General features: G+C 31.7%; 9 protein-coding genes across 13 annotated transcripts; 4 read left to right on the top strand and 5 right to left on the bottom strand.

Moving 5' to 3' along the window:
* Positions 1 to 6654: 6654 nt before the first annotated feature.
* Positions 6655 to 11356, top strand: LOC134698882 (uncharacterized transmembrane protein DDB_G0289901-like). The gene is made up of 6 exons (XM_063560560.1): positions 6655 to 6773; positions 7105 to 7789; positions 8642 to 8800; positions 9386 to 9802; positions 10358 to 10624; positions 11266 to 11356. Exons 1-6 carry the CDS (start codon positions 6771 to 6773, stop codon positions 11268 to 11270), a joined length of 1536 nt encoding a protein of 511 aa, XP_063416630.1. The 5' UTR covers positions 6655 to 6770; the 3' UTR covers positions 11271 to 11356.
* Positions 11357 to 12605: 1249 nt separating this feature from the next.
* LOC134698985 (BTB/POZ domain-containing protein 6-like) lies at positions 12606 to 15485 on the top strand. The gene is made up of 3 exons (XM_063560673.1): positions 12606 to 12703; positions 13134 to 13657; positions 14269 to 15485. The coding sequence occupies exons 1-3, from the start codon at positions 12686 to 12688 to the stop codon at positions 15296 to 15298; spliced, it is 1572 nt and encodes a 523-aa protein (XP_063416743.1). The 5' UTR covers positions 12606 to 12685; the 3' UTR covers positions 15299 to 15485.
* A 1278-nt stretch (positions 15486 to 16763) lies between these two features.
* LOC134699071 (tripartite motif-containing protein 2-like) lies at positions 16764 to 21940 on the bottom strand. The gene is made up of 2 exons (XM_063560758.1): positions 21407 to 21940; positions 16764 to 18710 (listed from the first exon to the last, which is right to left on the bottom strand). Exons 1-2 carry the CDS (start codon positions 21938 to 21940, stop codon positions 17403 to 17405), a joined length of 1842 nt encoding a protein of 613 aa, XP_063416828.1. The 3' UTR covers positions 16764 to 17402.
* Positions 21941 to 29687: 7747 nt separating this feature from the next.
* LOC134698926 (uncharacterized) lies at positions 29688 to 34774 on the bottom strand. Its single transcript, XM_063560606.1, has 5 exons — positions 34658 to 34774; positions 34001 to 34129; positions 32922 to 33059; positions 31420 to 31542; positions 29688 to 30417 (listed from the first exon to the last, which is right to left on the bottom strand). The coding sequence occupies exons 1-5, from the start codon at positions 34743 to 34745 to the stop codon at positions 30329 to 30331; spliced, it is 567 nt and encodes a 188-aa protein (XP_063416676.1). The 5' UTR covers positions 34746 to 34774; the 3' UTR covers positions 29688 to 30328.
* A 3883-nt stretch (positions 34775 to 38657) lies between these two features.
* LOC134699070 (uncharacterized) lies at positions 38658 to 63960 on the bottom strand. The gene is made up of 17 exons (XM_063560757.1): positions 63739 to 63960; positions 59938 to 60948; positions 51767 to 51808; positions 50195 to 50326; positions 48657 to 48788; positions 48204 to 48332; positions 47648 to 47782; positions 47137 to 47265; positions 46396 to 46524; positions 45004 to 45132; positions 44383 to 44514; positions 43825 to 43953; positions 40969 to 41097; positions 40654 to 40785; positions 39945 to 40085; positions 39207 to 39329; positions 38658 to 38791 (listed from the first exon to the last, which is right to left on the bottom strand). Exons 1-17 carry the CDS (start codon positions 63803 to 63805, stop codon positions 38658 to 38660), a joined length of 2955 nt encoding a protein of 984 aa, XP_063416827.1. The 5' UTR covers positions 63806 to 63960.
* Positions 63961 to 68287: 4327 nt separating this feature from the next.
* On the bottom strand, positions 68288 to 72711 carry LOC134698869 (large ribosomal subunit protein mL41-like). The gene is made up of 3 exons (XM_063560543.1): positions 72479 to 72711; positions 70530 to 70630; positions 68288 to 68499 (listed from the first exon to the last, which is right to left on the bottom strand). Exons 1-3 carry the CDS (start codon positions 72699 to 72701, stop codon positions 68323 to 68325), a joined length of 501 nt encoding a protein of 166 aa, XP_063416613.1. The 5' UTR covers positions 72702 to 72711; the 3' UTR covers positions 68288 to 68322.
* Positions 72712 to 76633: 3922 nt separating this feature from the next.
* On the top strand, positions 76634 to 86692 carry LOC134699069 (toll-like receptor 13). Its single transcript, XM_063560756.1, has 2 exons — positions 76634 to 76679; positions 84179 to 86692. The coding sequence occupies exon 2, from the start codon at positions 84200 to 84202 to the stop codon at positions 86405 to 86407; it is 2208 nt and encodes a 735-aa protein (XP_063416826.1). The 5' UTR covers positions 76634 to 76679; positions 84179 to 84199; the 3' UTR covers positions 86408 to 86692.
* Positions 86693 to 100357: 13665 nt separating this feature from the next.
* Positions 100358 to 117701, bottom strand: LOC134699002 (ATP-dependent RNA helicase me31b-like). Of its 2 annotated transcripts, none has more exons than XM_063560690.1 (11): positions 117467 to 117701; positions 116215 to 116377; positions 114786 to 114846; positions 112901 to 113135; positions 112285 to 112428; positions 111500 to 111594; positions 110667 to 110789; positions 110242 to 110370; positions 109530 to 109710; positions 108865 to 109018; positions 100358 to 107131 (listed from the first exon to the last, which is right to left on the bottom strand). In XM_063560690.1, the coding sequence occupies exons 2-11, from the start codon at positions 116295 to 116297 to the stop codon at positions 107005 to 107007; spliced, it is 1332 nt and encodes a 443-aa protein (XP_063416760.1). In that variant the 5' UTR covers positions 116298 to 116377; positions 117467 to 117701; the 3' UTR covers positions 100358 to 107004. The 2 variants fall into 2 exon arrangements, with proteins under 2 accessions (XP_063416760.1, XP_063416761.1); XM_063560691.1 differs by lacking the exon at positions 117467 to 117701 and adding an exon at positions 117359 to 117379.
* A 613-nt stretch (positions 117702 to 118314) lies between these two features.
* LOC134698856 (uncharacterized) lies at positions 118315 to 139815 on the top strand. Of its 4 annotated transcripts, XM_063560528.1 has the most exons (8): positions 121252 to 121347; positions 123929 to 124013; positions 124660 to 124778; positions 125845 to 125983; positions 126507 to 126692; positions 130970 to 131058; positions 132315 to 132358; positions 137290 to 139815. In XM_063560528.1, the coding sequence occupies exons 2-8, from the start codon at positions 123945 to 123947 to the stop codon at positions 137301 to 137303; spliced, it is 660 nt and encodes a 219-aa protein (XP_063416598.1). In that variant the 5' UTR covers positions 121252 to 121347; positions 123929 to 123944; the 3' UTR covers positions 137304 to 139815. The 4 variants fall into 4 exon arrangements, with proteins under 4 accessions (XP_063416596.1, XP_063416598.1, XP_063416595.1 ...); XM_063560526.1 differs by lacking the exons at positions 121252 to 121347; positions 132315 to 132358 and adding an exon at positions 118315 to 118401; XM_063560525.1 differs by lacking the exon at positions 132315 to 132358.
* The last annotated feature ends 4364 nt before the right edge of the window (positions 139816 to 144179 follow it).

Genomic DNA, 144179 nt, shown 5'->3' with positions numbered 1-144179 from the left:
ACAAAATTGTGTTTAATTGGGTTAACAGCTATCAAATTCTAATTCGATAATCATGTTCGCCCAAATTATGATACAACTTATTTTTCTCGATTAAATGTATATAGCAAAGATAAGAGTTAACATGAGAAAAAAATTAACTTGATTTTAATGCCTAACGTTTGTTTGGGTTCTGTATAAATTCAAAAGGCTTAATCTGGATTTTGTTATTTGTGGTTCATCTCGACCCATCTCTGACACCATAAAAAACCTGTAAATTAGACAAATTGTATACACATTTCTAAATATATGTTATAAAATTAGATGTTGTAATATGATTGGTATTGATACAACTCTCCCCCAGACACCGACACCTTGACATAGATGCAAGCTCTATATGTCAGCGTTCGACCTTCACTTTTTTTTTTTTTTTTTTTTTTCTTAGAATGTCCACTCTACATAAACTTTAGAAATCAGCTCTTTAAAAACATTCAACACTTAGCTGATATATCTATAGAACATATTTTATTTGGAACAGACGAAATTACTGTTGAACAAAACACAATCCTTTTTCAGAAATGTACATAGTTATATACGCCATACAAAAAGATTCTTTGATTAATATTGCTGTATCTTAAAATGTACTCGTATCCAACTGTTATACTGTTTAAACATAATATAAAATTGTATATATTTTTCATATTGTACTGAAATATTTAATTGCTGTCATCTTGAAATTTTGTATATTGTACTTATATGGAGAGGATTATCTAAGTTGTTATAACTTGTATCCAATCCTATTGTATATTTAGACAATAAAATATGTTTAAACTAAAACCTTCACTAATGACTAAAACCCATAAATTATAGCAAAGCTATAAAACGCATCAAAGGACAGCCATAAAACTGTGCGAGGGCTGTGAAGCCAGTCAAGGTCGTTTTATCGTAAAAGTTTTAAAAAAAAATCAACCGAGAAAAACCAACGACCGTTTTATGTACGACAAACCCAAATAAAATAGACAACATCAAACGACATCCACTGCATTATGAAGCATGTGTCTTATAAGGAATAATAAAATAGATTTCTACATCAAAATATTATCTGTTATTACATTTAACGCAAAAACTGTTGCATGTAAACCAATTATTCTACAGACTGATGGCGACGGCAGAAAACCAATCTGGAAGGTACATGTACATTTAATTCTATTTTGTCGATAATTGAGTACATAAGTACTAACTTCCTCGACTTATGCTTCAGAGAGTTAACGTCCTACGAAAAAATAAACATACTGCTAAGTGAATATTTTTATCATGTTGATCCAAATGTTTGTAAACATGTTGACACTTTTAGTAAAACATTTTGAGTGAAAAGTACATTTACAAGACTTTAGAAGACCAAGGTTACTGTGATCTCTTAAGATTTAACTTAGTATCTATATATATATGCATAATGCTGTTATGTCTTTCACGAAAGATGACTTAAATTGTTTTAAAGGGTCTCATTTTTAACTATTGTATTGCCTTTTGTGTATTTTGATTTATTTCACTGAACATTATTCTTTTATATGCCCCTAAACACATCTGTAGGTGCTCTGCTTGCAAGTGCGTAAAGGGGTAGTATATATATGTATGACGTTTCGCGCGATGTTCGTACATGTGATCGTAACACAACGTCGTAAATATTTCGTAACGTTCAAACCGAAAATTCGACTGAAGCATTGTTTTTAAGCAAGTGCACTATTCTTGTAAGACTCCGCGAAATCGACGGTGCTTTTAAACTGCTCATTGAGAATTGATGGTTTTTAGTTTTTTTATACAGAGAGAGAGAGGCCCACTCGTTTATGCAGCGGTATCAACAAAGAAGACATGTACTTTATAGATGTACTTGTACCTTAACAGTAAGAATTAAATGCTTTCGATTATAACTTGTAGGGTTCAATAAAATTATTTTGATCGATAAACATATTTATGGGTCATTTATCAAAAGAGATAAAAATAATATTTGTATTTGGAATACTTATGTATCGAGATTGCAAATCAAACAGTGCTATTAGAAGAATACTTTACAATATTAAACTAATGCTTACATATTTAAAAAATATATTACGTATATATATAAGCTATATATTTTTAAAGATATTTTCCTACTGACCTTTCATATTTCGGTGAAAAGGTGTATTGTGCAATAATGCTTAAAACCTGATTATTCCCAAAAGATTTGTGCTTGTCTCCTAAACAACAGAAATATTAATCTCTTTAGTCAGTATCCCTGACCCAAACAAAAACCAAAACATGAAATAGCTTCAATATACTGATTAACCTGAATAACACATATTTTCATTGATAAATTAGTTTAACTAGGATTAACGTCCATCAAATATGTATAAATGATACTAAATATACTTTAATTGACGTCAGAGTGTTCATTCAAGGTTGTCTTTGACGTAGAACACGAGCACGAGAAAGTCCCAGAAAATGGTCTCTCTTTTCCCCAAAACACAATTTTTTTTTGGGAAAACCAATGATACTTTTATTTGAAAGTGTCAACTGTCAAATGCTGTTTATATATATCTTAGTTTAACCGCACAATGACATTATTTATACTAGCATGTTTGTGTACATTTATAAAGCGATTTTTTTTTTAAAGAAACGTTGAACTGGTCAGCTACCCCCATCGCCGATAATGACAAGAAAGGAACTTTCCCTCAGATCAATTAAATGCACCTTACTCAAATATCGTAACTGTCATCCTGTAGCTAAACTGTTTAATTAAATAATAGTTTTAAAGCCTTTCACTGGATTAAGGAGTCCTGCAATACAACAAGGTCAATGGATTTCGATTGCTGGAATCCGTTTAGAGGCCCTATATATTTGATTCGAATGCTACCGAAGACTTCCGATAGCTATTTAGCAACGATAAAGTCCGAGAATAAACTGGACCCCTGCTGTTGTTTCACTGTTATCGTTTGACGAAGTATCAATCAGCGGGTGACCAGTTTAGTCCGAGAACTCGTGTGTACAATGACGTTCCCGATTCAACTACGAAATCGTCATTTGACAACGACTGTGAATCTGAATTGGTCATTGAATTAACGGATGAGAAAATAATGATAAAAAGCAAAATCGCTCCACGTCGGACATCTTGACTTCCAAAGACGAGCGAGATTGACGGAGTGGCGTTTGATTTATAAAAAAAAATGTAGCAAAACGTCTATCTTCATCTTCTTTTTGTTTTACATTTACATCTAAATCAACACAAAAATAAACTGTCGTCTTTTGTGTCACCTATTATCCCTTGTCAGTAAATACCAAAATTATTTTGGTGTCGACTTCCGTTTAACCTCTACAATCCGAACACCTGTGAAAACCAAACAAAACGCAAAGTCCCGTGGGTGTTCGGTTTGGACAGGTTTCACTGTATATTGTGCAATAATGCTTAAGAACCTGATTATTCCCAAAAGATGTGTGCTTTTCTCCTGACTAACGGAAATATTAATCTCTTTAGTCAGTATCCCTGACCCAAACAAAAACCAAAACATGAAATAACTTCAATATACTGATTAACCTGAATAACACATATTTTTATTGATAAATTGGTTTAACTAGGATTAACGTTTATCAAATATGTATAAATGATACTAAATATAATTTAATTGACGTCAGAGTGTTCATTCAAGGTTGTCTTTGACGTAGAACACGAGCACGAGAAAGTCCCAGAAACTGGTCTCTCTTTTCCCCAAACACACAAATTTTTATATGGAAAACCAATATTTTTACAACTTTCAAATGCTGTTTTATATATATATCTTAGTTTAACCGCACAATGACATAATTTATACTCTGCATTTCGAGGAACCAGCACATTTTTATCAAATGATAGCTGTAAGATACATACGAACGCGTCAAATCAAAACCAATGAGACAGTTGTACTTCGGTAACTAACATTGTCTCTTGGTTAACTGTTATTTTGAATACAGGCCTTTTATTGTTGACTATATGGTATGGGCTTTGCTCATTATTGAAGGCCGTACGGTGACCTATAGTTGTTAATGTCTGTGTCATTTTGGTCTTTTGTGGATAGTTGTCTGATTGGCAATAATACCACATCTTCTTTTTTATATATCATTGCCGTATACCCTATGATACTTTATGCTTTGTTTTGTTGGTGTGAATTGTTTGTGAAATATAACATATAATTCAAATTAATTATCTTAGTGAAAGCACTTCTAATTATCTTAAAAGTACTTCTAACTAAAAAAAAAGAATGATAAAGCACTTATGTTAATAAAGATACAATTTACTTGTATTTACATCTGTCCAGTGACATAATCTTCAAAACCCCTGCTCCCCCATTAGTATGTATATGGCAAAATCCATTTATTACTATAAAAAAACAAACTAAAAATCATTTGAATTATTAAAAAAAAGAAGATTGGAGATGCACAAGTTATGCAACACAAGATTAATTGTAATTCTGACTAGGCTTAGGGGTTGTTGCGGATATGGGATTTTACTAGTAGGTGGTGCAACGTCTGAAAAATAAACAACATCATAATCATATGACTTAACATAAGAAATTACAACTTGTCACTATTTTGACAAGTTGTAATTTCTTATGTAAAGTCATATGATTATGATGTTCTAATTCCGCGACAACTATCATTAATTATAAGTGGAACTAATTTTCTACTGTGTAACTCATGTCTTTTTTGAAAACTTTATCAAACACTTCATTGATTCACAAATTCAATTTTGTGAAGAAACAATGTCTTATAAGGCGTTTACCTTGAATACAAAACAAAACCTTTAATATGTTTTAAAACACCAGCTCATCCATAAATGCATATGTTTTTTTCGTTCATTATTTTGCAGTAAGTTTTCTCGTTTGAATTGTTAAACATTTGTCATGTTGGGATCTATTATAATTGTTTATGCGGTATAGGTTTTAATCACTGTTGAAGGTCATAATTTCTGTGTCATTTGGTCTCACATTTGCAATAATACCACATCTTCTTATCCCTCTCTATATATAACTATATATATGTACGAAAGTCTGTGTCTCTCTTTATGTACCAAAATCACAACACTAAGCTTTATGCATTTACCAACGATTTAAAATTATTTTGAAAGGCTTGATCATTTTTTATCATTTTTTTAATTCTATGGACCTCAATAATTATGGTTCTTTCGATATATTCTATTGTTGACACCAACAAGAAATTCGAAAAAAAAACTGTTGTTATGGACCGTCTTAAAATAGCGATTGAGTGAGAACTTTTGCTTTGTCTTTGACTTTAAGATGAATAACAGCAATCAAGTTTATGATTGTTTATGCATGAACTTAAACATCATTTCCCTAAATATGCATGCAATTATAACCACTGGACGTTAAACACACCAACAATCCATCTTTTTCACATTTTCCAATATCAGATGAAAAGAATAGCAAACCAGAAGTTCATATCAAAATCATCATCAGCAGCAGCAACAACAAACACAACAATAACAACAACAAAAAATCACAAATAACATGTTTACAAATGTATAATTATGTTGGCTTGTTTCCACAAAGCACGTGTACAATGGTACCGATTGATTGATGTTTGCTTAGCACCGCCTTGGAGCAAAACACAATGCTATATCACATCGCGGCGATTAAACGGTATCGGAATAAAGATTTATCATATACTTATAGAAAATAATGTTATAATTGGACCCCACGATAAAATTATTTGTAAATATATTTGTTTAATGAGTTATAAAAAATGCCTAAGCCGTGTAATATTATTTCTGTTATCAACTGCTTCCGTTTTATATCAACTTCTTCCGGTTTATATCAACTGCTTCCGGAGCATAAATCCCAAAGGAACGTTTATAGTGAAAAACATAACTAAGTTTGATAAAAATAATAATAGAAATCAGCCAAATATATTATCCAAAAAAAAAGTAATAGAATGAATGCATTTTTCTTTTTTTTTTAAATAGTTCTTGTCTGTATATATCTCCTGCTGAAGTATATGATAAAAAGAACATACTACATAAAAAAAGAAGATGTGGTATGATTGCCAGTGAGGCAACTATCCACAAAAGACCAACATGACACAGACATTAACAACTATAGGTTACCGTACGGTCTTCAACAATGAGCAAAGCCAATACCGCATAGTCAGCTGTAAAAGGCCCCGATAAGACAATGTAAAACAATTCAAACGAGAAAACTAACGGCCTTATTTATGTAAAAAAATAACGAAAAACAATTATGTAACACATAAACAAACGACAACCACTGAATTTACAGGCTCCTGACTTGGGACAGGCATATACATAAATAATGTGACGGGGTTAAACATGTTAGCGGGATCCCAACCCTCCCCCTAATCTGGGACAGTGATATAACAGTACAGTATAAAAATGAACTACAAAAATCAGTTGAAAAGGGCTTAACTCATCAGATGGACAAAAATACAAGTGGACGTGGCCGGGTATGTCATTTTTCATATCAGACCCCTTATCGGCCCATGCATATGGTCAATATTATCCCTTGAGCCTTTCGGCTCTCTGGCTGATACTATGACCAGTCACCTATATGGCTGATAAGGGGTATATGAAAAATGCCATGTTATAATCTATATTTATCACATGGTTAGAAGTGAAATTCGCCTCCGTTTGTTACCGTTAAGATAGTCTGATAATGAAGCAGGTGCTTTCAAGTAAACGTGTTTCCTCTGTGGTCAATTGATAAAACAGTTTGACAGATCAAGCGGCAATACCTAATTATAATACGAATACAATGGTAAGTTATTAACATGTCTTACACAAATGAAAATTATTTTGTTGCCATATCTTTTGTATACTGTACTTGCAACATTTTATATTGTTAACCTTATTTATTTATAAAAAAAGATAATGTGTTATAGAAATTTAGTCCACCATATATTTTCAAAACATTCGGAAGAGATCGTACAATATCATTTTATAATATTACTTTACGAGAGATGCATATTGGTATTACTTCAGCACTTTATTAGACATTGATATCATTTATTTACACAATCCTGTAAGAAGTTCTTGGGATATTTAAAAAAAAATCCTATTAGATAAGCAACATGTCTTTTTTCACGCAGATTTCGTACAACATACAGCCTCCTTTGAAATTACTGTCATTTTTGTTGTGCTTTCATATTTCATCATCGTTTGTGCTCTATAAAAGACAATCAGACTTGTATTCAACAAATAACTTTGATGCAAGTTTTTTGGCAAATTCTGAATCAAATAATGGTGGAAATATGGCGTCGAACGGAGGTGGTAGCACATCGTATTCTTCAAGGAACAGCAATAGTATGACGTCTGGCGGTGGTGATAGTGATCGTGGTATGGGTTCGCCGAAAGGGGAAGGGAATGGAAATGGTATGGGGAGTGATAATAATCCTTTCAACAGTAACAGCAACACAGGAGGAATGGGCCCATTTTCCGGAGGATCAAAAGGTAACGGAGGCGGTATGGGGCCTTTTTCTAGTGGATCAAAAGGAAGCGGAGGCGGAAAGGGGCCATTCTCCAGTGGATCAAACGGTAACGGAGGTGGAAAGGGGCCATTTTCCAGTGGGTCAAAAGGAAGCGGGGGCGGAATGGGGCCATTTTCCAGTGGATCAAACGGTAACGGAGGCGGAAAAGGGCCATTTTCCAGTGGATCAAAAGGAAGCGGAGGCGGAATGGGGCCATTTTCCAGTGGATCAAAAGGAAACGGAGGAGGAATGGGACCGTTTACCGCTAATAGTAATGGAGGTGGAAGCAGCAATAGCATGGGCGAAGGTATGACTTATTTTTTTAATAGTAACAGTAATAGCCGGCAAAGTTCTACAGAACCTTTTACAGGAGGAACTAGTAGTTCGGCAGGAACTTTTTGGGGTGGTTTTCAAGGAATGTCGTCGGGACCATTTTAAAGTAATGAAATATACAATGATAATATACTCTTATATAATTTTAATTGTTGAAAGAAAATCCAGGCTTTCCAAAATGGCTATCTGGAAACGGCTATATATTCATAAATGTTTTTTTTAGCTGATAAGAACCCCTTCACCATGGTGCAAGGCATTGGCTATTCAAAAATTTTTGTCAAATCTGGTGATCTGAATTTATACTATTTTGCATTTTGTAGCCTACTTCACACACAACAAAATATACAGCAGAAACATGCATCATTAATTTACAAGTTCATTCTTTGTCTCTGGAGATCTGCGGCATTTTGACGTCTTTGAAAGTTATTGCCATATTTATTTAAACATAAGTTTACTTCGTGAATATATTATTACTTAGAGGCCAGCTGAAGCTCGCTCTAAATTGTGGGACTTTTGGCTGTTGTCTAGTCTTTCAAGTAGAATTTTTGTACTGTTGACACATTCCCCATTTCCATTCTCCGTTATATTCTCAGCAAGGTTAACGTAATGTTAGAATAAAACCCTCCATACAAGATCTCTTTTTCAGGAAATTTGTCCTTTCATAGCTTAAAAAACATAAAATGTGTGCTTTTTTCATCATATGAAAAGTGTAATCTGATGGTTTCAATTGTTGCTATTGCTTTGCTTTTCAAACACTATTTAACCATATAAACGTTTAATTTGTGGTTTCGAAATATTAATCAGACTTATTTTGGTAAATATAAAGGAATGAAATCACCATTTGACAGTAGCAACATGAAAGGAGGTCCTGGTGGTTTGGTTGGTGGTCAATTTAAATTAGACATTGGGACGAATAATGGCCCGGGTGGACTTACTGGTAGTCAATTTATGACAAATAATGATGGCGGACCTGGTGCTTTATCAGGTATGTATACAAAAAAAGAAGATGTGATATGAATGGTATTGAGACAAATTTTCACAAGAGACCAAAATAACTTCAAAAATTAACATTTATAGATCACCGTACGGCCTTCAGCGATGAGCAAAGCCCATAGCGCATACAGCTATAAAAGGGCCCGAAATCAAAAAATAATTTAATTCAAAAAATTTTTAACGAGAAAACCTACGGCCTAACTAATTTACAAAAAAATGTAAACCAGTCACAAACGACAACCACTGAATTACAGGCTCCTAACTTGGTACAAGAACAAACACACAGAATGCGGCGAGGTTAAAAAAAGGTTAGTGGGATCCATAACCTGAAACAGTTGTGTAACAGTACAACATAAGAACGAACTGTAAAAATCAGTTTATCTTTATTTGCCCAACATTGAATGTTGCAATCAGAAGCAGATGTATTTAAATAGCCACGAAAAAGAGGAAATGATTAAAGGAAGTAATAGAGATAAGTCTTTTTAAAAACTGGTGGTCTTTTTTTTTAAATTTTGTTATGTTGAAAGAAAGATAACTCAAACATTATTTTCTGCTACAAATATTTAACATTTTGAAGGTGGTTCATTCATGCAGAAAACTGATAGTTCGACTACAGATTCTAAATTTGACACATCTCAGTATGAACAGATGTTGAAGGAAATGTTTGCAACAGACTCGGGTACTAAATCTGAGGGCAATCCTTTTGATCCTGATTCTTACAGTGGTAATATTAATGCAGCTGGCACTAGTACAAAATTCAATTCTGCTGGCAGTGGACAGTCCCAGGGATATGGCAACACGAATAGTGGACAGTCCCGGGGATATGACAACACGAATAGCGGACAGTCCCAGGGATATGGCAACTCGAATAGCGGACAGTCCCAGGGGTATGGCAACTCAAATAGCGGACAGTCCCAAGATTATGGCAACTCGAATAGCGTAGAGTCCCAGAGATATGGCAACACGGATGGCGCACATGGTTCATACGAATCAGGTATTAATTTTCTATTTGATCTTTGATAGTTTTAATTTATATCTGAAATTTAAATAACTATTTCTAGTTGAATTTTTAAGTTTTATTAAAATACCGTATTAAAGAGGAAGTTTATCTGTTGTTTTTTTTAATGTCGAGTTTCTTGGACTCTTTATTATTAAAATGACTGCAGAGTATCAATCTCTTCAATCATAGAAGTTATATCTATGAAAAAGGTATACAGATGTATTCAGTTATCCATATTATAAATGCAGATCTAAACCAAATGTACTGAGATATTTATTCGTCATATTCTTATTTTATATAGTGTGAAATCGAGAGATACCAAATGATAAAGAGATCATGTTCTATGAAAAAATATTTTAACGCATATAACATGTATAATCCAAGTTATGAATATGTTGTTCAGGTTTTTATATACATTCTTGGTCTCCAAATATTTGGCTTAAAATTTAGCGTTTCGGACGCATGCTATTAATAAAGTGTTGTTTTCATATTTTAAGTGATTATCCTTTGTTACTGTCATACTAATTCACAATTGAAATATATGTATAGGTCAGAAAGAAAGCAGCTACCAATTTAACAATGGTAACACCGACACATATCAGACGCCATTTAACGAAAAGACTGATTACAATGAATTATTATCATCACCATTCCAGTCTAATAATAATAATGGTCGTACTGGGGAACAGAGACCAGACCAGGCTCTAGGTACTGGGTATTCACCTTTTAAGGCAGACAGAGGTATGCCAGGTATGGCTAGAATGAATAACCCAGGAGGTAACCCGTTTAGTCAAGGAGGATCACAAATTGGAAGGGGTAAGTGCATTTGTACATGTGAGAAAAAAATAATGTTATAATATGCATTGTTACATGATCTTACATAAATGAATATGTTAAAATATACAGATATTTTATATGACATTTATTTAAATATTTGATGTTATAAACACACTGTTTTAAATGAAATGCTTATTAGTTTAATAACAGGTTAAAGGAATATTCGCTCATATCCAATAATAATAAATACAATTACCCCCCCCCCCTTTTTTTTTTTTTTTTTTTTATTTCTAAACGTTTTTAACATGTATAGACCATATTTAACCTTCATTTCATTTAAATGATAACTGGAATTACCTTTATTATTGGATAGTAAAATATACTACATCAACTGACTTCTCCTAAAAAATATACGTACAAACAAAATCGAATGTCACATGGTCCTGACTTGATATAGGAACACGGTGATGTTATTTCAGTTTTCGTGTACACAAACCTCCTCATTTGTCTGTATATTTTAATGAAAGATACATTCATATAGGAACAAAATGACGTACCAAGTATTACACATACTTAAGTTAATATGCTCAAAAAGATCGCACTTGAAAGAACATGATTTTTCCTTTGTCTATATTGATAAAGTTGTATTATGATATTAATCGAATATTGTTTAATTGTAGGTTGAAAGAAGATGTTTCAAGAACAAAATAAACATTGGAACAAACAGTGTATTATGTTTACTGTATATTAAAATGTTTGTGATAAATTATGGATGAAAAAAAAATGTTACCAAAACTTTTGTGTGACACTTTTGCAGATCCGTCCCTTATCTGCTTCCTGTTTCCTTCATGCATATACGTTCTTTGCATTAAAAAACGCACAAGAAATTTTCGTTGCAACTTTCTTCATACCTTCAAATCAGAGCTTCTTGATATTTGGTAACCAAACGTGTGTTTTTCTTCATGGCTGGTTGGTAGGTTATGAAAATTAGACTTAATACAAAACAAATATGAAATACATGACCTTATCCTACTGATGCAGTTATTCTTTTGCAGGTGTTGCGACCTTTTCCCCTGCTACAGTATTTTGGATTGATTTTGGCTTCTATGTTTATACCTCCTATTTATTTCCAATATTTTGTTTCATACCCTTCTGTCAAGAAATACATTTTCTGAAGTGTACATAGCGTGCATCGAATATTACTATTTTGTATTAATTGTGTTCGTTATCGTCATATATATGTATGTTGAAGATTGGAACCAGCGTAAATGAAAAGAAAAACAAATGTTGTCATTTCGTACCTTTTAAAGCTGAGTTGGCTGTATTGATGAAGGTGATCTATGGCTGTTTACATCTACTTCATTTGGACTTTGGAGTTGTCTCATTGGCAATCATATAAAAAAGAAGATGTGGTATGATTGCCAATGAGACAACTATCCACAAAAGACCAAAATGACACAAACATTAACAACTATAGGTCACCGTACGGCCTTCAACAATGAGCAAAGCCCATACCGCATAGTCAGCTATAAAAGGCCCCGATAAGACAATGTAAAACAATTCAAACGAGAAAACTAACGGCCTTATTTATGTAAAAGAAATGAACGGAAAACAAATATGTAACACATAAACAAACGACAACCACTGAATTTACAGGCTCCTGACTTGGGACAGGCACATACATAAATAATGTGGCGGGGTTAAACATGTTAGCGGGATCCCAACCCTCCCCCTAATCTGGGACAGTGGTATAACAGTACAACATAAAACGAACTATTAAAATCAGTTGGAAAAGGCTTAAATCATCAGATAGACAAAAAATACAAGTGGACGTGCCCTGTCATATTATTTTGATTATATTGAAATACTGTAATAAATTGCAGTTACATCTGAATGAATTGTTCCTTCAATGGTTATATGGTTAGAGAAAATAAAAAAGATTGTTATTTTTGCAAATAAATAGTAGGATTGTTTAAATTGAGTTATCGCCCTTTACATATGCATTCATGTAATGTTTTGAACCAACGTATCTCGTTTCATTATTTGCAAAATACAAAAGCGACTTTCCCTCTATTGTCTTTATCACTATGCGGAACAAAAATGGCGGCGATAAAAGAGGTATGTATAATATTTATATACTAACTTTGAATATCTACCAATTACTTTGTTTTTACGTTTTCTAAATAAAAGTTACACATAAAATTACCATAAGAGTAATTAGTTAACTTAAAAGTCTTTTATAGTGAGTAAAATCTTATAAAGTTGGTCCTAATAAACCATATTTTAACTACATATAACAGTCTTTAGAAAAATTAAAAGAAATGCAGGGAAAAGATCAACAGCAGAAGAGACCGTCAAAAGTGTGCAGTACTACTAGTATGTTGTCAAATGATTACAGAAACAAATTAAAAACTCTCTAGGATTTGGAATAAGTATAAAGAATATTTATTGTTCAAATCATGGAACCCTGATGACCCGCATGCCATCTATGTTATGTTACTAAATAGTCAAGTTTTAAATGTGTCTTTTTGTTGCTTTTTATTCCCAGGATTCAGAGGTAACTGAGACTGACTGGCAGAGTAACAAAACTTTACAACAAAGTTTAGAGTTCATGTTACTTAACCAAATAGGTTGTGATGTTCAGTTTGAAGTAGGAGACCAGAAGGAGCAAATAAAGGCTCACAAAGTTGTACTGGCAAGCAGAAGTCCTGTATTCTTTGCTCTGTTTAAACAAGAGGAAGAAAACAATAAACAACCAAAAGTGGTTCAGAAAACAGATAGAACTGGCAGTGTAGTTTCAGTGAAAAACATTATTGAGTCTAAAGTGCCTCGATCTGATAGTCAAGCTTCTATTAAAAGTAACATGTCCAATAAAAGTACATCCATGAGTATTGGTAGAGGTGGAGGATGGATTGATATGAATGATTCGTCTATGTTCGCTAAGCAACCAGTTCCGTCACCTAGGGACACCATTAAAACCACTGAGCAACCTGTTATAGAGACGGTGACTAAACAAGAAAAGATTTATGAAATAGCTGACACAGATTTTAACACTTTTAAACTGTTTTTAAGGTAAAGAATTACGGAAAAAAATATTCAATCCTAGAGGTACATTGTATGCCCCTTTTACTGAAAACAAAGACATTGTATTCTTAATTCTAAAATTTTTAAACCAAGTAATAGAACAATTTAATATTTCAAGTTAACTCTTTATATCTTAACAATACGTATTATTAAAACACAAATCTACTTCGCTGATTGTTTTATGGTTAATTTTATAAAGCAGTTTTTTTTTATTGTGACATGATATCAGAATGATGAATATTTGTTACACTCTTGAATTTCGTGAGTCTATACGAGATTTCGAATTCCGAACTTATACAAATACAATAAGTACCGAGCAGCTTATGCATTTATAATGCCCGAAAGAACATATTAACTTAACATAAAAACTTCAAGTGGAAAAACTCAATCAAATTATAGATACTTATAAATAAAATCATGGTACAAACGTCTCTAATGCGAGTAATGGGCGGAGGACAGGATTCAAATTGGAATAAAATCAATTGAAAAAATCTATATTAAATTACAAACACTTATAATTTATGATATTTTTTTACCATATATATATTAACTAAACATATTTTGATATTTATAAAGAGCCATCTGTATTGTTCTTTTAGTTATCTGTATACAGACCATGTTGAGCTAGAGTACAGTACAGCTACAAAACTAGCCCCTCTTGCTGTGACATACAAGGTTAATTGCCTCCTCACCCAAACAATAAAGTGTCTTTTTGACCAGGTAAACGCAGATAATGCATGCAGTGCTTTCGAAATAGCTCACCTGACAAAGTCTGCGGATCTCAAAATGAAATGTATGTACATCATTACAAATACCGCACGTGAGGCAATACGATCACGGGATTTCATGAAGCTATGTCCAGATTGTGTCAGCAGAATAACAGAATCAACTGATCTAAATGCTAGTGAGGACGAAATTTTCGAAGCGTTAATAGAATGGGGCGAGCATGAGTGTATGCGAAACAAGAAAGAAATAAATCCAACGAATATTCGGAATGTCATGGGCAATATTTTCTACAATATAAGGTTTCCTGCAATGAATGATGCGTATTACAAGCGAGAAGTTGAACCGCAACCATTTCTCACTACCGAAGAAAAAGAATTAATTGCGAAATTTAAGTCCGGCTCTGCTAAGAGAGATATGTTACCGTTCAAGGTTCATCCGAGAGTAAATGTTGCGTTCCATGCTGTGATGCGCTGTCAGCTGGATCAAAAACTACAGGAACATACGGGGAAACCCGATGCTCTTTGTTTTGATGTATCGGAACAGGTATGGTTACACGGTATAGCTGTGTTTGGCGCGTACTTTGAACAGACCAACCACGTGCATCTGGAGGTCCGCGATGAAAGTCACAACGTAATCTCAATTTATCAAGGTCAAATTGACACAGTTCCCAATGATGAAGTATACGAAGTTGTGTTACATGCACCAATTCTTCTACAACCTGATCAAATATATACGTTATTATTGACACTTGTCGGACCGAACAAACATTTTTATAAAGGAATCGGCGGTAAAAACCTTGTTGAGTTTAAGGATATGAAAATTTGCTTTTATGATTCAAACTTTTCAAAGAACGGGACATCAATTGAAGGCGGTCAGATCCCTGCTCTTTTGTTGTCAACTTAACACTTAACATGCATATTATGTTCTCAAACTAAACAATACATTTAGATGTGACTTTGCAATTTTATACACCAAGGCTGTTATCGTTATCCTCGAGTGGACGATTCAATGTAAAAAAGTTTTTAAAAATATTGAGAATTTAAATTGATGCAATCAATCAGCCATTGATGTGTTATGTTGTCTTTTTGGGGGATTTGGTATTCATGATAGATCAAACAGGGTTGATTTTATTCACGGTTTTTCTTTACTAGAGTAGGTTTAGAGTCATGTTGCATTGACACCTTAGATGTCTTTTTTGTCTTTTGAGTTGTGTGAATGCATGAAGTATTATATTATCGATAGACAAGTGAAAACGCGTAAGTCAAAGTGATTTATCCATCTTGTTTTCTTATCATAAAGCTTTGCATGCTGAAATAATGGGTTGAACAAATTTCAAAAGCAAAAGAATGAAGTCAATTTGTTTTTTAGTGCACTTTTTGTGCATACTAGGTACACGACATTTAGGTTTGCTTTTTACTTATAATGTCTAAATATTCACTACACTATATAGATTTTGGCTAATTTCATCGTAGAAGGCATTACTTGCTAACATCTACGTTGTGTTGGTCTCTAGTTGGCTGTATTCTCATTTGCAATTATATCACATTTTTCAATTGTCATCTGCAAATTAAACTTTATTCCTTCTTGTAGAAGGAAGTTTTCCTTTTTAATTTTACATTATATTTAGTATGTTTTATAAGTGATATCTAATAACCTAATTTTAGTATGAACAAAGGAAGGGAGTCGTATTTTAACTTGAGGAATTATACTTCATTTCAACAGAATGTTTCTCTCTATTCGTTTTAATGATACCAAATCAAACATAGTGGGAAAGTATTTCAAATTGCATATTATATTCGATGAAATAAAAGTCCTTTAATAACTAAACATCTATTTGTTCTCAAGTTCAATTAAAAATTCGGATGTTTGTTTCGCAGAACGGGATGTAAAAGTAAGCAGCCACATCCATTCCGATCTGCTATCCTGGACGGTCTCTTTATTACAGAACCTACATATTTGTTTTGTATTTATCATTAATTTGTTTTTGACCTGAACATGCTTTAAATATTTGCCATTGGACGTTAAGCAACCAACCATAAATCAAGCATCGTTATGAAATGGGTGTCTCTTTTGTAGTGCAAATACGATCGCTAAATATAAATAGAAGACATGGTATTATTGGCTACAGCTCTATATAGACTATGTTAACATTCACTGTGTCCAATACATTATGAGAAATATGGAAGGTTAGATTTCTTCGTCGCCATGTTAATGCTGAGAAATTACACTTTCCCACTGCACTACGGCAGTTATTGCAAGCCATGTAGATTGATATGCATTTTTAGAAACGTATTTGATCCAGGATGCCCAACTTAAGTAGACTAACATATACTGGTTTAAGTGAAATTCTTTGATAGAAACTATACAATCAAGATAAATGAATTTTAATGTAAAAAAAAATGGCACTAATCAAAGAAACTAAAAGCCGTACTTGCATATAAAATAAATGAATATACACATCCAATTTCTGCTAATAATATTATAATATCAAACATATACTAATCTGAGTAATTAATTTCTTTCGATACACAAAGTTCATCTCAATATTTGTTTTGATTTCAAAACCCATAACATAAAATAATAATATATTTTCAGTGTATAGGGTTCAAAAATGTGATAAGATTCAAATTTAGTGTAAATACATTCCGTACACATTTTTTGGCATCCATTATCAAACCATTCTTCCTTATGTAACTTAGCTTAAGTAAATAAACTTGAACAATTTTATTTAATGCAATTAAATAGCTATAGCAAATAGTTTTTGCTGATTAAGCGTTCTGCAAAAATATTGGCAAAATAAGGAAGTAATGAATAATTTTCGTCAACTGTTTCTAAAGGTTTATATTTTCCGACAACATACATTAACATATATTGTATATCTATAGAATGTAGTCAGTCCAAATGCTAAATCAAAACATTTTAAGTCTTTTTAAAATAATGCTTATAGCACCAACAAAGTTTCATGTAATTCGTGTAAAAAAAGATTTTTGAGTTTGAATAACCTTGGTCATACCAGAATTTCTATATCTCCGTTTTCAAGTACAATAAGCACTTGAGAATTTAAATTACAAATATCTAACGGCTTTCGATCCTCAATGTCTTGTGCCAAAATAGTCTTCTTTTCTGGGGACTTACTATTTATGCTACATATTTTCTTTGCATCCTTGCAACAAATATAAATATGTCCATTTTCCAAAATTGTCAAATTGTTCATTGTATAATCACATGTTGCAACCCACTTCACCTCACCATTTTGTTCAAAACAAACGAGTCTGTTACCCTTGTCAATGACAGTTATTTCTGTATTTCTGTTACAACAAAGCATGTCGGGAATTTCAAAATTTTCGGTTATCGTGTTTAGTACAACTCCGTCCTCATCTATAATATCTACACAGCGCTGTGACCACGACGATACCGCCATAGAATGTGCGCCAACTTGACAGATTCCGAAGTACTTTTTGTATGATTTTATAAATTTGCGCACTGAAAGTTGATTCGAGTCTGTGGTAACGAATTCAAGAATATCTTTATCTGGTTTGGTAATTACAATCTCATTGTTTGGTTTGAGCAAAGCCATTGAGTAGGGTATGTCTACTAGATTCAGTTTTGTAATATACTTCCCTTTGCTACTGAATGTTTTCAGACTAGCGTTTTCTTTGTCGAGTACACATATACTAGAATCCGGTAGTGCTAGTATTTTAATTAACCAACAACTTTCTTCCTGTGGTAATTTTCCAGAAAATTTTAATTTCGTCGTCAGCTTTCCCCCCGTTTGTCCCATTGCTTGACCGCTTTCTCTGCGATTTAAAATGCCTTTTAAAGAAGAAGGGAGTTTCGTCTGGTCGGGATGTAGTTTGTAGTCGTCCAAAATCGAACTTGAAGACGGTACGTCAACAAAGCCGACAACAGAAAAATTATTCAAAAATCTTTGCAACTCTTTATTTACCGTAAAACAAACCTTACTATTTGAAACGGTAGATGAAAGTCGCTTTAAAATGTCATCATTTTCCTCGACCTGCTGCGTTAACAATGAAAGCTCGCTTAGAACTGTTTTCTTGTCGGCAGATGCACATAAATTTTCGACTTTGTTCTCAGTTTCTAGAAGGCTACCTGCAAGAGAGTAAAAATCTCTCCGCTCTTCAATATGTTCCCTATTTAATTTCTCAATGTCCCTTCTTTGTATAGCTAACTGCTGAGCACACCTTTCGTGAAATTTTTCTAGAATGGCCTCTAAGTTGTCCACTTCTATTAAGGCTTTAGTTCGTTGTTTGTGGAATTCTTCGTCTACTTGTCCACAGGTCCGCACCTTTAACGCCTGAAAGAAAATTAATTTGTATGAATATTTTTTTTTACCATTGTCGGATTTTAAAAAGGCAAAAAAGTACAGACCAAAATGTACAGATCATTGTATATACTGAAAGACTGTCATACAAGTCAATATAAATTAAATATACTTAAACTAAACCATAAATCATTATTTTGAAGTACAATGTACTGCATGTGATTGAATATTGAATATTGGTATATATTTGATAAAAATCACGCATACAGGTACTAGGTAATAATTTTTTTGAAAAATATCGATTTTAGTTGAAATAGTAGGACTTTTTCTTGACAAGGGACTCACTTTTGAACCATGACTGTTTGTTTAAATGAAGCTGAAACTGTAATGTATACCATGCAGATAAAGAAAAAAAAGAAAAAAGAAAAAGAAAACAATAAGTTAATGCGTAGAAAAAGATATATAGTTTCTTACATTTTGTACTTTAATTCCATGGTTAATGTCATAAAAACAATAACTAATCAAATAATTCAAATAGCGAAAAATATTCAACTTTTGACCGAACCTACAATGATTGTGTTTCCCATGTAACTGCATAACCCCTGTATCGAACCACGCCACTTCATCTCCACTATGTAAAAGCACGTTTTAGTAGATTGCATTTTTACATGCATGTCAATTACGAGCTTCTTACTTGATATTATAAGCAACAGATGTATGTAATAATTTATTATCTTTTATCAAATAAACTACCGTGGATTTATATCAAACATTACTTATATCAAATAGTTCTATTTTTATGTTTTATCTACTGTAAGGTAGTTAATTATAGTGTTATCCTGCTGTAGCTGTCAGACCATTGTCAGGAGTTACAGTACGATCTATGCCAACTTTATCAGTCGGTCGTGTTCTTTAGCTTAAAAATGAAAATGACTGCTTGCAAGTTGTGTAATTGTATCAAATGTTTGAAAAAAAAAAACTTATCGAAGAAACCAGCCTTAGAAATTTATACGCAAGACGAGCTTTTCGTCTAAAAAATACTCATCAGTGACGCTCGAATAAAAAAATGTTAAAAGGGCAATATAGTGCATGGACGAAGTTGAAGAGTAATTATAAACAATTGCGGATGGGTCTGACAAATACAGCTAAATTAATATTTTACCTCGGAAAACCAGCTTAATCAGTCATATTAAAAATAGAACACAAGCGAAAGTAAAATCGCACATAATGGTATTTAGTGGCGAATCCAGAAACATTAAAAAGGGGAAACAATGCCAAGACACCCTTCCCCTTCCCATCTATATCCTTCTACGACATATACTCGGTAGAACAAGGACACATCTTACTGTAAGCTTCACAAGTAATATATCAGGAATATAATTCATGCAAAATTGGAACCCTTACAAGCTCGAAAATCGTTTCCTGTTAACACATTTCAGTATAATGTCTCTTCTTACATTTCTCTTTTGTGATAGCAAAAAGTTATATCGTGATAAATTTGTTAAACTCTTATTTCAGTTTCTTAGTAAGAGTTAAAGTTATTTCAGTTTCTTAGTAAGAGTTAAAGGAATTTCAGTTTCTTAGTAAAAGTTAAAGTTATTTCAGTTTCTTAGTAAGAGTTAAAGGAATTTCAGTTTCTTAGTAAGAGTAAAACGGAATTTGTAATTACTATAAGATGGTATGGATGAAATTAACTAAATAAAAATAATGAGCAAAACGTGCAGCATGAAAAATAAAAGTGAATAGTGAACATTGGGTGCTGACATTGAAAAGATAGAGAATAATGGGAACATAAATTAATAATTAGAACAAAATGACCAAGACAACAGAAATCACCCTCTTTTAAGTTTCTAAATTACTAGTAAAAGAATACATAGTTATGCATGAAATATGAAATTCAAAAGTGAAGATACATGTAGTGTTTGTGAAGCCATAAAATATAAGTACATTCAGTGAAGAGCTGTGATGTAAAGTCATACTTTTGTTATTATAATATTTTCCTTATGGGGCGCTTCAACAGTAATTTAATCATACACGGAAACGCAATGTAATATATCCGGGAAATTGTAAATTCTACTTTATAAAATGTAACTTTAAATTAAACTTATAAATAATAGTAAGGGCTTTTTATGAGAAATACTGAGGTAAAGAATAATATGTTAAAAAAAAGAAAACAAAACGGTTGATTTTTCATTTAAATAAGTGGGTCTGGGGTTTACACATGGACGAATTTGCAGAAAATGGACCAAGATATATAGAATAGACAAAATTGACAGCAAAAATTAAAGTAGAAAAAAAGTTTTTGAAAAATTGATTGATTATGTTGGGAATCTCTTAATCATGACTGGATCGGCCCCTCTTAGGATAGTCACTGCCCCCTCCCCCTCCCGTTTTCCCCACTATGAAATTTTCAGGATCCGTCACTGACATTAACTAAATAATAAAAGAAAACAGAAATTAAGGACCCCTGATATCTAGACCATCTTTAAGTATAGACTAAATATAACTTATCGGAAGTACAATACAATTTATTTTCAATTATATTGTTTTTGTAAATATATATATATAGGTCACGCTGCGCAAAAAAAGTAAATAATCTTCAGATCAATGAATGACTACTAATAACATACGGAAAAAGAAGTTTCAATTTACACTTTGAAACTGATATGTTAGCTGTTTCCCTTTAAAAAAAAAATGACAAAACTCTTATATTTGATGAAATTCCTTACCTGCTCGTATAGTTTCGTTTGTAGGTCTTCCACTCTAGGTTTAATTTTTTTGTATGCTTCCTCGAAATTCAAAATTTCACATTTCCGTGAATTATGATCAATTTCAGCACATTTGCAACATATCAACGATAGGTGGTGAAAACAAAAAACGTCGAGATTATTTTTAAGATGAACTTTGCACTTGTTTGTATGCGAACTTTGTTTTTCTAATGAGCCTGGATGAGAATTAAGTTGTCGTTCGTGGATTGATAGCGTACCCAGTAAATCTTGTATCAAGTTGTCCAGAGGAAAATATGTCGCCCAACTATTTACATCGATATTTCGTCTTGGTTGAGAGATTTCAGTTCTACACAATGGACAATTAAAAAAAATGAAATCAGATCTTTGACGCAGAGAATTGTCTATATGTTTTTGTATGCAGTCGGTACAGAATGTATGGTCGCAGGGTAGCTTGCGCGGTTCATTGAACTTCATAAAACAAATAGGACAGCTGAGATAGTCATCAAAAATATTCTGAACTAACCTTGCCGCCATGACGGTTTGCTAGTTGATATTTGATTTCTACTGTTTAAATGAACACAAAAATAGTATAATGCACGCTTAAATGGTAACTAAATAAATTTAAATGTCAACTTTATGTGTGTATTTGAAAATCGATATACCTGTTGGTTAAATGTTTATACGATTTTGATGTCTCACAGTATATCAAACTAGTGTTAACGATCTTAACTATAGAATCTCATGTATCGCTCAACTGCTACTAAACATTGACACTTTTTTTTCCAGTAACTTAAGATTGCTACTGAGCGACTGAAAGTGCTTTAAAATTGCAGTACATCTGTTTTCTTCCAAATCTTTCTATTTGCCGTAAACGGTTTTGATTATGCATCGGATTGTATCTTAACAAACACTTCAATTCGGTCATGCTTAGTTTAATTGAACCAAGGACTAAGTTTTTCTTTTGTTTTTTTTGCATTTGGAATTCTGAACAGCTTACTTATGTTTGAATGGCTAAAATATGTCTCCTATTCTGTTTACAACATCGCTGCGTGGAATCCACTATGAGTACAGCCACCGCTATTAGAGTGTAAAACGGTATTAGTAGACTTATTAATAAAGGTTAACGTTATAATGCATCTGATATATTTTTATATCAATAATTGATGTTATAACCACAGATAGGAACTTGTCTATTGTTAGTTTTGTTACCTCCAGTTGGAAATATTCCATGCATGTTCAGGACGAAAGGAACAATTTACAATTAATATTGGTAGGTCCTGTAACAATTCAATGGAAATTAATTGTTTAGTGGCTAGATAATAGAAATTTAAATGAAACAGGTCTCATTGAGACATCCCTTTCAAGCAAAACTGACCATAAATAGTTTTGATGAATCTAATCTTTTATGGCCTTTAGACGATATTTCTTCCAGCAAATCTTTGGCGTTCCAAACCGATAATTCGTAATGTTTCTAGTGAACTTTTTTCAAGAAATAAGTCATCGATCGCATATCAAAATGTTGTTTTATTTGTTTTAATTATCACAAAAAGACGTGCGTTACATTTCATATCATATTATGACGAAAATAATAAGCACGTCTTCAATAATAACGCTAATTGTGCGGATATCAGATATGAAACCCCTAAGCTAGTTATATTTGTAAACTTTAAAATTTTCAGTTTAACTAAGTTAGAACGCCACCAGGAAAGGTATTAAAGAATTGGCAAACCGCTGGCTTAACTGTTCTGTTAATAGCTTTTCTTATTTTGTAATTTCGGTCTGGAAAGTAACTGATAAAAGAGTAGGTCCAGTTAGACCCCTTTTTGGCCCTAAAATATAGCAGTTTTACAAAATTGTTAAAATGTAAACCTTTAGCTGTTTATTTGAAAGTTAATGTTTTCTGCAACATAAATATGGACTGTTTTTTACAATACAATGCACATATATCGGGTAGAAGCATCATTTAGTCATGCTAAATTACTGAAATCGTCATAATTTTAGCATTTTAGTTAAATTTTAGACAGTTTCCGTCCGAGATGAAAGTGGCCGCATGCGTGTTCATTCTTACTAGTTGTATTTGATGATACTACATAACATATATTAAGGTTGAGGATGGACACGAATGCGGCCACTTTCATTTTTGACAAAAACCATCTGAAAAGTGACATTTTTTGGCATATTTGTTAGATTTTTCCTATTTAAGCTTGAATCTGAGAATTTTTAATGAGTAAATGAGTTAAAATCTTGTACAAAAACTAATTGAATCAACTGAATCTGAAATTTGAGGCCAAAATCCGTCCTTACCGGACCTACTCCTTTCACCAAGAAACAATTACAGGTATGCAAAATGAATCCGATATGAACAGTTCTTCATTTTATTCAGTTCCGCTGTTGATGGACGGCAATTGAAAAGTTCTAATTGATACTGTAAAGCAACCTGCGCAATAAAATTGGTTTAACTTTTAGTTAGTTAATATGAGTTTGTATTGCTGTTGATGGTACAGGCAGATGGATACCGTATTAATCAACCTGTACAATGAAAAGTTAAATCACAAAAAAATGCTTAACTCCGACGAAAATTCAAAACGGAAGTACCTAAACAAATGGAAAAATCAAAAGCTCAAACACATCATACGGAGTTTGTACCGCTGTTGTTGGACAGTAGGTCCTATGGATATTGAAAAGCAACCTGTGCAATCAAGGTTGTATCACTTTTACATCAAATGTGTGTCTATCGCTGTTGTTGAACCGCGAGTCATTATTGATACCGCAAAAAAAAACCACCTGCGCAAAAGAATTGGTATCACTGTTACTTCAAATGAGTGTCCACCGCTGTTGTTTGACAGGAAGTTCCGATATATACCATATAACAACCTGCAATTAAATAGGTACCCATGCTACTCCAGTTCCGTTTGTACCGCTACTATTGGACGGCTAGTCCCGAAGAACAGGGTATATAGCAAACTGTTCAATGTTATTTGTATCAATATTACTATGCAAACGAGTCGGCAGCGCTGCTGATAGACGACAGGTCCTGACAGAGAAATGTCGTGTGAAAGCCCGTGCTACAGTACTGCATGATTTGTACTATTAATCCTACGCTAAGATCTGAGATTTGTGTATGTAAAGAAAGACATATCCTGATTTCACAGATAGTGCGTTGTTCTCGTCAGCCATATGTCTAAATAATTATGAAAAGAATGCTATACATAACGATAATTACAGAGTGTGTTATTCCAAAGTCATTTATGTATTGCTTAACAAATGAGAAAACTATTATGTTGATGACATTATGATCACATAATATTCGAAATAGTGTATTGGGTATTTCTATGTATCTACACAATCGAACTGATCGTAAATAACAACTTTGTCAATTCTGATGTTGTGTTATTTTCCGTCAAGTCATACGAAAACTAAACATTGACCATAAACCTAGAGCATTTTAAGCTTTGGAATTTTTATGCAGATACAAATGTTTTCAACCAATTGTTCAAAGGCGTAGGAGAAATTGTTGCAGCATTTAGTTGAAGAATTCATTGACATGAATATCAATTATATGGTCATTTTATAAATTTTCTGTTTACAAAACTTTGAATTTTTCGAAAAACTAAGGATTTTCTTACCCCAGGAGTAGATTACCTTAGCCGTATTTGGCACAACTTTTTGGAATTTTGGGTCCTCAATGCTCTTCAACTTTGTATTTGTTTGGCTTTTTAACTATTTTGATCTGAGCGTCACTGACGAGTCTTATGTAGACGAAACGCGCGTCTGGCGTATAAAATTAAAATCTTGGTACTTTTGATAACTATTTACACCACTGGGTCGATGCCACTGCTGGTGGACGTTTCGTCCCCGAGGGTATCACCAGCCCAGTAGGCAGCACTTCGGTGTTGACATGAATATCAATTATATGGTCATTTTATAAATTTTCTGTTTACAAAACTTTGAATTTTTCGAAAAACTAAGGATTTTCTTACCCCAGGAGTAGATTACCTTAGCCGTATTTGGCACAACTTTTTGGAATTTTGGGTCCTCAATGCTCTTCAACTTTGTATTTGTTTGGCTTTTTAACTATTTTGATCTGAGCGTCACTGATGAGTCTTATGTAGACGAAACGCGCGTCTGGCGTATAAAATTAAAATCCTGGTACTTTTGATAACTATAATCATATCTTGCAGTGCGGCTTCACGTAAAATGTAGTACTTTGACGATTCTGGTTAAATATATAATTATGAATTTGCAAAATAGACACAAAGTGTAAAGAAATCCGAACAAAATAGAATATACAAATACAAAATTCAGAAAAAAAACCCAAAAGAATCATTTAATGAGAAATTAAAATCATTCGCGGATTAAAAATATTAAACAGAAATTATGGATAACAGAATATCGAACAGATCTATGTATCTATTATTCAACAATTGCCCTTCATGTTTGTCACAAATAAGCCATGGTTCAATAGCGTCCTTGTAAGCAACAAGGCAAGGAACTGATGATAGTAAACGCAATCACTAACTTGAATAGTATATTAACTAGGAAAAATAACTCGTCTAAACATCAACCAAACAATGTTAGATCTGTAAATTTGCTTTCGCAAATTTTTTGTTCTTCCCTCGTCTGGATTCGAACCCATGCTACTGCGATATCGTGACACCAAATCGCCTGCACTGCAGCCTTCCCGCTAGACCACACGACCACCTGGGCTCTACAATAATAAAGCTTTCAGTGGCCGTGTGTTACCTTTGCTCGTCAGTTTTCAATCTAGCGTCGTACTACAGTACATGATTTACATGTATAAGGTATGGAGATGTTATTGTTACAGATCAGGTCAATTTTCTATAGTAAAGGATCCTACAAATTAATGTAAGATACAGTCACAGAATATAATTATATTTATAAGTACGTCTGAATCAGTGACAACTCTACAACAGATTTATCCATCGGATCGCCATCAATGATGGTGATACATGGCTGTGTACATTATGTATATACAACTCGTCTCGTCTAAACATCAACTTAACAATGTTAGATCTTGAAATTTGCTTTCGCAATTTTTTGTTCTTCCCTCGCCGGGATTCGAACCCATGCTACTGTGATATCGTGACACTAAATCGCCTGCACTGCAGCCGTCCCGCTAGACCGCTTTCAGTGGCCGTGTGTTACCTTTCCTCAGTCAGTTTTTAATCTAGCGGCGTACTACAGTACATGATATATAAGGTATGGAGATGTTATTGTTACAGATCAGGTCAATTTTCTATAGTAAAGGATCCTACAAATTAATGTAAGATACAGTCACAGAATATAATTATATTTATAAGTACGTCTGAATCAGTGACAACTCTACAACAGATTTATCCATCGGATCGCCATCAATGATGGTGATACATGGCTGTGTACATTATGTATATACAACTCGTCTCGTCTAAACATCAACTTAACAATGTTAGATCTTGAAATTTGCTTTCGCAATTTTTTGTTCTTCCCTCGCCGGGATTCGAACCCATGCTACTGTGATATCGTGACACTAAATCGCCTGCACTGCAGCCGTCCCGCTAGACCGCTTTCAGTGGCCGTGTGTTACCTTTCCTCAGTCAGTTTTTAATCTAGCGGCGTACTACAGTACATGATATATAAGGTATGGAGATGTTATTGTTACAGATCAGTTCAATTATATATAGTAAAGGATCCTACAAATTATTGTAAGATACAGTCACAGAAAATAATTATATTAACTAGGATATATATATACTCAGTATGCAGACGCTACAGATTACTGCATATAAATGAAAATCTGTTGATATCTTTATTCTTTAGTTTTGTCAACAATCAATTCAACTCATTATTTTAATGTAGGGTGAATACATGAAGTAGAGTTAACTGTATGTGTGTTTTAAATGGTATTGATGAGTTAAACACAGTCTCCAAATTTGAATTATTATGTAAAATGATATCATCCATTAGTGAAAGGTGGAGGTAAGGGATACTACTAGCTTATTTTTCATTCATAATGAGAATGAAGGAACAAATCTACAAGAAGAGAAGAACTTTTGGTTCCCATAGGAATGCAGATTGTTGAAAAACATCTACACAAACGTAATACATATAAAGCCAATAACAAATCAAGCATCTTATTGCCAGTGTCAGAGAGTTGTTTGTTTGAATCAATTTGTTTTACAGAGCATGATTGTTTTCCCTTCCTAAAATCAGATAGTTGTATGTACGTTGGACATTCTTTTTTATGAAACAAAGTCAAACTAATTCTTCCAATTTGTCTTTTAGTTTAGATTTTTATACTACTGATTGCAAGATAAAAAAGAGTACGAGTGTTATATGTATTCCGACAGGGTTTTTTTTTTATTATTAATTTTCTAGTATTTTCATCTGATTTACATCCCCACTAAGAATATATATGTTCACAGAAGTACATCTAAAGCCCGACTTTTGTTGCTTATTTGATACATATTTATATTTTGGAAGGAAGATTTGTGGAACATTATTTCTACACATCAACATAGTAACGTAAAAACACTTATATTTCCAAGGAACTTAGAACAGACTTATGAATGTGAAGAATTTCCGCCTTTGTGAGTGTCAAGGAGGTATTTTGTCAGTTTCAAAGTAAATTTTAAGTCCTAATTCGCTTATCAAACAGTTAATGTAACGTGATTTACAAACATAAACGATAATGTTTGGAGCTTTGTCTGAGGGTACAACAACATGTTTGTGATGGAAGAAAGATATATGAATAATAAAATTATGTACTTTGAAGACAGATTTAACATGTGTGCTCGTCAACTAATTGTTTTATACTTCAGTCATGCCAACGACCTCATAGTCTTCTAACCCATTCAGAAAGAGTAGCTAAGCTCATTGCCTGACATAATCCGCGCCTGACTACTTTGGTATTTTAAAGTTGCGTTTCGAATTAAAGGATTTATGGCTACCATATTGTATACTGTTTGTTAACACGTTAAGAACACAGTTGTTCTTTATAATGCTTAGGTCACCACTCACAAGTAATAACGTGCCTAGCAGCATTGTATATTAATGGGGATTCAACACATGAATTCAGGATGTTGTCAATATTGAGACTCTACAACATGTGTTTACAGTTAAAAAGTTTAGTCACAATAGGTGTGGTATTGGTATAAATGATGATAAGAACATACTCTTAACGTTCTTTAACGTGGGGAGGAATTTTCGGCTTAGAGTTTGAATATCCCTTTGGTATCTTTCGCCCTTCTTTTAGAAAGGATAGGTTATAATGCCAACTGGTCCGATTAGTTGGTGGTGGCAATATCCGAGATCTTAGCGCTGCCAGTTTGTTTCAGATTGAATGAGAGGTTTTTAGACGAGGAATAAAGCTTAGAACAAATGTATAACATTCACAAAGACTTTTGTTTATCTGTATAAATGACAGGTTACTTATAAGGACAGTATGGATTGTAGATATAATCATGATGACCATGTCTACGTCTACACTTTAACCGTAAACACTTTTGTAATAAAAACAAGAATTAAGAGAGAAGTAGACTTGTCGATTCATGTATAGACTTAACTCGCATGTTTCTATTGATATATATGGTCATTTCATAATAATGTCTTATAGTAGCTTCTTTTTGTATTTTAGTCATTTTCCTCATTTGATTTGTCTTTTGTGATAGTTTCCCTTTTACAAGGTGTCATAGTTCATATCGTAATAAAGAGATTGTATGATATGATATTACTAAATAATTTTAAAGACAGAAGCAATTCTGTATTGTTCATTTATGTAATTTTGTATGACCTGCTGTAGGTTCTTTTTGAAGGTTTTACTGACGATGTGGTAATTCTCATATTAACGATCCAAGGTCATAACAATATCATTGTAAACTTCGGTAGGAAATGTGATAAACGAACAGGAAGTTAGTTGTTAGTCTACTGGATATTTAACTCGTATATATGTACATCACACTTTCGGTCACTAACTTTGTCTAAGTAATGTTAACGTTTTATTGTATGATATCATAATCAAAAAATATCCAAGAATATTTCCTTTCCATCGCCTTATCAGATACGACATGCCTCCACAAACTCTTGGCTCGAGTATCTATAATGACTTTATTTATTAGGTTCTATACACTTTTTGTAGGCTTCTTTTGACAATGGAATTGAGCTGCTTCAGGCTAATTTTGTCATGTGTTTGGGCACCAGCCCCGATTGTAGGGCATCGGGCGCCACTGAGTGTTGCCCCAAGGAATGATAACGGACTCATAAAGTTATTATCCGTAAATAAAACAGAGACCGTTGCCATGACATAGTATTTAGATGCATTGGATCAATTTAATTATCAAAAGCTGAGATAGAAGTTGTTTTCTGTGATTACTAATAACATACAGTAACATTGTTTGCGTAGATGGTCTGTTATCAAGATTAACGTTAACCAGACATAATGGTTTATTAAAGATTGTTATAAAGCGAAATACAATCATTTTCAAGTATTACAAAATATTTAACCCTGTTCTTATAATACATTTTACAAATACAATGTTTCATATAAAAATGATGTAAAGCAGAGTAGATCGTCATGTTAAAGTCAAAGCGGACGGCTAACCGTTATTGCAATAACAGTCGTCCAAATGTATGCTTTCTATCTTTGATGAGTTTTTCTAATCAGATTTGATGCAACAACGTATATACACGGGTGACTGGTTCCTTTGATATTTATTGCATCAACCGATGTAATACTTATCTCGCAACACTGTGATCTAAGGAAGTGTGGTGATCAAACATGATGATCATTAACGACGACATTTCTGAAAAAAATATCATGATTGACTGATATAACTGCATTGCTGTCATTGGACCAGTAATTGGTTAGACATGTTAATTGTTCCTTGGTATTTTGTACATATTCTAGCTCATTTCTGTAAAGGATCATCATGAACTGACTGCATTATAGTCACTGAACCAGCAATTAGTTAGAAATGTTAATTGTTCTTTGGTATTTTGTACATATTCTGGCTCCCCTGAAATAAACAATCAAACTATTAGCACAGCCATTTAGGTTTTTAAACATATATTGACAATACATGGCTAATATTTCTTCAGAATACTTTTTCTATGATATGTTTTAAATTTCAGGTGTTAACTAAGACTATACAACTTTAAAAAAGTAAGTAGCTCAGGATTATGTTAACATTCCATAAAGAGATAAATCATCTCCTCAACGATTCATTTCGAGGTTTTTATAAAATCTTTCTTTGACATATATGTAGATATGACAGGAATGCGTAACCTGCAGTTTTCGTGAATTATCATTATATCAAGAAACGCAATAGCTTCAAAAGAATGCCGACCTGACGACAACATATTTTTGATCTGATATTATACATTCAATGACGAATTCCGATTCGATTTCTTTGTGTCCTGCAAGTATGCCAAAATTGCATACTGGTACATGTTTACTTAATCTTTAATCTCATATTGTCTTTAAATTTAAAAGGACACTGCAGAATATAGAATCATTCTTATTATGACATAATAATTTTATAATCAGTAAAACAATACTGAATAACAGATTGTGTTTTTGTTGAACTTCAGTGTTTCTGTTGTTTTTCTATATTCTCCTCTTATAGTTGATGTGTTTCCCTCGGATTTAGTTTGTAATCCGGATTTGTTCTCTTTCAATCGATTTATGACTTTTGGTCAGCGGTATACTACTATTGTCTTTTTTTTGGTGCTGACATGAATTGTCATTGATATGGTTATATTTATAAATTTACTGTATACAAATTTTAGATTTTTTTGACATACTAAGGCTTTTCTACCCCAGGCATCGATTACTTTGGCTGTATTTGGCAAAACTTTTAGGAATTTTGGTCCTCAATGCTCTTCAACTTTGTACTTTATTTGGCCCTTTTAACTTTTTTGGATTCGAGCGTCACTGATGAGTCTTTTGTAGACGAAACGCGCGTCTGGCGTATATACTAAATTTAGTCCTGGTATCTATGATGAGTTTATTCACATACCTGGTAATAAACATTTTAAAGCTTCAACTGCTGCAGCTTGAAGTTCACCGTTTGATCTTCTCCTTTTTAGCAAACGAACGAGATGGTCGCATGTATCTTGTGCTTCACCATTGCAAAATATTTCTGAAATGAATTATGAAAAACGTATCATATATATTTATTACTAGTATTCGAATTAAAATGTTTTGTATGCAAATATAACTGAGAACATGTGCCTGATATTCATATGATGAAATCATAATCTTTCAATCAGTTTAATAGAAGTATGGAGCTGGTATGTCAGTTTACTGCTAGTAGTCTGTTGTTATTTATGTATTATTGTTATTTTGGTTGTTTTCTTTGGTTACATCTTCTGACATCAGACTCGGACTTCTCTTGAATTGAATTTTAAATGTGCGTATTGTTATGCATTTACTGTTCTACATTGGCTAGAGGTATAGGGGGAGGGTTGAGATCTTATAAACATGTTTAACCCCGCCGCATTTTTGCGCCTGTCCCAGGTCAGGAGGCTCTGGCCTTTGTTAGTCTTGTATTATTTTAATTTTAGTTTCTTGTGTACAATTTGGAAATTATTATGGCGTTCATTATCGCTGAACTAGTAGATATTTGTTTAGGGGCCAGCTGAAGGACGCCTCCGGGTGCGGGAATTTCTCGCTACATTGAAGACCTGTTGGTGACCTTCTGCTGTTGTTTTTTCTATGGTCGGGTTGTTGTCTCTTTGACACATTCCCCATTTCCATTCTCAATTTTATTGTTTATGGCATTCATATAAATGCTTTTTCAGAAAGACGTTCTATAACAAAGTAATGCCGGAACAAAATGCTTCTTTACAAGTGTTTTTTGCTATAAATATCATTATTTGAAATTATCATGTTTAGGATGCATACTAGTATACTGAATATATATATTGTACAAGTTGGTGATTTCAGTACGGTTAAAGAGGGGATTCTCATCTGTCTTACCAAAAATTGAATAACAAAAGAAAACAGATTCCCAGGAAAAATCTAATCGAAAAGTCCCTTAGCAAATGGCAAATTCAAAAGCTCAAACACATCAAACGAATTGATAACAACTGTCATATTTCTCAGTTATGACATTTTCTTAGGCAGAAAAGGGTGGACTAAATCTGGTTTGATGGTAAGCTAAACCTCTTACTTGTATGACAGTCGCATAAAATGATTCAATAAATAAAGACAACAGTAGTATACCGCTGTTTGAAATTCAGAAATCGATAGAGAAAAAACAAATCTGGGTTACAAACTAAAACTGAGGGAAACGTGTCAAATGTAAGAGAAGTACGACACAACAGAGACACAACATTAAAATGTAACACACACAGAAACGAACTATAATATAACAATGGTAATTTTCCTGACTTGGTACAGTATATATTTTAAATGGCGTGAAAAGAAAAGGCTATCATTGCCACACAAATCATTAATTTGGGATTAGGTGGAACGTAAAACCTTAGTCCTAATCATTGTTCAGTTTAGGAAGTTTACCTTTATGCTCTTTTTGTAACTTTGAAACAATGTTGCATCCATGAATCTGTATTTCTGTATTGTCTGGATACAACCGGATGACTTCCATTATCTGCAAAAGCATGTGTTCTTTTACACCATACTCAACATGTTCTGGTACTGAAAAAAATATTTATTATATTAAATCAAATGAAATTTGTTTGAAATTATTTGTTTTATTAAATCAGTTGGGTTTTTATTTGTTGGTTTCTTTAAGCTTGTTTATAGCAAGAATATTTTCAAATGTTAGATTTAGAAGTTGAAACTGTAAATAAAACAAAAGAGTTTAATGAACATAATAGGATTCATTACTAGTATTCGAATTCAATTTTACGGACGCCATCACGAGTTGGTAAACCTCTATGGAATACGACTAACCGTTTCACAAATGATATCAGATATGTTCCCTTCGTTGTAATTACAATTCTCTTCCCTTTTCATGAATGTAACCTATTGAATAAGATTATTTACAGGGTTTGTAATTACATGAGCAGCACGACGGATGACACATGTGGAGCAGGAGCTTATCCTTCTGGAGCACATTAGATCATCAGAATTTGATTGGGTTTTATGTTGTTTAGTATTTAGTAGTTTTCAATCTTGTGTCTTGTGTAATATTATTTGTCTGTTTGTCTATTTCAATTTTGGTCATGGTGTTGTCATTTTTTCGAGTTTGACTGTCCCTCTGGTATCTTTCACCCCTCTTGCAATGCCTAAATGTACATACCTTTACTATTTTATTTAATGTTTACTTGATTTTATCATTGTTAAAAATGAAAGTTTGATTACTGTCAGTACAATATTATATGGTTGCGTATAAGCGCGCTCTTTGAAAGGTGAAATCAGTTCTTTTTGGTATCTGCAATGATTAAATGGTTTTGGTTACATCCTTAAAAGAGGTTACTAATCGGATCCTTTCTACATACAATCCCATACTTTTTAAAGATAAAAACTCTGTGTTGCATGAAGTGTCTTTCTCATCAATTTATCCCTGAAGTACGTACAGTAATTATTTGATAAACCGTATATAAAATAACATCTTCTGATCAAAATCTTCTTACTTTTTACTAATAATGTATCTAAAGCCATCAAACCCACATCTACCAGTTTCTCTACTGTGGTATGCGTTTTTATTGCGTTTATTGCAAGTTTCACTGCACCGTTTTGCACTAAACAATCTCTGCAAGCCTCTGCAAGAGTAAACATTAGAATATTATATTATTTTTATAACATGTTGTTTCCATCATAAAATTGCTGATTTACTGAATTGCAAATGACGTAAGGATCCGCCTTGTGGTAACATTCTTTAATGAGTTCATTGTTGAAACATTACACTGCTGATTGAGGAAACGGAATGGACTGTATTGTAATTAGTGTTTGATGTATAAAACAGGAGATACAGGTGTGGAAATAAACACATTTTATAACCTGAAGACATTATTTTTAAGATATTATAATCAAGGACACGTGAATGATTTATGTTTCAATTCTGTTATGTAGATTGAACATGCGATTTCGTATTTGTGTAAAATGAAAAAAAATATCTGTGTTACTATTGACCTTTTCTTATCATCCAAAGGTACACAATCTCTAAATTGCCTTTGTTGAAACCTATTTAGAAACCTTAGCTTTTGCATTATTTTGTAAGTGTTTAAACGTAAGAAAATATTACAAAAGCATTTGTTCATGTAAAAGGTATACAAAGCGCCAATACATACCATTGTTATCTGAAATATACACTATTGCACCACAGCAGATAAGTTGTATGTCACTGTTATCAATGAAGGCAGTCATGCATTTCTTCATTACATTAAACACTTCTATGCTTAGATCTTTATCATCTGTTTAAAAAAATAAAAATAATCATTCATTTTATTGTATGTGTAACAGATAATTTGTTAAGGTTCATGTGGACCCTATGGCTAAAATGGCCGCATTTTCACCTCAAAATTTTCTCTGAGTACAGGCAAACCTGTGCATCAGGAAAATTTTTAAGGCATGGCATGCCCTAGATAAATAGAATTCAATTGCATTGTATGATTTAGAAAATTCATAACTTAACTGGATTTTGCCGTACACTTTTTTTCGTCTCTGCAGAATATGATAAAATTAACAAACAGTTGAGTTTACCTTGATATGGTCCACTCAGATACACAGATTAAATAACCAATTATTGTCAGGTATCTATTGTCCATCTAATGTCCATGTCAATTAAAAATAATCACTTTAATTTTTACCAGTCGGGAAGTTCTCAAACCTGTTTCCCAACTTAGTTTATTTTGGCACTTCTGGAGGAATGAAAAAAAGTGCACGGCAAAATCCTGGTAAGTTTTTATTTTTCTAAAACATAAAACATATATAAAATTCATTTATCTAGGGCATGCTATGCCTGAAATTTTTTACAGATGCGCAGGTTTGTCTGTACTCAGAGTAAATTTTGGGGTAAAAATACGGCCATTTTAGCCATAGGGTCCACATGAACCTTAACAAAGGCTTACTATCGGCCTTATCACACGACAAAAGTTTACACATAAATATGTAAAACACACACCAAAAAGTAACATGACGACTGCATTTAACGGTCTTTCAGAGGCATTTTTCAGAATTCTTAATCATCAGACATCTTTAACTTCGCATTTTATTTTGCATTTCAATTGTTGTGATTCATATGGGAGCAGGTGCTGCTCACCTTTTCGGAGAACCTCAGATTTCCATTAACGTTTTTGGTTGAGTTCGATTTGCAAAGTATTTAGTTTTCTATGTTGTGTTTGGTGTACTGTTGTTTGTCGCTTGTTTTGTTTTCAAATGTCGTCACTTTCAACTTATGAGTTTAAATGTCCCTTTTGTATATTTCGCGTCTTTCTACTAACGAGTCTATTGAAGACGAAAAGTGCGTCCGGCGTACAAAATAATACGCCTTGTAACTTCCTTAAGGTTTTCCAACCACTTTTTCAAAACCACTCCTAGTGCCGGTTACCACCCTATGGGTATCACCAGCTAATGATAAATAGGCAGTACTGTTGACATCAATATATAATTATCGATATGATCACATTCAAATATTAACTGTTTACAAGACTTTGAATTGTCGAAATACTGAGGATGTTCTACCCTAAGAACCGTAGATTAGATTTGCAAAACCTATGGGAATTGTGTGTCCTTCAAAAACTCATAATAAATACCAGGACTGACATTTCACGTTTCCGCCAGACGCGCGTTACGTCTACAAAAGACTCATTAGTGTCGCTCGAATAAAAAGTGTTTAAAAGGTCAAATAAAGTACGAAGTTGATGAGCATTGAGGATAAAAATTCATCAAAATTTAGCCAAATACAGCTAAGTTAATCTATTTCTGAAAAATGCTTTAAAAAATCGTACTTTTGTTTATTTGCAAGTTATTGATGAGTCTTTTGTAGCCGAAACGAGCGTCTGACGTGAAATTCATTAACCAAGTATGTTTAATGAGTTTGGTATAACAACTGTGTCAATACGACTGATAGTGGAGTTTACCATCCCGAGGGTATAACCTGCTCATGATGAATAGGCAGCACTGTTTTGACATGAACTATCATTGATGTGGTAATATTCAAATATCAGCTGTTGACAAGACTTGAATTGTCGTAATACTTAAGATATTCTATCCTAGGAATAGATAACCTTATCTGTTTTTTGTAAAACCTTTGGAAATTTCGAACCCTGAATGCTCTTCAAAATCGTTCTTTATCTGGCCTTTTAACTTTTAACGCGCGTCTGGTGTATAACATTATACGTCGGGTTCAAAATGTATCTTTATTTTGGTGAGTTATTCTACATTGAAGCGCAATAGTTGTTATCCTGTATATTGTATTGATGAAATATTGTTCTGACAATTTCAGCCAAACAAATTATCATACATCTATTCTCTTCAACTTCGTTCTTTTTTTGGCATTTTTTAACCTTTTTTATTCACGTCACTGATGAGTCTTTTGTAGACGAAGTGCATGTCGGGCGCAAATACAAATCTTCAATCCAGGTATATATGATGAGATTATGTGTACACTTTGTGTGCAGTTTTATAAAACAATAAATTCTCCAAATTCAAAACATAATCATTGTTTTTGCCATGAATCAGTTGCTGAGGAATGATAATATTATTAACACTGAGATAGTTATCAGCATGCCCTATATATATATACTTGGCAATGAACGCACAATGTTAATCAAAGGAAAACACAAAGTTAAACAAAGGTGATCAAACTGATAGAACAGATGAAGAAGCTATCAAGGAGAAATGACAAAACTAGTTTGATCGATGGATAAAACTAAATCAGAATGATAGAAACAATAACGAAAATGTTGCTGCAATTAATATTTTTGACAAAAACATACGCTTCATATTAATATAATGTATTTTTCAGTTAATTGACAGCTCATTTTGTGTTGTCTTCTTTGTAATGTTTTAAGTATTATAAGTTAGGGTTTTATTTGGATTTTCCTTTTGGCATTTTCTTTTCTATTGTCGTCCGATTTATAAACTTGTATTTAATTTAATTTTCAAAGTTGTTAGAAATGAACTTACAAATAAAAACAAAACGTTTCATTAAAATAGTATTACAGTAATAAAGAAATATGTTACGTATTGAGTATAATGCACACAAAAGCAGAAGTATGTAGAGATAGTTGTGTTCGTTCTACCGTCTGCTTAATATCTTAATTTCCTTCTAAATCAACGTATATTATTTGGGGAAAATATCAGATATTAGGAAGTCCGAATAATTTTTTGATATAAAACAAACATGACATTTTTATCTACATCATATGCAAATTGACGATTGGGTTTTAATCTGTGAGCTCATTTATTTTGAATTACAGGGTGAAAAACAGTAAAATTTACATCCAAAGGACATATAAAACAATGAAATGATGTTGAAATTCATTTCTTGTGATATTAGAATTAAAACAAATGTAACATAATTAAGTTATACTTCAGCAATAATACGAATATCAATAATGTGGTCATTTTTATAAATTTCCTGTGTACAAAATTTTGAATTTTTCGAAAAACTAAGGATTTTCTTATCCCAGGCATAGGTTCCAAATGTACCTTAGCCGTATTTGGCACATTTTTTTTGGAATTTTGGTTCTTCAATGCTCTTCAACTTTTTACTTGTTTGGCTTTTTAAATATTTTGATATGAGCGTCACTGATGAGTCTTACGTAGACGAAACGCGCGTCTGACGTACTAAATTATAATCCTGGTACCTTTGATAACTATACAAATAGGCATAAAAGTGAAAACTCATCAAATATACTGGCCTTTACACCAGACATGCGTTTCCTTTACGTAAATCTCATTATCAATGGCACTCGATTCAAAAGAATTGCAAAGCCAAATCAAACGATATGAAGTCTACGAGCAGAGCATTATTGACTGAAAATTCTAGAAAATGGTGCCAACTATAACTATTGATCACTAATGCAATCTGTACCTGTATGTTTTGCATATTTGATAAATTTACCGAAAAGGAATATGTCAATGCTGTTTTATGTTTGTATTGTATTCCTGTCACGTAATGGTGTCGTTTTAGCGATTTTTTTTTTAACATTATCATGTTTCCATCAGTTTTAGATTATAACCCAAATTTGTTTTCTCTTAATCGATTTATAACGTTTGAAAACCGTTATACTACTATTGCCTTTATGTCTGTCATCAAATTTTACCAAAACAATATCAGATATATCACTTACACAGCGCAACTGCAGCTAGAACTTTACAACAGCTTATTTGGATGTTGCTGTCTTCTTCAAATTCATTTATCCATTTGTTAATAGTAAGTATTTTGTTCTTCTCTCTAAATGTATTGTACCTTTTCTCTAAAATACGAAACAAAAATCATATATGAAATGTAAGTCTGCTTTTTTTGTTGTTGAAAACACCTAAAATTATTTAAAAAATCATATTTACAAAAAATAAATGAATATTTGTCTTAGACGCAAATTTCACCCTTGCAATACTTATCGTTTGTAGTTTAATAGAAAAAAGGGATTATGCCATTAATGTATGATATGTTGAACATTATCTATTTCAAAACAGATGCTGCTTTATTTATTCAATGCTATAAAAAAAAGAAGGCATGACTACTTTATTCAAAATAATAAAAACTAAGGACATATGTCTAACAGATGGTGTTACTACAACTGTAAAATAACAACTCCAAATGTGTTCACAAAGTTAAAAGAAATTTGAATTGAGAATCGAAACATTTTAATACATAGTCATTTAGCATACCAGTTTGAAGCATGTTTTCATAAAACCGACTTAGACTCAGTACTGCCTCTGAATTATTGTTTGTCATGTCTATTATTTTCAGCAGTAATTCTTCAGCTTGGTCAATGTATCCTTCGTCTATTCCTATAGTAACAGAAGCAAAATTTGTACCTCAGTGTGGATCTTTGATTTTCACGTTTTAATTGTTTCCCATTTCATAAATCCGGGGCCTTTTAAAGCTAACAAAAGGGTTTGTGTTTTTCTCATTTTAAAAGCGTATCGTGACATTAATGGCTAACGTCTTCGTCATTTGGCCTTTGGAGATGGACAGTTGGCTCATTGGCAATGATACAACATCTCAATATGTTATATGTTATGTATGTGACCGAGTAGATAGAATAGCCTTGTCAAGGGTTATAATGTTCTCTTTTCTTGAGAGAATCTGTGTTGATATCAAATATTTCATCATTTCATATTTTCACCACTTAAATTCATGCAGTTTGAAATTTGTTTAGTTTCTGCCTTATTTGCTCTCATCTCGTTTACCTTAAATCTCCTTTCTGTCATTTATTTTTCGCAACACACAAATCAATTTAAAAACATATCATTTATATTTTAACCAAACCAGCTTATGTACAGTTTATTCAATGGAACAGAAATGACAGGTGACAAATGTAAAGACTTTTTAATAACGTAGTTTATAGTCCATAGCGAAGAAAGCCCATTTATTTCAGTTCTGTTTAAAAGTTACAAACTTACCTAAAATTGCTGATAATCTCGACAAAATATTGCTTGCAAATAAAAGAATATCTGTAAATTCTCGAGACACACTTTTGGTGCACAGTACTGTTCTTATTATCTTCAAACCACCTTCTTCCAGGAAATTATAGCAAGCATCATCTAATATACAAAATGAAATACAAAAACATAAAATTCAAAAATTCTAAGATACGTTAGATCTACTCATATTAATTAGACATGAATGCTGGACTTTTTAAATGTTATCTTTAGACGTGTAACTTTTTTCATTCGATTCATTTGTTTTTTCATTCGATTCATTTGTTTTTTCATTCGATTCATTTGTTTTTTCATTCGATTCATTTCAATGTTGTATCATGTGTACTTTTGTTTGTCTGTTTGTCCTTTTCATTTTAGCCATGGCGTTGTCAGTTTATTTTCGATTTATGAGTTTGAATGTCCCTCTGGTATTTTTCGTCCCTCTTGAATACCATCATACCAAAACTCTACTCTTATGTAAAAAAAAAAAAAAAAAAAGAACCAACTGACCTCTTTTGAATACTGACAAATGATGGTCATTCACGCATAATGTATTGATTTGCAAAGATTCTGTCGATTCCAACTTCCTTCAGGCTCTTTTAAAGTCAAATGTATTTGTAGTGTGTGTATTACACCAAGTGCATATTTGTAAATAACGAACTTAGCGCTATGACACTGGTATTTTACTTACCAATTTCTATCACATTGCCAATGGTCTGAAGTGCTGAAAGTAAGTTGTTGTCGCAGTCGCTTTCTGCTGTAATCGCCTTTAATACTGCTGATACACACCCGCTTTTCACTGCTGTCACTTTGTTTTTGTAAACTAAAAAGGAACAAAAAGGTGTGTTTCAACGAAACGGTGTTTTTCAAAATATGAGTAGGAAGAGGGATAACTCTAATATATTTTCATATTTAGTTTTTTGTTTTACTTTCCTTTCGTAATTGAAATATGCAAGAATTCATAGAATCGATAAACTGTAACTGTACATTATAATTTTAAAGTTACCGTTAGCTGTTATGTTGGTTAAGGCTAGACAGCCGATTTCTTGTAACTCTTCTGATGTCTCCAATGTCAACATGGCTGATACTATAACCTTAGAACCTCCTTCTGTTTCAATGTGTAATCTGTGTTGCTCTACAAAATAAGTAGATACAAATTGCACTTAACTTTTGTGTACTGTATTAAATAATATATCCGTCTAACAATCCATTACATAAACCAGATGCTCCGCACGGCGCAGCTTTATACGACCGCAGAGGTTGAACCCTGAAAAGTTGGGGCAAGTATGGACACAACATTCAAGCTGGGTTCAGCTCTAAATTTGGATTGCGATTAAATACTTGACACAGCATAGGTTTCTGTCACAGAATGAATGTGGTCTAATGAACTTTAAAAAAAATTTGCTTTTGAGCAATTCACTATGCTGTTGAATATTAATCCTCTCAAAAAAATGTTTGAAGAAATTTTCTTTTTATTTATGAAATCTGTAATGAAAAAAATTGACCCCCCAATTTTTTTTTCACATCCCCCTTTTCCTTATTTCAAAACTGATCTCAATTTAAATTTCTAAGGAAGTTTGCAACAATAACTATTCATTCAAATACATCATAAAATATTAAAATGTAAAAAAAGTGCTTGTTATCACTGAATGGTAAAGATTGTTTTTATCTATCAGTTGGTAGTAAAAGTGAATATACATTGTATATTGTATAAAACAATGATTTAAAGTGATTCAACTACTATTCTGGACAAAGAAAGATAACTCCAATTGAAATCCAATATTGTGCAATTAGATCTTTCTTGCTATTGTGCAATACTGTGCAATTGAAAATATTTGCTATTGCACAATACAGTGCAATTGAAGATTTCTTGCTATTGCACAATACTGTGCAATTGAAGATTTCTTGCTATTGCTGAATACTGTGCAATTGAAAATTTCTTGCTATTGCACAATACTTAATATATTAATTTTGGATCCTGATTTTGACCAACTTGAAAACTGGGCCCATAATAAAAAAATCTAAGTACATGTTAAGATTCAGCATATCAAAGAGGCCCAAGAATTCAATTTTTGTTAAAATAAAACTTAGTTTAATTTTGGACCCTTTGGACTTAAATGTAGACCAATTTTAAAACGGGACATACACAGTTAGATTTGGCATATCAAAGAACCCCAATTATTCAATTTTTGATGAAATCAAACAAAGTTTAATTTTGGACCCTGATTTGGACCAACTTGAAAACTGGGCCAATAATAAAAAATCTAAGTACATTTTTAGATTCAGCATATCAAAGAACCCCAAGGATTCAATTTTTGTTAAAATCAAACTAAGTTTAATTTTGGACCCTTTGGACCTTAATGTAGACCAATTTGAAAAAGGGACCAAAAATTAAGAATCTACATACACAGTTAGATTCGGCATATCAAATAACCCCAATTATTCAATTTATGATGAAATCAAACAAAGTTTAATTTTGGACCCTTTATTCCTAAACTGTTTAGACCAAAACTCCCAAAATCAATACCAAAATTCCTTTTGTGGTCATAAACATTGTGTTTAAATTTCATAGATTTATATTTACTTAAACTAAAGTTATAGTGCGAAAACCAAGAATAATGCTTATTTGGGCCCTTTTTTGGCCTCCAATTCCTTAACTGTTGGAACCAAATCTCCCAATATCAATCCCAACCTTTCTTTTGTGGTCATAAACCTTGTGTCAAAATTTCATAGATTTCTATTAACTTAAACTAAAGTTATAGTGCGAAAACCAAGAAAATGCTTATTTGGGCCCTTTTTGGCCCCTTATTCCTAAAATGTTGGGACCAAAACTCCCAAAATCAATCCCAACCTTCCTTTTGTGGTCATAAACCTTGTGTTAAAATTTCATAGATTTCTATCCACTTTTACTAAAGTTAGAGTGCGAAAACTAAAAGTATTCGGACGACGACGACGACGACGACACAGACGACGACGCCAACGTGATAGCAATATAGGACGAAAAAAATTTCAAATTTTGCGGTCGTATAAAAACATTTCAAGCATTCGACAAAACAAAGAAAAACAGAGCTTTTGTTAGAAGGGGGAACTCTAAATAAAATTTTATAGTTATATACCGATTTTTAATAGTCATTAATCGATTAAGAGTAAACAAATCCGGGTCACAAACCCAAACCAAAGGATATTCATCAACGTTAACTATAAGAGGAAAACAACGGAACGAAAAATTCTACCACAATTTGCACAACAATCTCTTTGTAAAAACATGGAAGATTAAATCATACAGACAACCATTGGACACGTTTTGAAATGTGTTCAATAATTTGAAAGATCATTATTAAATGGTATATCAGAACTATTTCGCAGTCGATAAACAAACAGACAGAAATTAAAACGAGAAGGAGCAATTATTTTAATTAGAGGACAATGAAGCTTAAATAAAGTCAACAGTAATATACCGCTGTTCAAAACTCATAAATTCATGGACAAAAACAAAATCGGGGTAACAAACTAAAACCGATATATTAAATATAAGAGAAGAACAACGACACAACACTCAAATGTAACACACACAGAAACGGACCAAGCATCAGACAAAATCCCTCGATAATAACAAATATAACATCAAAACCAAATACATGAATTTGGGATAGACAAGTACCGCGACACGTCTTATCGCAATTTGAATTTACACTCACAAAATATCTATATTACTTCTTAATGCATCATTTGAGGATTGATGATGTTAAAGTGACCTATGCGATTACTAAAATGTACAAATAGATAAAAATGCAGAAGTATGTGTAACATATTGACTTTTATTATTATTCTAGTTTAACTCTCGTGTTTTTTCCAAACTTACCACATACAGCTACGTTTCCAATGATCCGACAGCCATGTTCCTGTATAGGGCAATGATCTGGGTACTGGGACATGGTTTTAACGATTAATGGTATACCGTTGCTTGAAACAAATCGATGAAGAATCGTTTCTATAAAAGAAGAAAAATGGCATGGATTTTCAGTGATATTTTTAATCTTTATTATTGAAATTTCCTTATCTGATCAATCTCCTTTATGGAATAAAGTGAACTTTGGTTGTGTGATTACCAAACTTAGTAATTGAAGATTCCCATAATATGTTTATTCACTCATTTCTGTATAAGAACTATTATATAAAATGTATAAAAGAGTAAAAACAATGGAAATTTGGGATTATTCCATGTATTATGTGAGATGAATTGCAAAAATGGTATATACATTGTTTAACCAATTATAATAAAATTATATACATATGTTTTTATAATGAATATTTGTTCATGCTGTGTTGAACAACTTTTATCCTGTTTACTATTTTCCCATATACCATCATTAGTAACTGCAACTTATGTTTTGGATTTTTTTTTTAGATATATCCATACCTGTAACAGTTATGGTTTCGCTAATGGCAAACAATAATTGTTCCTGCAGGTCTATATTGTCCAAGAACATGCTCGTTGCATCCAATAACACATGGACTATATCATGACTGATGTTGACATCAAATGGTTTGTCTGCAAAAAATAGAGGTATGTTATGTTGGATACTTTCTTCTCTTTTGGGGTTATGTGTCGACTGTCAAATATATGTTTTTTTATTTTAACTCATGTTTATGTTTGTTTTTTTTATTAAATTATTATTTTAAAATCTGACCTTACGGCTTCTAGGTAAGGCTAAATGAATATACTCAATTCGTTTATTTTACCAAAAAAGGCGTAGGTTGGTATATACAATGATTTTATTGTTTAGAATATTTTACAAAGAATTATATAGGGATAATATTTGAACTTCAACTGAGCTTAACCAAATACAGTTTAAAAAAAAGTTTAAGACATGAAAACTTATGATCGTACCAAGTCAGGAATATGACAGTTGTTATCCATTCGTTTTATTTGTTTGATTTTGCCATTTGATTACAAACTTTCCGTTTTGAATTTATCTCCGAGTACAGTATTTTTCTAAATTTCACTTTTTGGTAGATAACACAGTTTTACTCGTCTTACCATGTGCAATTACGTTACAGATTGTCCAGCAACCGTATTCTTGTATAATTTCTATGGAAGGAAAGTGTTTCATTCCTTGAATTAGTTTCTCCATGCCACATGAACTACATACATCTTTACACGATTCCTCTAGAAAAATAATACATTTTATAAGAGACAAATATGCAAAGAAAAGGAGACGGAATAATACACCAAAGTAATAATAAAAAATCATACGTAGAAGAATAAAGGCAACAGTATAGAAGAAAAACAACATTACCATGGCAAATAAATGGAAGAAAAGACGAACAACAAAACACTTAATAAAAAACTTGAGCAATACAAACTTCACCAAAAATAGGAATTGAGCTCATGTGCCCCAGAAGGGTATGCATATCCTGTTCATCATGTACTACTGAGTGACTCGTAGTTATGATAATGGAAAAATTGGTGTGACGTCCCAAAGAAATCAAGCAAAAGAAGACTATTGGGAAAATATCGAAAATTAAATAAGAAGATATGAGATTATCCACATTTTAATGGGTTATGTATCTTGTATCACGACCATTTACTGGCTTTATTTTATTCAATAATAGTCATATATAATACTTAAATTATATTGTACATAAATACACATGCTTTACTGATATAACTGATATGAAGTTTGAAGATACGCAGTTAAAGATACCCAAAAGAACTAATTAAATGAAGAGACAACAAGTTTATGATAGACAGAAAACAAGTTAAATCAACAACTTCCAAATACAAAACGAAAAACTATCGGTTGCATATAAACTCATCATAGATACCAGATATAAAATTTAATATTTACGCCAGACATTTCGTCTACAAAAGACTCATCAGTGACGCTCGAATCAAAAATTTTATAAAAAGCCAAATAAAAACACACGACCTAACAAAGGTTAACTAATCAAATGGACTGATATTAGTATTGCCTGGCCCACATGTAACGATCATTGATATTGATATTCCAGAAGAGATATTAATCGTTTTTTATCGATGTAAAACTTTTTAAAATATGGTTTCGATATGCACTTGTATTAAAAAATGATAGTATTGTTGATTGATTGACTGATTGTTAACGCCACTTTCAGCACATTTGTTCTATTTCGTGACAGTCAGTCAAAATTGATGGATGAATTCGGAGTGCCCGAATATAACCACCGATCTTAATTCAATTTGGAAGAAAAATTTAAAATCCTAGCTAATTACGATAGAAGTCGAGCGCATCTCGTTTGAAATTCAAATCACAACCTCGGTGTTGACAGGCTAGTGATACAGTGGTTCAATTACTTAGACCTCTCGACTCATATGATACTAGTAGTATGATAGCGTGAAATATACAATAAGGATTCGACTTTCACTACTAAGTATTTTCAGTATAAGATTTACCATATTTTGTAAGACATGCTAAAGCCCATGTAGCACATTCTAACAACCGTTCATCTTCTCTGCTTCTCTCTAAAGTATGCAGCGTTATCTTAAGAGCACCTGCATTGACAACATCGGTACATATCTCATCTAAAATTAAGTTGACAATTAAAAATTTCATTTTAATCAAATTTAAGGATGTCAAAAATGACAAATATGAGTAAAAAAAACTTGATATTCAAAAAATTAATAATTCAAGTGCAAATGTTTATTGTCATATAAACTCTGAACAATATAATAAGTTTGTGACAAATAATATAACAATACACAGAATACATTGAAAATTAAAATTATGTGTAGACCTTTTTACATGCATTCTTGTGAAAGATATGTACATTATTTTGTGTAAGTCTGTCTTTCTGTTTGTCAAAATAACAATTGTCAGCCCTGTTAAAACCAACTGAAGTATAAGTGCTATGTCAATAACAGTTTCGAGACTGAGGTATCACCATTTCATGAAGTAACATCCTTGAGAGTTGATATGATAAAATGTTGGTCAAGCACAGGCACTGTCTCAGAAAAAAAAACCTATATACCTTTATAAAGGTTAATAGGGAAAAAAGTTCTATGACGAGTGTCTGTGTGGTCAAGGCTGCTTTTATATTACTATACCATCGGACATTAAATGACATAAAAAACAAATTGACAAAAAACAGTAACAGTTGTAAGCATGATATTTCGTCCTTTACTCATTTCTCTTACCGTGTACTGCAAAACTTCCAAGGGCTCTACAACCGTTCTCTAATACTTCGTTATTGTCTTCAAACTTTTGCATGGCACCAATAATTACATGTACTCCTCCAATAAACATGAGAGACCTCGCGATGTCGACTAGAATACACAAATGACAGTTATTATCACCATTTTTTGTAAATCAAAGCACTCATTTCATCTGACCACTTCATTTTCTGTTTCCAAAATTTGAAGCTGGTATAATTCATACAATGACCAATATGAACAACATAAATTTAATGACATGATGTTGTGGTTTGTACATTGTGATAATTTTTTTCTGGAATAGTATACAACACACAAGTTTGCTTTTTCTTGATATTCTGCACAATTATATTGCTTTTAGAAAATATCTATACTGGGATCATGCGACATAATGGTGAATTACTGTAACTGAGTATATGAAGCAAGTGGAAACACTATACCCTTTGAATATGAAATAGTTTGTCAGAATGTCAGATACAATATAGTAGGTACTTACCGGAGTTTACTAAATTTGATAAGATAAAACAGCACTGTTTGACAATATCGCTATAGTCGCCATGCCTTGACATTGTGGTAAGGACGATGGTATGACAAGATTTGTCAATCATGGAATCTATAATATCTGTGTTATCTACAATACATATTGAATTATATATTAGGAAGATGAACCTTGTTTTTCATATAAATCTCAATATCCAAAGACAAAAATCTTTACAAATCAGCAGTGTTACTACATGTCTAATAGTTGGTTGTTTGTTGCTTAACTTCCTATGGCAGATATTTCATCAATATTCTGCATATTCGTGGCGACAGCTTATTCAACAAAGGATCATTAAAGACAGCTTATTTAACAAAGGATCAATAAAGTATGTTCTTCAAAGTGGTCTTGGTGACTTTATAATACATTGTGGTTCTGGTTTTATTGTGTTACTGGGTTACTGTTCCCTGGACGTATATCTCACATATATATATACTTTATATGTACTTTTATTATATTTTGATTGTTAAATAACCAGAATTGAAAGAAATGTAAATTAAAAATTTCTCCTTACCGGTCATAACAAGATACCCTAATATGTCTAATATGGTCTGCAGGAGTTCTGCGTCGTCAATCTTGATTTGTACAAGTTCTATTAGAAATGAGATTCCATCTTCTTTGTGGACATGAACACAATTGGCATCTGTAATAGAAATATGTAATTCCTGTAAGTTAGGCTCAAATAATTCGATCTTGTAGCCTAAATTTATACCAAGTATATAATGTTTCATATAATTATTCCATTTTTCGCATACTTCTACTGAAATGATATTATCATTGTAATAAATTTTCTTTAAATTGATGATTGCTATTGCTACCATCAAACCGACTTTACATAACAAATACTTAATAGTAGAACTGTAGTATCTAACTGATAATGATCACTATCTCGAATAATAATATCTATAACCTGAAAAGAAATATCTTCGGTAATTGAAAGGTTTAACTAATAAAGTAAAATATATACCTGAATATGATGTCATTTTTAATAAAGTTTGGCAAGCTGATTTTATGAGATCTTTGCTGTCTGTAAACTGTTTCATTGCTTTGATAACACAAGATATCCCCTCTTGTTTCGCCAGCAAAACATGAAGAGAGTCTGAAATGTAAACATCGATTGATTTCATTGTAAATTTATTGTTTTATATACAATGGAGTCAAAATAAATGCACTTTTAAAAAGAATTCTTTAGGAACGCGTAAAATTGTGCATGCTGCTCCATTCCGGAGATGCCTGCATAGCAATTGTGGCTTGACTAATGTGGATATACTCTGTATTTTCTAAGTTGCATTCATGAAATTTGTAGCTTGGCACACGTAGACATCCTTTGTCATTCCTTAGTTGCATGCATGGAATTTTTAGATGGACGCACTTAGACATCCTATACCAGTTCTTGATTGCATGCAATTGATGTTTTGGCTTGACACATGTACACCCCCTATGTCATTTCTTGTTTGAATACATGAAAGTGAGGTTAGACATTTGTAGACAAACTATATGCCATTCCAAGTTACATGCATCGAAATACTGGCTTAGTGCATGTAGACAGGCTATGCCATTCCGCTGTTGCATGCTTGGAAAAAGTGGCTTGACATATGCTGGCTCGACGCATGTAGACAACCTATGCCATTCCTAAATTGCATGCACTGTGATTAAAGTTTGATATATGTAGGCTGCGATTACGTAAGCGAAGTAAACTCGATGACCGAGGCAGTCATATGTAGGGCGTTGCACGATTTATAAATACATATTATTATTAAAGACTGAAAAAATTATAACCTAAATACCTAATACCAAGCTCGTCTCTTCAATCTAAAATCCATATTGTATTTACTTTATATTAAATATCTTTGTTTTAGCAATGAAATTTAATAAGCTAAAATTAAACATCTTTACCAAATAGATAAGACGTTTATAATCCGTAGTGGTGTCACTTTCAACATTTTGTTTGCCCAAGCTTTCTCTTTTATAAATATCGTAATCATACTTGACAGGTCATTCTAAATTACGAACTTAGATATAAACCATATAATTCCATCTTAAAACAATATCAATATTATTTGATAGAGAATAATATCTGTTTAAATGGCATACGGTAGATTTATGTAATATGTCCTCGAAAAAGAAAAACGTTCAGGTGAATAAAACTGAATAAAACTGATCCTCTTTTTCTCGAATAAGACCTAGCGAATTACACGTTTCACAGGATTTTTACTAAATTAAATATGACCAATAAGACAAATGCCACCAATTCGTGGCACCTGAGATTACCCTGGTTTTCAGTAGGGTTTGAGTTACTCAGTCTTTATTTGTTTTATGTTTTTTGTTTTGTGTTTTTGGGGATTTAACCATTTGTTTCCGACTAATTGGTTTGTCTATCCTTTTGGTACCCGTCGTCGTGTCTCTTTTATCAACATTGGCGAACGCTGTCATAGTAAGAAAACAAATTGTTAGCAGTCTTTTGTCATTATGAAATGCTGTAACTGTTTACTTGTAACTACCTACCGTCATTAGCGAATGATGCCATTCTGCGACAGAAATCTGTTTGACATTTGGAACTGTTTGGTTTCTGTTTCATTTCCTTAATTATATCTTTAATTGATAATTTTTCACTGTAGAATGTGGAGTGTAATTCGTCTGAAAAATATAATATAATTAAATCCGTAATTCCTTGCTTAAGACAAACCTTGTTTTATACAATATAATTTTTAAGGTGGTTGGACGCCCGAGTGGGGACGTACAGCAGGATTAAAGTTGTAGATTAAGTTAATTACTAGTATAAAAAACATCATAGCCCTCTTTTCGACCGATCAATCGCCTGCCCGCTCAATACTCTGCATATTATAAGTCAAACTTGAACTACGTTCAACCTGCACAAAACTTGATTTTTTTTATTACTAAGATTCATGGTTGAGAGTCATGGTTTATAGCATGCCCTTTTCCATACAGGCCCTGGTATCAGAGAGTTAAATAATGAAATATGTTCATAGACCAAAATTACTTTAATTTCTTTTTTGGATAATACTCGATCAACGGACCACTCTCTTATGTAGCCACTTCAAAATAATGTTCACACACCAAATGCATTACAGAATGAGCCATTTAAAAACAGATATACATGATATATTTTTGTTTACGATCAAATAGGGGTCGGGTCTGAACTGAAACCCCACCCCTTTCCCCCGAAAAAAGAATTCTAACCAAATGTTCATTGCTATGTACATAAATTAAACATGTATTACACATTTGATAGCATATACTCAACTGTTAAGTACTTATTTTATTTACTTTGCAGGTGGTAATAGCCTATAAAATATTTGTAATCTGAAATGTTTTTAAGTTGTTGAAAGAAATGATTTTTAGGCTGAACCATGGCACCCGGCAATATAACGTTTGGACAAATTACTTGTTTTCGTTTTACATTAATTGGTTGTCCGGTAAAGAGGACAAGTAAGTGAATTGTCGTTGCACTTCTCAAACTGATAATAAAGTCTTCTGCATTATAGCACATTAAAGATAACAGGATTATTAAGGGTTGTTATACCTGTGGCGAGACCTGAGTTTAAGTGGGAAATTTTAGTCAACAAAAAGCTATGGTCCCGTTTTGCAAGTGTAACCTTAGCAATTATAGTTTGACAAAATAAATAAAGATTGACTGTGCTATAGAAGATACGCCCTACTTGAAGCATATGACAGCTAAGCAGTAAGAAGGGACAAATCAGGCTTTGAAGACATTTTATCAAAATGAGTATACCGAAATAAATCTCCCTTAACAGTTTATTGGTCTTTTTTACCTCACTTATAGTAATTTGCGAATGACTAAAATAATTTTTTTTCAATTAAAGTAAATTCCTAATACAAAATTTCAATCCTGGTATATATGATGAGTGTATTTCCAAGGGTTAATAACATTGTTATAAAAACTGTATAACTTATTGCAATCGTAACGTAACAACTCGGCCATTCTCGCTATGCAGTACAATGACGTTATTTATTCGTGCAACCAGAAAGGCCGAGTAGTTTCGATTGTAACTTATTGTTCGGATTTTTTTTACTCAAATGTAATAAAATACTTACCTCTTGGAGCCATTGTAGATTTACTGTTTCCTTTGTTATTTTCTGAAAAACGAACAGCATAATATTTGACAATAATTAACATCAAATTCATTTACAGTTGATCAGCACATTCCATCTTTGTATATTCTAAGTCAACAAATAATGTTTTGTTACAAGGCACTATACTTAAGTATATGCTAGACGTACAATGTTGTGTTACAAGGCACTACTTAATTATATGCTAGATGTACAAACTATCACTTCTGTTTATATACCCAGTATTTGACACAGTTTTTTTTATTAATTGAACCTCATTTTGATCACCAGGGTTTATATCATAATGCTAAAAACTGACATTAGTCGAATGAAGTGCTTTGAAAATCAAAATAAAAGTTTATATATGTATTACTATTAACCCCTATCGAAGACCCTGACTTTCTGCCTTTGATGCATGCACTTTGATGGTCCGTTTAAACATTAAATTAATTGTTTGAGTTTTATCTATAAGGACGTGATAAGATCGATATAGAATAGAAGTGCCCTTATACATAATCTTATAACTCTTCAGATTTGTGTTAAACAAACACGTATATCATACTTTTTGTTGATAAACAATGTCAAAGTCAAGAGCTAAACCATAACAACATGTCATTAGGTGGACAGCTTAGTTTCTGTGAGAAAGTACGCCATTCTAAAATTAGGTTCTCAAATTAGTCATACATTTTAAATAAGTACTCGGAGTAAAGCATCTGTGCTTGAAATCGAATCTAGTATTAGTATCTTGATTGGTTGGAATCTGAGTGCGAGTACGAATATCGCAACTTCAGTTTTCATGACTACTAGGCCAGGGACTATCCAACTAACGCTTCAACAAATTTAACAAAGAAAAGTCAAGACTTTAAACGAACAAAATACAAACAACAGTAGCAATTTTACATTATACAGATAAAGTATTTGTATGCGAAAGTTCATGATTTATCATTTTGCTGTCCAATAAAACGTTTAGCATTGTACATTTGTAACAGCATTGTTCAGATTTGCTTTCCATATTGAATTTACTGCTTTCGGCCGTTTATGTTTTTAACGTTTATAATGACATCTACTCATTACAATTGCAGTGATTCTTTATCGCCAATCACGCGCAAATCTGGAATAAGAGCAAAGACTCGTAGGTTTGTATAAAACCTTTTATTCGACATAACACTCCCTTTTTTTATTCAATTTGAACACTCGTTTTATTCTTGTAGTGAACATTTAAAACTTCGAATAACATCAAGCGGAAGAAATATACAAAACAATACATACTTCGAATAATTTCTATTTCAAAACTTACTTACCAAACTGTTTTACTATTTCATTTAAGAGACCAGCTCTTGTAATCTAAGAGAGACCCGCTCTCTTTGTCGTTCAAAATATTATGATATTATGAGTTGGGCGTGGATGGAATCCGTGTTAAATAGTAAATACACCCATCAGTAATATTGGCCTTTCAACCTTTGTTTAATGTTTAGCTTACAGTGTTTGTTTTCATCAAGCTGTATCTATATATAGTTGCTACCCTGGTGTATTATTTGCTTAGAAACAATTGTATCTAATAAGCTTTTTCATTTTGATTTTAAAAATCTTAAACGAGTTATGACGAAGATAATAAAACATGAATATTCATTTCAATTATTTTTTTTCAAAACGAGTAAGTTATATATCTTATAATGACGAAGTATTTTGTGCTTCATGACCCTGATTGAATGCAAACAACTTATGCGTGCAATGCTGAAATTATAGATTTAACATTAAGATAGGGTTCTTTTTATATATAGAATCCTGTTTAAGTCATCTTCGCTAGCAAATGGTTACGTTACTTGGTATAATTTTATATGTATTACAAACGCATTAGTATGTAGTTCTAACCTTTATTATTATAACTTCAAACGTCACTTGTTGTTAAGTCATACAATAAAACAAGATGGTTGAGATTGCTTCTAATCTTTTTTTTTATTTTTAAAAACTCAAATACAAACTATCGTTAATTTTCATGAAGCTAAGGCTAAACGTCATTTTTTCTCAAAGCGTTTACATTGGCCAGAGTATACGCATGTCCTACATTGTATCTTATACGTAAACCTCTAGTCAGGTACTAGAACATCATTTGTTAGAAAATTTGAATTAACATAATCTTTATGTTGTACAATTGCAAATATGTCAGGTGTATATGGTCCGGAACATATACATTTCAGGATGTTTCATGTGTCTCTTTAATTGATATATTTAACCATATTTTATATATTGTAACACACGTTGGTCTTTTTTTTGGCAAACGAAGAATTAAAAATGTCATTATAACAAAAGCAGCAACTTCCTCGTCAATTTGGAACTTACTAGTCTTATTGGCAATCATACCACATCTTCTTTTTATAATTAGTCGCTTAGATTGTTCTACTTGCACCTTCATAATATGGTGCTTAAAATATATGTTATGGGCTTCCCAATCATTTGGAATAAAGCATTGTGCATTAGATCAGGTATCAAAGTTTATTTCTTTCGTTTTTTCTTTAATATATCACGATTAAACGTTCAGCTCAAGCATGACAGAAAAATAAAGCCCTTAAAATTTCTGTGTACTTTAAAGATAAGATGACTCAAGACCAAAGTTAAACAAAGAGGGCGGTAGTTCTCTTTAACGACCGTTCAATAATAAACCAAACTATTTCTTTTATTATATTATTATATTCCGCACTTATCTTAATACTTGTCTTTTCCAAACTTGTCAATTTATTTACAATAGATATAAGATACATAAAAAGAAATTTAATGACATAGAACCGGAAATACAGTCACGTTCATACAAATTCGTGAAATACTAAGCACTGCAAAGATAGTCGAGTTTATTACTAGTATCCAAGGAAAAAATGTATTTGAATTTCTGCGTATTACTTCTACTGGGCCATGATGGTGCTATATCATATTTAATACTCGTGCCACTTTTTAATTGTCACGTGATATAGACTTCAGCAATTATAAGTTTGTAAAAATCTTATGACACAATGTGGTTTAAGTATTGGAAATTTCATATTTTATATATTACGCGTTCTTAATTATAGACATATGTAATATTTTTGTCATATCCTATCTTATAAAACTACGTGGTCATAAAAAAAATCATATATATGTTTCCTACAACTTGAAGTTTCCACAGAAGTTTTTTCTGTCCATTTAACTAGAATCTTCCATTTTATTAAGTTAAGATCAAGAACGACGACCTTTTTCGTGTGATCAACTTCAAGTTAACGAACCGTTTACAATTCAGATAATTTTGAGCTTATTTATATTTGTTTTAAGCAGTTTTTCTTCAATTTCAACCGGTTTGTAAACTCATAATCTTGCAATCCCTCCCCCTAAGAACATATTTTCTTTATCTTTTTATCAATCTTTTTTATACGAAATTGTTATTATTCTTTAATAAAGGAATGTCATAAATCCTTCTTTTTTCTATATTTAAGAAAAATACAAATTCTTGTTTTATTGTAATTGGAAGCCCTCCTCCTTTGCCCTCCACAAAATAATATTTTTTATCAATAAAAGTAAACAGGAGTCAGGCGCCACGACCAAAACTTAATTTTGATTGTAAAGATTATTCTAAACAGTTTAATAAAATAAATCGAAATTGCGCAATTTTGAACATGATAGTTTAGAGTATCAAATAAATTCTTTTCAAATCGGCCTTACTCTCTGATGAACCGCAAATGAATGAATCAATCATTATAAAGTTCTTCCGAAATTATTACGCACTACCATCCACAATATTAACCGTGTTTGATAAAAGTGAATTAGCCAAAAAATATACTCCCAGAAAATTAAAATCAAATGGCAAAATTAAAAGCTCCAACATATCAAACGAATAACGGTACAGACATTTTCTTATGTAGAAAACGTTGAACAAAACCTCTCTGACTTGTATGATATGAAAGTTGCATTAAATTCCATTATATTAACAACGATGTGTGAGTAAGCAGTTAGCAAATAAATTTTTCAATGCGCAATATGACGCTTTTTAATATATATATTACTCGCCTAAATATGTGTCGACTACATTCGGATGAAATGGACTAAACTTAATTTCTTTGATTAAGACTACAAACAAAAGAGTCCTGATATTTGGTACCCGACTTTGGCGTGTAAAGTTTAACGATGTTATGCGTGCAGAATTTCATTTTTTTACCCAATACATTTAGATCGATGCACTTATTTTATGTTTCCATCGACTTTTACTTATACTTACTGCTATTCATACCTCTCTGATATTCATCAGACATTATCATGTTAAGCGGGTTTTCAGATCCTCCCTTCTGCATATTTGCCTCGTATTTGTAAAAACATGTTCTATTGTCAATTAATTATGTATATATACAAAATATTGAGAATTTGAAATGCAGAGGTCCTCAGAATATAAACAGGACATGACAAATATCAAACTCATTTGCTTCATCATTTAGTACATAAAATTATAATTATAACTTTTTGTTTTCTGTTTGGTAATGAATCAGAATAAGATTTATGCATCATAAATGCATGGTCAAATTATTTGTAACTACACTTGATAATTCAAGTCCTACTATACAATAGAAACCATTACACTTGTGGTTAGATTAGACACAGTTATGCTGGAACAACGTAAATTAGGTTTTTCAAAAGTTGGATAACACCTGGAAAATTTTGATTGGAGAAGGTACTATAGAAAGAGTCTTGGTATTCCCGGTGGAAACGGAACCGTAAAGAGAGTCTTGGTATTTACAGTTGAAATGGTACCGTAGTGAAGTGTAAACTGTATAGTAAAGAGCCTTCGTGTTTAAAGTGTCGAGAGCCTTAACTTTAATGAGGAGTCGTTTCGTTCTGATTCATAAAGTATATATGTTTACACGTAATTGAAGATCTCAAATGGTTCTGTAGAGATAACCTGTGTAAATTCGTGGAGACGATACAGTTTAAAACATAGGTACTTTCAATCGGAGGCAATACCATAGAGAGCCTTGGTTCATAAAAAGTGGAGAACCTCACTATTTGAAGCGAGATGGTACCGTAGATAGAATTGGTATTTAAAGTGCAGACGGTGCCGCAGAGATAATTGATAAAGTGTAGACGGTGCCGCAGAGATAATTGGTATTTAAAGTGGAAACGGTGTCGTAGAGAGAATTGGTAATTAAAGTGTAGACGGTGATATCAGAGATATCAGAGATAATTGGTATTTAAAGTGAAGACGGTACCGCAGAGAGAATTGGTATTTAAAGTAGAGACGGTTCCGCAGAGAATCTCGCTATTCAAAGTGTGCATACTCCTGTTTAAAGTCATTTGAAAGTTTCCATTACATCTAGCTATTCATTATTTTGATGATATGTTTTGTTAAGTTTTTGTTTACAGTTACTCTTTATCTATATTTTTAAACAATGAATTGTCAAAACGGTACAAATGGGTAGAAATTGTCATTAAAAAACACAAAACGCTTGTAAGAAGTCAATTATTGATTTTGATTATGCTGAAATATTTGTAAATCTTAATAATTTCGACTTATTTTTACTTGCTACAGCTTCTTTTAACTATTATAGTTTTGAAGAGAGTAAAAATAGGGGAAAAAAAGACCACACATACACAAAATGGCCAACACTTGTCTTTGAATGGCAATATGACAGACGGTTTTGGTCATGTTGACTTATTTGGAAATTGTGTTAAGCTTACAGTTGTGCTTTATACCTTTTAATTGTCTATAATGCAGTTTTTACGATTACAGCAAAATAAACGCAAAATATAAGTAAACATCGTATTTTAAAAGCAATAATTCAACCTCGTAGTCGCTAACGATTTCTTGACTATTTACTTATGAATTGGTCTCGGTTTTTTTTTATCATTCTTGTTGTTTACAATTTCTCTCTTTCTACGAAAATTTCGCAAAAAAAAACCACAAAGATGGGTACAAATCATCATTACAGGGAATTAAGTCCAATATAAATTGGACTGAGGATTTCGGCCATTTGATATATTTGACGGTATTGTCTGGATTATTATTTTCTATGTTTAAAGTTTTACAAAACACATAGAAATGGGTAAATACTCGTCGCGGAAGGACAAAAGCTCCTTTACGGAGTCGACTTAACATTTCGATTATGTTGATTTTTCTTGCAGATTACTTTTGAAAATCAAAGAATCGCTTTGTCACCATAGTTTTTAAAACAAACGCAAAACAAGAATGTGTCCAAAGTACACAGATGCCCCACTCAATCATTTTCCATGTTCCATGGACCGTGAAATCGATTAAAAATCTAATTTGGCATTAAAATTAGAAAAATTATAATATAGGAAACGTGTGTACTAAGTTTCAAGTTGATTTGATTTCAATTTCATCAAAACCTACCTTGACCGAAAACTTTAACCTGAAACTCCCACTTTCATTTATATGTTCAATGGACCGTGAAATTGGGGTTAAAGTCTAATTTGGCTTTAAAATTAGAAATATCATATCATAAGCAACAAGTGTAATAAGTTTCAAGTTAATTGGACTTCAAAAACTACCTTGACCAAAAACTTAAACCTGAAGCGGGACGGACGGACGAACGTACGGAGCCACAGACAAGAAAATATAATGCCCCTCTACTATCGTAGGTTGGGCATAACAAGAATGTGTCCATAGTACACGGATGCCCAACTCGCACTATCATTTTCTATGTTCAGTGAACCGTGAAATTGGGGGTCAAAACACTAATTTGGCATTAAAGTTATAAAGATCATATCATAGGACACATGTGTACTAAGTTTTAAGTTGATTGGACTTCAACTTCATCAAAAACTATCTTGACCAAAAACTTTAACCTGAAGCGGGACGAACGGACAGAAGGACACACGGACGAAAGGACGGACGGACGGACGAACGGACAGAAGGACACACGGACGAAAGGACGGACGGACGAACGAACGAACGGCCGCACAGACCAGAAAACATAATGCACCTCTTCTATCGTAGGTGGGGCATAAAAGTACAAATCGTCATTTAAGGCTCAAAACTCGTTTGACAATTGCGGTCAAGCTGAGAAGTAAGTAAATCGCATGTTCCCAAGACATAACAACAAGACACTCTAGGGATGCTTGTGGTCATGTTGGTTGCAATTTGATCTGGAAGAGAAAAACTCTTTTAACGGAATACGACGTATTATGAAAAGCTCACACTGGTTCTTCCAGACAGGCTAGTTTATAATGAGGTATGGCTTAATTAGCAGCTATTAAAACCCAAATAGACGCCTACAGGTCAATGAGCAAAAACCAAAATGCCATAATAGGTTTACATTTGATTCATTGGCAGCTTATCTATTCATACATATACTGGAAGAAGTATAATTAGGCAAGTGTTGAAATAAAGAGTTTTTAAATTTCGCGGGCAGTACGTCGACTGAGCGTGAGCAAAAGCGTATAAAACGCGTGTCGATTACGGCCTCCGAATTTAGATATTTCCTTAAAAGTTGGCGTTTCTTTTGAAAACAGATTGTTTCAAAGACAAATTTAAGAACTACAAAAAATTACAATTATACGTCAAATCACAAATATTTCCGACTTTGTATGGTTTCAAAGGAGTTGCGACTCAATGAAGTCGGAGTCTTTCTATTAGAAGTATTGATTGTTACAAGAATCGTAATATTAAAATTGAACTGAAAATGTGTTCGACCAGAAAGTTAGCACTTGTATTAGTTTGGATGTTACTTATAAAAAAAAATCTAACGGTGTGATCATATGCACACATGGTACTCTATAAACAATATGCAAGCACGATAGGTTGGTATGTTATTATACAATATATCGTGTCAAAAATGTACATTGTTTATAAATAAACATGACCTTAAACTCTTAAAAAACGAATTCCAATGTTTGATCATGAAAAGTAGATTGACATGACATGTTAGATGTTTGTTTAGATATAAACAATACTGTTACGGTATCTACGTTATCTATTTGTGGCTAATAAGATGTATAGGGTAGAAAAACTGGTCTCAAAATAATGATACATTTACCATATCTTGCTTGAAATATCGTACAGTTATAACATAAACGAAATAAGGTAAAATGTTTGAAACCACAAAAATCCCATAGCTACTGTTATCAGATCCTCACGTGCTTTATGTTAGAGTGTGAAGTGCTAGCTGAATAAAACAACTTACTTGAATTGATTTTGGAGTACAAACACATCCCTTCAGCACCATTTATTTCTATGTCAAATGATGGGTACAGCGCACTCAGACTGCTAGCAATTGTTTCAACATCAACTGTCAATAACGACCTCTCATCACAATGCTGTATTAAAACATCCAATGTAATTTGCTTTGTTTCCCTGCGAACGGCTGCGTCTGGCAATTGTGTGGTATTGTTACGTTTTGAAAGTTTGTTTTTAATTATACCATTTACCTGTAAGCTCGTCCTTCTGGTAGCCGTTGGTGGTGCTACAAAACTGGTTTTCCTTACTTTAGATTTTGATACAGATGGAGATAGTGAGTATCTTCTTGTTGACATGGCAACAACTGAATCCCGTCTTCCTGGTCTTCCTGTATCTTCGTTTAACAAAGCAGATGTCTTCCGAATAGGATTTCCTTTACTGTCTCTTCGGACCTCTGTTTCTCTGGTACTACCATGCATCCCATTCACAGTATCTTCCATTAAATAAGTAGATATTTTCCGAATAGGATTAACATTACTGTTTCTTCGAACCTTTCTATTTTTTATACTTCCATTCACAGTATCATCCAATATGGCATTAGAATTACTTGCATTTTGTTGATGCCTTTTGACATCATATAATGTTTTGAATTCTTCATTGTTGTTTTCACTAGTTATCATCTCTGATTTCAATACAGTTAAACCATTTTGCATACTCCTGTTGCGTTGTTTGATTTGATTTTTAGAATTATCATTGTCATGACTTAGATTTTTGCCGGTCCTATTTTGTACCTGGAATTGTCCATTTGGTTGAATACCATCGGTTCCGTTTGTCATTTCTTTAGCTGCTTGTTTGCATGGTTTACACTTTAAACTGTCTAGATATTGGTCCATCAATACCTGCTTTTTAACTTTTCTCACTTTGACAAACGGTTTACCATTTACCACATGGTCAGCATTCAAGAAATTCGTTTTTGTTAAGATTTTAGCTTGCGTTTTAGTCGTCATTATTTTCAAATCTAAAACGATAAGAAATGCGTGTATAACGATTAGAGACAAATTAGGAAGATTTCAATTATCATTACAGTGGTAGTGTTAGTTTTGGGTAATATAGTAATCTGAATGTAAACAGTAGTTGACAGTCGTGTTAACGTTCAAAGCAGCTCTACAATTAAATGTCGAAATTTTTATCTCAATAATCCGATAAAGGGGGTAGATCTTGGTGCATGTTTCTCTATATTGGTATGCACGTTAGTCATCGAATATCACTATGCGCGTAGGGAAAAATGCTTCCGACGTGAAAACTTAGTAACTATGTTAACATTGTCAGTATTTGATTCGAAAATACTTACATCAAATACGTGCTTAAACTTACATATCTTTTATTCGATTTTCTATCGAAATATTTTGTTACGCCTTTAACTAAAATTCAAACATCATACATGTCAAAAACCCCTCTTGAAGAAAACGTGAAAAGCACATTATCAAACCAATATAAATGCACGCCACAAATTCATCATATCAATCGGTGAAGGTCAAAAGTTAATCAATCTAAGAAACAATTGAGTTGATTATCAAAATATATTTAACGTTAGTACAAAAAGACTGATACGTGCACTAGGTATAGACAAAAATTATCGCACCGTAACAATTTACCGGTTTTCATAAAGGCAGATACAATAGGAATTGTAATTCCGTTTGGGCTTCAAAATTATTGTTTTGCCATTGAATACTGCAGATTGTGTCTGCTGTTATGACTGCCATAGCATTGGCTTGTTCAGTGTGTACTTCAGAATTTGTTCTGTATTGTCTGCAATGGATGCAATGACGGAACGATTGCATTCACCTTACATAAAACAATGTTGCTCTTTTGCCACAAAAAATATGAAAACTTTGCGGGCAAAAAATTAGCATATAATGAACATGTATTTCTAACCTCTAAATTGAAGAATGCATCAGTGTGAAAAAATATAAATACATCAGATAATGATAATGTATTTATTTGGTATTCACTGCAAGAAAAAGGTGATGAAAATTCTATAAAGGTTTTAACTATCACAATGCAAAAGAATATTATCATTGCTATACCTAATGAGCGCCTCTTCGACATTTTTTTTATCTGAATAGAATCTTATCAAAAGCTGACCTTAAAGTACTTGTACTGTTTGTCCATTTTCTATCAACGATTTGAAATTTTTAAACCGATTTTACATTGATACATTTGCTGCTACAAAATCTAGGGAATTATTTTGAATAAGGAATATATCTCTCTTATGCAAATCTCTAATTCCTTGTACAACTTAGTTATACTTTTTGTTCTAAATAGACTCATCATAGATGCCAGGATTATATTTTTAAATTAACGCCAGACACGCGTTTCGTCTAAAAAAAATGAAATCAGAAAAATACTGAACTCAGAAGAAAATCAATTCGGAAAGTCCATAATCACATGGCAAAATCAAATAACACACATACACATCAAAAACGAATGGACAAATACTGTCATATTCCTGAATTGGTATTTTCAAATGTAGACTCATCAGTCTTTATTTAAGTAAGTTTTGGAGTTGATAACATTTCTTCTTTGAGCATTATTGAGGAGACATTTATTGTCAAAGTGAGCATCTGGTGCAGAAAAATTAATATCGTTAATGTTGTAACAGCAAACAGATGATTTAACTTAAACTACTTAAACCGGGACATTAAATACACGTTTTTTATAATTAAAAAAAGAAAGTTGTTCATATTATCTGGGACTATAATATTTAGATAGTATAAATAAAGGCAACAGTAGTATACCGCTGTTTTAAATTCATGCCCAACCTCCCACTTTTATGGCGATGTTAAATAAAACATCAAAATGACAACATTACATGACAGGACTACAATACAAATAAATGCGAGAACATATAGAACAAAGAAACACACGAATAATAGCTAACGCAAGATACCAGGTTTAAAATTTAATATGCCAGACGTGCGTTTCGTCTACACAAGATTTACCAGTGACGCTCAGATGAAAAAGGTTCGAAAGCCAAAACAAGTACAAAGTTGAAGAGCACTGATGACCAAAAGTTCCAAAAATCGGTGACCAATACGGCTAGGGCATTATAGTCACAGTTATTATAAGTTTGCTTTCAGTATTCATTCTTTCTTGCTTCAACGATTGGATTATTTTGTCATATTATAAAATTTGTTTATCTGTTAACGTAGATGATACCTTAGATAAATATGTTTATTAAAGTGTCACATATAGATTGCCATAAAACATATACAACAATTATAATATTTACACATACAACAGTCAATATCCAGCCATAAATACTGACTTATGAGACACTAAGTTAATACATTATAAAAGTACTAATATTAAGTGTAAAAAGTAAGATCACAAAAAAAAATCAAAAAAACAAGTCACTAATCAAACAAAAGCTCAAACACATCAAACGAATACGGAAAACAACTGTCATATTTCCGACATTGCACAGACATTATAATTATAACAATGATATTAATTATAAGTGTAATACATTATTATTGATGATAATAATATCGATAATACATTTGTCTAGTTTTATCAAAACTTTTGAATTATTACTCAATTTTGAAATTGTTTATCCTGCGATAGATCTGTTCTTGATTTAATTCGTTCATTGCCTCGTCCGGAACTTGATTCTGCATGAGATTTCGTTTTAGACATGTGTAATAGACGGACGAAAGGGGGCGATATTCTAAGAAATTTCATTAAAAAAAATAGGAGAAAATAATATCAAGATAATTTAAGATTTTTATAAATAAACATTCCCTACCTTTGTTTTTTAAACTGTTAATGAAGCCACTGTGTAAAACATTATATATATAAAAGCAGGAAGTCATATCAGTGGGTGACTGCTACTCATCTCTGTCTTCTAAGTGCTGCATGACATTTTTTACCTTTTCAAGTAACAATGGACTTCTTATAACACTAGTATCAAATCGCTAATCTTGCTTCTCGTTGTTGTCCTTTTTTCAGGCGTGTGTGTTAATTTACATTTGAAAAGTATTTTTCAAATAACAATTTGCATGTGTAACGGGAATTTTGATATACAATTGCAAACCTTAAAAAGAAACATTTAAAAAATAATACACCCTTTAAGAACCTCTGAATTTCTAATATCTTATCATTAATGGACTGCATCAGTGACGAACTCTACAACACTTAAAGGCTATTATCAAAGGTTTTTAAATAATGTTATCAAATAGGATACGAAGACAATGCTTTGGTCTAATATATGGTCACGAAGTTAACAATTGTACGTACATTGACGTGAAATCTTTTCATTTCTGGTTATTCAAATGAAAAGGGGAAAATGTATGTTGTATACTATCACAATTTGTAGGACTCCATAATTAGTTTTATTGGATGAAAGAATCTGGTGAATTTTTTAAGCCTAATTTCAACTTTTAACTAAAATAGGTGGACTGGTGTTATTATCAATGTACTACAATTGATTATGTAAAGTACCCTTCTTATTGCACGAATCATTCTCACTTGGTTAAATTCATGCATACCCTCAAATATCAGTAAATGAACATCAACATAATTATCATGTATGTTCGTTAGCAAATGAGTTTAGCTAATACAAAATACCATTATGACTTCATTAATTGTCTATTATCTAAATATCTCAGAATAACAAATATCGAAATAAAACAGTGGCGGGGGGTAACAAAGGATTAACAGTTAAAAATTGCCAAATCAAAGGTAGGCAGGAGAAACTATGAACCAAAAAAAAGAAACACGACATAAAGTTGTGACAAATACGGCTAAGGTAATCTATTCCTGGGATAAGAAAATCCGTAGATTTTCGTGAAATTTAAAGTTTTGTCAACTGGATGAACAGAAACTCACGTAAACAAAAACAAAAAACTAAAGACGGGTGAAAAACGAACCCCACCAAAACCTTAAAAAGCACATAGTAAAAATCACCATACCAAATATTATTTACCTGCCCTCATTGTGAGAGGATATAACTGCTATTTGTTAATATGATGTCATCTTCTATGTTGTTTTTCTTGCAACAGTTGGACGTAGATACACCCCCGAGAAAAATATCCTTGGTTTAGATATTGAATCCAAAAAGAAGAAAAAAAAGAAGAGTTTTGCATAAATTTGTTAAGCGTTTTGTAATTACAAAGTACGGAAACGCTTTCACAAACAAGGGGTTTAACGATTGGAAAAATGCCTTGGGGTCCAAGGAGGAATACAACTATCCCACAACGAGTCAAAAACCAATCAAAAGTCAACAAATAAATATACAAACAAATAGTTTCTACAAGAAGAAAAAGATGTATATCTTTCTATCTCAAAAAGTTATGAAAAGAAGAAGAGAAATACTATAACTTTTAGGAAGTTTGGTTTATAATGCTCTCCAACTTTGTACTTTATTTTGCCTTTTCAACTTTTTTAGATTCGAGCGTCACTGATGAGTCTTTTGTAGACGAAACGAGCGTCTGGCGTATATACTTAATTTAGTCCTGGTATCTATGATGAATTTAATTACGAATAAAAGACACTGTAGTAGTTAAGGTCAACAGAATATTCCTTTTCAGGGACACAAGTGGACTAAGGGAAAAAAATATAGACGGTAATTTACTCCGTTTCTTATTATGGGAATTAAATGACCTGCCCATTCTCAAATACATGGGTAATGCCCCTATAGTACACAATACACAAGTGCAGACATTCAAAATAAACTGCTAAACGTATGTGGAATGTAAATTAAAGATGAAATTATCAAAAAGGTACACGAGGCAAAACGGTCATGAATGATGAATCTACGGATATTAGAACAATAGAGAACTTTGCATTAGATCTGTCGATGTGAAAATATTAGATATTGTTCAAGAATTTTGGTTCAATATGTACAATGTACGTGGTCATCTTATTCATCTTTGAAAGCTAGAAGGTCTTTGACGTCGTTATATTGTAATGGTTTGATTCTAAATTCATGGGCCATTATTGAGGAGCTGTGCAAACGGGTTAAATAATGAAAATAGGAGAAATTAGTAGCAGTTTTAATCCATCCAATTTTGGATCTCATAAGAGGCCCAATACTTTAGAAGCTGTATTGGACTTAACTGCAATACACCAACAGAAGCACATGATGTACATGTCTGGTAAAAAAACCTACATGACATGATTGACAACCTAGAGGATAATACGTGCGTAAAACAGTGCGGTATAAGTAAAACATCTGCTGTTGAATTTAACAACAACGGAATTTCACCATGAACAAATAAGAGATTGTATTGTAACCGACAGCTGTACATCTAGGCGTTGAAAGAGAAAATATGTCTAGAGTTGACATAAGTGACGTAAGCAACTAAAGCATCAGTACTACGAGAAAGGCAACCAACCTATTGTAACCGGAGAACACGTATCTACTCTACAAATTCATATCATCACCACCCGAATTCGAACCCCGGTCGTCTGGGCGACAGTCAGTGCGTTAACCCACTGAGCCAAAGAATCGATTCCCTAGCTCGGTTGATTAAAACTGGCTTTATATGTTCTATCTGTATTGAGGGGAAGCAACCCCGCTACACTTTATACATGTACTTATGGGTGCTGGAATTCGTAGTTTTAACGGAATAAAAAAATTGCTACAGTGTGTCGTCTTACTTTTAGCTTGTATGTAAAATAAGCCTTTAGCCTTTACCTCAGAGAGCATCGGACTTAGTAACCTACCTTTCATCTGCCCAAATGAAGACATAGTATGACAAAGAGCTGGGTTCATGTTCGTATTCACATCTCGTCCTGCATGTTATATTTGCCGAAGGACTGCTAAACACCAGTCCTTCCATTCATCACATATGCATCAATTTAGTTATGTTTACTTAAGCGTTTAAACATCAGGACAAGATCTGAATTGATCCGAGTATCAACAGAAAATGAGCTGTTTGAACAGAAACCAATAACTCTTGGACAGCTATACCAAAGTCTAGATGGATATGTTAATGTCTATGATTGAGGCTTCCTGCTTACAAAGGAGCAATTTGCTGTTAGTACCAACAATAAGATTCCCCATAGACCTTTAAATTTTGAAAAGGTGAATTTTATTAAGGTGACCATATATTTGTTAAAGCCATTTCCTTTATTATCACATTATCAACAAGTATGACTTATTACAGGAATATTCTTGTCATAAGAAATATGGCAACTTTTGTAACAGGATTTAATTGTTTTCCCTGTCCAAAATACTAGTACCTGAATTCACTTTAGTTTCAATGTGGGTTATGTTCATTATTTCTGTATTGTATTTTCTAGAATATTGATTTTCTTTTTGTCTTCCTCTTTTGGCCATTGTGTTTATTTCTTCAACTTAAGGGTTTGCATGCCCCTGCGTATCTTTTTGTATTATTAATTTGTGTTAGAGTGTTTTTACTTATATTTAGACAAATTCAAAAATTTAGTACAAAATAGAAGCATTTTATTCTATTCTTGCAAGCACATTGAAATTCTAAAACAGGGATATTTTGGGTCTTTCTCTAGTCTCATGAAAAAATGCATAATTACCTGTTGGTAACCTTCTGCTGTTGTTTTTTATTTGGTCGGGTTGTTGTCTCTTTGACACATTCCCCATTTCCATTCTCAATTTTATAAACAATCACTTTATATCTTGTAAAAATTTGTAAGGGTTCCGAGGAACCCAGTGTCTTGCCTAATTTTGCTGTAAATCGCTGGTTTAACAAAAATGAGGAAAAAAATCAACAAAAATATTCATCTTGATACTATCTTATGATTGTAAGAAGCTTCTGTCCAAGTTTGGTAAACATCTAGGATAGTTAATGAATCTAATAAATGTTTTGAAAACTTTAACTGCAGACTGTATGTAATGTTAAGACTGGAAGAAAATCTAAGTCCATTTAAAAGTAAAATACAGAAAAAATGACAAAATTTACTTCTGGATACTATCTTATCATAAGATCATAAATAAGCTTCTGTCAAAGTTTGGTACAAATCCAGGATAGTTTAACATGTTGTTTGAGAAAGTTATTAAAATTCTAAAAACTTTAACCACAGAGTGAATGTACTGTTTCCCTGCAGAAAAAACTAAGTCCATTTATAAGGAAAAATAGGGAAAAAATTGAATTTTATTTTTACAAAATTTACTTCTGGATATTATCTTGTGATCATACACAAGCTTCTGTCCAAGTTTGGTAGAAATCCAGTATAGTTTAAGAAAGTTATCTAAATTTCAAAAACTTTTAACCACAGAGTGAATATTTGTGGACACCGACAACGATGGAATGTAGGATCTCTTAGTTTCGCTTTTTCGACTAAAGTCTGAGGCTAGACAAAAATGAAAGAAAAGGCTTATTTCATTTAAATTTATATACAATATATTAAGCTATGATCTTTTCAATGACTTTAAGTTTTGAATGTCCTCTAAATCCATATCTGGTGTAATTTTTCCTTCTTTAAATTCCTCTAATACTTTGTCAACATACAATGCCTCAAATAACTGTTCTGGAGTTGTTGGCTCTGATTCTACAGTGGGACATTTGTAGGGTACATAAGGACCAAGCTGCAAAATAAATTATGAATAAATAATTAAGTGTCTAGAATTAGCTGAAAAATTATAATAGATCAATTGTTATAATGCTATGACTCAATGTGTTATTAAAGTCTATCTTTCATTCAAATAATCTGGGGACTCAGTAACAGTAGGCATGATTTTACTTTTAAAATACTTGTGCATGTCTTTATATTGAATTGAAGTAGAATTTCCCAACTAATAGCAGGTCCAAGACCTTTGACCAAGAATACTCAAAAGTCCTCCTTTATTCTTAAAAGTTCGAATCTTTATTGAAAATACAATTGATACATACATTGTACAGAAAAAGTTGAACTTTCAAATGCACTCATTGTACATTGTACTGTATCATTATTCATTAACCAATTTTTTTCTGAATTACTTTGATGATTTTAGGTATAAGAGGTTTCCTCATTTCTTCAACACTTATACACTGTCTTAAATAACACTTTGAACCTTTATAATTGTTTGGTTTCAATTGCTGCTTTTAAGAACACACTTCCATAGCTTAGTGTCAGATATCAAAACAGTTCTACTTTGTTTGAAACTTGGGGTTTAAATTCTTTTTTCAGCAAAATACATAGATGCTTGGTGGTAATTTTTCATCATGATTTTTTATGGGTTCAAGTTTGTTGGTCAAATGTATATGGGCACTTTCCCTTTCACTGTGTGTGAGGAATATTTACAAAAATAAATGATGTAATCGACCATAATAAAAGAAAAGTTTATTTTGATTTTTAAATAAATGAGAGTATCCACTTTATAAATTTAAATGACATAGATAAAATAACAAATATACTCAACACGATTTCATACATTCAGGTAAAATAGTCAATTGAACTGAGGACAGGGGACTCTTAAAATATTAATTTTATGATGTATATTAAGATCTTGTGGTTATATTTTATTCTCTTATATCTTATATAGTTTATCAGATATCTTATATAGTTTATAAGAAATCTCATAAACTATATACATTGTAAGATATCATATAAACTATATGAGATTTCTTATAAACTATATAAGATATCTTATAAACTATATAAGATATCTTATATAAAAGTTGTTTATAAGATATCTTTTATAAAAGTTGTTTATAAGATATATCATATACTTTATAAGATATCTTATTAAGTATATAAGATATCTTATTAAGTATATAAGATATCTTATTAAGTATATAAGATATCTTATAAACTATATAAGATATCTTATAAACTATATAAGATATCTTATAAACTATATAAGATATCTTATCAGGCCCGTAGCCAGGAATTTCCAAAAGGGGGTTCGTTTGACTCACAAACTCCACTTTAACAGTCACAATTCGAACAGAACATCGACTTTAACAGTGCTTATTAGTTTTCAAGGGGGGGTTCGGACGAACCCCCGAACCCCCCCTGGCTACGGGTATGCTTATCAACTTTAAGAGATATCTTATATAATATATGAGATATCTTATAAAAATGAAATTATATAAGATATCTTATATATTAAAGGAGATATCTTATATATTATATAGATATCTCCTTTAATATATAAGATATCTTATATATTATATAAGATATCTTATATATTATATAAGATATCTTATATATTAAAGGAGATATCTTATATATTATATAAGATATCTTATATATTAAAGGAGATATCTTGAAATTCAAATAAATAATAAAACGGCTTGCCATATTATTTACTAATTTTGCTTTAAAATAGAGATACCTATATTGTATCTGAATTATGGCCTATGTAAACTGTGAGTTTTGATGTTGAAAATTGAGAATACATGGTAGTATAATTAAGTTGAGTGTAAAGTTGAACAGCCAGTTTTGTGTCTTTATGTGCTTGCGCTAAAAGTAAATTTACTGTGATTATACTGGTTGACGATAATAGGTTGTCATATTAGAATAAACTTTTCCTCATTTGTGTGTGGATACAAATTTTAATAATGTTTTGTTTGGCATAGTTATTTTAAGATTTTCCTACAGATATTCTTATTCTAATAATACACCCATTCATACCTTAAAATCAGTAAGATCAGGAACTATAAATTCTGGTATCATTTCTTTCTTATTTTTGAATCTGTAAGTTTTCCTATCTACATATCCTGTGGGTTGCACAACTGCAAAATATAATGGACATGACAATTTATTAAATGCACAAGAGATTTCTACATCTGAAGATATATGACTCTCAGATTTCAGGTTACCTACATGTTCTAGTGGATAGTGAGGCTACACATAGTTTTATAGACAATTATTTTTAACAGATTTAGTAGCATTTATAAAAAAAATAAAGAGGAAATCTGATAAAACTTCATCAATGTGAGAAAAATATTTCTTACTAGCTAAATATATCTGTTCTAGGCAAATGATTGGTCGAAATTTAAACATTTTGTCAAATTTTCTTGGTTTCTTCTGAATTTTCCTATTGTGACATCATGAAAAAGGTGATCATGTCTGATGACGTCATGTATAAAGAACACAACTTTCTGCAAAGTTCAAGTATAAAAATTCATTTGAGAAACAGATTCCACCACTATAACTTGTATATATACGATATTTCTTCACTCTTAACATTTAAAAAGCTCTGACAGCAAGCCTCACTCTTTAAATATATCCAAAAAAAAACTGTGTTGAGTGAAGAAATAATATACATGTAACACACTTTTTGCATCTGTGGATAATTGTCAACAGAAAGATTTAATAGCTGTGTTACTGGCATGTGTACATAATTTCTTTCCACATTTCAACCTTTTATGCCAATCTTCAGAAAGATAAGCAATTTTAGGCAATTAATTGAGCCAAACAATTACAAGTGTCAATGTAAGCACATATACAACATTAACATTGAGGTCACTAAATTCATAAAAAAAAATGAAATTTTATATCTAGAATGTATTTCATCAAATCATGCTCTTAATTTGGGCTTTAGTAGGAAACCCCTTTTTGTTACAAGATCACTTCTAAATACATGAAATAGAGATGTTTTCCAAATTTTACTAAATCAGATGAAAATACCTGCATTATGATTAAAATTTAATAATGTGTGACAGGATTTTTTCCCTTAGGGACGACATCAAAAGTTCAATGTACAGGATAAAATTACTGACCCTCCCCCTTAACTTAATTTGGGAAAAATTGATTTACCAATAGGATATATGTAGAAATCGATTTTAGATATACAAAACTTGCAGAATTTCAACCCCCACCCCAAATTATTTGATTTAAGTTTTTTTATCCTACATGTACATCGATCTTTTGATGTCGTCCCTTAGTAAGTGTTATGATAGACATTAACAGAATTTTTAGTGCATGGTGATTGGATATGCACTTTCTTTGACAACAAAAAAATGGAATGATTTTGACTTATCACTTAATTTTTTTCCCAAAAATAACGCTTTATTTTTAAACAGTTACAAATGTACGTTAATTATTTGAGACCTCTGACTAAATTCAATTGCAATAAGGATATTTTAGGAATCACATTAGAATATTTTGACAAATCACAGTCAATTTTAATCAATTTGACACTTATGGTAGCCAAAAATGATTGTTTGATGTCTGACGGTAAAGGGCATTACTACCCTCGTAAATGCCCTACCTTGTAACAGAGGTCCTAGGTTCAATACACCTTATTGCTATTTGTCCGCCATTACTGGATATCACACAGGTTCCCATAAAATGTTGACGTCATAAAACAAAATATCTGACGCCACAATGGAAAAGTGATTGTTGTATGCGTCAAAAGGTCAAGTGGCCTGGTCGGCCGGCCGAGTAGGCTAATAGCGATAAGGTGTATAATTTTTGTATATAGAAATAATGCTCTCTGGGTTAAAAATGCATATATTTCTATTTGTTTTAAGATGACATTGATTTTCGTTATACATAAACATGAATGGTGGTCCTAGCTTCAACTGAAAGATTTTGGATAACAAGGTTTAAAGCCAATATCAAAATTATTGGCATACCATGTAAGGCCAGTTTTTCTTGCATTACTTTGCTGCCTCCTTTTCTCGTCTCGTTGACATGTTTACCAGTGATTGGGAATTTAGGGTCAAACGGCTGCAGATCTTGTTTCCTTCGATAACATAAACACCCTCCAGATGAGAAATGTCTTGAAGATATCAATGTGCAATTTCTAGCAAAGACTTTCGATATCATTTTACGATAGCATGGGAGATAACTGTTCATAAATTATAGTATCCTGAGCTATCCCGGAATGCTAAAGTTCCGGATGGAACTAGATTGATCAGTAAGGGTTGGATCACTCACCCAACGCACCATATTAATCGGTTTTCGGAACTCTTTCTACAAAAAATATCGACCAAAATATAGGGGGTATTAAATAGTTTATTCAAAGAACACAAATTGTAAGGGAACATTTTGTACATAAATGTGAAAGTCAGTCCTCCAAGTTAATTTCCGATTTTATTGTTCACACCGGCATGCTAGCCTTGTAAAAATTGTACCTTTAATATAGTTATATTTATCATATGTATGTTCTCTATAACTATATGTAATTGAAGTTTTTAAGAAATAAAGTACTCGTATTCGGTTTGAAGCAAATTTAACTGACTCGAATGATACAAACAAATAGAAATAAATAATATTTTCCCTATCCTTTTAAAAGGGGTATATATGATACGAATTTTGCAATATCCGCACTATTGTAATTTAAGACAACTACAATTGTGATTTATTCATGGTATTAGAACTGTTAATAACCTTAAATAATAAACATATTAATTCAGGATATCAGTTTTATATATTTCAACTGCATCATGTGCATCATCGGGAGGGAAGAATATCGTTCATAATAAATTAAAGTATAAACTGAAATTAGCTCTGATTAAGATGTGTAACTACAACTACACATATTGCTAAAGATTGTGGTTCAGCAGGGAAACGGCGAAAACTTTTGATTATCTGTATACCCATGAATAAGAAAATCTGTGAACTGTGGCTGGGAAAGATATATTCATTGATGACCATCGAGCCAATTAAGGAAACGATGTATTTTTCCAATGTATACTACCACTGGATTATCAGTAATGTCCGTCTCTGTAAACTATAGAGGTAATATTCTTGGTTGATATTAAATTAACTTTAGATATATCTTAACTTATTCTTACAAAAATCTAACAACCTGCATAGCACCACCTGATATTTACGATATCTATTTAGACATGTGGACTGTTTGATTGCTTATTATTAATAATTAACCAGTGATCACCAGTGGCAAATATATCCTGATCGACTTCATTTATTTAAGTTTCTTCAAGTTTAGAAAGTGAGTTGGACCTGACCAGTTCAAATTTTTAATATATAACTGTAAATCTTCAAAATCTTGCAAATGATGATGCAATATTAGAAAATATGATTCTGAAACATGCCAGTGGTGTATTAGACGACTGAACGGTGTAGTAGACAAACTTCGATTCTAGATGCGCGACATAATAAAACAGGATCAATTCAATGATTTAATTTAGTTAGATTGCATTAAAATAAAAAAATAACTAAGCTGACCTTAGAAAAAAAGCGACATTGCAAATATCACAATAACTTTAACACACAATTTAGTATTCTTGCAGGGGCATAGAAGCCGCGGCCTTTTTGAGAAAATTATTAAAAAATCTAAAATGATAGATGGCAATGAGCAACACATTTAATCCATCTACATTCTATCATACACATTCCTGCTAGCACTTCAGCTATAGGAGGGAGAGTCCTCTATTTTCTTACAAAAAAACTAATCCTCGTGATCTGCCACTTGCAAGCCGCAAAAATCTCTGTATAAACCCCTTTTCAGACTCATTTTTCTGAGAACTACCATTACCAGACAGACAGACCGACCATCATCATAATAATATAGAATCAAACTTGTACAACGAGTGTTTCAACTATATATGCAGGTGTATGACGGTGCTTCTGGAGGTATTGCATCATCATATAAGTTGTTGTAAATACCCGAAAATATCTTAAAAATCAAAACACACTTTTCAGTCGAGGTTTTTATAAAATGTTCGAGACAATCTTCACGGCTGCTACTACTTGAAGTTCTAGTAAAGATACACTGTTGACACAGAGAGGTGTCTCGCCTGAACATGAAATTTCGACAGTAAATTTAAATATCAGAACTAAACATATTAAGATTGAAAATGGAAATAGGGAATATGTCAAAGAGATAACAACCCAAAGACCGGAGACCACTCAGTGTAAACTATGCATTTTTTAAAGGCCGAACGGTGATAGTTAGTTGTTATTTCTGTTTCATTTGTTCTTTGAGGAGAGTCGTCTCATTGGCAATCATTCCACGCCTTTTTTTTTTCATAAAAAAATCAAAAGTTGATGAACCATGACTTAAGGCGTAGTTCAAATAATCTGCCTAGCCAATGCTTATACAATATATGAAGCCATCGTCGTCGATGGAACACAACAACAAAGTTTGGAAGCAGTTTTGATTTTATATTACATGCAGTTGCGGATGCACGGGAGCCAGTACCCCTCCCTTTTTTTTTAAAGATCATTGCTTTCGAATGGAGACATATGGTGGGAATCTTCCTTTATCCTGGGTTGAAAATCTTCCTGAAAATAATGCTTGATCAGACAGACCCTGGTTTGACTCCAGTATTTTAATAGACATACAATTCTGTTATTGTAATTCATTGCTATTCTGCAATAGATCGTCCGTCCCCTTTTTTTTTATTAAATTTGTTTTCCACATGTGTATAAATACATCAACAGCTTTCCCAAAGGTATGAAGATGATCTCCAAAGTAATTTTTCATGGCAATGTCTAGATTGGTTTTACTTCGATTGATGGAGTTTTCTGCCATTTGGATTGTAAAATAGACAAAACTAGGTATAGATTTTAAGCCGTCAGCGAATAACGATGCAGGAATAACATTTCTAGGCCAGATAGACCTAGCCAGACAGACATGTACACACACCATGAAATAATTCCGTGCATCAATCATAGCTGACATTGTTGCACATGAAATCTAAGACACAGACTTAGCCATGAAAATTCAACATTTGTGGTAAATTCACACTTATTCTTGATGTGTTTTTTTTTATGGTAATAAGCATTGTATATAAGATTGATAACATTTGGTTGAGGCAAACCTTAGTAAGAGAAGGGAAACGAAAATTTCAGCATTTTTTTTTTCTTTTATAAAGGAGCATATCTTAGTAAACTTAAGGTAAAAATGGCGAGACTCACATTCAAGCTTTACAGACGAACCGTTTCTTTACAACTCTACAGCTATACAGTTTATACTTCTTTATAGAATTACATTTGATATGCATCTTTGGAACTGTACATCAAGATTACTTGTACTAAAGTACTAAGCTGTGTATAGATGAATTTTGATTGAACTATTTTTTTTGTAAAATGGTTGAAAATCTTTCAAGTTTTGATTTAAATTTTCAATATAAAAGTTTAATCCGGTTTCATAAATTTTTCAATGTGACATTTCACGTGAAACATAAACTTGGAATTATAGATAATCGATAGTTATAAGTGATATTGATTGATTGGTTTTTAACGCCACTTTAAGCACTTTTCATGAAGTCAGACAGAAAGCCTGGAGAAAATACCAAACTTTCAGTTTTTCAAACAAGAGGGTGCTTCATGGAAGATTGAAAGACCATTGATAATCTACTTATCTTTATTTTGCTACACAATGTCAATGACTTAATTAGGCTCATGACGTCATACATTCTCTTCATCTCGACTGACAAAAACTCATATTAATGAGTAGCGTGATATCAAAATATATATATAAAAAAAAAAGATCAAAGCTAAATTTTAGAAAATGAGCGTTAGTTTATTTGACATATATTTCTTTGTAATATGGTGTTTTATTTAAAATAAGAAATTATATATTATTTTAAGTTACTAGTATTTGATTAATGTAAACACACCACATCTTCCTATATCTATATTTGGTTATAAGTTATATATATTCTGTAGTTGTCTAATTCTAAAGCAGACTGGTAAATTAACTGTCTCTATAGGACACGGTTTAAAACCACAAAATAGGCCAAAGCTCGTAATATGTTTTCCTGTTTCCTAAATCACTTGCATGACATTACACACATGAAAGAAAAACAAGATTATTGTCTTCCTACTTGCAGCTCACTTGTGATGTTGGTGTTTCAATAAACAGTAAGTTTGTAAATTTAATTTAAAATAACTGTTTGCATAAAAACAAAAACATGACATATGTATAGCTTCAATAGACTAAAATGAGCAATGATCCCTTTTTTTTTTTTAAATTTTAATGAAAACCTGCATTAACAGATTTTTTTATAGTTTTCCGCCTGATATATGTTATAACAATAGTTTTTTTCATAAATATATATATATATGTTACAGTGAATTTGTATAATCAGTGATTATGTAGAATCACTGTCCAGTTTAGGGATTACAGTAGACTCCACCTAATCGGATATCGGTTAAACGAATATATCGGCTATTGTAATATTATTTCAAAACACCGAACCATTTCCTATACATTTCAGTCAAATTACATCGGATAATCGAATATCGGTTTTTAGAATATATCGGCTAATTGGATAGGAATATTCTTGAAAAATGTGTGAAAACAATGTACAATCTAATATATTATATTTTTATTGACAGGAAATGAAGCCGGAAGTTGCGCTATTACGAAGTTTAAGAAAACTTCAGTACAGAAATGTTTCATTTTATTAATAAAAACGATCTTTTATAGTCAAATAAAACATATTTTTTCTTGTTGTCTTGTTTATATTATGAATCTGATATTATATTTTGCCTAAGATGTTTTTGTTATGTGTTTATCCAAATGTGATCGTTATGATTATCATTTACTTCACAAACAAGGACACGACAGAAATGATAAACTGTGCGTGATGATTATCAATGTTTATTAAATATGAATGATCCTCTTTCTCAACAATTTATTAAAATATATATAGAAGTCCCGTGTAAAAATAAGGAATCGTGTGTCAATAGCATATCCCAGGTGAAATAGAATTACGTAACGAGTACACACGTACGCCATTTTCCTAATTTACATAATATTCAGCTTTTTATTTTGAACCACGACAAATAAGATAGATGTATATTATAATCACTAAAATGTTTAGTATAATCACTAAAAATTTTAGTATAATCACTAAAATTTTTAGGGATTATGTATAATCACTAGAAAAAAACGTCAGGAATTATACATAATAACTGAAATGAAGAAATAGTTTTATTTATTAAGAAAATAAATAAAAGTCAAATAATTTATGCTATAAAATCATATTAAAACAGCATTACACTGTATAAACATCAACTGTAGAATGTTAAGCACAAAATATCAAAAATGATATGCTTCACATCTGTTTTTACCACAATATGCACATTTTAGAAAACATTTTCTTTCACATATCGAATCATATTTTATGACCTGCCTAAGAGAAATAAAGTGTTCATTGAAACCTCGCATACATTTTTGGCCAGGCGATATCCTTTATCAGACTTTTGGTGAACAATTATAATTATGTTTTTTGGGGATTCCCTTTCCCTTTTTACCCTATGGAATTGCTATGAAAATATTACACCGAAAGCCAGCTCCCTCTAAAATTTTGTTCTTATTGTCAATCTTTAGTGTTTCTATACATTTAGATGCGTAAGTTCTCTCTGTTTGAATTTCTTGTTCATATGAATAAAACAGATGCTCTATAATCTTCTTCGCCATTTGTTTAACATGTACCACAAATAACATGCTCTGAATTTATAAATAAAACAAAGATACCCATTTGACGCTGGCTTTTAATAAACAAATCATACATGTAAAGTTATCGCTAAATAAAAGTAAACAACTGAATATTGTCAGGAATTCAAATTTGCACAAATTCTTCAATATACTCTTTAGTGGTTGTCAATATTCTATAGTTGTGTGTGCTGTAACATCCTCTTATAATACTCGATGGAATTTCTTGAAAGTGATTTTTGTGTTAGAGAGTTATCATTTTTACTTAATTATTTTTTAGTGATTTTGAAAGTTTATTAATAAAGTTTTCAATTGTAAATTTCATATATAGATATAAGTAGATGTGGTATGAATCCCAATAAGAAAACCCTCCACCAAAGTCACAATTTGTAAAAGTAAACCATTATAGGTCAAAGTACAATCTTTTGAGCAGAACAATAGCTCACACCGAACAGCAACCTATGAAGGGCATTATAAATGTCTAGTGTTGAAACATTCAAAGGGTGAAATCAACGGTCTAATATAGAAACAAGAACAGAGAAACACTTAGATCCCTAACTGAGAACATGTGCAAACAAATGGAGCCAGTTTAAACAATTCGTTTAAATAGTTCATATTAACTTATTTAGTATGTTTTCAGCTCTAAGGTCGGGTTGTTGTCGCTTTGACACATTTCCCTATTTCCCTTCTCAATTTTTATATAAAATGATATGGAATTAAATAACTTTTGATTTTGAAAAAAATAATATTTAACCAAAAATAATATTTCTAATAACCTATGTCTTAGGTGAATAAACATGCCTATACCCAAAATATCTTTTTTTTCAATAAAAAGTAAAAAATGTGTTTAATTTTTGTTTATATCTTTACAATTCATAATGATTTTAAGCCCAAAATCTGCTGTTTTATCAAGTACACTAATATTTTAACAGTTAAATACTAATAGTATTGAATAGATATCTATTCGATTATTTTTGTTGGCGTTAAAGGAATAGGTAACATATAAAATGTTGGCATTCGAGGAAGCAACCGCTCAGTGATATTGTAAAATCACTGGTCATTTTCAGGGATTATATGTAATTACTAATGATTTTAGTGATTCTACATATTCCCTGAAAAATCAGGAATTCTATACAAATTCACTGTAACATATATACATATAATTCGTCTAAATATCAGCACTACAATGTTAGATCTGTAAATTTGCTTCCGCAAATTTTCTGTTCTTACGCCCGACGCGCTAGACCACTCGACCACCTATGCTCTAAAATAATAAACCTTCGGTGACCGGGTGTTACCTTTTATCGTAAATTTTATCTAGTGTCGTAACACAGTAAAAAGTAAAATCACAAAAATACTGAACTTAGAGGAAAATCAATTCAGAAAGTTCATAATCACATGACAAAATCAAATAACAAAACGAAACGAAAACGAATGGACAAGAACTGTCATATAAATGATATATAAGGCACGAAGATGGAATTTTTACAGATCAGCTGAACAATCTATCTTAGAGGATCTTACAAATTTATGTAAAAGGTTTTATCATGTCTAGAACCATAGAAAAAAATTGAAATAACATTTTATTGCATATAAGTAAATAACCATCCCTGATAAATAATCATTCAATTATTCCCCCTTTTTCAACCTGTGTACAAGCTATAGTAGCCATGTAACACCAAATTTCCACAATATTCTACAGAAGCACCAAATAAAAAAATAATGGTGCTCTGAAATACCCAAGATATATGTTTATGACCCAGAAATGTTTACTCTCGGGGAGGGGGGCACTTCTAATGTAATGAGTGGTAAGGATGAGCTGCTGGAACAGGTCACTATTTCATGCTTCATGATATATGAAAAGGGGGAGAAATTCAAATTAAGTATATTAATAGGTTGATATTATCACTTGCTGGATTATAATTACAACAAGAACTATCTTTGAAAAAAGATATCCGACGTATTTAAATTTGAGTATATGTTTAAAATAGCATTTCGATAACCTTCAGAAGCACAATGTCTTAAGGATGCAGGACCTCTTTAATAAAATCTCCATCTGAATGTAACTACAAGGAATTATTTACTAAGTCTGGTTATATAATGGCAATAATATATAAGAATATTGTGCTGACACCTAAAAATTTTATTTGTCAAAAAAAAAACCAGTGCAAATAACAATAAACAAATATACATTTACTACTGTTTACATTAAACTTAATTCAATGACATGGTTAACAAAGCTAGAAACTATTGGTAGTATAAGTAGTATCTTTCTGTTTTACATTCACCAAAACCCCGCGTAAATCTCAATGCGTAGGTGCGTTCTAAAAGTCATGTAAATGCGTACAACAAAGTTTACATTAAAAATCATATAATTGTCCCGAATAAACAGCTGTCATGGCCTGGATGCAAAGAGCTATTGGAGAAACAATTATTTTAATAAAAAAATATAAATCTTTGTAAGATCTAGTTCCAATATTTATAGTTTTTCACTTGCTTTCCATATCGATATAATTTTCTAGACTTTTTTTCAAACACAACCAAATCACCCACCATGACAGAATTTTGTCCAATCACAGAAAGGATTTTTGAGCATGCGTATTCTGTTGCCATAGTTAAGCGTCCTTAAGTTCAAAGTGCACAAACCGAAACTATACCGACTACGTCGGAAAAAGGGCCGTTGCTATAATGATTCAATTGTAATTACAGCCCCTCTGGTCATGTTATAACTGGGAATCTAAACATAATTCAACATGGAAATCTCCGAAAGGTGATTTATCATGGTCCTAAGTTTAGGGAACTCCAACAAATCAATTGAAACCATAACTTCTAAATAATTATGGATTCCATTGAGGACTACGCCAGAGCAGAGCATGGGATAAGCAAAAAGAAGTTGAACTGGATACTTTGACAGAATGGGTTAAAACTATCAAGTCTCTAATAAAACGTCGCATTCGCAAGTTGAAAAACTGTGTGAACGATCGACCAAAGTCCGTTTTCAAGGACAAAGAGGCCATGAAATGTCTATCATCTCTTCATGATAAGTATGTTGTTGTTCCTGCGGACAAAGCTTCAAATAATATTGTCTTTGTATGTAAATCGTATTACTACGAATGTCTTATAAAATAATTGGATATAAAGAAGCACTCAGATAATCCCACATACAAAGACATATCATTTGACAAGAATGAGATTTTAGCAAATCATAAGTTCTCATGGCTTCAATAAACGTAGCATTGAACACCAAATCAATGTTTGTATTGGATACCAAAGCTTCATAAAATTCCGTACAACCAACGGTATGTTGCTGGCTCATCTTCATGTTCCACTTACGAATTGTCCATTTCATTGACTAAAATTATGTCCGCAGTGAAAGAGTGTCTTCAGAAATACTGTGAAACTGTTTACTCGCGTAGTGGTATTCTTAAAAATTCTAAAGAACTTCTAGACAATTTTAAATCTCGGTCTTTTTCTGAAATTAGTTCTATCAAAACTTTAGATCCTTCAACCTTGTATACAACCATTCCCCATGTGAAATTGAAAAAACCTCTAAAAGAAATAATCCACAATGCTTTTCATCATAAAAATGGTAGCATATGCTATAAATTTCACACTTTGGGATACCATAAGGCATATTTTGTTAATAAGGAACAAAAGGGTAAAACATACTACACAGAGGAACAAGTGATCAGTATGCTGGAGTTTCTTATTGACAACATATTTGTTGAATTTGGAGGTAGACTTTTTCAACAAATTTTCGGCATTCCTATGGGAACGAACTGTGCGCCTCTCCTTGCCGACCTCTTCTTATTTTCATATGAATCGGAGTTCCTTCAGACGCTTGTCAGAAACAAGAAGATCAAAGAAGCCAGGTTATTTAATTTTACTTTCAGATATATTGATGATGTTCTTTCCATTTTAAAACAATCCGAACTTTTTCTGATTGGGATCCATTAATATACCCACCAGAACTAGAAAGTAAAGAGACCACAGACACGGCTTCCTCCGCCTCATTTTTAGACTTATACCTCGAATTTGACATACACAGTCATCTCAGTACCAGAATCTATGACAAACGAGACGATTTTAATTTTGAAATTATCAATTTCCCCCACCTTAGTAGTAATATACCAACTTCACCTGCATATGGAATATACATTTCCCAACTTATTAGGTATTCAAGAGCTTGCAGCTCCTATCCAGACTTTGTAAAACTTCACCAGTGTCTGAGCAGAAAGTTGATGAACCAGGGGCATGTCAAAGAACGTCTCGTCCTTTTTGTTTTTGAAAAAAAGGTTCATCGGAAGATTCCCAGAACTTGTTGATAAATATTCCGTATCAACTTCACAAATGATACAAGATGGTCTTGAAGTATAGATTTTGCATACTAACGTTGGTTATCATCTTGATAACGTGTTATAGTATTCTTTTATTTGTCTTTATCAATATTACTTGTACTGTTAAGTAAGTTTTTTTAGATATTCTTTTGAAGTGACTCTGTGGTTATGTAAAACATCATACTTTGAACGAAAAAAATATTTCATTTATTAATATTACTTTTACTTATGGATCTTGACATACTATGAATGACAAAACTATTTTATTCAATTATACTACTTTTTTCTGTTAAGTCTGGTTTTTTTTATGATATACATTTGACGTGAAACTGTACTTATGTATCCCGTCATACTTTGAACCACACAATTATTTTATTTATTATTAATACTTTATGTTCAGTCTGTTTTTTGTTATATCTACTTTACGTGACTCTGCATGTATGTATGCCGTCATACTTTGAACGACAAAATTATTTTTTGTTCTACCTGTGCGAATTTTAAACGCACAATTTTACACCAGTACTGAAAACTTTCTATCCTTCACGGGTAGACTTTACATAGATAAATTAAGTCGTTAAGAAAAGCAAAATGAGTATGTTAAATTTGATGTATGCCTTTTTGTGCTTCTTCGTTACATTTGTTGTTTTTATGGTGTTATTAAGATGATAACACAATATTGACTGCTGTACCCCTATTTTTGACATTTTTACTGATTGAGTATGTTTGTTTTGTTCATACATCGTTGACAATGTAATGGAATTTGACGCGACTGTCATACAAGTGAGAGGTTTAGTTAGCTATAAAACCAGGTTCAATCCACCATTTTTTACATTAGAAAATGCCTGTACCAAGTCAGGAATATGACAGTTGTTATCCATTCGTTTGATGTGTTTGGACTTTTGATTTTGCCTTTTGATTTTTGATTTTCCTTTTTGAATTTTCCTCGGAGTATTTTTTATGTTTTTACTTTTTAAAACTTCCTAAGGTTAAACTTATACTAAAATTCTGTACTACTCCTTCCTTCACTGATGGTCTTCCTCGGAATCAATTAGCCATATATCCATGGGTATGTATACTGGTAAAATTCCAAAGTTGTGTCTGTATGAGATGAAAAATAGACTCTGAGATCATAACTGGGAACCAGATTGTAAACGAAACAAAATATCTAAGAATATTAAATATCTGCACAAAAGAGCATGATTTAAATCTTACTGAATTCTAAGGTTTTTTCGTTGAATCTATGCATCTAGGAGTGCAACCTATAATCTAGCATCAAGCATGTGAACTTGGTTTAAGCTATTTAAGTAGTTTCTTCAGAATGTTTTTAGACAACGTATACTGGAATATTGAGTCAACTGTGTTATAATGCATGTACTGTACATGTGAATATTTATAAAGAGGGGACAGTGTATTCGTAGGCATCGTAGGAACAGGTCTATGAAAATATTTGCAACAGCCGATGAATGAGCTAAATATGTATCATATCTATGAATTTGAAATACTCGTATTTTTATTTTCTATTTATAATAAATGCACTCTATACAATGGAATAAGCTGCATGTATATTAATCTATATTTTACAGAAAACAGCTTGGCAGAACATCATGGAATACACTCTACTGTGCAACTTCATACTGATGTTATTTGTGTTATGCAGTTACTTTTTATATGCAAAGGGGATTGAATACTCGTGTAAAGAAAATTTAAAAAGAGGAGAGCTCTTTGTTGATTGTTCAAACAAGGGTTTAGTTAACTTAATATTTTCTGGTATTCCACAAGTGCCATCGAACGCGTTTTCTCTGAACTTGCAACACAACAGTATTTATATAATAAGGAATAAAGATTTAAGACATATGACAAATCTTACAGTGCTGGATTTATCCTACAACAGGCTATCTTATATATCTGGAGATGCTTTTGATGGACTCGAGAAACTGCAGCAACTCAGACTCAATAATAACGAGCTGGATTACAGGCATTATGAAACCACCAGTAGTTTTCAGCCACTGAAATCACTGAAACTACTTTCAATTGAAAACAATGCACATTTATCTTATTTTCCAGAAGAAGCAGTTGCATATTTAACAAACCTGGAAATTTTTAAGGTGGATTTACCAAAATCTGCATCAATTTCTATGCTACTAAATTTAGGAAAAGAGTACCGTAACCTTACTCACCTGTATTCACTCTATTTATATGGTGAAGGTAATGAATACCTATATTTAACTATGAACTGCTTTCAATATACACCTAACTTAACACATTTATACATCTTCCATTTTCAATCTGTTATAATTAATAATTTTACAATTTCAAAACTAGATAACTTAAAATTGTTACAAATTGATTATCATCATGGTCCTCAATTTGGTGAAGAAAGTTTTGAACACCAACAACTTGGTCCTAATTTTATTCATGAACTATATTTTTCACCCATTGAAATTCTTATAATACAAAATTTCTTGCCTGATGATTACAAACGTGAATTATTTTTATACTGTGTATGGGACATATTGAATGAATGTTTGAGCAGATCTGTTCGTCAATTACATTTAACAAATATCTTGGATTTAAACAAAATGTGTGTTCCTACACAATCAGTATTTCATGCACCAACAAGTCTTCAAATTCTTAATTTGACAGGGAATAACTTAACTTGGATATCTTTAAATATTTCCTCTGTTGTAACACTAGATTTAAAACATAACAGACTAAGACATCACTTGGAAAACAATAGTTATTTGATAACCCAAACAAGTAAACTTGAAAACATATATCTGTCCCATAATCAAATATACCAGCTCAATACAGACATATTTAAAGGTCAGCCTTATCTTAAACATATTGATTTAAGTTTTAATAGTCTTTCAAATATCAGTTTTGATCCTTCTAATTTAGAAAACTTACAAATTTTAAATCTCACAAACAACAAAATTGAATTCTTTAATGGAATCTTCATGAAAAATCTTGATATACTTCTTAAGAAAAACAACAAAACAAAAATTGATCTTTGTAACAACCCACTTATATGCACATGCTACACAGTTTCATCTTTAAAATGGATGTTGCAAACTCGGCAACATTTTATAAATTTTTCTCAATACCAATGCACTTATGAAAATGGAACCAGATCAAAAGCCAATTCATTTGAAAAAGTTATAATGTATCTTGAACAAGAGTGTTTTAAACTCAAACCAAACACAAAGCATACTTTTAAGTTGACCCTAAGTGTGTCATTGACTGTTTTTGGCATTATCACAGCTATGATCCTTTCCTCAGCTGTAGTTATCTATAAAAGATGGAAACTCCGTTATCTGTACTATACAGCTAAAATGAAATATACTTCTATACAGAATAAGGATGATGACTTGAGTGAATATGATTATGATGCATTCATATCGTACTCTGATGAAGATCGAATGTTCGTTATTAATGATTGCATCAAAAATCTGGAACAAGACAGAAACTTAAAGCTGTGTATTCATGAAAGAGATTTCATGCCAGGTCACGATATAACAAACAACATTATACGAGCAATCCAAACCAGTCGTAAAACAATATGTATCATAACTAGATCTTTTTTAAAGTCTGATTTTTGTATGTTTGAGCTAAATATGGCAAAAATGGAAAGTACTCATTCCAGAAACGGGAAAAACATCCTTGTTCTTGTGTTCAATGAGAAATTATCATCGAAAGATTTGCCTCTCCATTTGTATGAACATATTCAGAAACAGTCATATATTCAATATCAAAACAACGAAATAGCCAATGCATTTTTCTGGGAAAAAATCAATGACGCTATTTATGCATAATTCTTGGACAAACATGTACTCATGAATGTATTTTCGAAATACAAAATGTAAAAAAAATACTAATCTTCAAAGTAAATAAATCTAAATATTCATAGTGGAAAAATATGAATGACTAAAAAACAGTAAAGGTCAAAAGATATGAAAAAGTGAATTGTATCTGCACTAACTGACATAGAAAAGAAAAAAATAGAAGGAATTAGCAAAGTTTAAAGCACTTAACCTCAAGTATATTCAAGGAGCGTAACTATGAAATAATTGACACTTATCACTTACGGTTAAACTGAATGTTTCCTGGTTCTACATTATGATGTTGTTTGTTGGTTTTCAATTAAAATAACCAACATTGTTTGAACTTTTTATTATTTTGTAGATGTTTTTTTTACTTATCCTTGACTTGATTACTTGGAAAGTCTACACCCTAACAATCATTGTTGGGGGTTGTGGACCTGGAACTGCATGACAGACCTTTTGACCTTTTGATGTCTTTAATCTTATAATATTTTTTTTTATTATGATAATCTTCATAATCTTTTATTGCAATCTTTCCATAGACTAGTTTTATTCTGTTTTATTATTCAGTATTTTATCATACGATTATTAACTTTGATGATGTTGATACTATTAGTTACATAGTGTGCTAGTGACCTAATACGGTATATATGGGGTCAGTAAATTTCATATAGGGTGAGAGCGAAGCTCGAATCCCCATATGGAATTTACTGACCCCAAATATACCGTATTACGTCACTAGCACACTATGTTACGAATTTATCTTACCGACTATCTTAACGTAGGAAGTCTACGTATGCTGTTAGCATTAAGAAACTATTTCCATTAATCCTACCAAAAACAGATGCCAACAAAACCAACTTGTTAGATTTAAATATGTTTTATGAATTTATTTCAATCTTAATCATCAATTTTTTCCTCTGTTGAAACCTTTAAGAGTTTTTCTCAGTACCGTTTTGTTTTTATAAAGGGACCTACTACCATTACTTACCGTGTATGAAATAAGCCCCACCTCCCTTCTAACCTAATATCAAATATACACGGTCTTCAAGCGGACGCTTTTAACCAATCATATTCCTAGAAATGTATAGGAGGTAAGATAAAATGATTTATCAACCCCAGATATATGATATTAACCGAGACAACGTCTGAGGGTGAATATTATATCTGTGGGGATTGATAAATCATTGTATCAACTAAAATTAACAGTAAACAATTGTTTTCATATATGACTTTCTTTCCACCTTCAGTTTTCGAGTATTTTATCAAAATACTTTTAAATGGGCTCCCTGTTTATATACTAAATATTTCATCTGCTTTTGCGGTTGCAAAAATTTTCAAAACAAACAGACCTTTTTATAATATCATCAACCTACATCATTGGCGTTGCCGTGGAATATTTATAATAGTTACACGGACGCTGTTCTTAATCTGCTATTAATCCCTCATGGTTTTTGTAATGTTTTATCATAGAGGATTTCATATGTTAATCCAATAAGAAAACAGAAAATTTATAGTCATGTGATAAAATGTTACATTATGCTTGATGTTTATTATTGTTTTGTTTGTTGTCTTGTTTTTTGTTATCTAGTATACTTGTATTTCTTTGCAAATCATAAAAAAGAAGATGTGGTATGATTGCCAATGAGACACCTCTCCACAAGAGACCAAAATCACTCAGAAAGTTTACGACTATAGGCCATCGTACTTTTTAATGTATATTATTTTGATTTATTTTATCATATACTAAGGTGCTTACCTATCTTTGTCCACTGATATAAAATTTGACATTAATTGTACAGACAGCTGTTTCTTGTTGAAAACCTGATTTCTGTGTCATCAGGTTGCTGTTTCATTGACATTATCCCCACATCTTCTAAATTGAAAGTTGGCACTTAAATAAAACGACACAAAAAATTAATTATGAAAATAAATGAAATGCTTAATTAAGATACAAATTGTTAACGTTAAATATAACTCTTTTTTTTATATATAAAAGCAGAGTTTTGAAATAGTACATACCACTATAAGATGTTAGTTTAGTTCCATTTTGAGAAAATTAGTTAAAAACATCGCAAATGTATTATTTGCTTGCAAGTCACAATATGCTTTTTAACTAAGCATAAACCAAAAAAAAATATCGTTTGTAATAAAATATTTGTATAAAAATATGAAAAGTAAAATCACAAAAATACTGAACTCAGAGGAAAATCAGTTCAGAAAGTCCATAATTACATGGCAAAATCAAATAACAAAACCCATCAAAAATAAATGGACGGGAACTGTCATATTCCTGACTTGGTACAGGCATTTTCAAATGTCGAAAATGGTGAATTAAACCTGGTTTTATAGCGCTAACCCTCTCACTTTGACGGCAGTCTCATCAAATTCCGTTATATTTACAATGATGCGTTAACTAAACGGACACAATAAATTAAATAAGTCAAAATATGGATACAGTAGTCATCATCGTGTAACAATTTTAAAGGGAACAATTTAACAGAACACAAAAACATCTATCTACAAACACATTCATTGATTTGCGCGTCTGACGTCAGAAAATTTTAAACGTCACATATATTTGTCGTTCAATGTACATATTAACAATTTAAAAATTTCACATAGGCAATGTTAGCATACAGGGTTAAAAATCAAAAGTATGTAAGAATAATTTTTAGAAATAGACCTAGATCTTAAATAGTCCAAAAGTTATATAGAATTTATAAGAATCCACAGACGCGATTGAATGTGGATTCATATAATACGCGATTGAATGATTTGTGGTTCAACGTATTTTGTAATTCATTATAGAAGTGTATCATAATGACATAAAATAGAACAATATCATACTGACGGGATCTTTTAAAGTACAGAGTCACGTTATTGTATAAGAACCAAAGAAATACAAAAAGTCTTATACACAATACACACCACCAAAAAATGAAAGACAATACAAACACATTGACGGGATGTATACGTTCGGAGCCACGTTAAACGGATATCACATAAAACAATTCAACAAAAAAAAGTAATATTAATAAGGGAACAAAGACAAATGAAAGAACATTAAAACACGTCGTTAAGATGATAAACAACATCAGTACGCAGAATATATACACCAATACCATCATGACCTATATCACTTGAGTGTAAAATTGAAAATGATAATGATAAAAAAGATAAAAGGAAAATTGGAGAAAATAGCAATTATACTACTTATTAAATCAATATTAGTAGCAATATATCAACTTCACCTGCATATTCGATATTCAAGAGCTTGCAGCTCCTTATCAGACTTTGTAAAACGTCGCCAGTGTCTGAGTAGAAAGTTGATGAACCACGGTTGGGTCAAAGAACGTCACGTCCTTTTTCTAAAAATGAAAAACATGAGATTGTAAACGAGAAACTCCCAGTCATTTGAAGAAACATTAATCAACATAAACTTTTTAAAACTGAAAATTTACACTTTTTATGTAATCTCCCAGATTATTGGGTCACATTTAAGATGTTTTAAGGGTATTGAAATCTTTAAATAGGTAATATTTTCTTGCAGTCAGTTTATAATCAATGAATACAACATATTAAAATTGGGAAAAAAATGGTGGGACAATTCTTAAGTTATTGCCCTTAAATAATAAGAACCATAACACTTAAACGACAAAAGTGAAAAATATCATTATCAATATTGACCTCATTTTGTCCTCAGTAACAACATACTTTAATATTAAAAATTTGTAAGGGTTCCGCGGAACCCAGTGTCTCGCCTATTTTTGCTGTAAATTGCAGGCTCAACAACAATGAGGAAAAAAATCAATAAAAATATTCCTCTTGTTACTATTTTATGATTGTAAGAAAATCTAAGTCCATTTAAAAGTAAATTACAGAAAAAACGGAGTAATCTTTTTACAAACTTTACTTCTGGATACAATATTATGATCACAAATAAGCTTCTGTCCAAGTTTGGTACAAACCCAGGATAGTTTAAGAAAGTTATTAAATTTTTTAAAAATTTAACCACAAGGTGAATGTAATAGTTCCCTGGAGAAAAACTAAGTCCATTTAAAAGTAAAATATGGAAAAAATGGATTTATTTATTTACAAAATTTACTTCTGGATACTATCTTATGATCATAAACAAGCTTCTGTCCAAGTTTGGTACAAACCCAGGATAGTTTAAGAAAGTTCTAAAACCTTTAACCACAGAGTGAATGTAATGTTTCCCCTCAGAAAAAACTAAGTCCATTTATAAGTAAAATATGGAAAAAATGGAATTTTATTTTTTCAAAATTTACTTTTGGATATTATCTTATGATCATAAGCAAGCTTCTGTCCAAGTTTGGTACAAACCCAGGATAGTTTGAGAAAGTTATTAAAATTCTAAAAACTTTAAGCACAGAGTGAATGTTTTGTTTCCCCGCAGAAAAAACGAAGTCCATTTATAGTAAAATACGGAAAAAATGGAATTTTATTTTTACAAAATTTACTTCTGGATACTATCTTATGATCATAAACAAGCTTCTGTCAAAGTTTGGTAGAAATCCAGTATAGTTTAAGAAAGTTATTAAAATTTCAAAAACTTTAACCACAGAGTGAATATTTGTTGACGCCGCCGACGACGCCGACGACGACGGAATGTAGGATCGCTTAATCTCGCTTTTTCGACTTAAGTCGAAGGCTCGACAAAAATCATTTGGTGAACGGTTCTTAATATAACGCAATTACGTATACAAGGAAACGATATAATTAAAGTGTCTCATTCCAATCAATCAAGGACCAATATATAAATTCCCGAACGACAAACGAGAAACTTGAACTTGACCTCAATTTTGTCATCAGTAACACACTATATTAAAATTAAAATAGCATCGGTTGAATTGTTCCTAGTTTATTGAAATGAAACAATTGCCGCCTGACCTCCCAGACACCTGTCACCGACCATTTCCTAAAATTACATCAGAAAAAAACCAGTTCAAAATATTATACTAGTTCTACGTACTTTTCCCTATATTCTTTTTTATATTAATTTTTAGCACAACAAAGAGTTTATATCATAAACGTTCAATCGTTTTCCTGAATTAATAACAAATATACGGATTTATTGTGAAAATACAATTCAACCTGCAGGAATCCAATAAAAATTGGTACATGGATTTCATAAGAGGTTGCTGTTACGGGGCGCCGAATGGGACTCTTGTGGTTTTGTACTCAAAATTCAATTTTGTACGGACAAAAGTGACTTTTGTTCAACAAAAATGAGTTCAGTTTAACAAAATTTGTATCATACTACAAATTTGAAATTTTGTCATACAAAATTATCTACCAGCGGACAAAAGTCACTTTTGTCATGACAAAATTCATTTTTGTTACACAGACTTGACTTTTGTTACCTAATTTGAAAATTGAGCGACAAAAGTCAATTTTGTATTTAAATTAGTTTAGTTTGGTTACTGTGAACTAATTTGCATACAAAATCGACTTTTGTTACACAAAATTGACTTTTGTTACACAAAAATTACTTTTGTTACACAAAATTGACTTTTGTTACACAAAATTGACTTTTGTTACACAAAATTGACTTTTGTGAGACAAAATTGACAAAATTGACTTTTGTCTCAATAAAATTGACAAAATTGAATTTTGTCTCAACAAAATTGACAAAATTGAATTTTGTCTCAACAAAATTGACAAAATTGAATTTTGTCTCAACAAAATTGACAAAATTGAATTTTGTCTCAACAAAATTAACAAAATTGAATTTTGTCTCAACAAAATTAACAAAATTGAATTTTGTCTCAACAAAATTAACAAAATTGAATTTTGTCTCAACAAAATTAACAAAATTGAATTTTGTCTAATCAAAATTGATTTTTGTCTCACGAAAGTCAATTTTGTCTCACGAAAGTCAATTTTGTCTCACGAAAGTCAATTTTGTCTCATAAAAGTCAATTTTGTTGTTACAAAATTGAATTTTGTCATCACAAAAATGAATTTTGTCGTTACAAAATTGACTTTTGTCTCAACAAAATTGACAAAATTGACTTTTGTCTCAACAAAATTGACAAAATTGACTTTTGTCTCAACAAAATTGACAAAATTGACTTTTGTCTCAACAAAATTAACAAAATTGACTTTTGTCTCAACAAAATTGACAAAATTGACTTTTGTCTCAACAAAATTAACAAAATTGACTTTTGTCTCAACAAAAATGACAAAATTGAATTTTGTCTCAACAAAAATGACAAAATTGAATTTTGTCTCAACAAAAATGACAAAATTGAATTTTGTCTCACAAAAGTCAATTTTGTCTCACAAAAGTCAATTTTGTCACACAAAAGTCAATTTTGTCTCACAAAAGTCAATTTTGTCTCACAAAAGTCAATTTTGTCTTACAAAATTGAATCTTACCGTACACAATTGACTTTTGTGATTTAATTTCCATATCAGGTAACAAAAGTCAATTTTGTATGCAAATATGTTTATATTTGCATACCTTTAAGACAAAATTGACTTTTGTCATGACAAATATGAATTTTGTCTACAAAAATGAATTTTGTCATGACAAAAATGAATTTTGTCTACACAAATGAATTTTGTCTACACAAATGAATTTTGTCATCACAAAATTGAAGTTCTCACAAAACAAGTCTGTAGCACATAGTTTTGTAAGACAAAAATGATTTTGTTATGACAGAATTGAATTTTGTACAAAACCACAAGAGTCCCATTCGGCGCCCCGTAGCTGTTGATATATATCAACATATTTTTAAAAAATCCTTAAATATTATTATTAAATAGTCCTTACATCTGTTTTAACTCTGCGTCTCTATTGAATGTGTTTTCAGAATCAGGTTTCCACCCTTCTTCTGTCATGCTTCAAGATATTGACTTAATATTCTGATATTTGTTATATAGCTTACACCATGAAAAGTTATCATATAGATCAAGTTAGCATTTTGTTCCAGGACATGAAGTCGTATAAGAATAACAAAATGAGTATGTTAAATTTAATGTATGCCTTTTTGTGCTTCATTTGTTACATTCGTTGTTTTTATAGTGATATTAAGATGATAACACAATAATGACTGCTGTACCCCTATTTTTGACATTTTTACTCTTTGAGTATGTTTGTTTTGTCCATGCATCGTTGACAATGTAATGGAATTTGATGCGACTGTCATACAAGTGAGAGGTTTAGCTAGCTATAAAACCAGGTTCAATCCACCATTTTCTACATTAGAAAATGCCTGTAACAAGTCAGGAATATGACAGTTGTTATCCATTCGTTTGATGTGTTTGGACTTTTGATTTTGCCTTTTGATTTTGGATTTTCCTTTTTGAATTTTCCTCGGATTTCAGTATTTTTGTGTTTTGACTTTTCACATTGATTTATATTCATAAATTTGGTCATATAGTTCTGTTATTTTTGTCCTTTTGAAACATACCCTAATCAATATTCTTATAGTATTGCATAGCAATCCATAGTCCCCTACCGGTTACAAATAAATTGTCCTGGGACAAAAGGCTAACTTGATTTATATGATAACTTGTCATGGTGTAAGCTATATAACAAATATCAAAATATTAAGTCAATATCTTGAAGCATGACAGAAGAAGGGTGGAAACCTGATTTTTAAAGTGAATTATCTAAGTCCAAGGGTAATAACTCTGCAAAAAAACATCTGACCGGAACAAAATCCGAACTTGGTCTTTAACTTGTAATGCTAAAACTATATACCAAATATCAAATCAATATCTTCAAGCTAACGGTAATAAAAGTGTGGAAAACTTAATATTTGCGTGTATTTTCAAGATTTTCTTTAAATGAGACATTTTTTTACCTTTTGGTCGATTAATACATGTATTAACCATCTCCAGCTTAGTTGTAAAATCAAAGGTCACATAAGTACAGATTCAATGTGGTCGAATTATTCACTTGCAGTTATCAGCGATGTTTCTGATCTTAATTTTGACAAAATTGACACAAATTGGCTGCTAGAGGTGAATTTGTATCTCACTATATCACTTACATTAAATATTGAACTCTCGCTGCTTTATATGCAATGTTACTACATTGAAGTTTTTATCAATACCAAGAAGGGTTGAACTACCAGATGAATTTTTAGAGAAATCACAGAGAGAAAAGGGAAGTTTTTTTTTAAATACAAAAAAACAAATTATGTATGAAATTTCCAATTTATTAAAACAAACAAAACTATTAAAAAGAATCTTCCAGAAAAAGGCAATAAAGAAAAATGCAAAGAATATATGCTTATCTTCCAAAAGAAAGACTCAAGTTTCCCTAAGTTTCCCTAAACGACTTAAGTACAGAATACTTGAACACAAGTATATTTGTGCAATAACAGTAGCTCACATAAACATTTGATAACTGTGATTTTTCACTTCCTATGTAATCTAACAACTTACATTGGGTTCCAATTGGGATATTGTTAAGGGCATATCAATCTTTAATCTTTTAAATATTTGTAATAGTCAATTTCATCAATGCTTTTAAAGCATTACTATGAAATACTCTAATATAATCAACATAATATGTACGTGTTACTCTGAAACATAGAGGTCCAAGTTAAAAGTAAAGTAGTCAATGTAAGGTATAACACAAAACAATACATGTGCTCCTTATCAAACAGGCAATGACAAAGACACAAACAAGAGGTTATTAAAATGACAGCAATCTGGGTTTATATTACATTTATTAGTTGCATTGTCATAGAAATGACTGGCCATAATCTGGAATAAAGATCCCAGTTACAGAATACCAGTCCAGTACCCACAAATGAAGTCTCTTAATAAATATACTACCTTTCACATGGGATATTGTACCGAGATGATGATCACATAAAGATGCTTAAATTTGTAGTTATCCAAAAGGTATTCTCTACACTTTCAACTTCTGTTAACTTTGTTACACCTAAACATTGATTCTACCTTCAAAGTGAAGTATTTAATGTAAGGTATAACACAAAACAATGTATGTCCTCCTTGTCAAACTGAAAAGAACAAATGAAGGACATGATTGTGGACAGGCACGCACAAGAGGTTATCAAAATGACAGCAATCCGGGTTTGTATTACATTGATAAGTGTAATTGCTTAAGGAATGAAAGACCATTACTCCCGAGTGCAAAAGTAAACATTTTTAATATAGAACTTAACATCAAGTTTGTCTTAAGAAACAACTTATTAAAATTTGAAGAGAAAAAAATTGAACAGTTCTCAAGTTATTACACTCAATAAGAATAAACTCATCATAGATACCAGGATTTAAATTTTATATTTACGCCAGAAGCGAGTTTCGTCAATAAATGACTCATCAGTGACGCTCGATGCAAAAAGATATTTAAAAGGCCAAGTAGATTACGTAGTTGAAGAGCATTGAGGACTAAAAATTCCTTAAAGTACAGCTAAGGTAATCTATTCCTGAGGTAGAAAAGCCTTAGTTTTTGAAAAAAATCAAAGTTTTGTCAAGTTAATTTATAATAATGAACATATCAATGACAACTCAAGTCAACACACAGAAGTGATTAGAACCAGAACTCCTGAAAGATCAATTTAAGTCTAAATTATCAAAATCAGCATTGACCTCATTTTGTCATTAGTTACAACCATTTAATGAATAGTTCATATTAATATATTGCATGGAGATGGCATAAGGGCTGTTCCATGCAATCATACATTGTACCCAGGAAAGGTACTTTATGAATTGGGTAACCATCTATAGAAGCAATTTAAAATTTCTCTTACAAGTCATGTTCTTTGTACAAAATAATTTAAACCCATATTTGTGATTTTCATTATCATTCCTGGTCTCCCAAGAGTCATCAGGTGCCTTTTTCCGATTAATCAAGAACCAAATAAGTTCCTAAACTACATATTAAGTTGAAAACATTTTGTCATCAGTAAGTTAACACAATATATTATTGCACAGAAACAATAAAATAGGCAAGAGATATTTTCAACTGGGATGTTTATACAAATTTTATATGAAACTGGGGTATAGAAATATGGTCACTTGGTCTTTTCCAGACCGGCAGTAAAACGCTTGCCGAAGTGGGGCGTCCGTTTGGCTGTGCGGGATGTATCAAGTTCGCAGTCACGTCCGGTCAGAAGGGGGCGTTAAATCCGATGCCTCGTGTAAAGAGAGTGCCACGCTCTTTGCACGTTAAGAACCCTTGCAACAACTCTTTTGAGGGGTCCGTAGGTGGCCTGTTGCAAGGCAAAATTTCTGTCCCTATCCAATATACCCTCCTTTTCCGGTGGCAGTCCAAATTTCTCCGACCATCATCCCAGATGGCCTATATTGTCTCAACCTACCTATTGTATTTATTGTGAACTTGTTCTCGTCCTGAATATGCATGAAATATTTGCCACTGGACGTTAAGCAACCAACAATCAATCATTTATAAAAGTGCGAGAAAAAATCCAAAACTATCAAATGTTATCAGTGACCAATGAAAAATGAGGTCAAGGTCACCTTACAATCTTTCCATACATTATTATTGTTTATTGTCATTTAGAATGTTATCCTGTATGTTTCTTTGTGTAAATAATGTGTATTTTGTTGTTTATTCCTGATTATATACACTAATGTGTGTTGTCCGAAACGAATTTATTTTGTATGTTTTATGTACCTTTCTTATGTCTGATGAATTTAAACATATATTGTAAAGACATCTGTTTCTTGATGAAAACCATGTTTTAACCAGATTGTTCTCTCGCCAGGTTGCTGTGTCATTGACATTATTACCCCAACATCTATTAAATTATTGGAATCATAAATGAAATTTTGGCACTTAAATTAATAAAAGACAAAATTTTCTTTATAAAAAAATGTCCTCTCTTAAACAGGTCAGGACCACTACCTTATATGGAAATGCATAAATTAGCATACTTATGTTCTCGCACATGTAATTGTTTATTTACATGTGACGCAATTTATTTTTACCTAGGTTTTTTAGTGCAGGACTACTACGTGTTTACAATCAACCAAGAACACGTGTTATTCACTGAAATACAACACATTTTTTCGTGCAATGCGGGATTCACAATTTCGCTTAGTTTTTCATTTTGTGTATCCTCATTTATAGTTCGTGATATAAAGTATTACTTCCATGCTCAGATTAACGAAGAATTGTTTCTATGCGAAGAAAAAAGGGTTTGAATTACCCGATATAAAGCCATTAACATGTTTGATGATGGCACAGAGATTTCATGTATTTGTCCACCAGACAGCAACGAAACAACAGCGAAAAATACACAACTACCCTTGAGACAAACTTACTAGTGTAAAGTAAGCCGTCGATAACATCCGGTGCTGATATTTACGAGTACAGCAATTTTCGTATAGATAATTGAAGGCAAATGTGTGATCCTTGAATTTTGTTTTCCTAAAAAAGGCGAAGAAATATTTACATACATGGCAGTGTTAAGAAAATCTATAAGTATTTATTTTTGTCACATTTCAGTATATGGGCCTTCCAAACTGTTCCCTTTGTTTTGAAGGTAGTGAAGTCAGGAACTGTAGTTTCGGTTTGTTCGTTTTTTAACGGGCTCGGACATTTGCCAAACTGAATAAAATCATTACAGCTGATTTCTTACACCTGCAAAGTAAAACTTTGGTTGGCTAGCTTTCTTTGTTTGTATAGTTGTGTATACAAGCTTTGAAAATAAGATTGACATCTTTAAACAATATATATATAGGCATAGTTTAACTTGTATATTTTATATTTTGTACAATATACAAACAAAGCAAGCAAGCTAACCAAATTAGGAAATAAGCTGTAATGATGTTACATGTATCCATATGTATGTGCGACAAGGTGGAGACTGATATGTTTTGTGAAAATTGCAGCGTTGGATCTATAAAAAAAGAAGATGTGGTATAATTGTCAATGAGACAGCTGTCCACAAAAGACCAAAATTACACAGAAATTAACATTTATAGATCACCGTACGGTCTTCAACAATGATCAAAACCCATACCGCATAGTCAGCTATAAAAGGCCGGTATGACAAAGTAAAACAATTCAAACGAGAAAACTCATGGTCTTAATTAAGTAAAAAAAATGAGCGAAAAACAAATATGTAACACATAAACAAACGGCAACCACTAAAATACAGGCTCCTATACAATATTTTTTTTTTGATGGGATAGATTTTTTCTGTTATATATTTAATTGGGCCGGTTTTTTTTGTGTGTTTTTTTTTTTTGTTTGGATTGTTTTACACAAGTAATTTTTGGGTAATTTATAGCTTACTTTTCAGCATTAAACCGATGGAGGCTTACGTTACTAAATTTTGTCTTTGTTGGAAAGATATCTCATTTGGCACTCATACCTTATCTCCTTATTTCTATATACAAAGCACGTTTTAGAAAAAAAATAATAGGTAATATGTCACCCACTATGATCCACTATTGGAGATTATGTCAACAGGACAGCAGCCGAACGATAAAATCTCTGAGGTATATTTTGTTATAAAATTAACAACAAACGGATATTATCGATGGATGAAATTATAAAAAATGTATTGAGCTTTATACCGTACCCGCTCAGTGGCGGATCCAGGGATAGCGGGGGTTCCGGGTGATTTACCCCTTTCTTTGGACGATCAGTGCATTTGGATGGGGACATGTTGTTGGAACCCCCTCTCCTTTTGTCCAGGGTGAATACCCCCTTTTAAAATGTCTGGATCCGCTCCTGCCGCTTTCATAACACTTATTTTTAGCATACTGAATATTATGATGTTCTTACTTTTAGTTCAGGTCCTGATAAAAAATTAATACACATTCAGTACAGAAAGAAATGTTTCAATGAAAGTTTTCGAGTTTTTCTAGGCAGAAATGATTTTGGAATGACATTATACCTGTTTAAAAGAGCTCAAATGATTTTCATACTGGACAGTGGTCACTTCATTGGATATTTCACTATTTCATGTCATGAAATTAATACAGGTTCAAATCATAACAATGCTCAAAACTGGTTCAACTACTTTTGCAAGGCGAAAAAGAAAGTCGAATCGTGAAGCCAGTTAACAATATTTTTTTAATTGAGTCGATTGGTCAGTTTTGCAAGGCCATATTGGCCTTGTGTTTTGGAAATTACTATGCAAATTTATTCTGACGTCAGAAAATCTAGAGTTCTCGACCTGTTAAAGTAGCTTTAGCTAAAATTAAGACTAAATAAATGGGTAATGTGGCCCCACTTGCATATCATATCACGATATAAAGGGACATCACTAAGAATGGTAAAAGTGACACTAACCAATTTTTTTTTATCAAGAGTTTTGTTGTAATTAGTATTGTGTATAAGTTTTATAACATTTGTTAGAGGCAAACTTAAGATAGAACAGAAACGAAAAATTCATTTTTTCCCATTTTGTAATGACAGTAAAAGTGATGCCACCAAAATTCAAAGGTTATCTGTGTTTTGTGGTATTAAGCATTGTGTATAAGTTTCATACACTTGGTTGAGGCAAACTAAAGTTAGAGAATGGAAGCCAACTTTGGGACAGACAAGGATAAAACTTAATGCCCATTGCTATCACGGGGGCATAACAACATTACATTGACAAATGCAATGTGAAAAGCCGGGCGGTCAAAGTCAGATGACACCATTTCATTGAAATGCACACCTTTCAATCGTTCCATACACTTTAATACAGAATCAGAGAAACAGACAAGATCACCTACTTAAACATAAATCACTGATCCATTAAATGAGGTGGAGTTGAAATGGACTCGCTCAAGTCTTGTGGAGGGTTACCAGTTTTGACATAATGCAAAGACATGCATGCATTGGTGAAGACTGAAGGCCTCCTAGATGTCTTGGTTATTTTTGTTGAAAGTTGCTTTCTCAAATATGTTTAAAACAGTTCTTTTTTATTCAGATTTAATGTAGCCATCATTCCTCAAATAAACAACAAATTTTACTAAAATCTTTTATTTCTATTTGAACAATAGTACGCATCATGAAAACAATGTACAGAATTAAAAGAATGATCAAGAATTAACAGATGTCACTAAAACTGGACAGGAGATGTTCTAATCAAGATAAGCATATGAACAAAGTGTATCATAATATATTGTTTTAAATCATGACTCGTTTCTCATCAAAATCAAACAACAATGTACTCATTACATATATAATATACCTGTTTTTAAACCATATTAAATTTTGAATTTTATATTATTAAACTGCTATAACAAAAACAGTTTTGTAAATAATTTTCATATTCTGTAAAACAGTTCATATGAGTTGAAGCTGAAAAAAAAATCAAAAGTAGAACTACTGAATATGATTGAAACAGTAACACTTGCTTTATAAAGTAAAGATAATATTTTCATAATACATGTTCATGATACATAAAATTGTTCCAATTTAAATATGTCCAAAATTTAAATCATTGAAATATTTTTTCAAACTCAAACTGTTTCTGAAAAATTATGGGTTTCCTTATCTTATCTGTCAGCTTACAACCTTAAATAATTTGTCAATTGTTTATAATTCAAAAAATTGAAACCCTGAAGTTAAATACCTTTTATATAAATTTAATTGAACTGCTGACAGTGAACCATTTATCAAATCTAAAATGTTGTTGTTTTTTTCAACAAGTTGTCCCCCCAAAAAAGATTCTAAAAATGTTCAAAAGAACTTCTTTAAAATTTGTTTATACTTCAAAATTTTTGTACAAGGGAATAGACAAAGTTTTGGAAGCAAATTCTTAAAGATATTTCACTTTATTCCTTCATTTTCTCGTCTTTAAACGTAAATTCAATCATAGCATCACATGACAATCAATTTAATCATTGCTTCATATGGCAATCAATTCCACTGTACAAAAGTATTCTAGTACAAACATGATCAGTATCTTAACAAGGAAATCTTAACCTCCTTTATTTCACTTCCTTGTATAGATAAATCAAACAACAATTATGTCAAAATCAGCAAACTTTGGGATGGAGCAGATCAGAACAATCACTCCACCTGTCCGATTATATAAAATACCCAGTGTCATTTGAAAAAAGATGCATATAGTTGAGCTGTTTGTTTTCAAACTTGTTAAAAATACATATTTTTTAAAGTGTGAAAACAAGTATTTTCATGACAGAAATAGATGACATGGAAAACAACTGAACTATAAAGGTTAAGCCAGGTGGCTTTAAGAAAATCAAGTTTTAAGAAATCTGTAACATCAAAAGTGTAATTAATCTAAATTAGACAGAAAATTGCAGTGAGAGTCCTTGTTTCCATAACATATGTCTATAAGAACCACATATTCTATTATTTCACATGGCTAAATTTTGTTAGAACCTAAAAAAAAACTGTTTGAAAAGTTACTGACACTGGATTTTTTCTTTCTTTCTGAGAACAAGCTTAAACTGTTCTTAATAAATTGGATTACTAATCATACTATCCGCAATTGAACTGCTGATTTTGATATAAATAAAACATCAAACAGATCTCAAAAGAATACTTTTGAAACCTGTTTAATAAATGCATGCAATAGTCGTGATACCATTCCATGCCATAAAACCATGTCAATTTCTCTACAGAGCAATGACACAACATGTTTTGTTTTCAAAATTTAAAATAATCTACCATGTTAAATCTCTCATTTTATGAAAATCTAAGGAATGGACCCTCTTTCAACTTCAAGTCACCAGTACTATAATTATTGTGGAATAATTTTTCGCCCTTTATGTGGAATGTTATTTTGTTTTTTGTTGTCTGACTTTTTCCACAAACATGGTGGAATATATGACCTTGAGAACAAAACATGGAACAAGAAGAAAACAAACTACTAACAGATATTCGAAGCAACAGTTTTGCAAGTTAAACATTTGTATTCCATATAACCAACAAATTGTCCTTTAGATATTCATGTTTTGTTTGAATTCACATGAAAGTGTTTCACAAAATTGAAAACACTATTCAAAGTTTTAAGTAAAGTTGCAGTCAAGGTTATTAAACATTGTACAGTTAGATTAACTTGTTTTCTTCTTGTCAATTTTTTTAAAACACATATTCAAGTCAAATGAGAGAAAGGGATCAATAAAAATAAACAGATAACCATTTACATATTTCTGAAACATAAAAAAAAAAGCATTGTGGACTTTCATTTATGTTGGAATAGATCACTAGGTCCCTGACCATCAGTTTTCAGTAATATATAACATGAATTATGCAAGTTATTTATATAGATCCTTCAGATCATTTGACTGAATATTAATTTCATTGGTCACTTATGTTGATTTGTCTCAAAGACCAATAATGAGATCAAAACTGTATATTATACTGCTAAGATTCTGTGTTTACCTTTCTAGTTTTAACAACATCTGTGTTTTCAATTCTATGAAAATGCTTTTGAAAACTCGCTAACTTACTTAGCATTCGTATGATGTCCAAGACTGACTTCTTTTGTTTGAATCTTTTAACAATTTGAATCTATTTCTAATTAATATCCTTTTCTTCAGTCTCAAATAATTCATCAACTTTTTTCTGTTGTTTGTGAAAGTAGGTTACTAGAAAGGTAAAAACAGCTGTAACAGTGCATTTCATTAAATAAATAACAAATAATTATACAAAATTTCATGCTACATCAGTCAATCTTTTTTTCTTGTTTCACTCATAAATGAAATGTTTTTTTCTGATGCAGTATTGAAATGAAACATATATACTTGTACAAACATAATATCTTTCACACTAAAAAAAACATTCAAACTCATTCAACGCAATCATTTCAGTTGTCATGGTTACCATAAAACATTTTCACAACTTTTTAAAATGAAGTGACATTTATAGTGTTTTCCTAACTTATTTTAAAATAACCTTTTCTTTCTCTCCAAATTCAGTATGTTTAACTGATCTAAATGATTTATTCCTTCTAAATGATTAAAGGCAAATATAAAATTAATTAGAAGAATCTCATAAAATTTCTGTCTGAATAATAAATCAATGCAATGACCGACTCCCTCTGATCTATCTGGAAAAGGCTTGCATAATTTCTATAGTGTATCAAACCTCTAAATTATCATCTTACTTTATGAGAATCAAGTAATTAATTCAAAAATTGGCCTTTAAATAAAAACAAAACTATCTCAATAAATAATCACAAGCCTTAATAAAAATGAAAAAATTGTATCCTTACAATTTTCTAGTTCAGTCAGTTATAGTAGACGTAAGTACAAGACCTTTTCATAAGTGCAATTTCCAAAATATTTCTATCCCCCTATATATTTGCTGTAACACAACTGCACATATTGAAATACATTTATACTACACATACTCATTTAATGCCATATCTTCACACAACAAAACAACTATTCACACAATGTTTTGGCAACAACCATTTGTAACTCAGACAGAACTTACAAACTTGATTTGAAGGAAATTGTTAACAGCACCACTCACTACCTCTGCCTTTATATTTCTAAATTCAACCCTCATGTTATCCTATATATAAAATCTGGCTTACAAGTTTTTGTATTTTCACTAAGAAATGCCCATTCTAAACTAGCTTCAGTCCAAAACAATCTTAGACAAAACTTCAAAATATGCATTTGATATTTATAACCTCAATCCAACTTAAAATATTTTTTCAACATGTTTAACTTCATATAAATGTCATTCTTTGGTAAAGCATTATTTTCCCACTTTAGTTTTCTTCTATGACTATGTTTATGTTCACATATATACCAGTTTGTAAATGTTATAACAGGTCTTTTGGTAAAAATCTTTCATGCAGATTGTTTGCATTAAAAAATGTGATCACAATACATTTCAGTTCTTATATAAATGAAGTTTTCTTAACAATTTCATTTTTTACCATTTACACATCTGAAACCATCTGACTTTTCAACATACAATTTTTCCAATGCAGATATTATCAACTTTTTTCAGATAATCATAATAAACAACAAATTTTGAAAAAATCATAAATATCTCTCAAAATTTTCATTATCATTTCTATTTATTAATGCCTTTAAATTGTACTGTACATTCTAGAATTAATGTGTCATTTATCAGAACAAATTGAGTGCAAAAGTTATTAAATGCAACTCATATAGATATCTCTCTTATTGAAACATAATTTTTTTTAAATTTTTGAGCTTTCTATAATGTAAGCCCAGGCACATATCTCCTTAGTAAACAATGTCACATTAATTTCTTAATTTACAGTACTTCCTTCTTTTTGACGACAAAAAAAGCGTGTTATGCTTTTTTTTCAAATTTGTTATTTATCATGTCCATGGTAGTCTTGTAAATTATTCAAAATTTTCTATTTCTATGGATTTTTTACATTCTGGTGTTTTCAAACTCTTTTCACATAAAAAATAACTATTACTGAATTCTGATATAAATACCAATTTACATGGAAAGTTATCAATTGATGGTTCACTAGAACTTCATATTGGTTTATCTTATTTATAAAAATATTTTCTCACTTGAAATACATAATTTGATTATTTCCATGAAAATTGGTATGGATCTTATATTAATGTATCTTACAAAACAGAATAGTTATTCAACTTCTGCCAAATGTTACACTTGGTTTTGCTTTAAAGAATTTCTTGTTGACATTGCAAAATGAAACATTTAAGTTGCCATACTTTTAAGTATACGAACACATTTAAAAAAACATCACTAGGCCACAACCAACAATTCAGACAATGTTTAGGACACAGAATGAAACAACTCATTTCCTTATCTTACTGTAGACATCAATGTAACTGAATTTCTGTCCATTTCTTTGATAAGTACATTAAAGTGATTGTTGCAGATTTTCATACAATCTATAAATTCTTCATTCATTTTAACACAACTCTATGTTTGCATAGACATTGGATCATATCCACAATTTTGTTCAAGTCTTCGTGAATATTTGACACATGATGTATTTTCTCAGATGTCATTTTTGATGTCCAATATATTTGTTTTTGGTTTGGCCTACAAATTGGAAGGTTCAGTTCAACCAATATATGAACAGCTAAACTGTTGCCCAATTATCTATTTATAAACAGCAGCTGAGCACTGCTGTGGTCAACAAAGCTGCCATGTTATAACCCAGTCTCTATCTGGTGTTTAAGCACGTGCAGTAGCACAACAGAAGCACTCTTTGTGTAAAGTCAGCACTTGGTATAAATCTCGTCTGTAGTAAGGATTTGATTTTGGTATATTCTAAACTTCTCCTGATAATGTTTAATCAATGTATTTCCTCCAGAAAAAATCCACTATCCAGTCTGTATGAATGCACATTCATTACATAAGTGTTGTAATTTCTATTCCTTCTTACAAACAAATTTCGTGCAGAATATAATTCTCACATTAACTAGAGTGTTAGCACTATGATTGTTCTTTTCTTAAATATTTATTCCTCAGACATTTTGGAATAAACAACATTATATAAGCCTGATTTGGAAAATGAGCTTTATTTTTTCCTTTCTGCTTATTCAAAATGTCTGTATTGGGGAAAATACACATATGAAAATAACCTGAGTTTTTATCTCTTTTCTTCAAATTTCTATGTATTCCCTCCTGAACACAAACTCTTCTTTTATTGCTAAACTCACTTTGGTTGTGAAAGCATTGTGCTTAATGCTGTTGTGCTAAATGGTTAATACAGAACAGAGTCCTTATCTCTAAAGGCACAATCTTCTCCAAGTGCCTTCATGTTCTGGTTCTTATACAAAGTAGTTTTGTTTTTTGTACAAAAATATAGTATAAATTACAACGCAAAAATAACTTCTCCAAAAGATTTTTCTTACATGTCTTATGATAAAATTTAGTTATCACAATAATTTAAATGAAACACTTTGTGTTATTTTTTGTTGTTACAATATTTTGGGAAATAAATAAATCCTGCAGATCAATAATCTACAGATAATTTCAGATTTCTAATCTACAAAACGAAAAAATCATAACTTGGCAGTATTTCTCAAAATTATTTATGTTAGTTCATACAGACTGAGCTCTTTACCCAATGGCTTATTATTTAGAAAAATATATTCAAATTTCCTAAAAAAAAAAAAAAGCAGCATCTATTCTTAACCTTCCCATACCCCTAAAATTGATCACTTTAATATTTCTTTAAAAGCATTTTTTGAATATATGTGACAAGCAATTTGCATTACAATATATACATGAAATTTCATTAAATATAATAACTCGATGAGGTAATTTAAAAGTTATCCTTCAAACATGTAGCTTATGCATCTATCCATACATTTCTATCATTTAGTCTTATAATATCTTCAATGTTTTTTCCTCTTATAAAATCCTTTACTTGTTAAGTCAAACATAAAGCTACAATTTCTTTGATTTTTGTATTTTGTACCAATCAATGATCTCCCCCTCCCCACCCTTAACTTATTCATTAAAACCACCATAATAAAGAAATAAAGAAAAAAATAATAAAGCCATTTATAAACTAACATAACAGCAGAGTAACATAAAAAGAAAATACTGACCAACAAAAATTTTTGCATGAAAAAACATGGTTGATTTTTGTTTGTAATCATGATAAAATTTGTGTTATTAATGAACAATGTTGAATGATTACAATGACTAGTTTTTATGATTCCTTCCCGTCTTCATCGTCTCCCATGTGGTACTCTGCTACGTATAATGCCTTGTCTATCACTTTAGGTATTGGTTTGATTTCTGTTCCAAGCTCATTCTCAATCTTGTGAAGTGAGAATCTGTAATTAACAAGTTTGTTTTAAAAATTTGTTCTATTACAAATAGCAGGAAATCTTTCACATGGTTCAGTTTTTTAACTGGTATAAATTCAAAGCATCCCTTTCTTAGTTGACATAGATTGGTTTAATATCATATAAACTTGGGTTTCTCATACTACATGTACTATATTAGAACAAGTTTGTAAATTGAATAATCTATGAAATTTTAAATCTTACTCTTCCCATCAAGTGAGAATGGATGTTTTGTAATGTGGCAAGTATCCATGCTGAATTGATCATAATTTGCACTTTATTATAAGTTACAGGACTTTCTCGAGTGAGCAGTCCCAACCTATTTTCATAAATCACATGACTTTTATTTTTTTTATTTTTTTCTGTCTATTTTATGATGTCTAAAAATTTTCACTAATTCAATACTGTATACTGGGCCTAAAATAAAATATTGTTTGTTTCCCCAATCCCGACCGACCCTGCAAAAACAGTGCTACTCATAAAATTTTATTGTCAAAACTAAGTCAAATATCATTATATTCATTTCCAATTTCCTGGCTTGCCGGAGTGTATGCTATTGTTCAAGCTTTTTGGAAAAATAAAATTATTTCCCTACCTACCTACCAACACCTGGCTTGGCGGGGTCGGGATTGGGGAAACAAACAATATAGTAATTTAGGCCCTGGTTGTTTACTGTTAAATATTTTTTTTTATCAAACACAGTTAAATAGTTTTAGGCAATAGACCACTTTCGAGTTCATCTGTCTCCGGAAAAAACTCGTCAATTATACGCGCCTTTATCACCGTCATTTGTGCGTTTAGGGGCGTCTTCACTTCCGTTCCAATGCTGAGCGAGTGGTTGGAAAATTATAGTTCTGTATTGTACTAATTATTCGGCAAATTGAATTCTCAAAAACGATAATCAACACTGCTGTCATTAGGGAATTGTCAGTAAGTACCTACAGAGCAACCATTATTTCTAGTTTATCCTGCACAATGACGATCACTAAGACGCTTGATAAACGTATATAGTGCAGGGATACAGGCGACCCCCTCTATCTGGTAAATGACGTCATAAAGGCGTGTATAATTGACGAGTTTTTGCCGGTCACGATGAACTCGAAAGTGGTCTATTCATTGATAAGTTTGTTCATATGTTCAAATATATCTATCAACTCATTAATTAAATCTAGTTAATAAGCAAAAGCCTTTAAAACGAATGGCTTATTATTTCTAACTGGTGATAACACTAAATTCAGAATATTGTGTTTCATTGTTTTTTTCCCTTCAAAATTCAGCAGAAAATGTGTGCGATAACTTTGTTATACCATTCACTTATGACCCCTTACTGACCATAGAGGGTGAATGAAATCCATAGAGATTTATAACCCTATTGATTTATTCTTCCTTCTTAACAACATGAATACATGTATCTACAAACTTAGAGATAACTAAATACATGTAGTCTCAGGGATAGAACTTAAGACTTTGGCACTTCCTTCTTACAAACATGAATACATGTATCCACAAACTTAGAGGTAACTAAATACATATAGTCTCAGGGATAGAACTGAAGACTTTGGCAAAGGTAGCCCACAGCTTAAATTTTGTAGCCAAAATATATAGTGCTATAACATGATATAAGAAAAGCAGAAATTTAAGTAGCCTACACCAAATTTTAGGGGGCATTGGCCCGTGGGCATCTGCTAATGTTATACCCTGCTGTAGATGTATAATTTTACCTGTCATCATATGTGATGAGATTGATGGCTACACCAAGATGGCCGTATCTACCAGATCTACCAATTCTGTGAAGGTATGTCTCAGCATGTTTAGGGAAGTCGAAATTGATTACAACATTCACTGCCTGTATATCAATACCTCTGGTAAATAAATCTATAACAAAATTGTAAAACTTAGCCATTTATCATCAAAATTATAGGCTAATTGCATGAATATCGGTGAACAATACAAGTAGATTATTTTCAAACAATTTTCATGAATCTTTTCCTTTTAGTTTTACAAGTTAAGATAGCTGTTGGTTGCTCATCTCTGTTCTGCAGTGGTATTTCACGTAATAGTTTTTCTTGTTAATGTGCGCTACTTATTACTTGGAACCTCCTTGTAATATTCTCTTTATATAATGCAATTTTAATTATGTATGGTTTACTCAATATATTTGGATAATAAGATTCATGTATGTGTACATCTAAATTTTAATTTGTTGATATAAGCTCATATATTAAAAAATCATGGAATTTAAACACTTGTTTGTCTCTGTTGATGAAAGAATGCTGACCAACAGGCAGAACAGATTAAATTATATTCCAACATAATCCCATGATATAATTGAAACAATTACAAATTCAAGTTTCACCAATATTTTTTCTTTCTTTTCAATAAATACCTGAACACACTAAGTTTCTACACAGTCCTTGTCTAAAGTCATGGAACACTCTGTTTCTGTGTTGTTGATTCATCTTGGCATGTATATAAAAACAGGAATAACCAAGTTCTGTGATTTTCTTTGCCAAAAGTTCAACACGATTTGTGGAATTGCAAAATATAATGGACTGGTTTATCTGGAGCTGTAATTGAAATAAATTAACTTTTATAGATGTTCAATATTATTACATTAACTTGTATATATCTTAATTATATTTAATTTATTTCTAAAAACAACAAAAGTTTTGGTTCCAAGTTTTTTTAATAGTTTATGGAAGTGCTAAAAAATTGTAAGTCTACTAAATATATTTGTGTCTTAAAATATTCAATTCTCTGTTGTTCAACTCCCTGTATGTTTTCTTTTAATTTTCATGGCCCAACTGTGCAAGTTACTAACTTCCTTTGTGTTCAAAAGTAGTAATAAGTCTAGATTGAAGGCAAGACCTTGACTCTAGTAGAGATGAGTAAATACTACACACACATGTAATGCTCCTAGTCTGGAGACAGTAATTGCTTAAAATCACTATTCTGTCTTTAAATTGTGCCAAATAAAATTAGTGATAATATCAAACTTCATATTCAAATGTGAACAGTAAGCATTTTGATATGTGATAAACAAAAAACATTTTTTATTTAATGATGTAAATCAAAATAATCAATATTTTGTCACTTACCTTAGAGAACAATGTATTGAGACAGTGAACCTTCTGTTTTTCTTGGACAAATGCATAATACTGTGTTACTCCCTTTAGCGTCAATTCATCCATCAAATTTATTTCATATGGGTTCTGTAAATGTTTTCTCTGAAAAAATCAATAACAAATTTATACACAAAGATGAACAAATATCTGTTTCATCATCTATTCCATTAAAAAAAAAACACTTTTGATTGATTGACTTGCAGGTATAACTGCTTTTTATCAGGTAAGTATGAAGTAGGTACATTTCTTTGTGTCTTTTGTCATTTTCTGGTGTAACAATTTGGGATTTTATTATGTTATAAAACATATTCTTTCAATAGGTATATTACAACATAATCATGACAGAAAGTCAATGATATGCTTCAAGTACTTATTTCTCCTTGCTTCTGATTTCTTACCATAAACTGCTCCACTGTGAGTGGGAATGTAGCAGAATATAGCAGGATCTGTCTGTCCTTTGGTAAATGATCTATTATATTATCTAGCATTCCCTTAAAGTCCTGTGACAACAATTTGTCTGCCTACAAAATATTTAAATATTCATTTAATAAATTTACAAACTGCAACTGATTGTTTGCATACAAAATATGGAAAAAGTAATCCTATACATCTATAATTATGTTTCCCCAACTTGTATTTTCTATCTTTTACCACATACATGTACAGGTATGCTCTGGGGATTTATTGATAACCATTGTTGACTTGTTTATTTTGACATTTGATTTTATAAATCACTTTTGTATCTTCCCAGTCACATTCTGTATGTGCAAGGAGACTGCAAGACAGTGGCTGTTGTTACCTCCTACCATAACTGCTTGTTGGTTTAAGAAGCTGTTAATTTTTTAGGATTAAAATATTTTGTTTTTATACCCGGATCTTTTTATATACCGATGTATCAATTTTGTTCAGTGTGAAACTCAGTGACCAGATGTTATTTCAATCCATGTCCTTCAGTCTTGCAAATTTTTATAACTATTTTACTCACAATCTTGGCATGCAAATGTTTAGCGCTACTTATTACAAAAATTTACTTGTACTATACAAATGTTTATGGCTCATTATAAAACATATTTTGATTTTGATTTTTTTCTATAGTAAACACCATACAAATATTTGTTGAGCCAAATTGTATTAGTGCACAAGTACAAATCCTGTAAAATACATTTGTATGCTCTTTTTTTCCCCCTTCAAACATTACAATAATTGTTGTCACCTATGTATGACAACCTACCTCATCTAACACCATTATACCACACTTTCCTATCTTGACAAGGTTTTTGTTCAGCAGATCTAAAATTCTACCAGGTGTTGCAATAATGGCATGAACTGAAATAAATTATGACATTAAAATTGTGTGATCAAATGAAACTAATGCCTCAACTGATACAAAATATACTTCAGTTAATGCTAGACATCTGATAAGTTTACATTTATGATTTTGCACAACTAAGACCACTGTGGCCAAAAATAATTTGCCTATGCTTTTTTCTACTTATTTTTCTTTTTCAAAGAATTTGCTTTTTAATTATGTTAACTAAAACAATTATTTCTGAAGTTTTAACAAATACGGTAGAATCATCATTTTACTGGATATCTACCATGATAGTTGTTCTTCAAAATAAGTATAGTCTGTCATGAAGTCAACACAACTTGACTTTGTTTATTTATATGTATACACTGCCACAATTTTTTTTTTTTGCATTTGACCCTTTTGGCATATTAAGTATATATGAGTAATATTGCTTGGAGTGTCATGTACACTTTTCAAAACTTTTTTAGTTATATTTTTTATTTTGTACACAAGTCAATATTACATATAAACAATTTCACAATTTGATAAAATTATATCTCATGATACGTTTCCCACCCGAGTTAACTTAACTTGTATCAACCAATCATCATTGAGTCTATGCAATATTTACCTGATTTATATAATTATCTCCCTTGATAACATTACCCACCTGTGTTGAATTAACTTGAATCAACCAATCAACCTTCAGTGTAAGCAATATTTACCTGGTTCATATAATCTCATGATATCGTCTTTTAAATTGGTTCCTCCTGTAGTCACCATACATTTGATACCTAAATGTTTACTAATTTCTATACAAATCTGACTAGTCTGTAAGGCAAGTTCTCTAGTAGGTACAATTATCATAGCTGTAAAAAAAAAATAACAATTTTGTGAATTTCACCACTATACACAAAACAAAGAAGAATTAACATTGTCATAGTGACCTACTGCCTACTAATTAAAACCCCAACATATCTTCAGTGTCACTTCCAACGGTCAAGTAAAGGAAAACGAACAGACAGGAAAGTGGCTTCTTCCCCTCTATCCCAAGATACACGAGCCATGGATAGACAGTGGGGTAAGTTTGCACTTGTACCAAGTCAGACTATCTGGTTCATATGTTGTTTCAAGTAGTTGTTTGTAAATCTTTTTTGCAGAAGGAGTCAATTGTTGATAGTTGTAGTCTGTTCTGGGGATGGGGTACTATTGTTGGTAAATCCTGTTATCATTTTGTGTATTATGTATGCAGCAATGTGATGGATCTGAAAATGTGTTACAAAGACATTCAACCTGTGATAAATAACAACTTTACAAAGAAGCAAATTAGTTTATCTTTACCTTGAACTTCATCCCTTGAAGGGTCACATTTCTCTAATATTGGTATAGTATAAGCACCAGTTTTTCCAGTACCATTTTTGGCTCTAGCTAAGATGTCTCGCCCTGTAAGTGCTATAGGAATACTAGCTTCCTGTATAGGTGATGGCGACTCCCATCCTTTTTCAAAAATTCCCATCAAAAGCTCTCTCTTCAGACAAAAATCTTCAAATTCATTCCCTTTTGTGTTAGTAACATCCTACAAAGCAGAGAAATTGCATATCATTGCTTTTGAAACTGAAAGGCTAGCTTGGGCATAAATATACACTAAATAGGCTATAAATGTGCATGTAACTTCATTGAATGGAATAAAAAAAAAATCAGAATAAATGTCCAAATGACAAAATGCATAGATTAAATACATCAGTTGAGAAACTCAAATCATCAAAGACAAAGATTTCAGTATTTTTAAAACAAATTTTAAAATAATGAAATGGTAGCGTATGCCAACACATTAAAAGTAATGGCATTTTTATTTTCTGATATTTACTTTTTCAGCAAGAATATCAAGCAAAATAGTCTTGTTTATCAAATAGGTAAAGTATACAACTACTTTATTTTCATAGATATTATGTATATCATATATTATGTAACTTCATTTTCATAAATATTATGAATATCATATATTATGTAGTGAACTCTAAAGAAAACGCTTCTCCAACAGGTACCTGGTAAGGCCAAAAAAAATATGTCTATTTAAGTTTAAGGTTACATGATTAAAAAAAATTATATAGGGAAGGTAGGTCGGTATTTCCATTTTATTTTATTTTTTATTTTTATTATTTTGTGTCATGTCGTTTCGTCTTGTACTGGTCCGAGTTGTTCATGGGCTGAGTTTACCTGAATTTTTAATGATAGGATTATTTCCCTTTCTTATTGGTTGGAAAAAAATGGCGGCAAAGTAATTTATTTCATCACATGAGTCATGAATTTTCTTAAACAGCTATCCTATTCACATTGGGATATATATCAGACAAGTATTTATATTATTGGCAACACTTACTTCACTCTTGACACGAGTTCAATAGACCACTTTCGAGTTCATCCGTCACCGGCAAAAACTCATCAATTATACATTTATGACGTCATTTACCAGATAGAGGGGGTCGCCTGTATCCCTGCACTATTTACGTTCATCAAGCGTCTTAGTGATCGTCTTTGTGGAGGATAAACTAGAAATAATGGTTGCTCTGTAGGTACTTACTGACAATTCCCTAATGACAGCAGTGTTGATTGTCAATTTTGAGAATTCAATTTGCCAAATAATTCGTACAATATAGAATTATAGTTTTCCAACCACTCCCTCAACATTGGAAGGAAGTGACGCCGCCCCTACAGGCACAAATGACGGTGATAAAGGCGCGTATAAATGACGAGTTTTTTCCGGTGACGGATGAACTCGAAAGTGGTCTATTCATTTTTCACTTTAGACGGAAATAAAATGACTTAGGCCTAAAATAAAATATTGTTTGTTTCCCAATCCTGACCGACACTGCAAAATTGGTGCTACTCATAAAATTTTATTGTCAAAACTAAGTCAAATATTGTTTTATTTGTTTTGGATATTCAGGCTTGCCGGATCGTCCGATAATGTTAAACTTTTGGGAAAAATATAATTATTTCCCTACCTACCTACCCACACCTAGCTCTGCAGGGTCAGGGTTGGGGAAATAAACAATATTTAAATTTAGGCCTTAGGGTTGGCCCTCAAAAATAGGGACTGTCAGGTAACCGTTAACAGTCATTTATTTTTTGCCTAAGTGACTAACGAACAGGCTGCAATACAGGTAGGTTACCTTTGTAATTTACCTTTGAATGTAAATATTTGTTCCTTATTTACTATACTTACAGTTGTCTTAATTCTGTTATCCTTTGGAGGAAGCTTTAATTTGGACTTCCAACCCTGGTCACTGAAAGACAATAGCAGATAACTCATTTAGCATTACAATGAAAATCTGAAAACATTTTTTTTTCTCATTTTCGAGAAATTTAGTTCATCTGACTTGTCTGAAGTGATAACTTTTTCAAAATTAAAAATGTAAAATTAATGAAAAGAAAATCCTTTTATAAGTTGTTCTATAGGCTTTGAAATAGCTTTCAGTAACTTTGAATACTCTCAGATGTGTGTGGGAATGTATGTCGGGCATGTCTTTTTGATTTGTATCAATCTAATAAGTTAACCCTTTGGAACTTATTTTCATAGTTTGTTCTAATGTTGTACTGTAATGCCACTGTCCCAGGTTTAATAGGCAGTGATATTGTTGGCTTTTTTCAAAACTACCTCTACCCTTTTTTATTGGGAAAATATGCGTCATTTTCATCAAATTGGGAAATTAAAAATAAACCTCAAATTTGACTGAAACTTCAATTTACAGACTCCTTTTCAAGAGTCAACCCTTGCTTTGAAATAAGACCTTTTATTGTCAGTGATTATACATAAATAGACCCTCAAATCTGCAAATATAGTCATTTTTGGCATCACAAATGTTTAAATGAGTGTTTTTCAGTTTGTATTTATGCACAATTACTACGAAAACTGCACTGCTTGGGAAAAAAGTTGTCTTTTTGGGAATAATTTTAAGCCATTTTTTTTTCAAATTGGGATTTTTCTCCAGAAGAAAAAGCCTTTATTCTCCACTAATTTAAGGAAAACAATATCACTGATAGGGTCAGGTTTGACATAAAAAAAAACTTGTGTAACCCACTACATTCTGTACCAAGTGATTCAATGACTTGTTGCTGTATATCCTTTTGTTTTTCATTCATTATTTTGCACATAAATTAGGTGATCAGTTTTCTTGTTTGAATTGTTTAATTTGTGTCATTTCAGAGACTTTTAAAGCTACAGTACTATGTGTAATTGGTTTTTGCTCATTGTTGAAAGATGCAAGGTGACTTAAAGTTGTTATCATTTAGGTCATTTTTTTTCTAGTAGAATGTCTCATTGACTATCATACAAGTCTTATCTTAATATCTTTTACAAACATGTAATGCCAAAATCTTTTGATAAAAAATTTCCCATGTTTACTAAGATTCAGAAAGTTTTATGTTGATAGCTTAAACTAGTTCCTGTATGTAATCAATCTATGTGATCTCAAAACATATATAATCAGGTGTACTTGCTTATTAAAGAATGCATGTGCTTTGTGATTACTTTCATAAGAGTTGCTGTTTACAACTTATTTCTCACTCATGGTCATGCATGATCATCAATTATCTTAAATTGTTTGATTTTCAGGTTTTTTTGTTGGTACATGTAGTTCATAAATTAATCATACCCTGTGCCAGGATTCCCTTTCCCATCCATGGGTGGAGGTCCAGCGTGGTTCATATTTTGTTCCATTCTGGCTGAAGCCATCATTTATGTATCCAAAACTCCTTTATTATTTATTTACTCAGCGAAATATTCACTTATGTGAAACTCATCAGCAATATCTGAATCTGAAAAATACACAAAATAAAACATATATAAATTGCATTTAAAAGATTGACAAGACTTTTTCCCAGTACGTAGTAGCCCGACTTTGATATTTGAAACATTGATGACCCGAATTTCCTGATAATGTAAATCGAATGTTCTGGAAATTTGGGTCCATCAAAGCAGCAGGTTGATCAGTAAGACACCTTTTTGGCCCCAAAATATAGTAGTTTTACAAAATTGTTAAAATGTAATCTTTAATCTATATTTTGGAAAGTAAAATGCTTCTGCTATGAGGAAAATAAATATGAGATGTTTAGACAATACAATGCACAAATACCGCATTCTGGCATCATTAAGTCATGCTAAATTCCTGCTATCTTAATTTTAGCATTTTGGTTAATTTTTAGATGGTTTCTGTCTAAAATGAGTGGCCTCAATCGTGTTCATTCATAATATTGAAATGTAAGTTGTATTTGATGATAATACAAAATATATATACAGGTATTTTTTGACCTCCACACTTCATCATCAACAATTTAATAATTCAAAACTACTCACAATGTAGATAATGAAAAAAGGGGGGGGTGGGGTACAAAATTTCTTTGAAAGACTGAGGTTAAACTATCAAGTGATAATCAAAATTCAACACCCTCATTATGGTTGTCATTGTTTATAACTGGCAGACGGTGAGTGTCTTGCTGGAACCTGATGTGGGTTACAGAAAGGTAATTTTTTGGCGTCTTACTGAAACCGGTTATTTATACCAGTCTCGAGTTTGTCTATTGTCTTTTGAATTCCAGCACAATTTTTATAACTTGAATTTACAGTCGTACTCTTTACATAATGATTACTCTGTATACTTTAGTAAAATCTGCGTGGGTCGTCGGATTTACAATAAATTTTTGGTAATAATCATAAAAAAAATCAGCTGTTTCGTTATAGAGTAGATGAATTATTACTTAAACTACAAGGGAACATATCTTTCAATTTAAAATAAATACTTTCTCAGGTACTTAAATGTTTCATCTCAATGATTATTAAATTTGAGAGTTCTTTGTTTATCTATAAGTCCGATGGCTGGGGATTTATATCTTGACCACCAAACTTACCAATAACATTCAAAATGGCCGATTGAGCGATAGGTGGCGTTGTTGTTTTGTTTCCATTTGAACAAATGGGACTTATATCACTGTTTTGCTTTAGTTTTAGATTTAAATTTGTTTAAATAAAACGTATGTAAGATACTCAATTAAAACTAAATAAAAAGATATGTTTTTATGTTAGTGTAGGGGAAATTTTTGAAACTATATTTGAACTTTGACCCAAGAAATCTGCAAAACAAATAAACTTCCGGTTGTCATCTTATGCTAAAGGGTGGATTAATGGTGCAAGCAGTCAACTATGAAAGTCAACAATAAAACTTTTAAAAAAAACACTCACAAAGTTACAAATAAACATAAAAAAGTATTTAAAAAAGGAGACAAAAAAATAAAAAAATAAATTATTTTTGTTGATAAAATTCTACTGTATTTATTTATTTCCATAAAATTCAAATGCCAACCTAAGTCAAAGAGGGACGAAAGATATAAAAGGGACAGTCAAACTCGTAATATTTTTTTGTCTCAATCTATCATCTGTGATGATCTCCATCTATGGTCAGGTTATATAAAACAAATATGATTTTGCTTTCAAAAATAAAACAAGGCATTTTTTTTGGTAAAAGCAAAATATGCATGATTTAAATTCATAGAATAATTGAAGACGAAAAAGATGGACAAGAGAAAAGTAGCTCTTTGCAATAATGAATCTCATGCAGCCTCATATAACTTATTAATGCAACAGTGTGTATAAATATGAACCGACATCAGGGAACACACTTTTATATATTAGTTTTAAAATCTACTGAATACAGTAGTAAGCAGCATGGGGAATCACATTCAAAGTTTGTACGAACACGGCCAGCTGAAGGACGCCTCCGCCGGTGCGAGAATTTCTCGCTGCATTGAAGACCTGTTGGTGACGTTCTGCTGTTGTCTTTTCTATGGTCGGTTGTTATCTCTTTGACAAATTCCCTATTTCCATTTTCAATTTTAGTTGAGATAAATTGGATTTTAAAAAATACAGACAACCTATCATTAACGAGGTTCTTAATTAATGATAATATCACAGTGAAAATTGATACGTATCAAGAACCGATTTTGTTAACATTTTGGATATTTATTTTTTAAAACAGTTCTTAAAACCGTTCTCATAGGCGTAGAATGAATTGAAATCAAAGAAAATTTCGTACCACTGACGGGAGACATGATCAGTCAACAATAAATGGACAAGAGAAAAGTGACTCTTTGCAATAATGAATCTTATGCAGCCTCATATAACTTTGATTGTAACACAATTCCCGGCGTTTTGCATTTGTGCCGATCTTCATTTCATTTGCGTCGATTATTTCGCCATCCGAATTAGATATAAGTAAGTAAGTAAGTAAGTAAATTGTTTATTATAGTGACATGTGAATATCATAAATATATATATAAATAAGATGTAAGAAGACGTGGTATGAGTGTCAATGAAACCACTCTCCATCGAAGTCACAATTTGTTAAAGTAAAGAATTATAAGTAAATATGTGCTTTAACACAGATGCAAACATATGCAGCGGGTTTTAACGGTTTGATAGGTACCAACCATCACCCTTACTTGAAATATTATGTAACATTACAACATAGAAAGACACAATATAAAACAATAATTGAAGTGGCTTAACTTAATCAAAAGACAAATATTAACAAAAACAAGTCAACATAAACGGAACTAAGTATGAAATAGTTCAAATTTTAATTGCATATAATTACTATTCTAAGCTGTTTCCCAAATTCGCTCTGAAGATAACAAAAACATTTGTTTAAAAATCAAATATGCCAATTAAGGTTTTGATTTTGTAAATATTAAAGACTTTTTTGAAAAGTCATTCGGATAAAGAACAAATTATTGTCAATTTCGATAATACTGGAGTCCCTCTTATTTGTTATGTTTATAAAAAATCTACATGCATGGAAACATATAAGATGTTAATTTCTTTTCAACGGTTACTCATAATTCTGACATCGGACTCGGACTTCTTTTGCACTGTGCGTCTTGCTGTGTGTTTGTTTATTGTACATTAGCTAGAAGTTAATAGTGGGGTGGTGTATGTGTGTGTGTTTGGGGGGGGGGGGGGGGGGGGGTGAGATCTAAAATTACATGTTTATCCCCGTAGCATTTTTGCGTTTTTCCTAAGTCAGGTTCCTTTAGCATTTGTATGTCCTCTTTTTTTTTCCTTCTAAATTTTAGTTAATTTACTTGTTTCTTATATAAAAAAAAGAAGATGTTGTATGATACAACTCCCCACAAAAGACCAAAATGACACAGAAATTAACAACTATAGGTCACTGTACGGCCTTTCAATATGAGCAAAGCCCATACCACATAGTCAGCTATAAAAGGCCCCGAAATGACAATTTAAAACCATTCAAACAAGAAAACTAACGGCCTTATTTATCTACAAAAATGAACGAAAGACAAATATATATCACATATTTTAAAACAAACAGATTCAAGTTTAGTGTGACGTCCATTTTTATTTCGAATTAGTACACATTTTGTCTTAGGGACTGCTGTAACCAGCCGCGAGTGCGGGATTTTTTCGCTGTGTTGAAGACCCATTGGGGGCCTTCGATTGTTTTCTGTTCTTTGGTCGAGATGTTGTCTCTTTGACACATTCTCAATTTCCATTCTCAGTTTTATTTTCGTTGACACTGAGTCGAATATTCACGAAAGGGCACTTACTGGGGAGGGGAGCAAAAAGGGGGGGGGGGCACTTCCAACCTTTTTCGGTAGGGGTGAGTAGCTGAGACATCAAGTATACCACACTTTACATAGATTATTTTATCAAAAATAATTATGTTTAAAAAAAGAAGATGTGGTATGATTGTCAATGAGATAGCACTACACATGCACGAGACCAAAAATTAAATGACAGTTCTTGTTTTGCTTTTTTCAATAAATTCGTCACATCTTAAACACTTTCCTATATTTGCACCTTTTATACCTTTCAATATGAAGAAATTAAAATTTCAAAAGACAATAAAAGATGTTTGGTCGAATAAATGTAGTAACACCCAGATTAGTTTGTTCTAGACTGTAGACATAAATCAAATCAAACAATTTTATTGGTGTAAATTCCTATACAGAAATAATACCAGCGGACATGTATAAAACACAAATACACTCAAATACAAAAATAAACAAAAAATATATTTTCTCAATGATAAGAGATACATATTCTATATCTACATTACGTGGAGGTGTTATTCATACTATATTATTAATTCAAGCTATTAATAAGCTTTAATACTTTAACAACGTTATGTTTGCTTTACATGAATGAGTCAAATCATACATATCGCTTATTCAAACTACACATACAGTACTCAGTGGCGGATCCAGCCATTAGCCATTTAAAAAAACTTGACAAAAAGGGGGGTCCAATTATATGTCCCCATTCATATGCATTGATCGTCCAAAAAAGGGGGTTCCAAACCCCGTACCCCCCCCCCTTTTGGATCCGCCACTGGTACTAATTTCCGTATCATTACTTTTCAAAATGAAACTAAACTTATCTTGTTCAGAATCTTCAGACATATTAACAAAAGATGGAATGTTTGAAAGTAGACGCCGGAGTTTTGCTGGCCTGTAGAGAAAGCAGATTGATAACCATTATAACGTTTCTTTAGAATAAATTTGTATTAAAATTCTCAATTCTATAATTGTCTTTCGTATAGTTTAGTATGAGGATTTATTTGCATTTCGAAAAAAAACCTCCGCCACTTCTAGAGATTTAAAAAATGGGAGGTCAACTCGATTGTACAAAGTTGCAAAACTACTTGATAGAATCAACACTTTACTAACCATTGTGTTTGAGACGAAATATTTTTGATGTCCTTTTTAATCATGTAATGTTATTGTTTTATAAGACACCCAATTTAAATTTATTAAGTATTTAGAATATGCATTGAGAAATATCGCATGCATTTCACACTTTCAATTCATTTTGATTTAGCACATACATAGAATTTTGGTTAATGTTTTCTGAATAAACAGATAAACACTCTTGATTATCATGGAAACATCACTGATCACTGCTTTTAATTTTTTTTCAATGATTTAACGTTTTCACCTATGGTTCACCTATTCCTTTTCGCATTTTGTGTGTTTTACTGGTGGACAATATGTGATTTTTTAAAGGTGAACATAAAGTATTGCTGACTACCAAATATTCAACAGTTCAGTAAAATATAGTTATTCATCATCTTCCAATAATGGTCAGGAGTTGTAGACGACTGTAAATATTAACCAGGCGTAGGTCTGAGGGAGCCACTCTTCACACAGGTTTTATATGTACAAATAAAAAGCTAGTATTTACAGTTAAAACTATCTACATCAAATGGTGGTTTATGTGGTTGTCCTCAGGGCCGCTGCTGCATGGAGGCTGGCCTTGATTTCGTCCATAGTGGTTGAGTTGGTCACCGTTGTTGGTAGCTGGTTCCAATTCTGGATAGTGCGAGGAAAGAAGGATTGTCGGTACACTTCTGCTTTGGTGTAGATCTGCCTCTATCTGTTTGCCCCCCTGGTTCTGGTGTCACTTTTGTTGATGATACTGCTGGCTTCTGGTATGGAAATCATACCATTGATTGCCTTGTACATGATCAACAGGCGATGGTCCTTACGTCTATCTTGTAATGATTCCCATTTCAGAAGCTGAATCATGTTGGTGACACATACAGGAGTTTTGTCTCTGTAGTTATTACAGACATAACGGGCTCCCCTTCTTTGCACTTTGTTTAGTCGGTTTATGTCTTCCACTTTGTATGGGTCCCACACAGCAGACGCATACTCCAATGATGGTCGGACCATGGATCTGTAGATTGTTTCTCAGACTGTTTTATTACCAGTCCCTGGAGTTGCGGCGCAAGAATCCTAGAGTTTTTGATGCTTTGGCTGCTGTTAAATCTGCGTGCTAATTCCAAGTAAAGTCTTCGCTAAGAGTAACACCAAGATATTTGCTGCTGTCCACAACTTCGAGTTGGTGTCCATGTAGGTGGTACTGTGTCTCCAAGATGTTTTTTCCGTTGGTGCCTATTCTGATGACTGTGCATTTAGCAGGGTGAAAGCTCATCTGCCATACATGTTCCCATTCCTCTAGGGCAGTCAGGTCTTGTTGTAGGTTACCTGCATCTGCTTGATTCCTGATGTGCTTATATAACAAGCTGTCATCGGCAAAAAGGCGAACTGCAGAAGATGATACTGTGTCAGGCAGGTCGTTAATGTATACCAGGAACAAGAGGGGACCCAGGACAGTGCCTTGAGGAACTCCAGACAGAACATCTAGCTTCTCTGAGGTAGAGCCTATCACTCTTTGAGTTCGAGATGACAAAAATGATGAAATCCATTTTAGGGTGTTACCTCTAACAGTCAGGGGTACTACTTGTACAAGTGTATTTTATTTAATACTTGAAGAAGTAAATAAAAATATACGCATATAAGTAAATTTATAGGATACTTATACAAGTGAAATTTATTTACTTGTACATGTATAGGTAAAATTCATTGTCTAAGTTATGTCCCTTAGGCATTCAGAATTTTTTACTTGTATAAGTAAAAAAATCATCCTATCTTCTTCTCTTGAATTCGTAAGATTTCTTTGCTCTAATAGAATTTTAAATTGTGTACCCATTTGTCTGTTATCTTCTTAACACTGCTTATTTACAAGCCCCAAAGGAGCAATTTTTGAATGACTTGCGCAAATATACAAGATCTTTGCTCAATCAGTTTCTTTGATGAATTAATGAGATGAAACATTGAACTTTAATGAAAAAATTTGAGCAAACCTGGGAAAAATCTTTAAAGGCATGATTTCACATCTCAAAACTTGAGGATTTTTGTGGGATTGTAAGAAAAATTTACTTATAGAAGGGGAAATTATTCAAACATTATTTATTTACTTATTTGTGTATATTTTTTTTTAACATTTTTATACTGATGTTTTCATTTTATATTTTATTTGAATGCAATCAGGTTTAATTACAAGAGCAACACTACGGTTGCCACATGTGGAGCAGGATCTGATTAGGCCTACCCTTCTGGAGCACCTGAGCTCACCCCCATTTTTTGGTGGGGTTCCTGTTGCTTAGTCTAGGTTTCTATGTTGTGTTCTGTGTACTGCTATTTATAGTCTATTGGACTTTTTCTGTTTAGCCATAGCCATGTCGTAACATCTCTTTATTTTCAACATATGAGTTTGAATTACATGTGTTTGAAATATTGTCTCTATGTAAACTAATTTACATTTGGGAATTTTTTCCCACTTGTTCATTGAATAGGATTGGAGGGTTTTAATTGTTGACCTGAGGCTAGGCAAGCAATATCGGCACTATAGAGCATTGTATTTTGTCATGTTACCCTGAATCATTGATGTAAATGATGTATTTCCCATTTTATTCTGACATATTGTTTTCATTTTCTGTACATTTGCAGATAAACACTGATAAATATGGCCACAACCAAGAAACCTATAGACAGTAGACAGAATGATGTAGTTCTAAAACTACGAGTCAAAGAGGTGAGATACATTGAACGCTTTAAATTTACAATCCTATGAAGTTACATTAAGAAGCATTCAATACTTATCATTACATTTTTTAGCTAGGATCATAAATATACGATTTTTATCAAGTTTTTATTTAAATTATCTGTGCACTTTATTGTGGGACCTCATGTCATCATAAATAATAAATTTTATTGTGTAATGAAACTGGTTTAGGAATAATGCGAGATTGCAGAGTAGCCAATCAGAATAACTTATTATAATGAAACATACATCTAATGTTATTATATTAAATTATTGTTTTAATATGTGGTCTTTAAAAGTTCCTGTTTTATGCTATGAAAAGATGTTATTTCTGGTGTCCAACTCAGGGTGAAAATAAGCTACAGTTCTTGAAAACTTGACACATCAGAAAAAGTCAATGAAGTACAATAATGAAAATTAATTAGTAAAGCAGACTGTAGTTATATTAATTAAGTGATACCACCTTTCAACTCCATGCTTTTTATTTTCTCAATGTCAGAGACTTTCCAATATCTCTCAAGAACACCTCAAAATATTCTAATTGGTCCCCAGTCATTGATGAGCTTACCAGATGTAGATACCAGATATTGGTATGAGCAAATTGAATAATAAACCTGATTTTAATGTTTAACTACAGCTTGAAGATGAGGTAGCCGGTTTGAAGAAGAGGCTTGATGAATTACGAAAGGCAAAGAATACAACCATTACAAAACGAGAACAAAAAGTGTTAGAAGTTGGATTACCATTTGGAAAAAGGCAAGGAAAGCATTTTTAAATTTAAGAAATTATTTCAGTTTTAATTGTTTTGAAGAATCATGTTATAAATTATATAGCATATATATATATATATATAGTATAAAATATGTCTTGAAATTCTTATTAAACTATAGGGTACCATTCACTTGATAATTCAAATAGTTCATGTAGTCCTGGGCTCTCGGTCATAAAACTTTACTCAGTACTCCGAGTACAAAATAAGTGCTCAAAGCACAAAATCCAGTATTTTGATTGGTTGATTCTTGAGTCTGAGTACAAAAATTGTGCTCGAAAGTTTTATGACTGCAAGGCCTGAAGTGGAGATTTAGCATTTTATTACTTAAAGCAAATGTGAACCGTCTGAAGACTGCCTCCCTTTCCCAAACCTCCAAAAAGCAAAAACAAAATCAATTCTTTTATATACATGTACCTGAATCATTTACAATATGTACAAAACAAATCTGACAAACCAAGAAAGCAGTATGTAATTCATGCTAACAGCAATATAGGGTTATTGGATGAATATTGGAGAATATTGTCCCAAGTAGAATTTTATATTGCACGAGCTTGCGAGTGCAATATATGTTCTACGAGAGACAACATTCCTCAATATTCATGCAATAACCCTTTCATTGTTACAATATAGGGTTATTGTATGAATATTGGGGAATATTGTGGGAAATATTATATTGCTTTACAATAATATAGGGTTATTGCATGAATATTGGGGAATATTGTCCCGAGTAGAATTTTATATTGCACGAGCTTGCGAGTGCAATATGTGTTCTACGAGGGACAATATTCCCCAATATTCATGCAATAACCCTTTTATTGTATAGCAATATAATATTTCAGGATACAAATTGGTTTAAACTAAGATTTAAACGTTGGGGACGTCATGAATTTTGAAAATTTATTGCACTAGTGCAATATTAGAATTTATTGCACGCTAACTTTTGGTTACGTTCTGTGGGAAATATTATATTGCTATACAATAATGTATTATATTGCTATACAATAATATGTTGTATTGTATTTTATTTCTCTCATCTGGTATTATTTGTAGAGATAGTAAAACAACTGATATAAAGAAACCTGATAACACAGCCAAAAATAAAGAACTTGAAGAGAAAAATAGAGAGATTGATGAACTGAAGAGAAAGTTTGCAGAAGAAATGGAACAAATGAAGAAAGATTTAGTTGAGGTAAGTTATATCATTTGGTTTGCTTATTATACATCATGATTAGAGTATAGTGGTCAAAATGTAGATAGCAATGTATCTGAAGTTTTCTTTGTGTTATTTATAATGTGATATTTTAAGTTCTTAGACCACATTCATTCTGTGTCAGAAACTTATTCTGTATCAAATATTTTATCACAATCAAAATTCAGAGCTGTATCTAGCTGAAATGTTATGTCCATACACATTTTCAATGTTTCGACCTCTGTGGTTGTATCAAACTGGGCCCTGAAGAGTATTTTGTTAGATAAATTTCTATAAATATACAGTATATAAGATCTATATAATTAAATTTAGGTTAATATAATATTTGCTCTGTATTTGCTCCAATACTTCACAGGTTTCAATGAAATATGGGCCTGAGGTCTATTATAACACATCAAAATATTGTGTTGGAAATATAAAATAGACCAGTAGTAACTATCCATCTCAGTTATAGCTTTCTTTTTAGTAATAATACATTGTACTTTGAAACATTTGAATTTAGGAATATGCATGTGACCATGATATAGAAATAGAAGCTCTCAGGAAAAACATAGCAGAATTACAGGGAGATAATGCAGCATTGGTGGTAGAAAATGATGACCTCAATGAGAGAGTTAACTCCCTTGTCAATGATCTCAGTATTAAGGAGGCTACATGGTGTGATAATGAAGAGAAAATGAAGATTGAGGTACTCATTGCTTAGTTTTACAATCTTATTAAAGAGGATATATATTTAAAAATGGTAAAAGGCTCAAGACAGGCATGCTAAATTCGAAGAGAATAAACAATCAAAGAAAAGGATGCCCTATGCTTTTAATGTATGTCTGCCATCTCGTATATAGATATAGGAAGATGTGGTGTGAGTGCCAATGAGACAACTCTCCATCCAAATAACAATTTAAAAAGTAAACCATTATAGGTTAAAGTACGGCCTTCAACACGGAGCCTTGGCTCACACCGAACAACAAGCTATAAAGGGCCCCAAAATTACTAGTGTAAAACCATTCAAACGGGAAAACCAATAGTCTTATCTATATAAACAAAACGAGAAACGAGAAACACGTATATATTACATGTCTATCAGATAGATAATTGAACTGAAACATTTGGTTTTAGTTAATGTTGATAATTCGAAAATCTTCCTTTTTTTGGTCAAACTTCAGTTCTAAAGAAAAAGAGCAGGTAACAGTGAAACAAACCCTATTGAAACCTTAGTACCTTGATAGAATAATGATAAAAACATGTTAGAATGTTTGCAGCTAATGTTTTTCAATTTCTCCCATGAATTTAGTTACCCATCAGATTTGTTCTAGGTCATGCTTTAGAAATGTTTACAAAGCAGCTCCTATACATAATTATTTTCAAACTAACATCTCATAGCTTAAAGACCAAACAGCCTATTGTTTATGCGCATCAGCTTACGCAACTTGGTAGTGACATAAAAGCTCTATGACGTTGTTTCTAGGAATGAATAAACGTCAAATTGTAACGTCCTTTTTCGCGTTTTTCACGGACTCCAACATGGTGTACGCTACGTAGGTACGCTACATCTCCCAAGAAAAGAGGAAATATTATGCGTCGCGCTACTTTAATATCATGTGGATATTTAACACAAATGAACACATAAGATACTACACTATATTTAAATAAACTCATTAACCTTCGTTCCAATAAAAAAAATATATATAAATTTTGATCTCGACTTTTTGCATTTGCGCCGTTCTAAATTTTATTTTATCTTTATTCTTTCACATGCGTAGATTTTGTCTCGTACATGTATTTGTGTCGATCTGCATTAATTTTTTTCTTTTTCACTTGCGTAGATATTTGTCTTTCGTTTGTGCCGGTTAGCTTAGGTGAAATTTGTTTTATGGTCTGTGCGTCCGTTCGTTCGACCGTCTGTTCCGCTTTAGGTTAAAGTTCTTGGTTAATTTTTAAGTGTCAATTTTTCAAAAAAATAAAAATTGAGTATTCACAAGGTTAGGCCGATAATCAATTATCCCTAATGTTTTGACCTACTGGTAACAAGTGCATGTAACTGATGTCTAGATGATTCTTGTAAAATAATGTCCGATCTTGCAATGAAGTTAAAATTTATTTATACTGCTTATTTGACAAACTCTGTTGGTCTTATATGTCTTTAAGAGAAATGATAATCATATCGTCTAATCTCACTAAAGTTTACAGCTAATTTCCTAATGCCTGTGGATCAGCATTTTGGTTTTGCCTGCTTGCTTTGTTTGTATATTTTGTATAATTATATTTTGATAACGTATATACAAGTTTACAGATGTCAATATTAATTTCAGAGCTTGAGTAAATATTAATACAAACAACGCAAGGAAGCCAACCAAAGTTTTACCCTACATGCATTAGGAAATTAGCTGTAAGGCAAGAAATATTCATAAACCAAATACTACTCAGCGAATGTGAATTAAAATAATAATTTTCAGTGTTTAAAACTAAATTGTTGTAAATTTAGCTTATGACAAAAACAATTGCTCCAAGAATAATATCTTTAAAAAAATCGCTCCCTTTCATTTAGCTACAACTGTGACTGGAAAGATTGAAAAAAATCGATTTTTAATGCCGGCAACAACTTTTTCTTTGTTTTAATTTTCAAAATGAGCAATTTAGATTTATCATATTTTATCCTGTTGGAGAAATCTTACTCTGTAGTTTTCAACGCGAAATTATTTCTAAATTAATTGTTTAATCAAAAACTTTTTGTATTTTATATTTGGCAGCACCAGGGGGTAGCAAATATTTCTAATCTTTATTCATGTCATTGATAAGGCCCATGGAATCTTGTTACTGGTAATTGAAATTGTTGTTTTCTTTATACTAGTATGTAGTCCAATGTGGACAATGAATAGTTAGAAAAAAACTCATATATATTTCCATTTCAAGAAGAGAGAAGAAATTACATGTAAAACAAACTCGGGTCGTGTTTAATTCGTGCATTTTAAGTTAACATAAAGGTTTTTGTCTAGCGGAAACAGGTTGTCTGTAGTTGTCAAAGAGAATTATAGATATTTCGATAACGTTATACATATTTTGAGTGAGAGGTTGGAGATTTTTCTATAACCCCCCCCCCCAAAAAAAAAATCTTATTCAGAAATTCAAGGTGGGATTTTATTTAATTTTCATGAGGGGGTCGGGTGACTTTTTTACAACATCTTACCTTTGTTGTCCCTCATATTTCATTACCCCACTTTTTATAATTCTATACCTAACATCCCCACTTTTGGTGACCTCGTCCCCGGCCACCCACACCCCACTATATCCAATTTCGAGATCTAATTGCAAGATTCAATTGCGAAATAAATATAATTTAATTAGACACCATGCCATTCTAAAGGCCTTTCTCAACTACTCTTGCTTTGAAAATCTTTTCCAACATTTATACAGCTGTATATAGCGAGTATTGTATCATTCTTTGAAGTTCATTCTATCGTATTCCATTGTAAAAATTCGAAAACTGCAAAATTTATCACAAAATTAATATTGATATTCAGCCATGATCTTAAAATGAAAATCAGTGGTCGGATTACACGCGACCCCCTGGTGCCACAGAAGATAATATTACACGCACTTCCGAATGCTCATAATGACATGCGCATTGAAATGGCCGGACAAATAGCCCTGACACTATTCGTCCGGCTAGCCGGACAAATAGCCACTCCGTTAATATTTACTGTCTCGTTTATTGAAAACACATGAGGTAGTAATAAAAGGATTATATTTTAAGATATATAGATGTATAATGTTTTAGAATCAAACTTTCATTCATATATTATACCTATAACTTTAGTTTCCTTATATCTTAAATATTCAAAAATAATGAATTCACAAACTTGATGCAATAATTTCTAAACGTTCGTCTTAGTCGGGAAAAATAATAGTATATGATAAGTGTTTGTCCGTTTAGTATAGTCAAATACTCTGTAAGTTAACGAGTGCAATCTTTCATTTTATTCTTTTTTCAATAATTTTGCTTATGTGGAACAAAGGACAAAAACAGACTTTCAATACAAAAGCGGCGTGAAAGGTTATTTGATCTTATTTCAAACAATTTTCCATTCTGACGGATGGTGTTTCTGAAGGTTTATATTGTGAGGCAACATCATAAAAATCTGAAACTGATACAAGCTTAATCTCTAGTATTACTGGACAATAAAGTAGGCGAATATAGTTGTTACTCTTGGAAATTTTAATGTGGGTTTCATACGTCCAATTTGCGATTTCTTTTTTCAAATAGTGCGCCATCAAGGAAAGTTTGTACTATGACGTCAGATGCAATGTTCTGAAGAAAGACAACTCTTTTCTTCAAAACAAACGAGACAAAATCATGAAAATTACTCATAACTTTTTTGAAAGGTCGGTGACATACACTTTTTTTTGCTTTATTTTGAAGAGTACATATGGCACTTTCCTTCTTTAAATTTTTATGAATAAATCACTGGTAGATATTTTTTAATACTGGAAACGTTTTTCAGTTTTACGTTTAATTTTTGGCGGGAATGAAATAAATCATATTTTTAACGATCAAGTCAATATGAGCCTTAAACTCTTGAACCTGTATTTGAAAGATACAAATCTACTGTTTAACGTGAAACAAGAATTATTCTTGTAGGTTTGATATAAAGCATTTTTTTGAGAGTTTAGATAACAAGCAAATATTATGTTAATATTCGGGAAAACAGGAAACTGAGTTTGCTATAGTGACAAAACTAAGTCGGTGACCCCCAATTTTTTTCATCATATTTTGTTCCTCAAATCATAAAATACCTTCACACAAAATTTTAAGGAAAAATCACTGGTAGAAATGAATAGGCTGTTTGGTCTTTAAGCCGTTCTGGTAAAATATGATATTTTTTTTTACATATATTTCAGAGGTATTTTTCATACAGTGCAATTTTTTCTTTAGTATTCCTTAATGTTATCTGCTTGTTTAATTTACAGATGCAAAAAACCTGGGGTGAAAAATATGCTGAGTGGATGCAGAGAACAGAACAAAAACTGGAAGAACTGCAACAAGCTAACACTTTATTGTATGTATACAGACTACAGTATGAATCAATCTTCTTTGAAGTTGCTTTTAAAAGACCGAAGAGTTTATTTTTCTATATACCAATTATCAAGACTTTTTTAGCAGCCTAGTTTTATCAAGCTACACACAGACTGTACATGCTGTATATGAACCGATTATCTGTTTTTTGTCTCAAAGTTGAAATAACTAGACTTAAGGTAGATCACAAGTATATATTTTTTGAGACAGAATTTTTTCTTAATTTGCCAAGATTTAACTATGCTCTTTTCAATAAAAAGTATGGGTCATCATGCTATTTTTCAAGCTATGAGTCGTTGAAAATTGCCAAGATTTTGTTAGATTGTTTATGAAAAAACACATTAGTGTGCATAAAAAAAATTCTATGAGATAGAATTTTGAAATAAATTGTGAGAAGAAAGGTTTCATAATATGTTTTAAGAAAATAGAGAGAAAACATGGTTTCACCGAACTTGTTTTCTTGCTACAAGAAAAAAATAAAAAGAAGCCCTATTAGCCTAGTATAAATTTTGTACTTAAAGAGTTATCTCCCCTTAACTGGCTCATTTGAATAAAATAATTTTTAAACCCAAAAAAATGACATTTGTTAAAATATTTTGAAAAATATGATTAATTAACAAGTTGTCTTCAAATAGAAAGAAACAGTCTAACCATTGAATTGCAAATCTGTCTCCAAATTTGCAGATTTAGGCAAATAACTAGATAGATTTTGTACTGTGATTGTACAATCCAAGATGGCCGTATACCATTAATCTACCTTAAGCGCTGTTTCTAGTGTGTTTTTAATTTCAATAATACCATTACACTATCATAATTACAAAACATGAGACATATCTCAGTGTAAACAGTTTATTCTGTATATTATTATTGCTGCACAACAATACAAAGCTCTTTTGTCGAATAATTGCAACAGTTCATTTCATGTGATGAGCAGTTGAAATTGTATGATATATGCAGAAAATTAGTTCAACATTGTTCAATGATAACTCTGACACAGACATGTGGCCAAAATCAAAAACAAAGAAAAGACAAAAAAAAAAACCCAACATTACACAGAAAACAGAAGATTAACCCACATAAACATGATAAACCCCACTAAAAACTCAGCTGCTCCAGAAGAGTGAACAATTTTTGCTCTACAGTTTGTTGCTCATGCAGGTATAATCTGATTATTTGTTTGGGTAATGGACCCATTGAAATACAATGTATATCATCCAATAAAACATGGAAACATTTCAGACGAGGGTACCTTAGAAATCGAGAGGATATACCTCATTTACCTGGTAAGCAGTTCAGATTATTTGATGAAGCAAATTCACACTTCTGTTTTAAAACATCATCACAAAAAATGTACACCTGTGTTCAGGGAAGGAACAAGAAAAATATTTAATTAACAGAGTTATCAGTATGCACCCAATTTCACAATATCATCATAGCTAACTCATGGTTTTCTTCTCATACCTTTCAGTATAAAGATACATTTAAAATAATTCATGTGTTCAAATCTGCATATTTCATTTATCTGACAAAAAAAAAGAAGAGAGGAACAGGGATTTTGTCAGAAGTATAATTTTATGACCAGAGTGCAGGATTTTGCACCTAATTTTCAAAAAAATCTGGAGGGGGGGATCCCTCCTATCAACCCCCTTTTGGTTGGGTCTGTTTAATACAAAGGAGGTAAAACCCCCTACTTTGTACAGCTAGGTCATCCATAATTACATTGCTTGTTCCTACCTATTTACCTCACATGTTTGTCAGCAGTTTTGGTAGAGAAATGCTTGTGACTTTGTCAGAATTATTCCTATCCCTTTTAATAGCAACTTCTAATAACAGCATGTTCCTGCATTTTTTGTGTTTTAGAGGGCTGTAAATAACCATTCTATGTTGTAACAGTAAACCTTAGTATTTTGTACACAAACTTAATTTGTATAGCAGACTTTGTAATTGCAAAATTTTAATAATTTTTAAAAAAAAATATTTTATTAACTTTGATCAGCTTCAAAAACATGATCAATGTTATGTGTTAAGGTGGTACCCAACACCTTAACTAAAATTAATTTGGCTCGTTTAATTTCCTTAAAATTTTGACACAGTATTTACTTTGACCCTATGACAAAAATATAAAAATTTCAAAAAATTTTAACCAACCGTTTAATCAGAAAAATTACACTGGTTATATAGCAGTTTGACAAACACTTATTTTAATCATTGAGAAGCTTGATATTTCCTTAACAACACAACATCATTAAAAAGTTCTGCTAATTTTACAAAGTTATCTCCCTGTAGTGTTAGGTACCACCTTAATAGAACATCCAATGTGTACCTTTATTTAAGAATAATTTGTTGACAGGTTATTAACGACATGCTTTCATGGTTTTTCAATATTTTCAATGTTATTTTTTCATTTTTTCCATATGTTTGTATTTGTTGCAGAGCATGCAACAACTTACATTGACAACCATAGTTCTTAAATTTGTAAACTAAAATTATTACTGAATTCTAGCTTTTCCTTTCATGTATATATTTATGTGTATGGATATAATATTACATAATACTGTAATATGTAATATGTAATATAATTAACTCCCTAAGACAAATATTTTCTTTGATGAATTTGGCTTCTATTTGTTAGTCTCTTTTGGTCATATGGCTGTTCAAGATTTGATATATATAGAATAAAAGGTAGTTTCGTTTTTGATACAGACTATATCAGGTGGAATATCTAGACGAGCCCGTTAGGGCAAGTTGAGATATTCCTCATGATATAGTCAGTATCAAAAAAGAAACTACCTATTATTCTGTTTATCTGTAATTATGACGTCACACTTTGTATTGCCTAATATTTTCAGTGATACAGCCAGTACATTGATACTCGAAAACATTAGGTAGTAAAATCAAAAGGAAAAATATACAAATTACCGATAAATTTATATGTCCTCCTTGGCTGTCAACTTTTGGTGAATGAGCATTTATGAGGAAGTAAAATTCAGTGATTCAAACACACAAAACTTATAACTGATGTGATGATTTATTCAAAAACATATTGTTCAAACTAATAGTACTGTAACCTGTGTATAATCTGTATCTTGGTTGTAAAAATGATTGCCACAATGAAGTTGAGGTTAATAGTCCATTTCATTGAAATTGCACAACATCCAAGTGCTTCAGATTCATTAGAAAAGGACTTTTATTTATACAATCCATCCTCAGTAGAAAATCTACTAGAGTGTTTTTCTGTTGCATGCTGAAAATATAGGGTAGGTAGTTGGAAAATTTTTGAATTATTTTTATACGACTGCAAAATTTGAAAATTCGTTTTATATTGCTACCAGGTTGGCGGCGTCGTCATCATCATCGTCCGAATACTTTTAGTTTTCGCACTCTAACTTTAGTAAAAGTCAATAGAAATCTATGAAATTTTAACACAAGGTTTATGACCACAAAAGGAAGGTTGGGATTGATTTTGGGAGTATTGGTCCCAACATTATAGGAATAAGGGGCCAAAAAGGGCCCAAATAAGCATTTTCTTGGTTTTCGCACTATAACTTTAGTTTAAGTTAATAGAAATCTATGAAATGTTGACACAAGGTTAATGACCACAAAAGAAAGGTTAGGATTGATTTTGGGAGTTTTGGTTCCAACAGTTTAGGAATTAGGGGCCAAAAAAGGGCCAAAATAAGCATTATTCTTGGTTTTTGCACAATAACTTTAGTTTAGGTAGCAATACACAGTTAGGAGTTTAGTTTCGCATTATGGCCCCTGTGGATTTTTCAAATAGGAAAGTTATTGTGTAATAAAATTCATTTTTAGACAGATGAGTGCTAATTTAGCCTTCAAAGGTGGTTTATAAGAGCATCAAGATTATTTTTTACATGTTTTATGGGCTGTTTTCTGTTTTTCAGTCTGTATTTTCATAGCTAGACTGGCTATCGGTCCAGAAATTAATGTACTGTTTACAAACACTCTTTTTCTACACAAAGTTTTTGATGCAATTTTACAAAAAAATGAGACGAAAGACATATGATTTTCATTGGATTTGCTGAATAATATATGTACACAGTTTCAGAAAAGGTATTACTTCAAGCGATTGAAATTCTACTTTTAGCCAAATTCTGGGGAAATATGTGACATCTTTCCCCCCCTTTTTGCAATATTTTATAACAAATAAATGCAGATTGTTGCCATGGATACACCAAAAAGAAATTATATTTGGCAATTTTATATACTGGAAATAAAATCTATGGAAGATTCTGATTACATACATATGCCCATATATGACACAAACAGTAAGCTTGATATTGCAAGAAAGCAATGAAAAGGGAATGGTAAAATTCATAAGGGCAAATTTTAGTATTTTTTCCTAACTGTTTATTGCTACATTAAGTAAATAGAAATCAATGAAATTTAAACATAATGTTTATGACCACAAAAGGAAGGTTGGTATTGATTTTGGGAGTTTAGGTCCCAACAGTTTAGGAATAAGGGGCCAAAAAGGGACCCAAATAAGCATTTTTCTTGGTTTTTGCACCATAACTTTAGTATTTATAAATAGAAATCTATGAAATTTAAACATAAGGTTTATGACCATAAAAGGAAGGTTGGTATTGATTTTGGGAGTTTTTGTTTTTGATTTTATCAAAAATTGAATATTTGGGGTTCTTTGATATGCCGAATCTAACTGTTTATGTAGATTCTTAATTTTTGGTCCCGTTTCAAATTGGTCTACATTAAGGTCCAAAGGGTCCAAAATTAAACTTAGTTTGATTTTAACAAAAATTGAAACCTTGGGGTTCTTTGATATGCTGAATCTAAAAATGTACTTAAATTTTTTATTATTGGCCCAGTTTTCAAGTTGGCCCAAATCGGGGTCAAAAATTAAACTTTGTTTGATTTCATCAAAAATTGAATAATTGGGGTTCTTTGATATGTCAAATCTAACTGTGTATGTAGATTCTTAATTTTTGGTCCCGTTTTAAAATTGGTCTACATTAAAGTCCAAAGGGTCCAAAATTAAACTAAGTTTGATTTTAACAAAAATTGAATTCTTGGGCCTCTTTGATATGCTGAATCTTAACATGTACTTAGATTTTTGATTATGGGCCCAGTTTTCAAGTTGGTCCAAATCAGGATCCAAAATTATTATATTAAGTATTGTGCAATAGCCAGAAATTTTCAATTGCACAGTTATAAATTCAGCAATAGCAAGAAATCTTCAATTGCACAGTATTGTGCAATAGCAAATATTTTCAATTGCACAGTATTGCACAATAGCAAGAAATATCTAATTGCACAATATTGTGAAATAGCAAGAAATTCCAATTGGATTTCAATTGGAGTTATCTTTCTTTGTCCAGAAAAGTAGTTGAATCAACTTAAATCATTGTTTTATACAATATACAGTTTTACTACCAACTGATAGATTAAAACAAACTTTACCATTCAGTCATTGTCAGTGATAACAAGCACTTTTTTTACATTTTAATATTTTATGATGTATTTAAATGAGTAGTTATTGTTGCAAACTTCATTAGAAATTTGAATTGAGATCAGTTTTGAAATAAGGGAAAGGGGGATGTGAAAAAAAAATTGGGGGGAGGGGGTCAATTTTTTTCATTTCAGATTTCATAAATAAAAAGAAAATTTCTTCAAACATTTTTTTGAGAGGATTAATATTCAACAGCATAGTGAATTGCTCAAAGGCAAATTTTTTTTTTAAAGTTCATTAGACCACATTATTCTGTTTCAGAAACCTATGCTGTGTCAACTATTTAATAACAATCCAAATTTAGAGCTGAATCCAGCTTGAATGTTGTGACCATATAAAGCTGCGCCCTGCGGAGCATCTGGTTTACATTGAGTCTATGGGAGTATGATGTGACTTCAGAATAGCTGTGGAACTGTTCCTCTTAGGTCCTTTTGATATTTTTTGACAATTTGCTGACATAGGTCTGCAAAATAAAAAAAAATATAGTAAGGACCATAAGAGTTACGGTTCAGCAGCTAACTTTTACATTGTCAAAACAAACCTTCCGAATAGGGAATAAAAAATTATGGTAGGTAGAAGTACAGTCAACACACATACTTTTTTGTTTGGCCTTATCATTATTTCACATTCTTACTGAAGAAAGTACATGTGTAAAGTAATTACAGACATGATCCCTTTAATACAAATTTATGAAGATTTAAAGATTAATTCACAATTTATTTTTTTCAGGAGAGGATATCTAAAGAATAAAAAGCCAAATGCACCAGATCCAACAGGGCAAGACAAATCATGATGACTAAGTTGCTTATTTATAAATACAATCCTTCCACAAATGTATAATTGCCTTACTTGCAGTTATATTATAAAGCACTATTAGGAAAAGGCTATTTTCAGAAATGATGATACAGAGAATACAATTGCAGAAGCTTTTGGTATACTTTTTGAAAGGGGAAGTAGGGTTAAATGTTATAATGACTTTTTAGGTTTGCACAACATGCATGTTGTAAATGTTATTTAAATTAGATGGAAGTAAGGAGGACTTTTAAGGGAAAACATTCAATATATACATCAAAATTGTACAATTACAGGGATTATTAAATAATTGCCATGCAATATGACATTTTCTTTAATGAAATAGCCTTGCATATATGTCAATGTATGATGCAATTGTATATTTTGATCTGTTTGCCATATCATTTTTAGGATATGAAAGAATTACTGTGATAACAGACAATTTGACTGTGATATTTGCATACTTATACAAACATTTACAATTTTATTAGTTTAATGTGAGCTTGCCAAAATAATATTTGAAAATTGCTCATAATTTGATGACAAGTTTTTTATTTTTATACATTTTGTTGTTTATTCTTCTGTTGTTCTTGGCATTCGTTGGCAACTTGTTGCATTTTTTTCATTATTTTTAAAACAAAACCTCATTTATGTAAGCAAAAAGAAAAAAAATAGATATTAAAAGAATATTAGTTAGATATCTTTGTATCTGTAATTCTTCTTAAACATTTGCTGTTGTTTGAAAAGGTTATACAAATCAGATAGATGCCTTTTGTTTGGGGAAAACCACACATTTATCTTTGCTTTTTTATTTGGTAGTGCCAAACTGCATGGGAAAAAAACCTTTGTTACAACTTATGAAGGGATCTATAGGTGCATTGTTACAAGACAAACCTCTTCCCCTATTGGAGCATCTTTTTTCAGTTGCAGACAAAATATTTTGTTATGACAAGTTCTAACTCTCTGTATAACTTTGAAATATACCTCACCTATAACAGAGTTTATTTAACATCTGTCCATGTGATTTATGTTGTGAAGATTTAATTAGATACACATTAATAGCAACCTCACACAGTTCCTTCATGGCCAGTAGTTGGAAAAAATATCCTTTGTTTTCCTTTGCTATGTATTGTATGCAAGTCTGAAAGTTTAAATATAGAAATGTATATGGACATTTTTTTATATATTTTATCTTTATGTCCCAAAGAATCCTTTCATTATCCAACAATGACCAAAGATGCAAAATACATGTTATATTACTTTATGGACATAGACATTCCAAACTATAAAAATGTTTTAACTGTGATATTAATTGATATTAACATTATTTTAACCTAAACCATTTCACTGTATCTTAGATCTGGTCACATTGTAGTTTGAATGTAGATTACACTAGTGCTTGCTTTGAATTAGATGTGTTCACATAGTTTTATTTTGATTATTTATTTTTGATACCATTTTGTTTTCAACAGATTAGGGTATATATACTATGATAATTTTTTTACCACCAGAATATCTTTTTTTTCGTTGATTTGTTGAGGTATGGTTTATAAAATTAAATGAAATGTAATATATATTATTGATTTGTGATATTATTTTGTAAGAAAATGATCTGTGTTGTTCTTATTAGAAAAAAAAACCAGAGGAAAAACCACACAAGCCTTGCCATCCCTGTTCAAAAGGGGATGTGATTACAAAGTATTCTAAAGAATAAAAGAATAGGATATAAATAATTAATTTTGGGCTACCTTTATTTTCAAATTGTTTCAATAATTTCTTTTTATAGTTTGACATAAATAAGTTTAAGATACTGTTACTTTCAATTGAGAAACTTCCATTTTTTTCAGATTTTTTTTTTCAAGCATTTAAATATTCATATTTCCAAAAATAATTTAACATTCATGTGATGTATCATGATGTTTTCATAAGAATAAATGCCAAGTGTTGGCAACACATTATTCTACAGTTTTAAATTTCTTCAAATGTAGGAATAGCTTTATTCCTTTGATGCTGGATGTTTGTACATCAAAATGGATTTAGTAATGTTATTTGTTCATATTTGTTTCTCAGGAGCAAGGGTTGTATTTATCACTGAAATTTCTTTTAATTTAATTTTTGGTCACACCAACTAGAAATTATTTGACTATGATTCATGTTGATTTATAGGAAGTTATGATGACAAATAAATGATATAGTAATAAAGGTATCTCCCTTATACATCATAATTAACAGCATTTACTACATATATGCTAAGCATTACATTAATATGTTGTAACAAGTTGGCTTTAATAGCCTTTATTCATAGATGACCAGCATAAAAACAATTGTAACATTTGCTCATGTGGTATGTAATATCTCTGAAATACTAGAATTGGAAATGATACTTTTACCCTTCACTGTATGTTAATTGACCGTCTATGGTCGTTTATGTAGTTGTTGAAAATAAAATTGCTAGTTTTTTTACCATTGTTTATTTTTATATTATAAAAATTTAAATTGCAGATATACTTCATTACTACTTAATAACTAAATAAACTAATATGACTGTATGACACAGTTTATTTTGGTCATACATTTAAAGTTGGAAAGATTTTACAATAATTTGATTTATACGTTTTGTACTGACTTGATTTAATTTATACTTCTTGAATATTTCCAGTTCTTAAACATTTTCTTAAACTAGGTTTGCAACTCCATCAGACAAAGATGACCTTACCCAATTTTCTGTTGAGTCCCTTTTGGATTTTATACTCGGGTCCTTAAAGACTTGACTCAATTCTACCGTCAGGTTAAAGAAAAGAATGCACACAAACATTAGAAACTTGTATTGTATATTTAAATTAATGGGAAAAAGCTTCTTTTCTAGTATGACAATTTGTGGGTCAGTAATCCAAGAGTTTAATGCAATTTTCACACATGTCACAGTTAACAAATTCTGCTGGGATGGATTTCCAAGAAACTTTAAGCAGTTTTTCGGATTGATATACAAGAATGCTCCATTTTTATTTTGCAAAAGTCAGGTCGGTGCAGATTTACTGGACAATTATTATTGTCAGATTTAAGCATGTTAAGACTAACTTGAGCTTAGTTGGCTTCAACAATTACTTTGAGGCCTTTGACAAGCCCCTTAATTGCTTTGTATTTCATGCATTATTGGCTTTAAATATTCGTCTATAATCCTTTGTGATTAAGGAAATTTTTTAATTTACATAATTGGGTGAAATTAGTACATTTTTGGTACTTCTTTCTGGATTTAGCATCCCCTAGAGTTATGGGACTTTTATCAACAAATTTAATGCAACTTTTTACCTGTCCTTTACTAGCTAAGTTTGTTTGGATCAGATAAATACACCAGAATGTGAATGAAGGGTCAATTTCGATTTTCTAATTGTCGTTTTAGAGTTATGGAACTTTTAACAGTTATATTAAAGACAATATTTCTAAATTTATTGCGTTTCCCTAAGTTTTAGTTTGTAACCCGGATTTGTTTTTTTCTATCGATTTATGAGTTTTGAACAGCGGTATACTACTGTTGCCTTTACCTGCGCCTCTTATACAAATATCTCGATTAAAATGGAAAGTGGTACATCATTCGCATGTATAGTTCTAATAACACAGTTTAACCAATACTTTATTTAAATATACGCTTGTTGTTGAGAAATATCGTTTAATCGGTATCTTCACCGTCATTGTTTTACTGTTGATTTTGTAGAATGTTTCAAGAAAATCGTCACTTTTCTAGTTTTTGCACCTGATTGAACGAATTATACGCGTGGTCCATACGATTCTACAGATATGCTTTTGTTCAATTTAGTTGATTCAGCTTAATTTACTACTAAAGCTTCATTGGCTAAGAAAGATCCTATGCTTAATTCGATTTTAAGTTTCTGTACCAATGTTTCAAGGGTCGAAATAAAAAAGTGATTTTAGCTGTATAAGTCCGTGTAATATAAGCCCATTGTGTTAAATCAAGAAATTGATGTGCTCCTGACCACAGGAGGAAGTTACTGAAAGAAGAAGAAGGGTCGAACGATGTAACAGCAGTTATAGATTATGCAGCAACATATTTTCTTTGTTAAAGCGCTTTTCTGAATTTAGTGAGATAACTATAATAGAAGTACATCAAATTGCCATTAAAAAAAACATTTGGCTTGAGTTAAAGAGTTAACATTTCACGGCATGTGTTTTTATAAGACCGGATTCCGCAAAGTAAAATCTGATTCTTGTTATGGTTTTGTAAATGTTGCACAAATAGAGAGATTATTTATTCTGAGTAATCAGGTTTCATCCATGATATTTAACTTCATTTAAATTTTGGCATACATTTTGAATTTTGAATTTGTTGAATTATAATCTTGATTGTTCCTATAAATGCAGGAGTCTTTTATCAGAACAAACTTAAACACAAAATTTGTGTACCCCAATAACTGAACATCGAACTTAATATTGCCACTATTTGGGTTATTAAAATGTTGATATTAGACATGCGGCTACCACACGTTCTATATGGCAACATTAGATCCGTTTAAAGAATCCCACAGTTTCAATATTTCATCTGTTTTTCACTTGACTTTTTATTATTTAGTTACGCGATATTTTGATTTTGATTTTGCACAATGCTTTGTAATTTCTTGATGTAAAACCAAGAATTGTGTAGCCAGTAAAGTTTGAGTAAAGGTTAGTGCCAGTTATTTAAGTAAAAGGTATTTAATTGATAAGGCCTGATGATGATCTGTAAAAGTAAAATATTTTTTTTTACCAAACTCCATGGACAATTCTAAACGGAGAGTCCTTTATAAAATGCAAAATCGAAAGCTCAAACACTTCTTACCAATGGAAAACAACGGTTTGGTACACACATTTCCGTATGGATGTTTAAAATGGTGGATCAAATCTGATTTAGATCTAGCTAAACCTCTCACTGTACAGTCCAATAGAATTCCATTATATTGACAATAATGCGTGAGCCAACTACAACAGACATAAAAAGTATAATCACAAAAATACTGAACTCCGAGGAAAATTCCTAATCAAATGACAAAATAAAATGACAAAACACATCAAACGAAAGGACAACAACTATCATATTCCTGACTTGGTACAGACATTATAGATAAGTAAATATGTCAAAATTTGGGGTGCAGCAATCAACATTGTTATACACGTAGGCACACCGGCAGGTCGGCAAACGACATTTTACATAAATCGTAGAAGAGAAAACAAAATGGCACCCGCTTCGCAGCGGTTGACAATGTTTTCTCGGGGTAGCAATCTTCTATATCACCCTCTCAGCTATTTGTTATTTATATAATGTGCATTCATTTATCCCACTAAAACATAGACAACAGCAAAAGTAGGCTGGTTCCGTGGAACCCATACAATATCTTTTTTTTTTTTTTAAATTTGGTAATTCATATTTGAATAGTAAGCAGAACGCAGAAAAAAAATATAATCACGGGTTCTTCAGTCAATTTATGGTTGTTAGGAAAACATCAATACTTATTATGAGGAACCATTCGTGGTAACTATGTTGATCGTTTCTATCTCTTTGAACTTGATATACAGAATAAGAGACAGAGAAACTTTACATCGACATAAAGTGTTTTTCTTTTTAAAATAAAAAGGGATATGGCTCATTGTATATTTTTGAAATACAAATGTATATCTTAATAGACATATCCTGATTAATACCTTGATATAAGTAATTTATTATTTATTGCAATAATTGTTTGCCCCCAAATTACATTTATCTATTCCGTGATAGGACAGTTATTCTAGGTGAGTACGTGTCACGAGAACGTATGAGTACTATCTTTAGTAGTTGAAACTTAAAATTTTAGACATTGTAATGAGTCGTCAATATAAATTGCCACATAACAGGTATAATGCGAAAAACTTTTCCAACTTGAATGGCGTAAAAAAAGCCCCGAGGTGAGGTCCTATTCCTGTATTTCACATTGCTTTGAAAAAGTGACAAATTTTCTTTTTAAATATGATGCAACTTATTTAAACCATTGAAGTATGTATTCTCTAGTTGTTGTATAACTGAACCATTTATCGATAGAATAATTTTGATTTTACAGCATTTATCGGCCTTTATATTTTCATAAACAATATTCGAAGAAAAACTTAATATTTAGCCACACATTAAAACCTAACAAAACAACAAAAGAGCAAACTAACGAATGTACCTTTGGACCCTGGACGTCGTATTCAGATCCATATTGATCGGTTTTATAATTTGATATCTGAAAACCAAACAGTTTTATTTAAAAAAAACTATGTCATTATATCAAACTAAATTTCATAAAACGCTGTAACAAAGTAAAATCGTTGAAGGATCCATTACTGCTGTTACATCGTTCGACCCTAAACTTGAAAAATAGCACAACAAAGTAAAATCATTGTTGATCATTGGCTGCTGTTACATCGATAGATTCTTGAAACAAAAACAAAAACGATAGTATTGGGAACATGATATTTCTTATCAACTAAAATTTTAGTGACAGGACAATTATTACAATATTTATGTACCCTTAAAATGCCTACGAACTATTACTTTTATAATAAACCAGGATATGTAATACATTTACAGTGCATCATAAGCCTATGAAGGCTGGCTGACATAAAATATGTTTTATAATTGTATTATAATGTTATATCAGGCTGCACTTTAATAAAACAATATATATATTTAGCTGAATCAATTAAATTGTGAACAAAAACATACCTGAAAGATCTTATTGACCAAGTTGTTTTATTAACTTATTTATTCAAATATTTGTATTAGAAACTTGTGAAGCTGAAATTTAAAATGAAACTGTACA

This window comes from Mytilus trossulus, unplaced genomic scaffold (genome assembly GCF_036588685.1).
Source record: "Mytilus trossulus isolate FHL-02 unplaced genomic scaffold, PNRI_Mtr1.1.1.hap1 h1tg000024l__unscaffolded, whole genome shotgun sequence".
In the NCBI taxonomy this organism is placed as follows: Eukaryota; Metazoa; Mollusca; class Bivalvia; order Mytilida; family Mytilidae; genus Mytilus; species Mytilus trossulus.
Note: the sequence above shows the minus strand (reverse complement) of the source record. Positions and strands in the feature narration are given on the sequence as shown.

Excerpts from the sequence above, each read along its gene's own strand:
- LOC134698882 (XM_063560560.1), top strand. Across the intron at positions 7,790-8,641 it reads CAGCAATAGCATGGGCGAAG|GAATGAAATCACCATTTGAC; the intron begins GTATGACTTATT and ends GTAAATATAAAG. Across the intron at positions 8,801-9,385 it reads CGGACCTGGTGCTTTATCAG|GTGGTTCATTCATGCAGAAA; the intron begins GTATGTATACAA and ends AACATTTTGAAG.
- LOC134699002 (XM_063560690.1), bottom strand. The coding sequence starts at position 116,297 with ATGATGGCTTCAGCCAGAATGGAACAAAATATGAACCACGCTGGACCT. Across the intron at positions 110,371-110,666 it reads TCACAGTGGAGCAGTTTATG|AGAAAACATTTACAGAACCC; the intron begins GTAAGAAATCAG and ends TGATTTTTTCAG. Across the intron at positions 109,019-109,529 it reads TAGAAACTTAGTGTGTTCAG|ATTTATTTACCAGAGGTATT; the intron begins GTATTTATTGAA and ends ATTTTGTTATAG.
- LOC134699071 (XM_063560758.1), bottom strand. The coding sequence starts at position 21,940 with ATGGCGGCAAGGTTAGTTCAGAATATTTTTGATGACTATCTCAGCTGT. Across the intron at positions 18,711-21,406 it reads AAACGAAACTATACGAGCAG|GCGTTAAAGGTGCGGACCTG; the intron begins GTAAGGAATTTC and ends ATTTTCTTTCAG.
- LOC134698856 (XM_063560526.1), top strand. The coding sequence starts at position 123,945 with ATGGCCACAACCAAGAAACCTATAGACAGTAGACAGAATGATGTAGTT. Across the intron at positions 126,693-130,969 it reads AAGAGAAAATGAAGATTGAG|ATGCAAAAAACCTGGGGTGA; the intron begins GTACTCATTGCT and ends TTTAATTTACAG. Across the intron at positions 131,059-137,289 it reads CAACAAGCTAACACTTTATT|GAGAGGATATCTAAAGAATA; the intron begins GTATGTATACAG and ends TATTTTTTTCAG.
- LOC134699070 (XM_063560757.1), bottom strand. The coding sequence starts at position 63,805 with ATGACTTCCTGCTTTTATATATATAATGTTTTACACAGTGGCTTCATT. Across the intron at positions 47,266-47,647 it reads ATCAAATTTAGTAAACTCCG|TCGACATCGCGAGGTCTCTC; the intron begins GTAAGTACCTAC and ends TGTGTATTCTAG. Across the intron at positions 43,954-44,382 it reads CGAAACCATAACTGTTACAG|AAACGATTCTTCATCGATTT; the intron begins GTATGGATATAT and ends CTTCTTTTATAG.
- LOC134698926 (XM_063560606.1), bottom strand. The coding sequence starts at position 34,745 with ATGAAGAAATGCATGACTGCCTTCATTGATAACAGTGACATACAACTT. Across the intron at positions 33,060-34,000 it reads AGATACATTATTAGTAAAAA|TACCAGAACATGTTGAGTAT; the intron begins GTAAGAAGATTT and ends TATTTTTTTCAG. Across the intron at positions 31,543-32,921 it reads GTTACAAAAAGAGCATAAAG|AAATATTTTGCAATGGTGAA; the intron begins GTAAACTTCCTA and ends AATTCATTTCAG.
- LOC134698985 (XM_063560673.1), top strand. Across the intron at positions 13,658-14,268 it reads ACTTTTAAACTGTTTTTAAG|TTATCTGTATACAGACCATG; the intron begins GTAAAGAATTAC and ends TTGTTCTTTTAG.
- LOC134699069 (XM_063560756.1), top strand. The coding sequence starts at position 84,200 with ATGGAATACACTCTACTGTGCAACTTCATACTGATGTTATTTGTGTTA.
- LOC134698869 (XM_063560543.1), bottom strand. The coding sequence starts at position 72,701 with ATGAACAGTTATCTCCCATGCTATCGTAAAATGATATCGAAAGTCTTT. Across the intron at positions 70,631-72,478 it reads AGAAAAACTGGCCTTACATG|TTGTGCAACCCACAGGATAT; the intron begins GTATGCCAATAA and ends TATATTTTGCAG. Across the intron at positions 68,500-70,529 it reads CTGATCTTACTGATTTTAAG|CTTGGTCCTTATGTACCCTA; the intron begins GTATGAATGGGT and ends TTTATTTTGCAG.